The following is a 107,258-nucleotide window of genomic DNA, read 5'->3' as shown; positions in this document are numbered from 1 at the left end:
AACCAATAGCAATTTAAAGCATTTTGTCATATGATGATCGATAGCTTTGATTATTTCTTCTGAAAATTGCCTGTTCATATTCTTTTTTAAATTGATAATTTATCAATTGGTCAATGACTTATTCTTATAAATTTGACTTAATTCTTTATTTGAAAAATGAAGCATTTTATCAGAGAAACTTGTTGTACATTTTTTCATAGTTATGATTGCTATTTTCTTCCATTCTATTTCCTCCTGTTTATCCTTTTCTCTCCTTTCACTCTGTCTCTCCTCAAAAAATGTTTTGTTTCTCGACTTTCATCTCCCCCATCCCTTTTTTCTTACCTCTTACTCTTCTACATTCTTATAGAGTAAAATATCTGAGTTTGTATATTATTTCCTCTTTGAGCCAATTCTGATGAGAGTGATGTTTAAGCTTCTAACCCATCTCCCTGATTTTCTCCTCCTTTGTAAAAAGTCTTTCATGCCTCTTTTATGTGAGATAATTTACCTCATTCTACTTCTCCCTTTTTCATTCTCCCAGAACATTCTTCACTCTCACATCTTAATTTTAAAAATATTATCCCATCATATTACACCCATGCCCTCTGTCTATGTATACTCCTAACTGTCCTTTAAAGTTCTTAGGAGTTACATGTATTATCTTTCCATGTAGAAATGTAAACAATTTAACTTTATTGAATTCTTTATTATTTTTCTTTCCTGTTTTCTTTTTATGATTCTCTTGAGTTCCATTTAAAAATAAAATTTTCTGTTCAAGCTTTGGTTTTTTCTTTTAAAATTTTTCTATTTTTTTTTTTAAAGAATAGAAAAAGGAATAGAAAAGAAAAGAAAAGCAAAACAGAACAATGTCATGTGCCCAGCGGAAAGTCAGGGAGATTTAAAAAGTATATAACAATAAATTTCCAGTTCAAGAAAGAATATATAATTATAGAAGAAGTTATATCCATGAGTATCCACCTTTTCTTTGCTTTCTTTAAGTTGTTCTTTTATTCATTGCTGTGTAATTTTTTTACTTTATTCCTTATTTCCCCTTTCATTCCCCCCACATCTCCCAAGCAGCTCTAATTAAGCACAGGTATATTTGATACACACACACACATATACACACTTGCCCACACATATAGATACACACCCATGCATTTATCCACATGTAAAAATGAATGTAAAACAATATTAGTATGGCTGTCATACAATGTAGATTTCTCTCGTTTGAATCTGTTTGACTATGTCTAAGATCAGTGAATACTAGCCCTACTTTTTTCCTAATAAATTCAACTCCTGATCCTTGTTGTAATCTTTGTGTATATCTCTTCTTTCCTATCCCTGCTAACTATTCTATTTTAATTCTGCTTTTTAATTTGCCTTACTATTACTTAACCTCCCCCCACCCATGGATCCCTTCCTTGTCCTCTTCTCCCACCCTTTGCCTCTTTCATTCCCCCTCCCTCCTTATTCCTTTATAGATTGTGGAGGGTGCTATATCCTTCATGGTATATGGTATATACATGGTATATGTATCCTTCATGGTATACATAGGTATAGCCTATTGAACCCATTCCTAATGTGAGTAGATTGTCAGAACTATGAGCCATCATGAGCCCTCGTAATGCCTCTCTGTCTATTCTTCCTTTGCACTTCATTTGTATAACATAATTACTATTTTTATCTTTTTCCAGGTGGTTTTCCTTTTTAGAGTCAGATCATATATTCAACCCTGCCCCAATCTTTCTTTTTAGTCACTCAACTGCTGATGTCAATATTCCACATAGGGCATACATTTCCATATTTAAAAAAAAAAAACAACACAATTTGTCCATGTTAAGTTCCTTGAAATTGATGTTTGATATTGGCTCTTGCATGTTAAATTTTCTAGAGTTGGAAGTTGGTTGAAAGAAAGTCCTGAAAATTTGCAATTTCATTGAATGTCTACTCTTTTTCATTCAATGTTATGGATAATTTAGCTGAATATTTTTGGCCCCAGGTCTAGTTCTTTTGATTGTAAGGACATACAATTCCAGGATCAGCTATCTCTTACTGAGGCTGCTGGTAAGTGCTGTACAGTTCTAATTGTAGCTCCAGTGTATTTGTTTTTGTTTTTTTAAAACTATGTCTTACAAAATTTTCTCTTTGATCTGGGAGTTTTGAAATGTGGCATTCTTCAAGAGATCATTAAGGAAAACTGCCCCAATGTTTTAGAAACAGAGGGGGAAATACTCCTTGAAAGAATCCATTGTTCACCTTTGGAAAGATTCCCACAAGGAAATACCAAGGAACATTGTTCCAGAACTACAATCTCAAGGAAAAGATGCTGCAAGCTGCCAGACAAAAACAATTCAAATATCAAGGAGCACCAGTCAAGATTACCTAGGACCTGGCAGCTTCTAAAATAAAGGATCAGAGAGTCTGGAATACCATATTCCAGATAAAGGCAAAGGATCTAGAGTTACAACCAAGAATTGATTACCCAACAAGGCTCAGCATCATGTTTCAGAGAAGGTTATGGAGCTTCAATGAAGAAAGGGACTTTCAATCATTTCTACTGAAAAAAAACCCACAAAATTAAACAGAAAATTTAATCTATAAACACAGGATGGGAAAAACATATATATATGTATACATACATACGTATGTATTTAAAGGTTACATGTTATTTAAAGATTAAACTATTTGCATCCCTAGATGGGAAAATGATAGCTGTAACTCTTGAGAACTATATTTGTCACTGGGGCAGACAGAGAGGAGCATCACATGGACTGAGAGTGTGGTTGTGAGTAGACTCTGATGTAATGATATCAAAAAAAAAGACATTAAAGGGTAGGAAAATGTCTAAAACTGGAAAAAGAGGAGAGGGGAGATATGATGGGACAATTAGTTCACATGAAGAGATACAAAAGACCTATTATAATCAAGGGAAAGAAGGAAGAGGGATAAGCATTGTCTTAAACTTGATTTTATCAGTTTTGGCTCTAAGAGGGAATAACTTAATCATTCAGTTGGGTATACAATTTTATCTAACTCTTTAAAGAAGTAGGAGGAGAAAGAGGAATGAAAAGAGAGGGATAGGATAGAGGGAGGGTAGAAACACTAGGGGAAAAAGGTAAGACAAAAGGGGAAGCGGTGATGAAAGATAAGGTAGTAGGTGGAGTGGGTTAAAAAAATTACTAATCTAATATAATAAAAATGACAATGCTGCTTAAATTGGTCTGTTTGTTCAGTGCTATACCAATTAAACTGCCAAAACATTATTTTATAGACCTAGAAAAAATAAAAAAATTCATCTGGAAAAATAAAAGGTCAAGAATATCAAGGGGATTGATGAAAAAAAATACAAAGAATGGTGACTTAGCAGTACCAAACCTAAAACTATATTATAAAGTAGCAGTCATAAAAATCATTTGGTACTGGCTAAAAATAGATTGGTAGATCAGTGAAATAGATTAGATACACACAACACAATAAGTAAGGCTTATAGCAGTTTAGTTTTTGATAACCCCACAAACTCCAGCTTCTGGAATAAGAATTCACTATTTGACAAAAATTGCTGGGAAAACTGGAAAATAATATATTTAAAACTTGTCATATTCCTACATTTCATATCTCATACCAAAATAAAGTCAAAATAAGTACATGATTTGGACATAAAGAATGACACCATAAACAAATTAGGAGAGCAAAGGATAATTTCCTTATCAGATCTTGGGAGAAGGGAGGAATTTTGATCAAAGAAGAACTAGAGAACATTATGAAAGGCAAAATTGACAGCTTTGATTACATTAAATTAAAAAGGGTTTGCAAAACAAAACCAATAGAAACAAGATTAAAAAGGAAGTACAAAGCTGGGAAAAAATCTTTACAGCTAGTGTTTCTGATAAAGAATATATATAAAGAACTGCGTCAAATTTATAAGAATACAAGTCATTTCCCAATTGATAAATATTAAAGGATATGAACAATTTTTAGATGACATTAAACCAAAACCAAAGTTAGTCAAACTCATATATCTACTACAAATTTCTATTCCCTGATCTTGACTGGTCCATATTCCTTGGTGACAACTCTTTAATTTTTCTCTGACTCTCTACCACCCTCCTCTCAGTAGCTATTCTTTTCTCTAGTTTTCTATGTATTCCCACTTTCTTTTCAACAAAGGACCTTGCCTCCAACTTTGATGAGAATATTAAGGGTTTCTATTATGAGCACCCACTTTCCCTTTATACCTTCAACTCCTCTACATCATCCTTTATCCTTTGCTTTAATGTCTAAGAAAGAGGTGAACCTTCTTATTGCCATGGTCAGTTTACCTCTACTTGTTCCCTTGATCCCATCCCCCTATCCCATCCTTGGAGCTTGTTTCCCTCATTTCATCAATTTTTACTCATTTTTCAATCTTTCCTCTGCAAGTGCTCTTCCTGCTACAGACAATCATGTCCAAGTCTTTCCCAATCCCTAAAAAGAAAATGCTTCACTTGCCTTTTCTACCTCATCATCCTATTATCCTGGAACTCATTCCCCTTTCATAGCTTTACTCCTAGAAAGAAGCCCCTGCATTCCCATTCCATTTATCCATCTGCCACTTGTCACTTTCTTGAAATCTGACTTTTGACTGCACGATTCTACTGTTAATTGCTCTCTCCAGAGTTGCCAGTGATCATATAACAGTTAAATCCAAAAGCCTTTTTTCAGTTCTCATTCTCCTTGATGACTGCAGCTTTTGATGTTGATAATCATTCCTCTTTCCTTGGACCATCTTTTCCCCCTTGGACTTTTGTGACACTATTCCATTGCTTCTTCTCAATCTCCTTTACTGGACCATTATTCTCTACATTAACAAACTTCAGGGAAAGCTCAGGACTGCTATAGCTTGTGAGCCTACAGATCACAATCACTCTCCCAATTATGTGAATATATATCAGTTGATATTTATCATCTCCAGGAGATCAAAGAATCAGAGTCCATTCATAACTATTTTGAGTTTGTAAATACCTATTATTTAATTGTGAATCTTCCCCCTTTCTCCCCTGATCTGTGGAGATCCTTCCTGTTGAGAGGATTTGTGAATAATACCAGAAACACTGCTAGATAGAAACAAAGATGGAAGAATAGTGGCCACAAAGTGCCAGACTCCCATATCAGGACATATGGGTTCTTCTTCCACATTAACTTTTCTCCTGCTTCAACCATGATACTATCCTAAAGACTAACATGAAGTGATTTGGGCCATTCCTGCCTCAGATCATTTTGATAGTCTAGGATGAGAACAAAATGAGATGCTCATAACCTACTATACATTTTTGTTTTAAAGGGAGTTTACTTAACAGTAGCATGAAGAGGACTGATTTAGATGTGCAGAATGAAAGAGAAAATACACATTTATTAAAAGTCTATTCTCTATCAAGCAGTTTTTGAATATCATCTCATTTGATCCTGATTTGATCCTGAGAGATAAGTATTATTATGAACTCCATTTTGCAATTGAGGAAACTGAGGCAGACAACATTTAAGTGACTTGCCCAGAATCATTTGAACTCATCTTTCTGACTCTAGACCCAGTACTCTAATCATGAGCCATCTAGATCTTTTGTTTCTGCATTTGCTGTGGTAAAATACCTGATCAGAAATGTGTTGATTCTTTTGAGGAACGCTCCTTCCTTCCTTGAATGTTGAACTGTTGTACTTAGGAACCAGGAAGGGTTATGGTCTTAGTCCCCAGACCAATTAAGTTTTGGAGTTAGTTTTAGGGGAAAACCAGCCTAATCCATGTGACAGAGACTTCAGTTGGTGTTATTCTGACCACATCTCACATATCCAATTAGTTGCCAAAACAATTCATTCTTACCTCCATTATTAAATGTTCACTAATTGCAAAGCTCTGAGCTAAGTGCTTCAGATACAAAATGAAAAACAAGCTAAATCCCTGCTCTCAACATGCCCACATTCTAATGGAGAAGAAAACACATACAGAAGGCTTCCTATAATTAAGTGCTGTTAAGTTATTTACTTTCCTAGTTCAGCTAAGTTATATCAACTTATTTTGCTCTGATCCCTAACCTCAATCAAGTTGGAAGGACCCAATGGGCAATATAAGTTGTGGAAGACAGTCTATTGAGGAAGGATTTAAGGATTTTAAAATCAGGGTAGATTCTATTGGAAAACATCTAGTTCAATGATGTTCATCTTCAAAGACCAAGAGCACCTAGAACAGCAGTGCCCTTGATCATTGGTCCTCATTCTAGACCATTCCCATATTAATCTTCCAAAAAAACCTACTACAAAACCTTGTGGGAGTGTGACCCAGTAATTGCCTCTGCAGGTACCTCCTCAGTATCAAAGCCACAGATGGCCCAGAAAAGAATTTTTACCACCAAAGTTGTTGGCATTGTTGTGTAACCTGACAGATAAGGTTTTAACATTGGAAATAAAACTAAGCAAACTGAATCTGCTGTGCTGCTGAACCCTAACGACTATAGGTAATTTCTATCTGTTTTGCAACTAAAGCTTCCATATGGGTAGTTTCCCCTTATTGGAATATGAATTCTTTGAAGTAGGGACCATCTTCTTCGCTTATTTATATTCCTAGCACTTAATACAGTGTTTTATACATAGTAAACCTTTAATTCATTTTTAAAAATCATTCATTTTTATAGACGAAGGAACTCAGACCAAGAGAAACTATGAGTTGCCAAAGTCATACTAGCTAATAGATGTAGGTATTCTGTGTCTAAGAGTCATACTATCTAATTGAGTCAAGTATTCTGTATCCAAAAATTTCTGGCAGGTAGATTTACTAGTTGCTACAAGGAAATTCAATTTAACAAGCAGGCACATTTTGTGCAAAATCCCATGCCAAACAAATACAAAGATAGAATGTCTTTGCTATTATGTGATAATTTTTTTTCTTTTTAATGTAAAATTGAAATATTATTCATCGAAATGACTCCTTTTATTTTTGCAGGCCCTTTTAAATTCAAATTGCCTCACTAAAAAGTGAAATGGATTTCAGCACCTTGGATCCTTTTAATTATTTTAGTATATGTTGTTTTTCTCTTGTGTCCAACTCTTCATGATCCCATTTGGGGCTTTCTTGGCAAAGATACTGGAATGGTTTGCCATTTCCTTCTCTGACTTATTTTATAGATGAGGAACTTAACTAGTTGTAATTATGGGCTTATTTGGAAGGAACACAATTTATTTCACTATTATGAATACTTTCCCCAAAGAAATTCTAGTAGGGAAGAAAAGGAATGACATAAATTTAATCAGACACACCCCAAGATAGAATGACTGTAAGAAGTCTTGCTATTTTCTGCTGAGCAGACATAAAGGAAAGAAACCATTATTTCAGATAAAAGTCCAGAGTCCAAAAGTGCTCCATAATGTAGTGTAGTGTAGTGTACACATAGTGCAGTTATAATTTAGTTGAAAAAAGATTAAGATACTATGACACATATGACTAGCATATAATATTTCCATCAGCATTCTTCTTCTTCTTCTTTTTTTTTTTTTTTGCTGAGGCAATTTTAAGTGACTTGTCCAGGGTCACATGGCTAGGAAGTATTAAGTGTCTGAGGCCAGATTTGAACTCAGGTTGTCCCTGCCTGTCCCCATCAGTATTCTTAAAGAAGAATTTGTAGAAGCAGTATTCAGTGGTTTTAAACTAGTATCCCTAAGCTAGATGTAGCCCTCCAGTGTTTTCTTATATTAGTCACTCTGTGGACACAATGAGATTGTTTCTGGAGGTTTTAGAGATTTAATAACATTGAAGATGTGTTCTTAGAGCATATACTGAATGGGAACTACATCATATTTAAACTCAGTTTTTATATTTAGTTTTTTTTTTTAATTAAACAGGCCATTCTTTGCCTCAATTATCTAATCTTAATCACGAATGGGTATGGTCTCAGTCAAATTGAGATCTCTTAAAGACCTTAGTTTTAAAAGGCTAAGTCTCCCACTGTATTCAGGGCCATCTTTAGTTATCCTGATCTATCTCTGGCACTGGACCCAGATGGCTCTGACTTTTCCAGCCCTCCTTCACTTAAATCCAATTCACTCACATATATTGGTCCTCCTTGAGAACAAAGGACAAACAACAGTAATGACAGAGAACTGGACAAGATAACTGAAAGGTCTGGGTTCATATCTAGATCCCTATGCTTACCGGTGGTGTGAACTTAAACAAAAGGCTTCACCCAGTTTTTATCAGCAGCAAAATGGTATCAGATTCAGTGACCTTCAAGGTCTCTTGTAGCACTAAATCTATGAACCTAGAAATAACTAATCTAGAAGTTAGGAGCATTAAACATTAAGCCCGGAGTCTCCTTTAATAAAGGTATTTCCCTTTTCTCCTATGACAGGCTGCAGCTAGAGACATTCCACGACCCTGCTTCATTTTCTAAGATATAGGGGCACTTAAGTGTAGGGTGATGACAAATATGCACCCATCCAATTAGGTTTGTCCACATTTGGAGGAAGATTCTGACTCTCTGAGATAACCAATTTGATGCTAATGTAAAGTTGCTTTGAGAAATCTATCCAATTGGAAATAGAAGAACCAAAACAGAGAGGTATGGGGAAGGGGAAGAGCAAACAAGGATAATAAGGAACTAGTGTCAACTACTTTTTCAGTGTTTAGTCTAAGAAAGACCAATTCAGTTGTATCTGTGGATTTATTCCTCCTAAATAGGCAGACATGTATACAGGGAAACACTCTGAGCTCAGAGTGGGCATAGGCAGCAGGAATTATAAAGACAAAAATCACACGGGTGAGGGAGGACAGAATCCTATAGTGGTCTTACCAGGTCATCCCTGGATGGATTATTTTTTAGGGGAGTTGATACTCTGAGTTGGTTATTTGGCATAGCAAGGAGAGTTCAGAGTTCAGTATTCCAATGCCACAAGGAACTTCTGATATACATGTATTTCTTGTACACCCAGCTTAAGGAATGCTCAGTTTGATCTCTTGCTCAGCTGGTTATGATTCCCAGGTCAGTCTGATCTCTTCTGGATAGTAAGGGATCAAGGTGATTAGTAAAGTCTTTAATCATTCCATTTTCACACTGTTAATTGAAAGTATATTCCTGGCAACATGGGTGTGAACTTTAATTAAAGTGCATTAAGCTGTTGAATGGAGATGCCCTACCCCAGTTCAGACAATGTGCATTTTTTATGTGACTAGTTCCTGTTTGCTTAATACATAGGGAAAAAAATTATTTTAATTGACTTCTGAGCTAGAACTGAGTATGCATACGTGCTAAAGTTACTTACTGGTTAAATAGCTTTGTGTTTTCTTCCTGCTGTCCATTAGGTATAATTTACTGAATCCCAGAGAGCAGATAGGAGAATGCTCATTTGAGGAAATAAAATAGACAAAGAAGAAGCCACATGTTTTGTTTTGGTTTTTTTGTAGATGATTTGATGGTATACTTAGAAGGCCCCCCAAAATCTACTTCAAAATTAATTGAAATAATAACTTCAGCAAAGTTGCAGGATATGAAACAAATCAATACATAAGTATTACTGTATGTTACCAATCAAACTCTGCAGTAAGAAATGGAAAGAGAAATTTCATTTAAAATAACTATAGAATATATAACCCATTGGGAAAGCTACCTAACAAGATGAACACAGGGACTAATTGTATGAATATATCTATAAAACATTATCTAAAGAAATATAGAAAGGAAAAAGTGAAGAAATAGAAATAGAAAGGTCTATTAGCCGAATAGAATTAGAATACAATGTACCAAGAAAAAGAACTTGGTAGCTTCATGTTTTTAATTTGTTTTACAAACCCAAAGAGACCAGCAACTGGAGTATGTGAGAAATGATTGTTTCTCTCTTGTATTAATAACTAATTATTGAATCAGAATCAAAGAAATTAGCACAATGTCTGACGAATAGTAGGTACTTATTAAATGCTTATTGAATGACATAAGAAGGGATGCAGTTACCTGGGAGAAAAATCTTTGCAAAAAGTCTTTCTGATAAAGGTCTCATTTTGAAAATACATAAGGGAATAATTTAGATTTATACAAATATAAATTATTCCCCAATTGATATATGCTCAAAGGATATAGCAATTTTTGAGGGGAAAAATACAATAAATGAAAATTAAAGTATCTTAGAAGTTACAACTGTGATAAGAGAATTTCCAGCTTAATTTACCAATATTTAAGATGAATACATAACTAGTTAGAATCTGCAAAATCAAGCTTGTGATTGCAACTATGTTCTGTTATTAACCAGCCAGTTTCCTGCTTTACTTGATAACTATCTTCTCCTTTGCCATCTATTCTTTATCTCCCCCCGTGATCCTTTGAAATTTCATTATTATTCATTAATCCTTTTTATGTAACCAAAAATCTACATAATATAGCTTAAAATTAATAGTCTGGAGTAGCAAGCATTCATTGAAGTCCGTGCTCTGATTATACCAAGTTGCAGTCATGTTTTTGTTCTTTTCAATCTCTGCATCATTTCCTGGTGATCGGCAACAGTATCTTGTCATGAGACTCCTGGACAATTTTGTTATATATTTCTTACCCATCAGAATGACAAAATTGACAAAAAAGCAAAATGGCAAGTCTTAGAAGGGCTGGATAAAAAGAGACACCATACTGAATTTCAAAGATCCTATTAATCTACTCCTTTTTGGAACTCCTTAGCGCTGAGGTGTCCTGATGACTTAAGGGTGACTTAAGAACAACGTGTCTTAGAACATGCTTCGTTATGCTTCATATTTCAGCCATCTACCCTGGGCATCTTGCCATGTGCCCTGCCACTTTTACTCTTTTCCTTGTTTGGAAAATAGCTTTTCTGAGACCACTTCCCCTATATCCCCCAAGACCTGATCTGGGGATGTTATTACATTAGTTTACTCAAAATTTGAAGCTCCACTTTGGAATGAGCTGTCTTGATTGTTGTGTGAGTGCAAATTCACCAAATCTGCTATAAGGCAGCAGAACATGTATCCCATCCCTTCAGGTCATCTATTGTAGCTTATCTTTCCACCTGTCTTGTACTCCCTTCCCTAGGGGTAAGCTGGTAAATGTTTAATAACTTGTTCTCAGGGGAAAATATATCCATGACATACTTTTAAGGGTTTTTAAATCCCATCCCATCAGGTCATCTATTGTAGCTTATCTTTCCACCTGTCTTGTACTCCCTTCCCTAGGGGTAAGCTGGTAAATGTTTAATAACTTGTTCTCAGGGGAAAATATATCCATGACATACTTTTAAGGGTTTTTTAAAAATGTTTTTATTCATACCTTTTCTTACATGATCAGAGTTATCCCAAGTATCCCCCCTTCCCATTCCCAGAGAGCCATTTCATATGTGATATAGCAACATATCTATATATGTATATGTACACATACATACACACATATACACATACACACGTGTGTCTATGTACATTCCAAATAGTACATCTTGGGGGAGGAAATCAACAAAACTGTTCAATACATTGAAAAAGACTGAAAATATGTGCATGTAATACCTGTGGACTTCCCCCTCTCATAAAGGGGTGAATTGGGGATGTCCTCTCATATCTCTTCAATTACTATTTTATAATCTTGTTAAAGTAACTTCTGATTTTTTTGATTTGAAGTTACCAGGCACATTGTTTTCTTGGCTCTGGTTACTTCAACTCAATAAACATTTAATAATTGACTATGTGTCAGACATACAACTAAAAAATAAAGATAATCCTTGTCCTCAAGAAGCTTATAATTTAATGAAGGGAAATAATACATAAAAGGAGATTGGAAATGGGAAGAGAAGAGGAACATTAGGAGGGATCTTGTTTCATGGAGTTAAAATCAAGTAAAGCTATAGATGGAAAATGGAATGACTTGCAAAGTCTAAGTTTTGCCTTCTATAAAACAGAGCTTTGATTGGAGTTTAGTGCTTTCCAGCTCTTACTGCACTTTGCATTGATTCATATAGCTCTTTCCATGCTTCTCAGCATTCATCATGCACATAATTGATTTTTTTGCTGAGGCAATTGAGGTTAAGTGACTTGTCCAAAGTCACACAGCTAGGACGTAATGCACATGATTTTTTAGAAAACTTTAGAAAAAATTTTTTAGAAAAAAATAATTGCTTTACATTCATGTACTACAATTTGTTAGAGCAGCTAGGTGGTACAGTGGATTCAGCTACAGCTCTGGAATCAGAATGATCTCAATTTAAATCCAGACTCAGACACTTACTGGCTATATGACCTTGGGCAAATCATATAACTCTGCCTCAGTTTCCTCAACTGTCACATGAGCTGGAGAAGGAACTGGTAAACCATTCCAGTATCTTTGCCAAGAAAATCCCAAAATAGGGTCACGGAGTCAGACATGACTAAAACAACTCAACCATAATTTATTTAGCCTTTTTTCAGTTAATAGGATCTATCATTTTCAATGCTTACCTATAACAAAAGGTGCTGCTATAAATATTTTCAAGTATATGAGGACTTACTTCTTATTGATGGCTTCTTTGGGATATAAGTCCAATAAAGTTGTCTCTTGTTCAAAGGTTATGAACATTTTAGGAATTTTGTTTGTATAATTTCAAATGGCTATCCAAGGTGGTTGTAGCATTTCACAGCTCCACCAATAATACACTATTTGCCCATCTTTCCACAATTCCTCCAACATTCACTACTGTGGAGGAACCTTTACATGTGGGGCCTTATCTGGGATAAAATCTTTTGCAAAGATCCCTGGAAGACTCTCTTTTTAAATGGAAATACACAGTTAATTTTTTTCTAGTATTTTTCCCTTCAAATTCAATTCTATAATTTAATTTGGCAAACTTTTTATTTGTTGAATGCATGACTATTTTAAATACTGATACATTTTGTACAAAGATTGGTAGATTGATATGTTCTATGTTATTGAATCTTGTATAAGTACTATTTAAAGTTTAGTGTAAGAAATATGGGAATAACTAGAATACTGTCTACTAGAAATATTCATATTGACCTTTCTTGCATTTAAACAGATTTAAACTGCTTGTCTTTTGTGAAAGCAAAATGTCCTACAACTTCTTAGGGTGAGTGAGAATGTCTAAAAACCACAACTAGTTGATTTTCCCTGTGACTTCTACAACCTAGCTTATCTGTCTTCTTGTCCTAATGTTTACAATTTAATTTGCTCTGAAATTTGCAGGGTACATGGGGGAATTTTGAATGCCCTTTGAAATAAGGAACCTGGAGAGTCCCTGCTTAAGCTCCTGTGGGGAATCACTTATACCAGAGGGACCCATACAGAACTTTAGTGGGTCTTATGAAGGGGCACTTTTTGCTTAAACCCAGTTGGATGGCCTTAGGCATTGAGGAAATTACTGGACAAATTTTCATCTAGGTAAGTTTTCTCATTTGAGAAACAGACAATGTCAAGTTCATTCCAAATCTCAAATTTTCCTATTAGGAGGGCTCCACATAGGTTAGAAAATTCAATGTAGTTCAAGAAAGTAACTTTTTTATTCCTTCTTTCCATCCTTCCTACTTCCTTTCCTTTCTCCTTCCTTTCATTCCTCTCTTTCTCCCTTCTTTTATTCCTTCCATTCCTACAGATTTAAGCTTATGCTCTATGGAACATAAGCAAAGTTATGAATTTAATCCTAACAAATCTAATTTTCCTTTCCAAAGACTGAAGTGGTATAGAGAGAAAGAAAGATAATGCCCTCCACATGTTGTAGGAAATATCCACTCCACTGCATTGAACCTTGTTCAACTTCAGGAAAAGAAATTTTTAGGGACTGGCATGAGAAACTCACATTGTGCCAGTTCTTATTCAATTCTGGCCCCAGTCCAGGCCTTTTGCAAAAGTGATCTAACGGGTAGAGCCATTCAGCACACCCAGGAACTGTTCTTATGGGGATATCTTCCTCTTGGAAGACATTAAGGAATATTCAGCGAAGGAGATAAATCACTTGTAGGACAACTATTGCCAAAAAGTATAAGGGAGCTTTAGAAACTTGACTGATTCATTTATGGATAATAGGAGTAGACATTAATTTGTTTACTGAAACAGAATAGCATAAATTGAATAAACCAAGTGCCCCTTGATGGAAGATCATTTTGATACCCTATAAAGTCTAAGAGTGGTTTTCATTCCTCTGATGGGATCATGTAGGAATCAGGTAGATTTAACCCTCTCAGGATAAATTCTCTGTTCTCCCCACTCCGAACTGATGACAGGCCAGGGAAATCACTCTTCATCTGAAAGATTTGGAAGCTCTTGTCTACATGTGATATGCTGAATAGGCTATATGAAAAGCTTTCCTTAAAAGCCATGAAATCTAAGATCTTGGAAGGTGCTCTTGGAGGCTAGAAGCAATTTCTTTTCATGGGCCTTTTCCCTATTCATTACTACTGAGGATTGTGTGGATATGTTCTGAGGTCTAAATGAAGACTAACCCAAGAGGTATGTACATGGCTTTCCCAGGAAAAGGCTAAAAAGACAAAAGGGCTTTGACTAAGTGGAATTTATAGGTGTGGCTATTAAAAGCCAAGGTTAGTAAGAGGAAAATTGATAACTTCCCTAATTAGTAGTTAACTTTCTGATTAGGAAATAGCAATCTTGCCCATTTTGTAAGAGAACTTAGTTGCTGAAAGAGAGTATTTATAGAAAGATAACTGGAAAAAAATAACTTGTGAAGAAACATAGTCTCTCCAATGAAATGCTGAGACAAAAAGAATAGTTCATTCTGAGGACCAGATGGAAAATTCCTCTTGAATGAACCTGTTTAAAGGCAGAGCAAGGACCAAGTGACTATAAGGTGCTATGGTTTTATGCAAAAACCAATGCCAGGTGCATGCCATTCTGGGAGCTGCAGTTTGTAGATGCCCTTTTATAGGGAGATCACTAACTTCTTGATTGAGGAACAAGGCTATTTCTGAGCCTTTGATCCTCATCAATGAGCACATGGATGCACTAGCCACTTAAAAGGCAATCTTTCTCAGTGTCCCCGCACTTAGCATCCTTTACTATGAGAAGCCATTCTTGTTGGTTTGTACATGAATGAAGCAGGTGAGTGGGGTGGGAGCTAGCCTCTGGGTTCTCATTAATTGGTGCTTTTCCAATTAATGAATGGGACTCTTTTTTAGAAGTTTGAATTTATGACCAACAACATTTTAAATTATATTACTATTTGGTGATTTGGGAAAGATTAAGGACTGTTGAATTCCTACCTGACAAAGATTTCTTAGGTTATACCTCACAAAAATTATGTTGCTCCCTAATGCCATTTGTAGACTGAATATTCCTTTTACGGCATCATCCTGGTTTAAGAAATACTAATGGGGGAAAGACATGAGTTGTGTTTTGCTGAGTGAAGAGTAAAGCAATTGGACAAATCACAATCCCTTATTACTTGCAGATCTAAGGAGCTTGGCAGTTTTCTGGTTTCAGAGATTTGCATGTTTTAAAAAATTGCATTTTCTCAGTTCCTCTTTCATGGTGGCTGGGAATAAAAAGCTTTGCTGGGCAATACAGCTGCCTCCCATGGAGAGCTCAGGAAGAAGGAACACTGGATTCAGAAGTTGCATCTTTTTAAAGTCACATTGGTAGTTGCAAATAGGGCCACCACCTACTGTGCCAGCCTCTGGTTAAAGAAAGCTTGGGTCTGTTTGCACAGGAATAAGATCTCAACATCATGGGAGCAGTCAAAAAGTTGCCAATGGAAATGGGCTTAATCTACTAAGTTGACTGTAGCAGCTATGGCATGGAGGCAGTGTAGAGTTCCTTTAGCCACTGAATCCAGTAAATTGGAAAAGCACCAATTAATGAGAACCCAGAGGCTAGCTCCCACCCCACTCACCTGCTTCATTCATGTACAAACCAACAAGAATGGCTTCTCATAGTAAAGGATGCTAAGTGCAGGGACACTGAGAAAGATTGCCTTTTAAGTGGCTAGTGCATCCATGTGCTCATTGATGAGGATCAAAGGCTCAGAAATAGCCTTGTTACCTCAATCGAGAAGTTAGTGATCTCCCTATAAAAGGGCATCTACAAACTGCAGCTCCCAGAATGGCATGCACCTGGCATTGGTTTTTGCAGAGCTTTTTTGAGAAAGTCCCCAAGATTTGTGATTTAATCAAAAGCCTAAGTTCTCAATCTCATGCTTGACCCATTGTAGTTTTTCTTTAGAGATTTTATGGTTTTTTCTTGCAAATTGATTTAAAAGGTGGAAACTATTGGACAAGAAATAAACCATTCACATACTGGACAAAAGCAAATCAAGCAGACAAAGGAGCACGGTCCAAGCTGGCCTCAAATACTGAGGAAAAAGAATGGGGCTCTCTACATTCTTTTGTGAAAATATACAAGTCCATTGCTGATTTCTCCAGATAAAGGCAAACAGGTACAGATGCAAAAAAAAAAAAAAAAAAAAAAAAAGCTGAGTATAAATCTACAACTGACAAAAGAGATAGCTCAAGACAGAGTAGGGAGCTAAAGATACCACACTGATAGAGTTGAGAACCACAGGATGCATAAGCATTCACGCTAGGTTTAGGCTTTGTAAGAGGCAAAACAGTTTTGTAACAAGACGACTTGCAAGGAATTATCAGATTCTGCCGAATGAGAGAGTCAATAATAGGTGAGAAATGTCCTCTTTTTCTCGGATTAAGGGGTGTTCGGAGACTAAAATGGTTTACCCTTCTCTGTGGTGATTTCTACAAGGAGATGCCTTCCTCAAGAGACCCACTTCAGAGGAACTATTCCTCCCACAAAGTATTGGGGATGGGGATGGTGGAGCATAGATTATGAGTGCTCATTTCCTAGATTGGTTTTGAGCATTGCCCCAAAATGAAGGGAAGAAGAAGTATGGAGTGGTCAGCGATTTCCAAACCGAGGATTCCATTTGGGAAGTAGTTTCTTCAAATTTGCATGGCCAATTTCTATCCACAAGGTACATGAGAGAGGAGATTGGGAAAATATTCCAAGAAAATGGGTCCAGACTTACACACTGATGACATAACTTGGGGACCTTTGGGGGCTCCCCACTAACCCCTGCCACAGCCATGGTATCCTGACTTTTAACTTTTGAGTTAGGACATTGGTAGATGTATCAATTAAGCAGCCATAATATTCTTCTATCACAATAGTGATGTAAGCTCCATTTATGTGGGAAAAGTGAATCAGTGGTACTGTGGTATGCAAGAACAGAAGGATAGGCAGTTGGGGGCTTGCACCCAAAGAAATTGTGTTTCCTCTGCCTTCCCCCTCTACCATTCCATTAATACTTCTTTCTACACCCTCATGCTGTTTGAGACTGTGTAGCCTTCTGCTTTAAGTTCTGTTTCTTTTTTTTTCTGTATTTTTGGGCAAAATGCCCTTTCTTTGCATAGTAAAAACATTCCCCTCTTCCCTTCTTAGTTTCTGAATGTCATTGGTAATAATACAATGGAATGATTCATTAGCTTTTGCTCACACATTTTAAACATAGACAGAAGTTCTCTGTAATTTAATGATAGCCTTAAGAAGTAGTCTCTAATATTTGGGAAAGATTGATTTAACAGAAAGATTAAGCAGGCATCTCTCAGATTTAAAGGATCTAGACCCATAAACCATCCAGCATTTTCCTATAGACTTTCAAAAAGTTGATTTGAGGATTCATCCTTATTTTAAGTAGGTAACTAAGTGATGCAGTGAATAAAACACAGGACCTAGAGTCAGAGAGATCTGAATTTAAATCCAACCTCAGACACTTATTAGCAGTATGACTCTGCCATAATGTTTTCCTCAGTTTCCTGATCTGTAAAAAGAACTGAAGAAGGAAATGGCAAACCACTGTCAAAAAAACAAACAAAAAAATGGAATCATGAAGTCATTTGCTGCTGGAATGACAACTTGGTTATCTTAACTTACTCCAATTTTCAGGCCTCTTAACTCTTCTGCTCTTTTAATTAAACATTCTCTAATCTGCTTCAACCTAGTATAGTCAATAGGATCATCTGGAATCCATTGAGGATCCTGGGAGGGGAATGGGGGCAGTGTCATGGCAATTTCATTGGATGCCTTGTTAATGGGCTCTAGGAGGAAATAAAAAGGTTTTCAGTGATAGCTGTTTTTACCCGGAGAAAAAGGTTTTCTGTAAGTCAGCTATATCCCCACAAATGAGACTGATTTCATATTATTGCCAGGCTACTTATTAATTACTGCCCTAGATGCCAAAAGGCTGGTGAATTCTGATTCAAATCATTCCCCTTTCCTGAGGGTTTGGAATAATTTGTTCTTTTGTAGGAAGAAGTTAGAATTGGGAGGTGTGTTAGTAATAGGTGGTGTATAAGTGGGAGGAAATAATAGGGAGGGGAGGAAAGTAGGGAAAGGAGGAAAAAAAGAGAAAGGGAGAAAAAGAATGAGGGAGACAGACCATCAGAATAAGCAGGTTGAGACGGAGGAGACAGAAGAGGAAGAGGCAGTGGAATAAAGTCTGCAGGCAAGAGTCAGGGAGACAGAACCTATCTGAAAGCCTAGTAACCCAGTATTTAATTACTAAGTGCATACATCTTGAGAAGTTTTAATTCTTTAATTTGCAATGATCCAAGGCCCTTTCTTTGAGCCAAATCAGGAACTCATCTGGATTTTATATTTTAGAGCAATCTTCACATAATTTGAGAACACTATTTTTAGTCATCCCCTTGTAAATGTGGGAGTGAGGTGGTGCATTGGATAGAGTGACAAACTTGGAGTCAGGAAGTGATCTTCCTAAACTCAAATCTGGTCTCAGACATTTACTAGCTGGGTAAGTCATTTAATCCTATTTGCCTCAGTTTCCTCATCTGGAGAAGGAAATGGTGAACCACCACAATATTTCTACCAAGAAAACCCCAAAAGAGGTATCAAAAAGTTGGACACTGCCGAAAAATGTGAAATTCACAACTATGAATGGGAAAATTTCCATTCCCAGACCAATAAGAGCTTCTCCAAGGGGACAGTCATCATGTTACTGATGCGAGTTGTAGTCCCTTTAAGAAACTGTTCCCAACCCCTCCTAACTGATGCATTATCAGTCCAGGAAGCCTGCCCCTTTGATTCACAAATCCTGGTCAAAAGAACCCCTTTGAATTCCAATAGAAAGTCCAGCCCCCACTCGGATTGGAGGCAACTTGGGCTGTCCCAGCCCCCAATTCTAATGATCTGCTCAGGTTTTCCAACCCCCACCAAGCAAACTCTAGCCCTCACTGAAACCCAGGAGCCAACTTGGGACTCCACCCACAGGCCCCTTTAGCTAAATCTCTCCTTATAAGAGAGTTAAGCTGGAGCCCTCTCTTTGCAGAGAGGGTCTAAACATGCTACACCCCAAGGACCCTCTGTCCGCTGGAACCCTGTTTCCGGTGCCCTCCTCGTTACCCTCACCTATTTCCTTAACTAAACTTTAACCTTACTTCCAAACCATAATAAACCTCTTTTATCAATCGAGGTTTTCGGGCCTGTGAATTCCTTTACAGGGGACTCTCTCCGTTACTAGACCTCATTTAACTCTGTATCCTTGCGCCGAATCCAAAGGGTTGCAGGGGAGCTCCCTGTACCCCAAACGTGCCACTAGACCTCAGTTAACCCCTAATTTCATTTAGATACCCCAAAGCTAGAGCTCATCATTTGGTTCCCTGATCAAAATCCCCAAAACTTAAGACATAATTTGGCGACCGAATGGAATCCCAACTTTTTCAGGGCACTCAGAGCCAATCTGGATTTTGAGCTGTTTGTGCGGTATTCTTCGGGGAAGAACCTGCGTTCCTTCTTTTGTCTCACCCTCTCTCCAAAGGTAGTGGGCACCCAGACCGGGTCTGGGCTGCGGGCAGTCTTCTCCCTGGGGACTACTTACATTTCAGGCGAAAAGGCCTCTTTTGTCACACTATTTTTAGAGATAGCAGGACAGGAAATCTGGAACTCTGTACCAGGTAAAAGACTTCTTGTCTTTCCCTATCCTGCAGTGGACGCCCAAGCCCTCAGGTCGGGCCTGGGTCTTTGTTAGAGCCTCTTACACATTTGCTGTGGATTGACAGGCCTTCTTTTGTCTCCTTCTCTGTCTCTAGAGATATGAGACTGCAAGAATTTGGAAAACTAAAAGCGTTTACCTGTCCACAATCTAGACACACCTCTGCCTCTAAAATCCTTCCTCAAGCAGGTGCTTGGCTGGAGGAAACTCCCTCTGTCCTTCCTTTGCATCTCCATACATTTCTAATCCTTTTCTCTCTGTCACCAGGAAGCTCTGCTCTCAGGCAGGGACTCCGAGACACAAGAGGAAGTGTCTCTTTAACACTCGCCCCCCCAGACCAAGGGGACACATGGCCGTTCTGGGGACCCCACCGCTCTCAGGGTCCCAGGCCAGCGCTCTCTTTGATCTGTTCTGGGGAGATAATCGGAGAAAAGAGGAGCCGCATTTGAGCCCTTCTCCCACTCCACTGTTAAATGCAATGGAGTCTCTAATGGTCAGGCTCTAGCCACGAGGAGAAAGGTCACTGAATTGCGGTGAGCTTGGAGATATGTTTCTACCTATGGCTGCTGCTCCCTGGACAGAGGTAAGCGGTCTCCCCTTCAGGTCTTGCTCTCCCAGCAAGATTTGGGGGCTTAGACGAGCTCCCCTGCCCTCAAGTTCCTGCGTGGAACCGCCAGAGGAGCCCGAGCTGGGTAAGATGGCATCTCCATCCCCCTTCATCCCCCTCGTTCTGGCCTTTCCTTTCCCTTCTTCCATGCAGTGGGGACTGTAGAACTCGAGGCCCTTTCAGACTTCTCCCATGTGGCCCGGCAACCTGCCGTTTAAACGCTCCTATCCTGTCCCCTTCTTGGGGTACAGTGGGGAGATCGGGGACTCAATCTTAATCTTCTCAAATCTCCGGAAAGGTTTTCCCCAACTTTTAAAACGGAACTTTGCGGGCAATCTGGACAAGCGGGCCGCGCCCCTCCCAGACCTTTACCTGGCTCTTAAGGCCGCAGCTTCCAGCCCTCGGGAAGCGTGCTCTTCCCATACATTTTAAAACGGACTCGGTTTCCCCGATTTAGTCATCCAGCCTTCGAGCAATGCCTCCCGAGGTCACAGCCTTGTTAACTGTGGAAGACTCAAAATTAGGCTTTTACATGCTCGTGAGGCTGCTACAAAGACTGGGGTTGTTAAACTGCTCTCGGGTTTTTCTTAGTCTCAGGGCACTTACTTAAAACCTTTTCTCAGCTGCTCCTGGAGAGAGAACCCCGGTAAGCCAGGCTAGGTCCGTCTCTCTCTCACTTTCCTACCTAACCCTACAGGTGGGAACTCTTTCGCTCCTAATTTTCTCAATCCCAAGCACTCTGTTCTATTCTTTTCTGGATTGGTGTTCTAGGTCCCTGCCAACAATTAAAGGTTTTTTTCTGGACTCCAACCCTGGCCAGGTTGCAGCTTCAAGAAAGACCTTTGGAATGATGGCTGGGCAATAAAATTCCAGGTCAAGGCAAATTAAATTCTTTAGAGAGTAAAGATAGCTTCTTTCTTTCTTTTCTCCCTTCATTCCCTGACTGCAGGAGGAAATGAGGAGGTGGGAAAGGTGGAACCTATTTTCAAAACTCCTATACTTCAGTTCGGTGTACATCTTTAAGGAAAGAGGTCTGTCTTTCCCGTTGTCTTTTTCTCAAGCTCTCTCTAGAGACAAATTCTCCCTTGCTCTGTCGTGTCCTGGTTCTACCTCAGTTTCTCTGATATTGCAGCTCTGGGAGCCCAGGGGCTGTAGAATATGAATACTGTCTAGAGTTAGGCGAGGAGCTATTGAATGGAGAACATACCCATTCCTACCCCTCCTCTCCTTCGCTACCCTGCCCTCAATATTGACCCTCCCAGGGGCTTTCCACTGAGGCAAGCCCACCACATCACCCCTCTATAGCCGGGGACAGTCCAAATTTCCTGGGAATGATTGTTTGAATTGTTGGGAGCTGAGGCGGCTCTGAGGATTGGTTTGGGGTCAGAGACGCCTGCGCAGACGAAATCCTGCATTTTGGCATATGGCTCTCTTAGTGAAGAGGGCCTTTGTGGCCCCTTCCTAGAGACGTCTTGAGAAAGTTACGCTATAGAACTGGAAAGTTTTCGAGCTTATGGCAAAGATGAGTCAGCTTCCCTCCTCCATCCCTAGAGATTCTCCTTTAAGCTGTCGCTTAATGCATAGACAAACACTGGGTTTGAGAAAAATACCTCAATCTCAACACCTGAACTCCAAATAAATTAGCTGAATTCCACTCTCTCTCTCCACTCACCAACTCTCTGGACAAGTCCATCCTTTAAAGTACATTTTTTTTCTTTCAAATCCTGGGAATAACACTTATGCCCTCAGGCATAAACGGGCGAGCCACCACATACCCAACACACTTGTCTCTCAAAGCTGAAAAACTCAGCCTAATGAGACCTGGAACCCACCCACCCCCTCAACTTTTTTTCAGGGGTTCAAGGCCAATGTTCCTTCCACTCTGCTGCTAACACCTGTTGGTTTCCCTTTAACTCTCTAACCTGAGACTCTCAGCTCTTTTCTTCTCAGGGCGACTTCTGCCTCCCGAAAAAACACTCGGGAGCGGAAGCGCCTTTTAATACAAATCTCTCCCAGACTTAGGCCTGTAGGTGCCCCGGAAACTGTCCGAGGAGACCCCAGTCTCTGTCCTGAGTTTGAGCAGGAGAACACTGGAGAAACTGCGTCCGCGAACACCACAGGGGCCAAACTGCCCGTCCTCCCCTCTTCCCTCCCCCTCACCCCCCCATCCTGCTCCCTGATAGGGAATTGGGGTCTGGCCCCGTCTCCCCTTTTATCCCAAGACAGTCCCAACTCCTCAGGGACCGATAAGCTGGGTTGGCAAAGCTGCTACTTTACACTCCCTCTGACCCCTTCCACCCCTCCTTCATAAGAGTGGGGAAAGTGGGAGGGAAAGCTCAGGATCTTTGCTTACTGAGGAACCAATTCTCTTTTTTCTTAAAGACAGTAAAAAGATTTCTAAGAGCTTAAACTGCATTCTTATCTTGACTAGATATCAAGGCCTCCTGCCTAGCCTGCACACCCTTAATCCCTGCCACCCTGAACCAACCCCAGGAGAAATTAGCTTTCCTGGAAATTAAGAGTGAAAGGGCTAAACTCTAGGCTAGTTAACACCTTTTACTATAGACAAATAATCTTTTGCTCCCAGCATTTTCTCCTACTTCTCTTTGATAGTTGGATGGTAGCCCACAGAAGGGACCTGATGCATTTCCTGCTAAAGGCCCCATTACCGAATGTGGCCATCTCCAACTTGGATGACACCCCAGTTTTAACCTGCTCCGGAGATCTGGGCTTCAAACTTTGGATTCTCAACTGCCCTTCAGCCTGAAGAACATGGGACAACTGGCTGGGGACGACTGACCAGGACAAACACCCCTTAGATGCCCGGCTGCCATCCCCAAACCCCACACCTCACCTCCTGGCACGAACCTCTAAATCTCTCCGACCCTTGCCAGCTCGAAGCAGTTAAGAGATCAGTGCCCCTTATCCCACATGCATTTGGAGGTGACTGCTTGAGGGGAGAATCAAGAGGAGATCCCCAAACTTGGAAAATCCTTGGAGAAAATCTTCAATTTTGCCTCAATAAAAGACTCTGCCCCAAGTCTTTTTTAAGATGAATTTAAGTTTTAACTGCTGAGGGGGGAATGATGCGGGGTTGTGCTCCCTTTAAGAAACTATTCCTAACCTCTCCTAGCTGATGCTTTATGAATCCAGGAAGCCTGCCCCTTTGGTTCACAAATCCTGGTCGAAAGCATCCCTTTGAATTCCAATAGAAGATCCGGGCCTGCCCCAGCCCCCACCCAGATCTGAGACAACTCGGGCTGTCCCAGCCCCCACCAGCAAACTCAAGCCTCCACTCAAATCCATAGAGGAGCCAACTTGGGACTCCACCCACAGGCCCCTTGAGCTAAATCTCTCCTTATAAGAGAGTTAAGCTGGAGCCCTCTCTTTGCAGAGAGGGTCTAAACATGCTACACCCCAAGGACCCTCTGTCCGCTGGAACCCTGTTTCCGATGCCCTCCTCGTTACCCTCACCTATTTCCTTAACTAGACTTTAACCTTACTTCCAAACCATAATAAACCTCTTTTATCAATCGAGGTTTTGGGGCCTGTGAATTCCTTTAGAGGGGACGCTCTCCGTTACTAGACCTCATTTAACTCTGTATCCTTGCGCCGAATCCAAAGGGTTTCAGGGGAGCTCTATTTGACTCCCTGTACCCCAAACCTGCCACTAGATCTCAATTAAACCCTAATTTCGGTTTAGGTACGTGTACCTAGACCTCATCATTACTAGAGCTAACCCTTAAAGTACCCTTGTCGGGGTCTACTCACCTTGTGTAGCTCAAGAAATAAGGAGATCTGAGGACAGGCATTCCTTCACCTAGAAAATCCCTTGGTTAAAAAAAAAAAATTACCAGAGTCATTTTTAAGGGATTTCTGCAGCAAAAGTTCTGTCAATCCAATGTCTCTTCAGCTATATAATAAAACTGATCATCATAGAGACGAGTGATTGATTAGCAGTGCATGTGATTCAAAACCAGGTTCAGGGCTCTCTGGAGGCAAGAGCCCAAGACTTTTAATTTTTACCCAGTTAGGAGGAGGAACTAAAAAACAGGATGTAAAGTTAAGACACTTGATTTCTTCTTGGAGGAGGAGATCTGGGGACAATGTGATGAGGGTTTAAGTTGATTGGAGGGAATTGAGAGACTATCAGGAGAAGCTGAGAAGAAAAAAGGACACGTTCTGTAATTGGGTGACTTTTGGGTGAGGGGGACAGTAATCTTATAACTTCTTCAAACTCAGATGACTTTGAAATGTAACTTCACAAAATGGTGAATAAAGCCAAAATGGATTCACTAAATCCATTTCAACATTACGGACTACTAGCTGCAATCAGATTTTTAACCTTTAGTTTCTGCTCCAACATATTATTTTTGGCAGCTGTTTTACAGCATGGAAGTCTTTCAAGTCTTTCTGGTTTTACTAGCTAGATTTCTGTCCCTAGATGTGGTCAGCTTGATGCTATATTCAATTAACATACAACTATATTTAAATACTGACCTGTTATGGTTGGTGGAACTACAGCCATCTGACTTGGGGAAGTTATAAAGGTTCTGTCTACAATTTTTTTTTTTTCCTTTTTGGATCATGTACTTATTCCCCTTAGTAATTACTTATGGTAATTAATTTTCCCCTTGGGTGTTTTTATTTGCTAGTACTTAGAAAAGGGATAGGAGTTACCAATATTGGCATAAAATAGGCTCTGGGCCTTGGTGTAACTACAATAGCACTGAGAACCAGAGAATTCCTGTTATTTATTTGCTCAGGTCTGCTCTTCTCAAAAATGATCAGGCTGCAAAATGTAGACTCATGTAGCCTTGAGTCATGTTTTTCCAGAAAGGAAGTAGACGAAATGTTTAAGGAAGTAGACTAAATGTTTAAGGAAGTAGACTAAATGTTTTTTGGGGTGTGATAATGATGAGGTTTAGGTTTGGGGTACCCAAATGAAAATGAGGTCTAGTGGTGGTGCAAGCAGTCCCCTGTAAAGGAATTTACAGACTTGAAAACCTAGATTGATAAAAGAGGTTTGTTATGGGGATTGGAAGTAAGGTTAAAGTCTGGGTAAGAAAATAGGTGAGGATAAAGAGAGGAGGAAACTGGAAACGGTCCAGTGGGCAGAGAGCCCTTGGGGTGCCAGGCGGGATGCCAGGCATGGTGCTGGCATGTTTAGACCTTCTGCAAAGAGAGGGCTCTAGTCTGCTCTTTTATAATGGGGAGCTTTAGCTACAAGCTGAAGGGACTCGTGAGTGGAGTCCCAGGTTGGCTCTTCGATGGGTTTCACCAGGGTTATAATTTGAATTGAATTCAATGGCTTTTGGGACTGAGCCAACCCCACCCAGATAACAAAGATGAAGCTGTTTGTGCTTGGGGTGGAGTCCCCTCACCGGGGCAGAGTCCAAGAAGGTTTTCTCCTTTAAGGATTTTTCAGAGTTTGGGGGTTCCCTCTTCAATTAAGACCAGCCTTTTCTTAATGTAGATTCTAACTTCCTTCCTCCCACAACCTGATTGGTTTGATTGGCATTAAAAGTCCCATTTTTGTAATTGTGGTCTCTCAGATTTGGTGAGTATCTGAGACCACTCAAGTATAATACTCCAGACAGTTTCCAGATGAAGATGAAGAGGATTATGTCCAGAGAAAATAAATGCCATTCTATCCTTGTTGTATTTCTTTGCATTGTTATTGCAAAGTAAACCACCATTTTTAAACATAGTTACTTGGGTATGACTCGGTAGATTGTGCATATTTGTTAAGACAATTCTCTCTTTTATTTTTATTGCTTATTTGAGGGTGGAGGAAAAGTAAAGAAAAAATCCTGCAAAGATAAGGAAATCATAAAGTTATGGAGATAAAAAAAATAAACTTCCTTATTGATATCCTATGTGAAATTTTTCTGATATCTTCTTTATGACTATACAGAAGATTTGGCCTGGATTCTCTTTGCCCGTTGACACCCATTATTGAGTTAGGATATTTAGAAATGATTGTTTACATGTGTAAATTGAGCGCATTTTTAGACTCAGCCTTTAAAAGGAACATAAATGTAGATTTACAGAGATGATAAATATCTGAGAGATATAGACAGACGAAAAGACTATTGAGACAGCCTCTTTTGTTCCTAAAAGGGAAGCCTACACAGAAAATAATATTGCATCCAGGAGAAAAGGCAATCATATGATGCTAGAGCCAAGCAGAGGCTACAGTAGAGCTTAAAGAATGCCCAGGTCAGTCTGTTACCTTCAGAAATGACAGCTGCAAGCCCTGAATGACAGAAATAAAATGACCATGAGGTTCCTGGAAGAAAAGGGAAAACATACCAAGATTAAGCGTTCTGCACACAGGGGAAGGAGTTTCTGGAAAACACTGATTTCTGTGGTAGAGCAGAAGCCAGAGAAAAAGGTGAGAAGCAGAGAATGACAAAAGCAATACTGTGGAGAAGAAAAGTAAACCTTCCTTTTAATGTGTGTTAAATTTGGAAGTAATATGACTTTCTAGCAAATCCTAGTTATTTCCCTTTTCTTAGAATAATAACAGCAATAACTAACATTTTTATAGCATCTACTATGGGTCAAGCACTTTATAAATATTATCTTGTTTGAGCCTGATAACTCTAGAAGACAGGATCTTTTATTATCCCCATTTTACAGTTGAGAAAACTGAGGCAGATTGATTTGTCACCCTGCTAAATGTCTGATGCTGAATTTGCCAAGGCTTCTGGACCCAGGTCCAGGTCTAGTGCTCTGTCTACTGCACTGCCTAGCTGCCAAATTGTTCTCAACTACAGAGCATTACTATAAGTCTATAGGACTAAATAGGTCTCTGAAAGATGTGGAATTCACTAGAAAGATAGTTTTGTTGATGATAGAATTTGGATAAGAACTTTCTCATCAAGCCATTCTCCAATTGATAAATGGTCAAAGGATATGAACAGACAATTCTCAGATGAAGAAATTAAAACTTATCCTGACCATATGAAAACATGCTCCAAATCATTATTGATCAGAGAAATGCAAATTAAGACAGCTCTGAGATACCACTACACACCTGTCAGATTGGCTAGAATGACAGGGAAAGATAATGGGGAATGTGGGAGGGGATGCGGGAAAACAGGGACACTGATACATTGTTGGTGGAATTGTGAACACATCCAGCCATTCTGGAGAGCAATTTGGAACTATACTCAAAAAGTTATCAAACTGTGCATACCCTTTGACCCAACAGTGCTACTACTGGGCTTATACCCCAAAAAGATACTAAAGAAGGGAAAGGGACCTGTATGTGCCAAAATGTTTGTGGCAGCCCTGTTTGTAGTGGCTAGAAGCTGGAAAATGAATGGATGCCCATCAATTGGAGAATGGCTAAATAAATTGTGGTATATGAATGTTATGGAATATTATTGTTCTGTAAGAAATGACCAGCAGGATGAATACAGAGAGGCTTGGAGAGACTTACATGGACTGATGCTAAGTGAGATGAGCAGAACCAGGAGATCATTATATACCTCAACAACGATATTGTTTGAGGATGTATTCTGATGGAAGTGGATCTCTTCGATAAAGAGAGCTAATTCAGTTTCAATTGATCAAGGATGCACAGAAGCAGCTACACCCAAAGAAAGAACATTGGGAAATGAATATAAACTGCTGGCATTTTTGTTTTTCTTCCCGGGTTATTTATACCTTCTGAATCCAATTCTCCCTGTGCAACAAGAGAACTGTTCAGTTCTGTACACATACATTGTATCTAGGAACCTATTTAACATGTATAGGACTGCTTGCCATCTGGGGGAGGGGGTGGAGGGAGGGAGGGGAAAAATCGGAACAGAAGTGAGTGCAAGGGATAATGCTGTAAAAAAAATTACCCTGGCATAGGTTCTGTCAATAAAAAAGTTATTTTTAAAAAATTAATTAAAAGCTGCTTAATACTGGAAAAAAAAGAACTCTCTTTTTCATACACTTTTGAGTAAAAGAGAGGTATCTTACTGTATATCATACTGGTAGCTTGAATGCATACATGGTACTTAAAGTCCCTTTAATTCTTATTATTTTTTGTAGAGACTTCAAGGGGACACATGCCAAAAAGAATGATTTATGAAAAGACTCCCCAGGACTAATCCCTGCCCAGAACTGGGGTTTGTACACACAAATACCCTTATGAAAATGTTTCTGTAGAGTGTTTTTGTTTATTAGTTATATATATATTTACATGTCATATGCAAATATAATATAATAACATAACTACTAAAGTTATGTACTTTAATACATGCAAATTTATATCACAAAGTAAATGTATCTTTTATTTATTTATTTATTTTTGTCCAGGCAATTGGGTTACTTAACTTGCCCAGGGTCACATAGCTAGCAAGTGAAGTCAAATTTGAACTCAGGTTCTGCTGACCCCAGGACTGGTGCTCTATCCACTACCTCATCTAATTGCCCCATAGTAAATACTTCTAAACCATGGATAACTAAGTTATTTAGCATTAATGAGGTAGGTGGCAGTTTTGCTCTCTATAAAATTGAAATAATAACAACACTTACCTCATGGGATTTCTATGAGGATCAAATGAGATTATATAAAATGCTTTGCTAAACTTAAAGCATTATATAAATGTTATATTGCTTTAAGTTTAGCAAGGCATTTTACTTTAGCAAATTAGCAAAGCTATTATTATTAAAAATAATCTCAACTTCAATTGCTTTCTAGACACCTCCAATTGGTTGATCCATCTCCCATTGAGGTTTTACTTTGCCTTTTGGTGATCCCACGTGTTTAATTATCATTTCTATTTGAAGAATATTACAAATCTAATTGCTAACCAGATACCTCTACTGGAATTTCTTGTCAACATTTCAAACTCAATATGTCTAAAACTGAACTTATCTTTTCCCCAAATTCACCCCCTTCCAATGTCCCTATTGTTGTTGATGGTATCCTACCAGTCACCAAGGCTTAAAACTTTGGAGTTGTCTTTGACTCTTCCTATTTCTTCAAGCCCCATTCTTTCATTCAATTATTTGCCAAATATAATCAATTCTATCTTCACAGCATTTCTTGCATCTGCTCTCACCTCTCCACTTGGGATATTTTTTAGTAGCTTTTGAACACCTCTGACTCCTGTCTCTTCCCTCTGCAGTCTATCTTTCACAGTTATTATAATAACATTTCCATTTTGGAGAACCAATCAAATCATTCACTTCCTCAAAAAAAACTTCAGGGACTTGCTATCGTCTATATATCAAGGGACGGATGAAAAAGCTCCTACTCCTGAAACAATGTATAATATGTTTTGCTGGGTTCCAAACCACATGGAAGTTTGGTTAGCTTACTTCCATCTTCTTTTTCTCCCCAGTTACAATAAAAAAATCCATTTTTTTGGTTATACCTGTACATTCTTCTTCTTCTTTTTTTTTTTTTTACATATTTCCTTATGAATCATATTGGGAAAGAAAAATCAAAACAAAAGGGAAAAACCATGAGGAAAAAGAAACAGAAGAAAAAAAATGAACAGAGCATTTGTTGATTAACATTAAGTTATCCATAGTTCTCTTTCTAGAAAATATAATTAGCATTGCTTTGGATTACTGAACCACTAAGAACCAACTCTGTCATAATTGATCATTACACAATCTTGCTGTTATTGTGTATAATGTTTTTCCTGGTTCTGTTTGTTTCACTCAGCATCAATTTACATATAGATATAAAATTCCATTATATACATATATTATTTATATATTATTATATTTGTATATATATGTATTATTTCTAAAATCAAACTGTTTATCATTTTTATAGAACAATAACATTCCATTACTTTTATATACCATAATTTAGCCATTCCCCAACTGATGGGCATTTACTCATTTTCTAATTCTTTTCCACCACAAAAAGAGCTGCTACAAATATTTTTGTACATGTGGGTCCCTTTCCCTCCTTTATAATCTCTTTGGGATATAAGCCCAGTAGAGACACTGCTGGCTCAAAGCATATGCACAGTTTTATAGCTCCTTGGGCATAGTTCCAAATGGCTCTCCAGAATAGGTGGATCAGTTCACAATTCCACCAACAATGCATCAGTGTCCCAGTTTTCCCACATCCCCTCCAACATTTATCATTTTCTTTTCCTGTCATTCTAGCCAATCTGAGAGGGATATGAGGTACTACCAGGTGTGTATATTGGAAGGATCCTTTATCTTCTCACTTCAGAATAAACAGGTATTTTGTTCCCTATTAGCTTATTGTGTGATAATAAAGCTTTTTAACTGGTTATTGAGACATAATAGATTTTACAGAAAAATCTGAAGATTCATCTTCCTCCATTAACTCTTCCTTAATACCTATCTTTCATGAAGAAGTGATTTTTCTCCTTTTCAAATCAAATGCCTTTAAATACATGTTGATCCCATTCCTTCCCATCTTCCCCAGCAAACTGCCATCTCTAATTTTCAATCTCTCCCTATCTACAGGCTGCCATGATTCCTCACCTATCCTGAAAACACTGTCACTTGATAATATCATTCCTGATAGTTATCATCCTATCTCACCTCCCTTTCACCTCTCACCTTTCTTTCACCTCTAAATTCTTTGAGGAAGCTTTCTATACTCATGGTCTTTAGTCTAAATTTTAAACCTTCTACAATCTGAATTCTCATTGTTATTATTTAACCAAGTTGCTCTCTTCTCGGTCATCATTGATCTCTTAATTGCAGATCTAATGACCCCTTTTCAGTCTTCATCTTTATTGAACTCCCTGTGGTGTTTAACATTGTTAATTAATTCTTCTTCCAGACAACACAGTGTCTGTCACATAGTACAGTGGTTCTCAAACTTTTGGTCTTGGTACTTTATATAGTATTAAAAAATTATTGAGGATCTGTCCAAAGAGTTTTTGTTTATATGGGCTATATTTGCAGATATTTACCATATTAGAAATAAAAATTAATTTTGAATTGTAGACCCTTTGAAAGGGAGTCTACCCCTCCAGGATTCTCTGGACCACACTTTGAGAACCACTAACCTAGTTTAATAAATACTTATTAGGAGTTTTAGGTCATGTGAGTAACAAGATGGTGGACTACACAGTTTTTCTGCTCCCCAAAACCTTTCAAACTGAAGAGGGTGTGAAACTGTGTTCTCTTTAAAATTATCACTGAAACTTATGATCCTTTTAATCTGTAAAATTATCACTCTGAAATTGTGTCCCCTTTTGATCTGAGAGATCAGGGTCTCCCAGGACCCAAGGAGTCTAGAAAGGGCCTGTCCTTCCAGGATGAAACAAGCAACATTATTCAAGGGCAAATCAACACCCGTTAATCTTTTGGAAAGTCACATCCTTATTCAGGAAATTCTAAATTCTCATTCAATTGAGAAATCCTGGTCTGATCAGCTCAAACTGCCCCCCAGACCCCCATCCCCACCAAGAGCTGCTCATATAATAGGTTTCCTTTTACTCATTTCTTTCCAGAATGTCCAAAGTAGGACCCTGTCCACTTAGAAGGCATTCTCTTCTCAGTGCCAGCCTTCATTTCCCTAATAGGACTTTGACACTGAAGAAGTCACTTTTTCTAGCAAAGCTGACTTTTTATCCAACAATAAACCTCCATTTTTGCCATTAATGTTTTGGGTTTGTGAATTCTTTCATGAAGAACCTGCACCTCTGACCAAAAGGGTATTTCCACAACTCTCTGTCACTAACCTCATCAAAACTTCGCCAGAACAAAGAGAAAAATAATTTCAGCTGTGTGCTTGACCTAAGATAACAAGATTCCAAAACAAAAGATTAAAAAAAAAAGATTGAACAAATACCGAACCCAAGAACAGAGACTTGCTGATTCTGAGCTCACTCAGCACCACTTTGCTATCCCATGCTACCAACAACAAGGTAGCATCAGAAGCCCTAAGATTTAACACAGGCTTCCTTCAAAACTTATTCCTACACTGCATCCCTCCTCTCTCTCTTTCTGATGCTACCGAGACTCTGAACCTGGGGTATGGAAATTTTGGACTCAACAGTCAGCTTGGGCTATAACCTCTGCTAGAAACCTCTGAACTAAACCAAAGAATGAAGGAACAGATTGAGTGGGACAAGTCACCAGGACAGGGCAATGTGCATGTGAGAAGCTGTGCAGCTCCCCAAGCCTGAGGGACAAGCATAGCATCTAGCTAAGGTCAGTTCTGACCACCCAAAAGTTAAGTTTGGGCAAATATATAGACATAGTGAACTGTGTATTGCCTGGGGGAAAGTGGCTGAGATGCTTTGAGATCCAGCCCCACAAAAAGCCACATTCAGAGGGGAGGGAGTTAGAAGTGACCAATAAGAAAAATAAGGGTGAGGGATACTGAAAGTACCAAATATTCCAGGAGGAAGAAATCTCAAAGACCTTGAGTAAAAACAGATGACTCAATGGGAAAAATATGACAGAAGAAAAATGATCTCTAGAAAAATGTCAAGTAGCTAGAAACAAATACTGTAAAACAAAGGAAAAAGATTTAATACTTGATGAGACAGAGGAATTTGTGGAAGTTTAAAAGAACATAGAACTGCAAACATGTTATTTCTGAGTGTCTTAAAAGAGAAATGAGAATTATGAGAGCAGAATTTGGGCCCTACAGAGCAAAAACTATGAGCTTAATAAGAAAACTTGAAGCTGCAATTGCAAGCTTTTGCAGTTTTCAATCAAAGAAACAAAAGGAAGAATAATATCTGGGACTGTAAATTCATAAGTGAAAGACAATCTAAAAGAAGAGAACATTGCAAGAAAATATGCTCAAAATGCAAGCAAAACATATAGACCACAGAGACAGAATGCATCAAGAACCATTCATCTCCCAGGCAAAAATGGCAGAATAAAAAAATAAATGAGATTACAGTTGAAAATATTCACAGATGACTTCTAGGAAAAAACAATACAAACAAACAAAAAATTAAAAAACTAAGATTGCAAATTCCAAAACATTGAGTGGTTAAATTTAACAATTCAACTCAGAAACAAGTTCTGCCAGCCATCAGAAGACCTTAAAATACAAAGGAAAATGCATTCAGATATCACAAGACTATTTCACATCCATTAGAAAAAGGAGGGACTGGAACAATGTGTTTCAAAGAGCAGTGGAATTCTACACAGCAAATATAATAAGCATAATAGGAAAACTTGAAGTTGCAATTGCAAACCTTTGCAGCTTGCAACCAAGGAAACAAAAGAGAATAATATATTGGGATTGTAAATTCACAAGTGAAAGACAATCTAGAAAAGAAGGAAAAGAACATTGCAAAAGAAATATGCCAACAGAAGACCTTAAAATCCAAAGGAAAATACATTCAAATAAAATAACAATATTTCACAGTCCAAGGTAATATTTTGCAAATCTGAACCTAACCATACAGCATAGAAGATAGACATTCAATAATAACGAAGAGTTTGGAACATTTTTAGAAAGAACCAGAACTTGAGATTGTTGGCATTTTGACCATCCCCAAGAACAGAAATACAGGAAGAATGAATAATTGCAGACAATAACAACAGTGTGACAACAAGGCATGAAGGGACTTCTTTCTAAATGTAGACAATGAGGCAAGGGTGATGAAGAAATCTGGTAGAGTTGACACTGAAGAGATGGACAAGGAATAATGGACAGAAGCTGGTAATATCATCTACAAGTGAATGTGTGTGTGTGGGGGGTGAAAGACAGAGACAGAGAAAAAAGAGAGAGAGAGAGGGAGAGGGAGGGGGAAAGGGAAGGGGAGGGGGGAAAAGGAGAGAGGGAGAGGGAGAAGGAGAGGAAGAAGAAGAGGAAGAAAAAGAGGGAGAGGTAGAGAGGGAGAGAGGGAGGGAGAGGGGAAAAGAGGGAGAGGTAGAAAGGGGAAGAGGAAAAGGGGAGAGGAAGAGAAAGAGAAAGAGGGAGAGAGAGAGGGGAAGAGAAAGGGAGAGAGGAAGGGAGAGAGAGAGAGAAAGAAAGAAAGAGAAGGACAAAGAGAGAAGGAGAGGGAGAGAGGGAGGGGGAGAAGGAGAAGAAGGGGGAAGGGGAGAAGGAAAAGAAGGGGGAAGGGGAGAAGGAGAAGGAGGAGGAGGGAAAGAGGGGGAAAGGAAGAGAGATGAGGAGGGGGAGAGGGAGAGAAAGAGGAACACAGGGAGAGGAAGAGGCAAAGAGAGAGAGGGTGAAAGAGAGGGGGAGAGAGAAGAGGAGAGGGAGAGGTGGTGGGAGAAGCATTTGGGGGATAACTATAATGATATAAAAGCAAAAGACATTAATAAAAACTTATTTTTAAAAAGTGCTTATTCCCTTCCCTCCCCTGATTGGTGAAATTTTACCATGGAATAGAGATAACCCAAATTTTTCTAAGATTATAAACTTTAGATTTAGGTTATAAACTACAAGTTCTAAAAGATTCCAATATAATGGAAGGGTTTCAAGTATCATTTCAGCAATAAGTCAAGTCTACAGTTCAGTAACCAGCCTAAGTAAATAGAGAAAAATTCATCACCAGTTGGTTAGGACATTTGGCGATGAAATCTTGGGCTACTGCAATTCATAAAACAAAGAAAATATACAAAATGGCTCTAAGTCTCATTCCAGTGCTAAAATTTTTAAAAAATTATTTTGAAACTGATTATCAAAAAAGCATTTCCACATACAAAGAACATGAAAAAGAAGATTATAAATTAAACCATGAATCTCAATTCCATATAGCTTATTGTTTTGTTTGTTTTCAAAGATATCTAAAACACTCAATATACTACTTTCATTACCTTCCATTCTGGGAAAGATAATCCACTAAATTGCTCTAGAGCAGAACCAGCCTGAGTTTGAGGTCATGCTCTAGGACTCCACTAATCCCTGTCCCAAACATTCAGGGCTTGTACCCTCTTCCATTCTTTTCAACTTTTTTCAGGCATTGCTATTCAAATCAACATGACTTCTACTACTATAAAGAGAATGATGATGTTCCACTGAGCATCCCAGTGATTCTGAAAAATAGCAGGCTACTTAGGCCAAAGTTCCCTTCTTAATTGCCATTCCCTAAATGGCTGAACAAGTTATGATATGTAATATTATCATTCTATAAGAAATGATGAATAGGCTGATTTCAGAAAAACCTGGAAAGACTTAACATGAGCTGAAAAAATGAGCGGAAGTATATGGCAACAATAAGATTATGTGATAATCAACTGTGATGGACCTGGCTCTTTTTAAAAATGAAGTGATTCAAGGCAGTTCCAATAGACTTGGGATGGAGCGAGCCATCGGCATCCAGAGAGAAAACTATGGAGATTGAATGTGGATTGGAGGCCTAGGTTTTTCATCTTTTTTTTGTTAGTTTATTCTCTTTAGGTTTTTTTTTTCTTTTTTGGTCTAGTTTTTCTTGCACAACATGACAAATATGGAATATGTTTAAAAGGAAAAAATAATATCACTCCTTGATCCCTAAAACTTATGTATACTCCATATAAACTTTTGTTAGAATCACCTATGAACAAATTGGAGACATTCTTGATCAGGGTTAAAAAACTATGGTGGGCCCAAGGTAACTAGGAAATATAATCTCTAAAAATTACTAAAATGTTCATGCTTATCAATCTTGGGGGAGGCTGGTTGTTGAAGGAGAAAATTTAAGATTTTTCTTTTCTCACACTTTCTACCTCTACCCTAGAGTTCCAAGTTCTTAAAGCTTAAAAGTCTAAGCTTCATGTCTAAGTTCTCCCCAAAAGGAAGAGTAGAAAGATAATATATAATATAAATGAAATATATAACTGCTGTTTATTAATTTATACAAAAGAAACACTTAAGATGAGAAACTGATGTGTCCATTGATAAATATTTAAAAAGCAGTTTTCCTTTCCCTTTCCCCACACTTCCAGGAAAAGGCTCTAATAGCCTTAATATCCCTCAGTAGATGAGAAATAAAGAAAGAGACAGAGATAGAGATTCAAAGAGACAGAAACAAAGAGACAAAGACACAGAGAGAAATGGGTAAGATACTGAGTCACTTCCTTTTAAAGGTCCACTAAATTAACAGCAATTTCTTCTCAGTAGAGGGTGCAGCTAGATGGCATAGTGGATAAAGCTCATTTTTCTGAGTTCAAATCTGAATTCATTTACTAGCTGCAAGTCATTTAACATTTTGCCTCAGTTTCCTCATCTGTCAAATGAGCTGGAGAAGGAAATGGCAATATCCAATATCTTTGCCAAGAAAATCCAAATGGAATCATAAAGAGTTAGACACTCTGAAAAAAGTGAACATACTTTCCGATGGCCAATAAAATTTGAATTGCAGTTCATCTCAAGTTGCAAGTCCTTGTAACATTTAGTCATGTGTATGAAAATTATCTGAGAATGTTATCTTCAAATTGAACTTCACACAAACTATGTAGAGGATTGCAATCCCTGAGTAGATGTACAGATAGGTTTTTGCAAGTGATATTCGACAACCAACCTAATCTTCATTTGCTAGTTATGTAATTGTGGGCAAATCACTTCATCCTTGTTACCTTAGTTTCCTCAACTAGGGATTATAATAGTACCTACCTCCTGCGATTTTTGTGAAGACAAAATGAAATAATATTTTTAAGTACTTATTTACTTTTCCCAGCACATAGTAGGTGCTATAAAAATGCTTATTCCCTCCTTTACTATTACATAATTCACTAAAAGATATAAAAACTTCATTATCACAATGTATTTAATGTTTGTTGATTACTTTAAAAGCATTTGATACTAGTGGGAGGGAATTATGGGAAATTATGGGAAAAATAGATATACTACTGTGCTATTGGTAGAGTTGTGAACTGATTCAACCATTCTGAAAAGCAATTTGGAACTATACTTCCAAAATTACTCAATTGTGAATATTCTTTTATCCAGAAACACCCCTTTATAGCTATACCTTCTCCAACCCCTTCAACATCCACTGAAAAAAGATAAAGAAAAGGGTCCACATATCTCAAAATATTTATAAACAACTCTTTTTTTTTGCAGTGTTAAATAACTGGAAACTAATGAGATGGCTATCAATTGGAGGATGGTTTGAAAAAATTATGGCTTTTGAAATGACTATACTATAAAAAATTATGAAGAGGATGGTTTCGAGGAACTTGAGAAGATTTGTATGAACTGACGTAGAATGAAGTAAGCAAAACGAAGAGAAACAATAATTTAATAATAACAGCAGTGTAAACAAGTTTTAAAGACTTAGGAACTCTGATGAACACAATGACCAATCATGATTCCAGGGAACTAATGATCAAACATGTGGCTCACTTTCTGACTCGAGTACAAATTGAGACATGAATTTTTGGGATATGGTTAATATGGAAATTTGTTTCAATTGACTATGAATATTGGATTCAAGATTTTTCATTTTTCTTTCTTTTTCAATTGGGGAAGGATGGATTTTTGCTATCTAAAAAACTTTTTAAAAAAGTATTTGATATAGTAGAGTAAAACATTACTCCAAGTGCTCTCTTCCCATCCATCCATCAATTAATCAATCAACAAGCATTTATCAAGCACTTACTATGTGCCTGGAAGCTAGGTGGCACAGTGGATAGAGTGCCAGGATATATCAGGAAAACTATTAGCATAATTGACTATGTCAATAAGCAAACTAACATAAATCACATGATTGTTAATAAATGCAGAAAAAGCATTTGACAAAATACAACACCAATTCCTACTAAAAATACTAGAGAACATAGGAATAAATGGATTTTCCTTAAAATGATAAGTAGCATCTTATCTAAAACCATCAGCAAGCATCATATGTAATGGGTATAAGCTAGAAGCATTCCCAGTAAAATAAGGAGTGAAATAAGGTTGCCCACTATCACCATTACTACTGAATATTGTATTAGAGATGCTAGCTTCAGCAATAAGAGAAAGAAGGGAAATTAAAGGAATTAGAGTAGGTAATGAGGAAACAAAATTATCACTTTTTGTGGTTGATATGATCAGTATATTTAGAGAATCCTATAGAATCAGCTAAAAAAAAAAACCTACTAGAAGCAATTAGCATTTTTAGCAAAGTTGCAGGATGCAAAATAAATCCATATACATCATTGGCAGATAGAAAGAGAAATTCCATTTAAAATAACTGTAAATAATATAAAATATTTGGGAGTCTACCTAACAAGACTAAGCCAGGAGCTATATGAGCACAATTATAAAATACTTCTCATAAATAAAATTTGAATTAAACAACTGGGAGACTATCAAGTGCTTATGTGTAAGCCAAGCTAATATAATAAAAATTACAATTCTATCTAAATTAATCTTATTCACTTATTCAGTGCCATACCAATCAAACTTCCAAGAAATTACTTTATAGAGCTACAAAAAATAGTGACAAAATTCATCTGGAAGAACAAACGGTCAAGAATTTCAAGGAAATTAATGAAAAAAATGCAAATGAAGGTGGCCTAGCTGTCACCAGACCTAAAGTTATAGTATAAAGCAGTGGTCATCAAATCCATTTGGTACTAAGAAATAAGAGTCAATGCAATAAGTTAGGTTCACAAGATAGAATAGTCAATGACAGTAATAATCTAGTGTTTGATTAACCCAAAGACTCCAGCTTCTAGGATAAGAACTCATTATTTGACAAAAATTTCTGGGAAAATTGGAAAAAAGTAAGGCAGAAACTAGGCATTGTCCAACACCTTACATCCTCTACCAAAATAAGGTTAAAGTGGATTCATAATTTAAACATAAAGGATGATACTATAAGCAAATTAGGAGAACAAGGTATAGTCTACCTCTCAGATCTGTGGAGAAGAAAAGAACTTATGGCCAAAGAAGGACTAGAGAACATGAAATGCAAAGTGGATAATTTTGATTGTATTAAATTTAAAAGGTTTTGTACAAATAAAACCAATGCAGCCAATATTAGAAAGGAAGCAGAAAACTAAAGGGGGGGGCGGGGAAAATTAGCATCTAAGGATTCTGATAAAAGTCTTATTTCTAAAATATATAGAGAATTGACTCAAAGTTATAAAAGTACAAGCCATTCCTCAAGTGATAAATGGTCAAAGGATATGAACAGACAATTTTCAGATAAAGAAATTAAAGCCATTTCTAGTCATATGAAAAAATGCTCTAAATCATAACTGATTAAAGAAATGCAAATTAAGACAACTCTGAGGTACTACTATACACCTTTCAGATTGGCTAAGATGACAGGAAAAGATGATAAATGTTGGAGGGGATGTGGGAAAAGTGGAACATTAATATATTGTTGGTGGAATTGTGAATGGATCCAACCATTCTGGAGAACAATTCGGAACTATGCTCAAAAAGTTATCAAACTGTTCATACCATTTGAACCAACAGTGTCTCCCCTGGGCCTGTATCCTAAAGAGATCTTAAAAGGAGGGAAAGGGACTTGAATGTGCAAGAATGTTTGTGGCAGCCATGTTTGTAGTGGTTAGAAACTGGAAATTGAGTGGATGCCCATCAATTGGAGAATGGCTGAGTAAGTTATGGTATATGAATGTTATGGAATGTTATTGTTCTGTAAGAAATGACCAGCAGGATGAATACAGAGAGGCTTGGAGAGACTTACATGAACTGAGGCTGAGTGAGATGAGCAGAACCAGGAGATCATTATATACTTCAACAACAATACTATATGATGATCAATTCTGATGGACGTGACTTCAACAATGAGATGAACCAAATCAGTTCCAATAGAGCAGTAATGAATTGAACCAACTACACCCAGCGAAAGAACTCTGGCAGATGACTATGAATCACTACATAGAATTCCCAATTGTCCTATTTTTGTCCGCCTGCATTTTTGATTTCCTTCACAGGCTAATTGTACACTATTTCAAAGTCCTATTTTTTTGGTACAGCAAAATAACTGTATGGACATGTATACATATATTGTATTTAACATATACTTTAACATATTTTACATGTATTGGTCAACCTGCCATCTGGGGGAGGGAATGGGGGGAAGGGGAAAAATTGGAACAAAAGGTTTTGCAACTGTCAATGCTGAAAAATTACCCATGCATACATCTTGTAAATAAAAAGTTATAATAAAAAAAGTTTGTAATTTTAAAAATGATCAGCAGGATGATTTCAGAGAGGCCTAGAGGAGACTTACGTGAACTGATGCTGCGTGAAATGAGCAGAACCTAGAGCCCTAGATCTACTCCATGGTTGCAATTGCCTTGATTCTGCTTCTGCTCTCCACTCATTCTTCTTGTGATCTTTCCTCTAGCTCTGTTGGTCTCCTATGAGCTTTTTTAGGGTCTGGGCCAGACTTTTTCCAAGTCAGACTTCTTGCTCACTCAGAAATTGAACTGAACTCACTTGGGCTGCTGTAGCCTCCAGTCTCTCCAGTATCAAGCTCAACATTCATTTTTTAAAAATTCTTTTAAAAAATTTATTCATTTATTTTTAATTTTTATTAGTTTTTTTTAATTTTATGGAGTTTATATGTTTGTTTGTTTTTTGCTGAGGCAAATGGGGTTAAGTGATTTGCCCAGGATCACACAGTTAGGAAATATTAAGTGTCTGAGGCCAAATTTGAACTCAGTCCTCGTGTCCTCAGGACTGGTGCTCTATCCACTGTGTCATCTAACTGACCTTAAAAGTTTTATTTTCAAAACATAAGCATGGATAATTTTTTAACATTAACCCTTGAAAAACCTTGTGTTCCAAATTTTTCCTCTCTTCCCCCTATTCCCTCCCCTAGATCGCAAATAATCCAATATATGCTAAACATTCAACATCTATTCTTGACTAGAGTTTTTCAAAAGAAATAAAAAGGGCCCTTAGCTTAGGACTGACAGAAGCTTCACCAGTTCTGCTGCCTTATCTCCCAGACAGAAAGTGGGTTTATCCCAAAAAGCTGATACCCTTTAGGTTTAGCCACATGGCCGCAGAGAAGCATTGTATTTGGGAATTTCTGGACCAATCCAGGAGTCAAGAGAAATGTATAAGCCAGCAGCAGGGACAGTCAATGGTATGACAGAGAAGAAGTATCTTTCAAACCTTGTGGATCCAGCAGAAGATTCCTGGACCAAGTGTAAGCTGAACTTGCCAAGGACCAAGAAGAAATGGAGCCACAATGTGGATCAACTGGAATTTGTTCAGGGAGTTGCAGACCAAGGTGGCAAAAGTGCTCTCAGCATTGGAAGTTAATAAAATGAATTTGCATTCAGAAAAAGAGACCTGATAAGGTGAAGAATCCACACCAGTGCTAGAGGCCAGGAAGGAGGGCAGAGAAAGGGAAATAGGGAAAATGAAGCTCACCAGAGAGGGAAAGAACCTTGACTCAACCATGGATAGAATGGGTCCCTTAACCTTAAAACAACTAAAAAGTTTCATTGTTGTTTAAATTAATTAATTAACCAACTATTAATCAACTAATTAATATTAAATAAAAGACATTTAAATGTCTTGTCAGTCCCAGAGTTTACACAAGAACTGAGAGCTTTCTTCTTTTTTGTGAAGACCCAAGTCTCAATGTGAAATTCCTAAGAGAAACTCTGGATGAGGATATGGTTCAAAGAACAGGAAAAATGATAAACCCCCAAGATTTAATGTGGTTCAGATGAATTCAGGACTTCAGTTCTTGGAACTATAATAATTTTATAATATATATACTAACATAATAAAATAGATGATAAATATAACATTAATATGTTATATATAATACATATATAACAATTATAATAATTTTGATTATTATGTGAAAGGCACTGTGGTAGATGCTGGGGATATAAAGATAAAAAAAAAACATACAGTCCCTGTTTTCAAGGAATATATAATCTAAAGGAAAAGGACAGAATATGTTGGCAGCTTTAACAAATGGAGACCAGGAGAGGGGAAAAGGTTGAAAGAGAGAAACTATTTGTAGTTTATAAGATATTATGACCAAAGACAGGGAGTTTAGACGAGTGAGGGATGGAGTTGTCCAATTTGGTTGAAAAGTAAAATAGGGAAAGAAAAGCAGGGAAGAGATAAGAGTCATTCTCAGTGAGACAATGGTAAAGAAAAAAAAAGAAAGGCCCAAGTCAGGACCAGAATAAGATTTTTACAAGGCTGAGGAGCACCCAATTTCAAAGTGACAATTAAGGATACACTTGTCCCTTACAAGCTGGTTGTAATTCTTTCCACTCACCAGAGTTTAGGCCTTGGAGACTGGGAACTGTAGAGCACAGAATTCTATGCAGAGAATATGAAATCAAGGTGTAAAGTCTAAGGAAGGTGCAAGTTTAAAGAGAAGGGTCATAGGACAGCTTTAGAACTAATGCAATGCTTTTTATAGATGAGACCACTGAGGCTCAAAGCACAGAACAACTTGTCCAGATTTGTATAGCTAGTATCAGAGGAATATTTGTACCAGGTCTTCCTGACACAAAGTCCAACTTGGTCTATCAAAGTGGTCAAATGCCACATTGCCTCAGATTCAGGAAAACAAGCCTAAGTGTGAGAAAGAAACAATCAATCAAAATTCCAACTCCCGGGCCCCTTCATGATCTCTATACCCTCCTTTTTCCATCTCAGCAACCCTAATTTCAGTCTTTCTCTAATTCCTTGTATTGTTTGGAATAAAGATATGCTTTGTATGCTGTATATTCTCTAGAAATGAGAGTTGGGATAGTGGTTGATTACTTAAAACTACAATCAAACTTAATTTCATCAGTTGGAACTAACTTCCTCCCCAGGATATCTGGGAAGATTTTTTGTGGATAGGTTTTTGAGGATTTTGTTTGTTTGTTTGTTTTTGGTTCCTTCCATTATGTCAGTCTGCAATTCTTAGAGAATTAATTGTAGGAATAAAGTCAAGATCAATATCTTCCCTTCCCTACCATTCCTACCTAATCCTCAGCATGTTTGCTGATTCCCCTGTGCTACAAGTCACCACCTGCTCCCTCCCCTACCAAGGAATATTTTAAATAGAGTCATCATCATTACCCAGAACCAGAAAAGCCAAATATTCTCAGTCTCAGTCCCATGCTGACTTCTCTCAGGAAGTCATCTGAAACTATAGGCACGTAAGCCAGATTTCCAAGTAAGCCTGGAACATTTTGTGCGTTGCTGCTTAGGCGCAAAGTTGGATTGTTAGGGACCATGCTGATGCAAAGCTGTGTCCTTGCCTGGAGCTCAGTGTTGATACAACAAATTAGAGAGAAGCCAGGTAGTTTTCTAGATACTTCTGTTACCTGACTCTCTTCAGGTACATATTGCTAGGTGGGGAAGGAAAGGGAGAAACAGACCGACAGACATGGAAGGATGGAGTGGGGAAGGAGGGAGAGACAGACAGACAGACTTTGGAAGCAGCAGACATATAAGGGAAGCTAGCTCCTAAATGTCTCTGATTTCCCTTACAGACTTCCAAGGATTGTCTCTTGGGAAAGATCGTGCTCTTTAAGCTGAAATATTTTGCATCTAGCAGAAGAGTTGATTTACTCTGTATTTTCTGGTACTCTCTAATTTGTGTAAGATTTCTAGTATCTGTTTATCTTCTTGGATAAATGAATTTAAGTCATTATTTGCTATTTGTGTGATTCACTATGTGATGGTCTTTTATATGACCACAATTTGGTAGAAATGAGTCAAACTGATAAGTGAAAGCTAAAGAAGTGCCAGCACCGAGAGAAGTGACACTTGTAAAAATTATACCAGCAGACCAGAAATATGATGGAGGTGGGGGAAGAGAAATAATTCTATTTCAGGTTTTTTTTTCAGAAACTGGAGAACCCAGCAGTCAAACTTGTGACCTTTCCCCCCTTTTCTCTGGACACAAACCACAGTCTAGAGACTATGAGAGAGGGAGAATTCCAGAGATATCCATCTATGCCCTCCATTAGCCTACATACATGGGCAGCACCCACAAATTACAGAAAATTTGGCGTACATTCCACATGGAACCGCTGCCTTTGATCCCCTTTCTGGCAAACTACTCCACCTTATTGTCCATTCTCAGAGTATCCTCTCAGTTCTTCTAATTTTGATCAAGAATATATTTTTAATACTTCAACAATGGGAATTTTCTCTAGTATTCTGCTAATTGATTGAACAGTTTTTCATTGACCTAATCCTGCATTTCTTTAGCCTATAATTTTAAAATCCAAAAATGGATATTTTAACACTGCTATAAGCCAGTGTTATAATTATAATTAATATATATTATAATAATATATATATTAATATAATTGTAAGCCACAAATTGGTGAGTTCCACATTACCCTTCTAATGATTTCTCAGTGTCCATTCCAAATTTCTCTGGCTAACAATTGGTCCCTTCTAAATTTCCCTGACCACTGATTGATTTCAAATTGTTCTGTGCATTGATTAATTATACACAAAGTCCTTTTTTAACCAAATTATTTATTCTAGCCTATGCTTCTATCAACTAGTTCATTTTATTCTCTCTCTCTTTCTCTCTCTCTCTCCCCCACTTTCTCTTCCTCTTCTTTCATATATATGTGTGTGTATATATATGCACATATATATATACACACATACACATACATATATGTGAGTGTCATTCTTCATTGTCTCTCTTATTGATTGTCTTGTCCCCTTGGTCACATCACCCAATAGCCTATTTGTTCTTTATATTCTCAGCCCTCAGTATAGCAATAGAGATGGTTCTTGAAGAAGTGAAGGGCCAGCTTCATCTGGATCTCTCCCTTGGAGCTGAACCTGTACCAATTGTAGGTTTTCTTCGAGGAGGACTCTTCCGGAATAGGTTCCAGGTCCCTGAGTTGGTGCTCAATCACCACATCTGAACAAAATCCTACTCGAAGACTCCCCAAACCATCAATGAAAAATTCTACAAGGAAGAGAAAATAGAATGAATAGAATCAATAAGCTTTGGGCCAATGCCAGAATGCCAGTGCTGGGGCAAGAGTCATATATTAGGAGATCCAGAAGGACAGACTTGACTTTGGAGCTTCCTGTCCGATGGATATAACAATGCATACGCACAGAAACAAAGGAAAATGCAGACTCTCCAGGTTAAAAGCTCCAGGTCTCAGGGTTAAGAAGTAAAAGAGAAATTCAGAACTGAAGGCTGGGGAAGAGGTCTGTGGAAAGGCATGGAAACAGATTCCAGAGGTATGAATGGAGCAGAATATAGAAACACACAAGCTCTTCAGTTGAGGGTGGAGGTTTGGAAACATGGTTTAAAAAAGTGTGGTCTCTTTGATAGTGGTTAATTTTTAACCTTAACCTAGCATCCTTACCTGACTGTGCTACTCTTTTCAATCTGGGATCAAAACCAACATTGCGGAGCTTCTCTGTGTGGGCCAAGAAAAAATTGACAATACCACTCGTGACCACACATTTGGGGAAGCCGTCCAAGACCTGGAAGGATCCCACTCGTTTGTGAATGCAGCTGCCATCCTCCCCTTGGGCCAACAGCAGCTTGAACAGGAATGAAATCCCAAGCACACGGCCACCTACCTATCCGAGACAGGGAAGAACAGAAAAAATGGCATTAATGAACTCAAGGGGCTCAGCAGCCATTTTGCTTCTCCTGGAAAGCATTTTAGAACTTTTGCAGATAACTATTATCAATATGATTCTGTCATTCTACCCATCCACCCAGCTCTAGGACTCTCAGATTCTTAAATCTCACACCTCCCTTCCCATCCATGCTCTACCATCCAATGAGGTAAGAATATTTTAATCTGTCCTACTATTGTCATCATGCTCACTGTTCAGTCTACTTACTACAGCTTTGATATATGAGATCATTTTTGGACCTAGCAGGCAGTCAGGAAGACAAAATCCAATCTAGCCTCAGATATCTATGAGCTGTGGGGTCCCAGGTAAGTCCTAACATTTTTGTCTATCTTCTTTTCCTCAAATGTAAAACTGAAAAAACAAACAAACAAACAAATCCTACAGGGTTATTTTGAGGACCAAATATGTTAATGCTTGTAACATAGATAAGTCAGTACCTGAAGTTTAATAAAAATTAAAGAATTAATTTTTTAATAAAAAGAAGTTTAATAAAAATTCTTATTCCCTTCCATATCTTATATCCCCCAGGTTAGGAATGCTGACCATAGACCAGGGATCCTGGTATTTGACCTATTCTTGACAGAGTTTGGTCCATTGTAAGTGTCTGGTAGTTGCAGAGAACATTTCTCCCTACCCCAAAATACATATGGCAGCATCAGAGAGTTATCCCTATATGTTTATCCTACCCCCCTAATATAATCCCTGCCTTCCCTAGGTGACAGGAAACCCAATCTAAAGGGCAATTTTTAAAAAACAAATTCCAAGGCTAGATAGAGCCATCGTTGAGAAATGGGTACTGGAGATGAGGGGCTGGTCCTTAAGATAAAAACTAGAATATTTTGAGCATGAATGAGGCTCTGAGGAAGCATAGTAGAGATTAGGGGAGTGGGTGAGAAGATAAGAAATAATGCAAATCCAAAGGTGAAAGTTGAGTTACAGAAAAACAAGCCAATAGAGTGCAAAGCTCAGGACACCAAGGCAGTTGGGTAATCTGACTGCCTGAGTGATGGCCATCAGTGCACCTGGAAAGACCATATATCAGGAGCCCTGTGAGCATGTTCTCTTAACCCTCACCCCTTCCCATCCTGTTAAAACACTGCATTTGCGCTATCATCAGGCAAGAAACAGGAAGGTGAGACACAGCTCAAGGACAATAGCATACAGAAGAGCACTTGGGGAAGGAAAGGCCTGGGGGAGTCTCAAGTGGAAGTGGAGTGAGGATAGAAAAGACAAATGTTATCGACTTGGCAATTCTGCCTATGGCCCTTGCTTCAATACTTAATAGCTAGCAAGTCACTTAACCTCAGTCTCAATTTTCTCATCTGTCAGTTGGGGGTTAAAAAAAACCCTGTCATACTCACCTCAAAAGACTGAAATTCAAATTACAAAGTATTTTGCGAGCTAAAAAGGGCTATATGCCAGATATTATTATTATTCAACAATAATTTATAAAGTACCCACTATGTGACAGGCACTGTACTATGAAAGAGAGTGATCCTACTTTCAAGGAACCTGTGTTCCATTGAGTGAAGGGAGATAAAATATCCCTAGATATTAATTAGATAATAGATCTAGGAGAGATAATCTGAGGATTATTGGGCTTCCTAAAAACTATGATGAAAAAAAGAGCCTAGACACTATTTTACAGGAAATAATCAAAGAGAACTGCTCAGATATAATAGAATTAGAAGGTAAAATAACCATTGAAAGAATTCATCCAACACCTTCTGAAAGAGACCACAAAATAAAAATTCCAAGGAATATTGTAGCTAAATTTCAGAACTATCAGACTAAGGGAAAAATATTACAAGCAGCCAGGAAAAAATAATTCAAATACCAAGGAGCCACAATAAGGATCACTCAGGCTCTAGCTGCCTCCACATTAAAGGATCGAAGGGCCTGGAATCTGATATTCCAAAAGGCAAAAGAACTCAGAATATGGCCAAGAATAAACTATCCAGCTAAGCTGAGGATTTTTTTCCAGGGAAGAAGATGGACATTCAATGAAACAGGTGAATTCCATTTGTTAGTAATGAAAAAAACAGAGCTAAACAAAAAATTTGACCTCCAAATATAGGACTCAAAAGAAGCATAAAAGATAAAAAGAACTCTTGAGAACTGTATTTCTGTTACAGGCATATATAAAGAGCACGTATATAATTTGATTTTACTGTTATAATACAATAAAAAAGGGAAGTAGAAGTGGAAAGGGGATAGTATCAGAAAAAGAGAAAAGGGGAGATAAAACGAGGGAAATTACATCCCACGAAGAGGCAAAGGAAACCTATCATATCTGAGGGAACTTAGAGAGGGGGAGGAACATTGTGTGAATCATATCTCACCAGATTTGGCTCAAAGAGAAAATATTAGACATATCTGGTTTACAGAAAAACTTCTCTCACCTCATTAAAAAGTGGGAGAGGAAAAGGGGAAAGGAAAAGAGTAATAAGGGAAAGGTATAAGAAAGGGAAAGGGACTAAAGGGGTGGGAGGGATACTAAAGAGGGAGAACTGAGGGAAGCAAGTGGTGCCCATATGTTTAATGCTGGGGAGGAAGGTTAGGGGGGAAAGAAAAAGAAAAGTATAATCTGGGGATAATAAGATGGCAGGAAATACAGAATTAGTGATTTTAACCATAAATGTGAATGGGATGAACTCTCCCATAAAGCGGAGGTGAATAACATGCTGAATCAAAAGCCAGAATCCTACAATATGTTGTTTACAGGAAACATATTTAAAGCAGGGAAACACATACAGAGTAAAGGTAAAAGGCAGGAACAGAATCTACTATGCTTCAGGTGAAGTAAAAATAAAAAAAAAAAGCAGGGGTAGCCATCCTTATCTCAGATCAAGCAAAAGCAAAAATTGATCTAATTAAAAGAGATAAGGAAGGAAACTATATCTTGCTAAAGGATAGTATAGGCAATGAAGCAATATCAATACTAAATATATATGCACCAAGTGGTATAGCATCTAACTTCCTAAAGGAGAAATTAAGAGAGCTGCAAGAAGAAATAGACAGCAAAACTATAATAGTGGGAGATCTCAACCTTGCTCTCTCAGAACTACATAAATCAAACCACAAAACAAATAAGAAAGAAATTAAAGAGGTAAATAGAATACTAGAAAAACTAGATATGATAGATCTTTGGAGAAAAGTGAATGGAGACAGAAAGGAGTATACTTTCTTCTCAGCAGTTCATGGAACCTATACAAAAATTGACCATGTATTAGGATATAAAGACCTCAAAATTAAATGCAGAAAGGCAGAAATAGTAAATGCATTCTTTTCAGATCACGATGCAATAAAAACTACATTCAACAAAAAGCTAGGGGTAAATAAACTAAAAAGTAATTAGAAACTAAATAATCTCATCCTAAAGAATTATTGGGTGAAACAGCAAATCATAGACACAATCAATAATTACATCCAAGAGAATGACAATAATGAGACAACATACCAAAATTTGTGTCTTGCAGCCAAAGCAGTAATAAAGGGAAATTTTATATCTTTAGAGGCTTACTTGAACAAAATAGAGAAAGAGAAGATCAATGAATTGGGCTTGCAACTTAAAAAGCTAGAAAAAGAGCAAATTAAAAACCCCAATCAAATAATAAACTTGAATTTCTAAAATTAAAAGGAGAAATTAATAAAATTGAAAGTAAAAAAAACCTATTGAATAAATAAATAATAAAATTAATAAATAAATTAATTAATTAATAAAACTAAGAGTTGGTTTTATGAAAAAAAACAACAAAATAGATAAACCTTTGGTAAAGAGGAAAATCAAATTGTTAGTCTTAAAAATGAAAAGGGAGAACTTTCCACCACTGAAAAGGAAATTAGAGCAGTAATTAGGAGTTACTTTGCCCAACTTTATGCCAATAAATTTGATAACCTAAGTGAAATGGATGACTACCTTCAAAAATATAGGCTTTCCAGATTAACAGAGGAATTAAATTGCTTAAATAGTCCCATTTTAGAAAAAGAAATAGAACAAGTTATTAATCAACTCTCTAAGAAAAAATCCCCAGGACCAAATGGATTTACATGTGAATTCTACCAAACATTTAAAGAACAATTAACTCCAAGGGAATGAAGGACTCCTACCAAATTCCTTTTATGAGACAGACATGGTACTGATGCCTAAGCCAGGTAGGTTGAAAACAGAGAAAGAAAATTATAGCCCAATCTCCCTACTGACTATTGATGCAAACATCTTAAATAAAATATTAACAAAAAGATTACAGAAAATCATCCCCAGGAAAATACACCATGACCAGGTAGGATTTATACCAGGAATACCAGGAATTGAAGCAGGGCTGGTTCAATAGTAGGAAAATTATTAGCCTAACTGACTATATCAATAACCAAATTAACAAAAACCATCTCAATAGATGCAGAAAAAGTATTGATAAACCCAACATCCATTCCTATTAAAAAACACTTGAGAGTATAGGAATAAATGGACTTTTCCTTAAACTAGTCAGTAACATCTATTTAAAACTATCAGTAAGCATCATATGTAATGGGGATAAACTGAAACCATACCCAATAAAAACAGGAGTGAAACAAGGTTTCCCACTATCACCATTACTATTCAATATGGTATTAGAAATGCTAGCTTCGGCATTAAGAGCTAAGAAAGAGATTAAAGGAATTAGAGTAGGTAATGAGGAAACCAAATTGTCACTCTTTGCTGATGATATGATGGTATACTTAGAGAACCTCAGAGAATCAACTAAAAAACTATTTGAAATAATCCACAATTTTGGCAAAGTTGCAGGACACAAAATAAACCCACATAAGTCATCAGCATTGTTATATATCACTAACAAAATCCAACAGTTATAGATACAAAGAGAAATTCCATTTAAAGTAACTGCTGATAGTATAAAATATTTGGGAATCTATCTGCCAAGGGAAAGTCAGTAACTATATGAGCAAAACTATAAAACACTTTCCCTACAAATAAAGTCAAATCTAATCAATTGGAAAAATATTAAGTGCTCTTGGATAGGTCAAGTGAATATAATAAAGATGAAAATATTACATAAACTAATCTATTTATTTAGTGCTATACCAGTCACACTCCCAAAAAACTATTTTAATGACCTAGAAAAAATAACAACAAAATTCATCTGGAAGAACAAAAGGTTAAGATTTTCAAGGGAATTAGAGGAAAAAAAAAATCAAATGAAAGTGGCCTAGCTGTACCAGATCTAAAACTATATTATAAAGCAGCGGTCACCAAAACTATTTGGTATTGGCTAAGAAATAGACTAGTTGATCAGTGGAATAGATTAGGTTCACAGGACAAAATAGTTTGACAAAACCAAGGATCCCAGCTTTTGGGACAAGAATTCACTGTTTGACAAAAACTGCTGGGAAAACTGGAATTAGTATAGCAGAAATTCCACACTTAACACCATATACCAAGATAATATTAAAATGGGTTCATGATCTAGGCATAAAGAATGATATTATAAATAAATTAGAAGAATATAGGATAGTTTACCTCTCAGACTTTTGGAGGAGGAAGGAATTTGTGACCAAACAAGAACTAGCGATCATTATTGATCTCAAAATAGAAAATTTAGATTATATCAAATTAAAAAGCTTTTGTACAAACAAAACAAAACAAAACAAAAAACAAATGATTAGAAGGGATGCAATAAACTGGTAAAACATTTTTATAGTCAAAGGATCTGATAAAGGCCTCTGATAAAGATATATAGAGAATTGACTCTAATATATAAGAAATCAAGCCATTCTCTAATTGATAAATGATCAAAGGTTATGAACAGACAATTTTCAGATAAAGAAATTGAAACTATTTCTGCCCATATGAAAAGATGGTCTAAGTCATTATTAATCAAAGAAATGCAAATTAAGACAACTCTGAGATACCACTACACACACCTCTCAGATTGGCTAGAAGGACAGGGAAAGATAAAGCAGAATGGTGGAGGGGATGTGGGAAAACTGGAACACTAATACATTGTTGGTGGAATTGTGAATACATCCAGCCATTCTGGAGAGCAATTTGGAACTATGCTCAAAAAGATATTAAAATGTGCATATCCTCTGATCCAGCAGTGTTTCTACTGGGCTTATACCCCAAAGAGATACTAAAGAAGGGAAAGAGATCTGTATGTACAAAAATGTTTGTGGCAGCCCTGTTTGTAGTGGCTAGAAGCTGGAAAATGAATGGATGCCCATCAATTGGAGAATGGTTGAATAAATTGTGGTATATAAATGTTATGGAATATCACTGTTCTCTAAGAAAAGACCAGCAGGATGATTTCAGAAGGGCCTGGAGAGATTTACATGAACTGATGCTACGTGAAATGAACAGGACCAGGAGATCATTATATTCTTTAACAACAATACTATATGATGATCAATTCTGATGGATGTGGCTCTCTTCAATAATGACATAAACCAAATCAGTTCCATTTGTTCAATAATGAAGAGACCCAGTTACACCCAGTGAAAGAACTCTGGAAATGAGTGTGAACCACAACATAGCACTTCCAGTTCCTCTGTTTTTGTCTGCTTGCATTTTTGATCTCCTTCTCAGGTTAATTTTACCTTATTTCTAAGTCCTATTTTTTTGTGCAGCAAAATAACTGTATGGATATATGTACATATATTGTATTTAACATATACTTTAATATATTTAACATGTATTGCTCTATTTGCCATCTGGGGGAGGGGATAGGGGAAAGAGGGGAAAAGTTGGAACAGAAGGTTTTGCAAAGGTCAATGCTGAAAAATTACCCATGCATATATCTAGTAAATAAAAAACTATAATAATAATAATAATAAGACAAGGTAAAATAGAGTCTCATTTAAAAAAATGTTTTGGGCACAAGGATCATAAGAATAATTGGAAGAAATAAAGCAAAATTTTTTTTTAAAAAGTTAGAATTAAAATAAAAACTCTGGCCTCAGACATTTACTAGCTATGTGACTTTGGGCAAGTCACTTAAATCCTGTTTGCTTCAATTTCCTCATCTGTAAAAAATAAGCTGAAGAAAGAAATGATAAACTATTGCAGTGTCTTTGCTCTAAAAGAAAACTCAATGAAATCACAAAGTTGGACATGATTGAAAAATGCTAAAACCACAACAATAAAATCTCTGAAGGAAAAAACTGAAAGAAGAATAAATAGTTTAGCACAGAAGGCAGAAAATATTACCCAAGTAATGAAAAGTAATCAAAATTCAGTAATTTCATGAGATGATAAATATTAGAATAAAATTAAAGCATTGAAAAATGAAGGAAAATGCAGTCATCTACTATTAAAAACAATTCACTCAAAAAAGGTTGAGGAATAAGAATTTAATAATAATTAGCTTGAAACCTGTTACCAAAAATCCTTTTATATTAAAAACAAAACAAAACTAAAAACTAAAAAGCAGAAGAATTTTTTTAAAACCCTTTGTTTAATATGATACACAGTATCTATCTAAAACAAAAAGCTAGTATTAGCTAGAGAAAAAGCTAGGAGCCTTTCTAGCAAACTGAAGAGTACAGCAAAGATTCCCACTGCTGCCATTATCACATGTTATAGTTACAAAAATACCAACTATGATGATAAAACAAGTTTAAGGGAATAAACATAAGCAAATAACAAACAAAACGATCACTTTTGCAGATAGAATATTTAGAACATTCCCAAGTCAACTAGAAATTAATTTAAATAATTCACACTCAGTAAAGTAGCAAAATATAAAATAAATATACAAAATCATCAGTCTTACTACATTACCAATAAAACCCAAAGAAATAGAAAAAATGAATTCTACTCAGAATAACCATGGGATAATAAAATCTCTGGAATCTATATCGACCTATATAATACATAGGAATTATATGAATAAAACTAAAATACTTTCCACATCAAAAAAGACAAATCATTGGAAAGATTTTGATTGTCAATGGTTGGGCCATGACAATATAATAAAAATTACAATACTATTTAAATTAAAGATATATAAAGCCAGACTACCATAGTCTGGTACCATAGTACCATAGTACTACATTCTAGCACTATACAAAATAATAAGAAATTCATATGGAAAACAAAATGTCAAGGACCTGAAGGGAAACAATTTTTTAAAATTGGGAAGGAAGGGAAACAAGCAAAACTAAGGTCCCACATTGCACTACAAAACAATAAACATCAGAACAATTTGGTACTATTTAAAAATGGAAACCTTAATCGGTAAACAGATTAGGTATATAAGGTCCAGAAGTGATTAAACACATAGTTTTTGGCAATTAAGCACAATTAAATAAGCATAGTGCTTGATAAACCTAGAGATATCAACTACTATAGCAAAGATTCAATATTTAGCAAAAACTGCTGAGAAGCAGGAAGCAGTCTCACACTATACATCTCACACTATATACCAAAGTAAGCTCTAAATGGAAACATGACCTAAATATAAAATGTCATATCATAAGCAAATTAGGAATATGGGGAATGAAATACTTTTTACAACTATGGATAAGAGAAAAGTTTTTAACCAAATAAAAGAGAGGATCACAGGACATAATATAGACAATTTTGATTTTATAAATGTAACCAAGGTTTCAAATGTTAAACATCTGTGTAACAATTTCCCCATTAGTGGGAGAATGTTGACTCAGAATAGTATGTCTATATGAAGGGTTAATTTAGCATGAGAGTTTTGGAAAGGAGATAATTTTTCGAAATTATCTGTGGTTCCAGACTATTTGGGGAGACAGAAAAGACTTCGGGATGCAGGGATCAATATGTCCCTGATCTCCACTTTGGAGAATTTCTCCTAGGATGATATTCATGGAATGAGCCGTGAATTCTCTGATTTGAACTGAGACATTTTACTCCCAGTGGGAGGGCTGAGTCACTCTATATTTTCTGTTATATTCCAACTTATGATGACTTCTCCAATTTCTGTTTACTATCTGCTTGGATAAATGGAGTTTCTGGTCTTTCATTATTCATAATAGCCTTTTGTGTAACTAACATTTGATGGGAAGGAGGCAAGCATAAGGATATGTTTGGCATTTACTTTAAGTAATATTATGTTAGTGAAACTAAAGACATTGTTGCTCTTGGATGGTGGGAGAATCCTGCAATATTTAGGTGTAGGGGCAAGAGAGAAAGAAAGATATAATTCTAGTCCAGTAATTTTCTTTCTTTCAAAATAGAACACAGTTAGACAGACTTATGATCACTTTTCTTGCTCTCATTCAGGTCTCCCTTGGAGAGGAGGGTAGGCAAGATTCCAGAGGTATCTACAAGATATCTTCTCAAGAGCTGCATTTAAACAATCTGTGTGGACATTCAAATAACCTACATGAGCAACACACATTATTCAGAAAATTAGAAAATTTTAGCATAAATAAAATCAGTATAGTTAAAAGGGAAATAATTAATTCATGAAGGGGAGAAGGAAGGAACATTTACAATAAATTTCTCTGAAAAGGATTCTATATCCAAAACATATAAAGAATTGATACAAATATATCAAGAATCATTCTCCAGTAGATAATCAAAAGATAGGCAATTCTCCAAAGTACAGCACTCAATAAATACTTCTCATTCAGCATAAACTCCAGAAGTACTACCTAATAATGAACTCTATGGCAAAAATAATGCTGATGTCTTTTTGAAAAAAAGATGAACTCAGAAAGGAGTTTCAAAAGGCCCTTTTTGAGACTGATGGCACAAGCCCGGCTAAAATACCAACTGTACCAAAACAGAATAATTTTTTTTTTAATTTATGGACTAAAACAAGAATTTTTATAACACAGTGCAAAAAAAAAAAAAAGATTGTACATGAAACTGCTGATCTATTATGCACAACTTGCTATTCCTTTCAAATACACCACAAAATTATCATGTAAATTTTTTTCCCTTTAAAACTCAATAGTTTTTTTTTTTTTTTAATTCTTCAGAACTTTTCTCTTCCTGTCCAGGACACCATCTGTTTAGTGACCCATATTTGAAATCCTGGTGTTACGCTGGATTCCTCATTCTTATCCTTCCCTCATATCTTATCAGCCATCTCTCCATGCCTCTCAACTAAGTCCCCTTTCCTACCCTCACACAGCTACCCCTTAACTTTAGTCCTTCATCAACTCTGCTTTGGATTAGGGTTTCTTCCCACTGTAATCCATACTTTACAAAGATGTCAAAGTGATTTTCCTGAAGCTCAGGTTTGATTATATCACCCCCTTCTTAATAAACTCCATGGTCCCCTGTTGCCTCCAATATAAAACAGAAATTTCTCTGTTTGGTATTAAATGTTCTTCATCATCTCATCCCACCCATCTTTTCATTTTTCTTACACATTATTTTCCTCCATTCAGTATCCAGCATTTGCACCTTCATATATAATATCTTTATCTTCCATCTCTGTCTTTGTACCGACCGTTTTTAAATTGGCTCATCTCTGCTTTTTAGGATCTCTGGTTTCCTTCAAGATTCAACTTAAATCTCATCACCTATAAGCAGCTTTTCCCCTTCTGCACATAGCTGCCTGTACCTTCTTCATCAAGGTTGCCTTAAATCCATCTCTGTTTTTCTATGTCTTCTATCTTTCTGTCTCTCTATATCTGTCTACTTATCCCTATCTCTGTCTATACAGACAGACACATAGTCACACATTCACACACACATATATAGAACATACATATTCTCTCTCCTCTCTCCCTTGACTATATACTCACTGAGAGAAAACCTGTTTTGGTTTTTTCTGGACTCCTAGAATTTAGCATTGTGCCTGGCACACAGTAAGTGCTGATAATTGTTTAGAGTTCTTGTGCCAGTCCTGCCTCTCCTTGCCGATGTTGGAGCCGAGGCTAAAATAGCAGCACTTGGGCTCTCCCAATTTTTCTCTCTGTCTCTCTGGGCTATTCCATTTTGTCCCCTCCAGGTTAGTTTAGAGGCACTCTACTCCTTCCCTGCCTGAGAGGAGGAGATGAGAAGAGAGAGCAGGCTTGTGCAATGCAAAGACTGGTGAACTTGGAGCCAGAGACCAGGATTCAAAATCCTAGCTCTGCTTCTTACTGCCTGTGTAGTATGCAACATGACCTTGGGCACCTTTTAAAGTCATTTCCTCGTCTGTAAAATAAGAATTGGGCTAAATAATCTCTAAAGCCCTTTTCATCTCTATGATCCCAAGCAGAAAAAATGGTGAAATGAGCCCTTGCTACCTGCCATTTGCCGGGAGAAGGAAATCATCCTTTTACTTTCATATGGCCATTCTCTCCTTGGCTCCCTTTAAAAAAAAAATTTCCTTCCCTCCCTCTTTATTGTGGAGACAAATCAGCATTCATCAACCCTACACAGTTATCATCAGGTATTGGGGATACAAAGAATAAAACTATCCCAACTTTTAAGGAGTTCACTAACATCTTAACTTTCACATATTTCATGTCTTCATTTATTTAAGGACACAAAAGGATCTTGAGTGACTTCTTCATCCTATTTTATACTATTTCTTAAATGTTTTGTCTTGATAAATCACCTCCCAGCCAGTCTGTAAGCTCCTCATGGGCAGAAGTCTCCTTCTGCACTGCTTGGCCCAAGTGGATTTAGAAGGGCAGGAGAATTAAGTGTTTGCACACCCGTCTCTTTATTCTTATCTAATATGTCTTCTCTGCACTGATGGGAATTCTCTCCATTTTTCAAGCTCCAGCTGAAACCCCAGCTGTTCCATGAGCTTCTCAGGGTCTCCACACTCTCCTCTCCCAACTAGCCGTGATTTGCTTCCCACCCCACCCTAGGCAATGGGGATTACCGGGCTTGCCAAAGGTCACAATGTCTGAGGGCCAATTGGAACTCAGGTCCTCCTGACTTCAGGGCCGGTGCTCTCTGCACTGCGCCACTTAGTTGCCCCAAGGACAGCGGAGAGTGTTTTTAGCTCTACAAAAGCACTTTCCTCCCAATAACCCTGTGATAGAACAGGCACCGTTTGTCCAATTTTCAGAGGAGCAAACAGGCTGAAAAAGGTTGAAACAATCTTCCCACGGACACACAGCTCATGCCAGAGGTAGGAATCAAACCCGAGACCGCCTGACCCCAGGTCCGAATCATACACATGGAGGGTCCAACACCGTGCCGAGCCACCTCTGACAGCAAGCACTCCCCAAATAGTTGTGATAAATCAGGGAGGGAGGGAGGGAAGGAGGGAGGGAGAGAGAGAGGGAGGGAGAGAGAGAGGGAAGGAAAGAGGGAGGGAGGAAAAGAGGGAAGGGAGGGAGGGAGGGGGGAAGGGAGGGAGGGAGAGAGAGAGGGAGGGAGAGAGAGAGGGAGGGAGAGAGGGAGGGAGGAAAAGAGGGAAGGGAGGGAGGGAGGGGGGGAGGGAGGGAGGGAGGAGGGAAGGGAAGGGAGGAGGGAGGGAGAGGAGGAGAGAGGGAGAGGAGGAGGGAGGGAGAGGAGGAGTGAGGGAGAGGAGGAGGGAGGGAGAGAGGGAGGAGGGAGGGAGGAAGGAAGGAAAGAAGGAAGGAAGGAAGGAGGGAGGGAAGGAAGGAGAGAAGGAAGGAAGGAAGGAAGGGGTAGGAATAAAAAAGAAAGTTTCTCTTACCACATCCAGATCTGTTTTTTCCAGAACATTCAGCAGAACCTCAATTTTCGTCTTTTGAGTGAAAAAAAAGTCATCGTCCACCCACAGCACGTACTTGGTAGTAACCTGAGATAGGGCCAGGTTTCTTCCAGCAAACCAGCCCTGGGATTGGAAAAGCAGAGTAAATACTAAGAGAAAACTAAGCAACAGAACCATTCTCAGCCCCTCTTGCCACAAAGATGAGAGGAAACTATTTCTACTGCCAGATCAAGTTGGGGTGAAAAGTCATTGATTCCTTGCCCCCCCCCCCAGCTCATTCTCTAGCCTATGAGCAATCCCTGGCCTTGCTGGCCCCAGGGCTCAGGCCTTTGCCAGGACCGCTGGGCTTGCTTTGACTCGCCCACACGTTGTCCCTTTCCCTTCTGTACTTCGGCTGCAGAGTAGCTGGGCTGCTTCTGCCTTTTGTGCTCCCCCCCCCCAAAACCTCCCATCTCAGAAGCTCTCCTCCGGTATGGGTCCTTGCCTTGTAATTCTACTACCCGGCAGCACGGTAAAGCAGAAAGACCATCGGCCAAGACTTAAGGATTGTGACCAATGCAGACGAGCAGCCAGAATTCCAGAGGCTCTGTGATGAAGAGCGCGACCCACCTCCTGATGGGAAGGTGATGACCTCAGGATGCAGAAAGAGATTTTTCTGGGAATGGCCAATATAGGAATTTGTTTTGCTTGATTATGCACACTTATTGCAAAGGGTTTTTTTTTTTTTTAATGAGGTCAGGGTGAAAAGGAAAGAAAATAAATATTTGTTAATTGAAAAAATTCAAAAGAAAAAAATTCGTTGGTTTTGAAGTCAAAGGATCTTGGGAAAGTCACTTAGCATCTCTGAACCTCAGGTTTCTCATCTGTAAAACTCATAGGGTCAGGGCAGGTAGTATCTAGGTCCTTTCCAGCTCTAAATCTAGAAGCTTTCACAGATATCTAGAGAATCTTGCCCATTCGTTAATGTCTCCTAGAGAGCCAGAGAAAGCTTGATCATTCTGATCTCCTCAAAGGAGTAACACCAGACTAGAATTATATTTATCTGTATCCCAAAACATTGCTAGTATAGGAAAATGATTCTTTTCTTGGATTCAAGCTTCATTTCTGATTCTTATCCCTTAAAGAGGAAGGCGGTCCTCCAAATTTATATCTTCAGGCTTGATTCCTTATCACTAAATATTAGTTACGCAAAAGATCATCCAAGCATAAAACAAACAGAAATCATAAAAGTTATAGAGACAAGAATATACCAGAAAATGCATAGAGTAAATGAGCTCCTTCACTGGAAGCAAGACATCTTGACTCAAAATTCCCTAAATTCTCTAAGAAAGCAAGCTGAAAATCAGAGTTTTATTAAGATGTGCTTCTCTATTTTGGAAGCCTGCTGCTTCCAAAGTCTCCTCCATCCCTCTCTCCCTGAAGAGAATCTTGAATCCCTGACACACAGAGCAATTATCTGGAATCTGGAATCATGTCTAGGCAACAGTAGACACACCCTCCCAAGCAACCCATTTAATATTTCCAAGGCGTGATTCCTCTGGGTACCAATAATCATAAGAAATAAAATGAAGGCAGTCGTCCTCAGTTCTTACAAATCATCTCAGCTGTACAGGTACAGATACAGCTGGAGGTACACAATATAAAACATACATCACTACGTTTACAACTTAATTGCAGGCAACCATCCCAGACATCGAATGCCATACCATATAAGGGACACAATAAATAGAGTGTCAGGCCTGGAGTCAGGAAGATCTGGGTTCAAATATGACCTCAGCCATGTACTAACCATATGGTCCTGGGCAAGTCAACTTAGCCCTGTTGCCTCAGTTTCCTCATCTGTCAAATGAGCTAGAGAAGGAAATGGCAAACCCATTCCAGCATCTTTGTCAAGAAAACCCCAAATGGGGTCACAAAAAGTTAGATATGATGAAAACAACTAAACAACAGCCTAATACACAAATTAGAATTGTGTATATTATAGAAAACACAAAGCTCACATATAAGCACAGAGTACAAAATGTCATATAGCAAAGTTACATATAGTAAATCAGTATAGCTGTCACATTCAAATACATACCATATAGTAATGAAAATTGAGGGGATGTCCGTTAATTGGGGAATGACTGAATAAGTTATGATATAGGGATAGAATGGAATACTATCATGCTAAGAGAAATGATGAGCAGGCACATTTCAGAAAAATCTGGAAAGATTTGTATGATGATGCAAAATGAAATGAGAAGAACCAGAAAAATATTTTACACACTAACAGCAACACTGTGTGATGATAAACTATGAAGATTTAGCTTGTCTCAGCAACACATTGATTCAAGACAATTACAAAGGACTCATGAAGGAAAATGCTCTCCATATCAAGATAAAGAACTGATGGACTCTGAATGCAGATCAAATAATAATTTTTTCATTTACTTTATTTTTTGTATTTTTTCCTTCTTATTTGTTTCTTCTTTCACAAATGTGACTAATATAGAAATATGTTTTATATGATTGCACATATATAACCTATATCAAATTGCTCATCATTTTAGGAAGAGGGAAAAAAAGTTTGGAACTCAAAATCTTGTAAAATTGAATGGTGAAAATTGTCTTTACATATAATTGGGAAAAAATAAAATACTCTTAAAAAAACAAATACATACCACATACTATCATATGTCAGAGTTGTACATAGAAAATCAAATATCTAAGTAATATGTAAATACACAATACAAAGCATTATATATTGAGATTTCATAACAGATAAATTCATTCATTTATTTATTTATTTATAGGACACAGTATGTGTATATATACATACACACACACACACACACACACACACACACACAGAAGACCCAAGTGACTGTATAAACAAGCTTCTCTCCTATTACTCCAAGAACATCATATTGATCAGCCCAATCATCAGTCCTACTATAGTACCTCACTATCAGTTCTGTATCTTCATTATCCTGAGACTCACTGGCCACATATCCAGTCCTGAAATAGCAGATGGCCCAAATTGATGCAATCATCTCCAGTTCCTAGTTTATCAGGCTCTATAAGCAGTCACATTTCTCTTTGAGTCTATAAAAATGATTATTAAATGAGCAGCCCCTGATTTCAATCTGTCCTTCCCTATCTGAACAAAGATCTCCCCCTCATTCTGGCTGAATCTTGGAAAACTTGGCAAACACTCCAGAAGATACCAGTTTTCTCTTCACCTAAATCTTGATCCAGATCCTTCCCACTGAGCCTTCCTCTGGCACCAAGTGTTCATCTGCAGCTGGTGAATAAGCTCTCCTTAGAGATCCCTTTTAGACCTCTCCATTGTTCTCCTGGTTACCAGAGAGTGCAACTAACTCATTTATAGGGAGCTGCAAAGCACCCTATTTGCAGGTCCTGATCGTTCCATGAGACTATTTTGTAGACTGTTAAATTACCCAACCTTTCTGCTCTTTAATATGGAGTCGGTCCTCTATGCCATTTTCCACTAATTTGTTAGTTTCCTTCCACTGGACGCTAAGATTTTTTGGTTGATCTCAACTCTCTGGTTACAGTTCCTTAAAGCAAATTGCAATATCATTTCTTATTCTGTCCTTCTGAGCTAATTCGATAATTAGGTGTTAAAGCCTCTTTTTACTTATTTCAGAGCCCAATGATATCCTATTTGAGTCTCCACATTTTCTCCATTTTCTTAGATGTCAAAGCATAGGTCAATAGCACAAGCAGTAAGTAATTATTCTCTCCATCAGTCTGATATCATACCCACATAGCAGCAGACAAAATGTTCCTAAGCAACCCATCCTACACTTACAAGGAGTGATCCATCAGGGCAGCTGTGACTGTCATCCAACCTCAATAAAGATGGAGTGAAAACTGTAGAATTATTCCAGATCATATTATATTTATGTTAACTCCTCAGAGTCTCCAGGATTTTGAAGAATATGTAATTAAAACTCTGGTTAGAGAGAACTATGGAGACAGAATGTAAATCAACATATGTTATGTTCACTTTTTTCCTTTTTCTTCTTTTTTTTCCTCATGGTTTTTCCCCTCTTGTTCTGATTTTTCTCTCCCAACATGATTTATAAATATGTATTTAAAAATTAATGTACATGTACAACCAAAAAAAAACAATAACAAAATAATAGAAAACAAGTTGAACATGGTATGGCATAGTTCTGTACATCTCTACCAATTTCTACCAAGTCCAACACATGCTTGAATAGTTTGCTTCAAAATCTTGAGCCTGATCAGAGGGAATCCATACCCAGAAAAATACTTCTCACAACACCTCGACTATTAGAAAAGCCTCCTGGTTACTGGTTGGGTAGGTCTGAGTGTCCTTGGCAAAGTGATCCATCCCCCTAAGATAATACATATATTATCCCTATTCTCTTCTAGAGACAAGAAGTCTGTGGATATTAATTCCAAAGGACCAACAGAACATGTTCCACACCATCTGCAGAATTTTCTCTTGGCTCGTGTTTCCACTGTGAACATCTTTTTTCTTTCTTTTTTTATTTAATAGTATCTTATTTTTCAAATTGCATGTAAAGATAGTTTTCAAAATTCATTTTTAAAGATTTTAAGTTCAAATGTTTTCTCTTTTCCTCCCTTACCTCCTCCCACCCCAAGACAGCAAGCCATCTGGTAGAGATTATACATATACAATCATTTTAAACATGTTTCCATATTATGTGTAAATCTTTTGAAACAATGGAGCATCTTGCTTTCAGTACACTAATTTGCTTGTTGCAGTTTTGCCTTGTTATTTATGTCTCATTCTCAAAGAGAACCAGTGATATAACAAGTGTGATGTCTTGACTTGCATGGAAATTGGATTTAGGTGAGGCAAAATTGTGCAAAGTCATCCCAAGGCCACGTGAATGATCAGTAGCAGTGATTTAAGGTTAGGGCATCTGATTCAAAATTCATCACTTTCTAATACTTTCTAATACTCCTTTAGTTACAGAGTGCCCTCCAGAAAGACATTCTTGAGACCCCTGAGGATGATACCTGTGATTCTTGGTCTGTATCACATCTACTAGACTCTATCTTACAGCTGCGCTTGCCACCAATTGTACATCTCAGTTACTGCAAGGAGGATTAAGTCAGCGCTATATTTAATCCCTGTATTAGCACACTCTATGGTGGAGGTCACAGCCTCTCGGGTTTGCTTTCTTTCATGAGCGGCTTTGCTCCCTGCATGTTTCAAATTGCTTTCCTTCCTTCAATGAATGTAATCAAGATTTTTAATGTGCCTGCCTATGAGACAGATAAAGCATCCATGTCCATAGTGTCCTCCCTGACTGGTAATGTATGCTGAGTTTATAATCTGGCAGAAGTGTCGCTACCCATCTCTGCTAGAAGCGTCCAATTTTGTGGTTGTCAGAATTCATCCATGTAAAGGGAAGTTGAATTAATTTCAATTAAGTAACTGGGGAAAAACAACAATGGTGATCCTAGAGAACAGACCAGGAAACGTACCTCCCTTTTCCCAGCAGAGAGGTAGGAAATTAAATGGGCAAAATAGCATATACATTGTTGGATACTGTTACTATATTGGATTTCTGCTTATTGTTTTTACAAGGAAAGGGAATTCTAGTCTGCACTGGAGGAAAAGGGGAAGATAGTTCCTTTTCCCAGGGGGAAAAAACAGAAAACAAAACCATGATATGATGACAAAAGGCATCATTAAAATATATTTTGAAAAAATAGCATTTCTAGTGCATGCATTTTGTTGCTCTATTTGCTATTTACTGACTCTAGTGAGTCTTCTGAACATGTTTTGAGGTCCCCAGAATGTCCCCATCTTTATTTAAGTTGTTTAAAATGATGATGATCAGGTAACAATCCCTTATTGGGGTCTTATTCCCTTATTGAGTACTTATTCCCTGAAGAAAAAGAAGCTACTCGTAGTTTAAGTTGAACTTCTCTAAATCCTTGACACGGGACATTCAGGGCTACCATGACATTCTCTATCAATCATGTCATCCCTCTCTCTGCAAGCTTCTGCTTGAGTTGTCAAAGTTGAACTCCACTGAACTCCAGTTCAATGTCTACAGTAGTCTTCTTGTAATTGGAGTAATCTGAAATTGGTACCTGTCAATGACAAAATCCCAAATTCTCTGCCAAGAATGGGACTCCAAGTGATCCACCCTCCATCTCAGCGACATGTGATAGTCCTTAGGGAACTATATGGTATAACCCAAATATGGGGAGTCCTCACTTAGTTTGCACACACACACACACACACGTAATACACAACACACACAATGATACACAGACATATACACAATACACACATGCACACAACACACATATACACATACAAACCTAGTTCTTGCTCAGGCTACAAAAAGATATGCTAAACATGCCTTTCAGAAAGTCAGTGGAATAATAATTATATCCCCACTGCCCATCACAGTACATCATTCTACATCTTTAATCCTCATTATCAATACTGGGTCTAGGTGCAAAAGATCCAGAAAAGGTTGGTGGGATAGGGACAGGTATCAAAGTCTTTGTAGATTGAGAGACAGCCCCTCCCCGCTCCCACCCCGGTGACCCTGATCTCATTTCCTGATGCTGGTCCAGTTAAATCTGGCTTCTACAAACCAATCCCAAATTCCTCCCGGACCAGATGGCCCCAAACACAGTGTGTATTTCTTGACGCACAGTCAGTACCGCTACTTAAATGCGTGCTTTGAGTTCAGATCTTAAGCCCCTTTTCTCTTCTAGAAAGAGCATCCCTGAATAATGAACCACCACCCACCAGGCTCAGCCCGACTTCTTAAAACAGGATCTAGTGGATCTGAGCCAGCTTCTTTTTTGATCTCTATGACCGAGACCTGAGGTGCCTTGGAGTTATGTGAAGCCACATGTTTTTACTTTCACCCATTCTCTCTCTAAGATATATTATTCAGGTTCTTTGAAGCAATTTGTCTTCTGGGTATTAGAATTTGCACTAGGGGAAAAAAACTGTTGCTAGAAAATGAGCAAGAAAAATATATTCTTATATTATATTTATTTTGTCCTTTGTTCTGAAGGGGAACATGATACCAGGGACGTAATGCCATGACATGCAACTGAATTGGATTTAAGTTGGGGAGGATCCATCTCCAGTCGCCTTGGTCCCACTGGGCCCAGGCGGCAAATGCATATTACGGTAACACGGGCAGAACCAGAGAGAGCAGTAGAACACGGCTGGGCTCTGCTCCTGCGATATGCAACTTCCAGGAAAATCCAGACTTCCCCAGTTCTAGAGCAGCAGAACATTAAAAAGGTGCCGGTGACTTTGTGATATAACTTGGAAGTTTTACTGGTAACTTTGAGAGGATTTGGTTATGTTAATGAACCAACCCCCAGGTGGCCCAGGTAAGAGCAGATGGATTCACAAGACACACACACACACACACACACACACACACACACACACATACACACACACCCCCGTAATACACAACATACACACGATACACAGACATATACACAATACACATAACACATACATACACACACAAATAACACACACATACACACAATACTCACACATATACCCAACACATGTAAACATATGTACACATGCACACAACACACATGCAAAACATATATAACACAACACACACGATACATGCACACACAGTACACATATACACCTATACATAGCCATATGAACACATGCTCATACATGCATACACACAACATACATAACACATAATACGCATATTCAGTACACATGTATACAACATACACATAATATACGCATGCACACATATACACAATACACACATACACACAATATACACATATATATATACACAAAACTCTATGAAAGTGAGACCTCAAACTCCTTCCCTCCACATCCACATCTTCCATCTCCATCTGGTCCACACTTCCTCGTGCTCCCAACTCCAATCTCCTCTTCTGTGAGTGATCCCCTGCCCTCTCTGCCTTCCATCCTCTTCCCCACCCATCCCCAGTTCTCACGCCACTGTACCATTTTTCACTACTTGTCTCTGCCTCTCTGTGCTTTTTTGTCCCCATATACTCTGTGTTTAATTAAGTGTGATTGCTGCCCATTTCCTACCATCAATCATGATTTTTTCTGGTAAGTACCCAAAGAACTAGATGTGCCTGCCCTTTTTTCATAACTTCATAAATTAATAATCAATTTACTAATAACATCCATTTATTATTTTCAAATTGCTATAAGTAATTCTGGATACATCTCTACACATACAGCACAATCCTCCATTCTGAAATCCCTTGCTGCCTCAAGTTTAGGGGATAGGATTTGGAGTGATAATAACTATGCTTATAAAGTTTGAGCCCCCATGCCAGTGCATTGTAAAACAGAATAAGCAAGAACTAGGAATTGACTAGCTAAAGCACAATAGCAAGGAAATTTTGCAAGGGAACATAAAAGCAGTGGGATTATTCTCAGTTCCCATTCAGAAATGGGCAAAATATCCCTCCAAGAATGGCTGAACATGATTGTAATGGAATATTATTGTGCTTTAAGAAATAATGAGCAAGATGATTTCAGAAAAACTAGTCTTACGTGAACTGATACAAAATGAAGTGAGCATAACCGAGGGAACATTGTATATAGTAACAATATTGTATGATGAATAACTATGGATGACTTAGCTATTCTCAGCAATACAATGATACAAAACAATCCCAAAGGACTCATGATGAAAAATGCCATCCTCCTACACAGAAAGAAATTAGGGCATCTGAATACAGACAGAAGAATATTATTTTTCTCTTCCTTCTTGCCTTCCTTTCTTTTTTCTTTCTCTTCCTTCCTTATTTCCTTTCTTGTTCAAGTTTTCTTCCACAAAATGACTAATGTGGAAATATTTTAATATTGCATAGTTAATAATCAATATCAGAATATTTACCATTTTGGGGAGAGGGGAATGGGAAGATAGAAATTGGAAATCAAAACTTTAAAAAATGTTCAAAATTGTTTTTACATGTAATTAGGAGAAAAAATAAATTATTATTTTAAAATACCCCCTCCCCAAACTTACATATAGGTATGAAAACTATCTCTCCTGTGCTGCCAAGTAGGGTAAGAGCATCAAGTCATTGAAAGTCTCCTTCATTATTCACTACCTAGCATGGAGATCTGCCGATGCCTCTTGGGTGAAGCATTTTACTTTTCTGACTTCAGATTTCTCAAAATTCTTCCAGAACTTCTAGGTTTGGAGAAGCATTACACATTCACCCATGTGGCTACTTTTCCTTCTCTTCATTCCAACTGCAGACCACTTGTGCCCTCTTTGCCTTGACTGATCCCTGCATAATAATTGTTCCTTTTTAAAACTCCCATAACTCTCAGAAGTCAATCTGATTTCTTTCTGAATGTTGACTTTATTCTGTGTTTTCCTCCTAAAAAATAGAATCTAGGACAGACAAATTCTGATTACTTGGTCCAAGCTTGGTCCTAGAGGACTGATGATAAAATCTATCTTTTCTCTCCCATTAGAGAGACGAGGAATTAAAAATGTAGAATGTGGTTTATATTCTCAGAAATGATCACTATTAGTTCATACTATCTTAGGCTGGGGTGGGAGAGCAAGCATTAACTTCTTATATAAACTTAATGAAGAAATAAAGGACCTAAGTGCTAAAGTGCTACTTTCCATCTCTTACTGGACTGAAGTCCTTGGGGGATGGAGTTGTAAGAGTCACTAAGAAATGAAGAATATCAACAAAGTACTTAGATGACTGAAATAGGCAAGAAAAGGCAGGGGAATGTCTTTAGGCTTCATTTACCATTGATAAAACTTGGGGCACAGCAAACATTGGAAGCTAAGCCTAACAAAGTTGATCATCACACAATATTGCTGTTAGTGTGTATGGTATTCTCCTGGTTCTGCTTATTTCACTCAACACCAGTTCATGTAAGTCTTTCCTTTTAAGAAGCAGCATTCGTCATCCTTCACCCCGGGGGTTCCCACACTCCTCACCACAGAAGTTACTGGATCCTCCCCCTATCCACGGCGGGCTGGGGGAACCTTCAAAAACCTACCTTTGCAAAGGGCATGATGTAATGTTCCACATAAGGGTCATCAATACTCTTTGGATTCTCACTGTCATCGGCCACAATCACAGTCAAATCTGGGTAATATTTTCGGATGCTCCAGAGCAATTTCCGAAACTTGTGGGGTCGGAGAAAAGTCTTGGTCGTGATGGTCACAAGGGCATTGAGCTTCCTCCCTGGGAAAGGAAATAAGAAAAAAAAATCACTTTTTTTTTGTGATTGTGAGCACCTGTGAAAAATGCTGAACAGTTAGATTTCCACAGAATGTCATAAGCTTCAAGGGAAGGTAAGATACCACCTATAAATATCCCTGACTAGAGGGTTTTCAGAATGTGAGAAATTAAGGAAGGTTACATTTCCACAGAACAATTAAGTTTCAATATCTCAGAAGCCTTGAGCAAATGAAGAATTGGGGAGCTAGGAAGGCACAAGTGAACTTAACCAAACAGAAAGAGTCTTTTTTTTTTAATTTTGAGAAAACCACAAACTTAAGATAATAGCTGATTCAGCCCAAATTAGTTGCAGTCAATGACCTGACTTGACCAAATTATCATTGCACCTGCTTAATAGGTTAACTAAATATTAAACAATACTATCTGTAAGAAGAGTTTTCCGCCATATATATGTTGGGATATATGATGAGGGAAGGGAAGCCATGCTTATACATATTTAGGGGGAAACATATAGTGAGTATATAACCAGAAGAGAATAGATCACTCTGTTCTCTGAAGGGAGGGGCTGGGTCAAGCTAACAAGTATGATGCTTCTCTCCCTTCTGTGCTCAGGCCCCACTTCTGGACAGAAACATTAAGATGATTCCTTAAGATTTTTCTTTAACAAATTGTCCTCAATATCTGATTTTCAGTGTCAAAAGTGATTTTCTAATTCTCTTTTCTTTTTTTTGGCATTATTTTTGTATCCCCAGTACTTTTATTTTATTTTTTTAATTAAAGCTTTTTATTTTCAAAAAAATATACATGGATAGTTTTCAACATTCACCCTGGCAAAAACTTGTGTTCCAAATTTTTTCCCTCCCTTCCTCCTACTCCTCCCCTAGATGGCAAATAATCCAATATATAAATACACTTTTTTTTCCAGGAAGGCTTCCTGGAATTTCTAGATCCTGCTCAATTCAAGATCCAGTTTTCTCAAATAAAAGCCTGGATAGCACTGAATGATCAGAGTATAGACATAAGGATTCAAGGGGATTAGCTTCAGGAAGAGGCTGAACCACGAGGCATCTCAACTTACTTCATCTGTCTCTATTGTCATTTGTATTCTCTATTTATTCAATGTTGGAGAATTCAGCATGCACACTATTCCTTTTCTGAACTGTGTACTGAGACTACATGATTATTCTCCCTATCACATTAGGAACTCTCTGAAAATGGGGAGCTTATGGAGAGATGGGCAGTACAGTGGACAGAATGCTGGGTTCTAGTTTGTCAAGAGAACAAATTCAAATCCAGCTGCAGACATTTACAGATTCTGTGGCCTAGACAAGTCACTTAATCTCAAACTGCTTCAGTTTCCTCAACTGTAAAATGAGAATAAATAATAGCACCCACCTCCTATGGTTGTTGTCAGGATCAAATGAGATATGCAAAGTGCTCAGCATAGTGCAGGTGCTTAATAAATGTTTATTTTCCTTCCTCAAGAACAGGTACTATTTCATTTTGTCTTTTTATCTACAGGGCCTGGCATATAATAGCTGAGGTAAACTGAGATTAAGTGATTTACCAGGGTTACACAGCTTGTTAGTATCTGAGATTAGATTTAAATTTGGCAATGAATCAAGAAAGGCATACCAGCATAGGAAGTGCAGCTTGAGCTAAACTTTCAAGAGCAATAAGAATTCTATGAGGCAAGGGTAAGGAGGAATGAATCTGTATGGATGGCAGGCTGCACAGGAAATGGAATACTGTATTGCAACAATCGAAAAAAAAGCCAGTTTGGAAAATGGAATACATGAAAAGGATTAATATTTAATAGAGCAGGAAAAGTAAGCTGGCTCTAGGTTGTGAAGAGCTTTAAAAAGCCAAACAGAGCAGTTTATCCTTGATTCAAAAGGAGATAGGGAACCATTTTGGTTTCCTTTTGCTGGTTATTCAAAATATTTTTTATTTTATTGTTGTAGTTTGATGAGAATATACCCACATGAATAATACTTCAAATTCTTCCTTGGCATTCTATGCATTTCCCCCCTTATTTGTGAGTAATTATTCTGGTGAGTCCTTGGATGTCTTCTAGAGTAACTTTCTGGTCACTTCTATCTTCTATCTCTTTATCTGTTATTCTTTACTCTCTCATATTCTGGGGCAGCTAGGAGGTGAGGTAGAGTTTTAAACCTTGTTCAATTGATTTCAGAAAAACCTAGAAGGACTTACATGAACTGATGCAAAGTGAAGTGATCAATTATATACCTCAACAACGATACTGTATGAGGATGTATTCTGATGGAAGTGGATCTCTTCGACAAAGAGAAGATTTAACTCAGTTTCAATTGCTCAAGGATGGACAGAAGCAGCTACACCCAAACAAAGAACACTGGGAGATGAATATAAACTGCTTGCATTTTTGTTTTTCTTCCCAGGTTATTTATACCTTCTGAATCCAATTCTCCCTGTGCAACAAGAAAACTGTTCGGTTCTGCACACATGTATTGTATCTATACTGTGACCTCTTTAACATATATAGGACTGCTTGCCATCTGGGGGAGGGGGTAGAGGGAGGGAGGGGAAAAATCGGAACAGAAGTGAGTGCAAGGGATAATGTAAAAAATTACCCTGGCATGGATTCTGTCAATAAAAAGTTATTTAAAAAAAGAAAGAAAGAAAGAAAGAAAGAAAGAAAGAAGAAAGAAAGAAAGAAAGAAAGAAAGAAAGAAAGAAAGAAAGAAAGAAAGAAAGAAAGAAAGAAAGAAAGAAAGAAAGAAAGAAAGAAAGAAAGAAAGAAAAAATATGATTAGGAAAAAAAAAGTGAAGTGATCAGAACCAAGGAACAGTAATATTGTATGTGATCAACTGTGAATGACTTAGCTATTCTCAGTAATACAATGATCCAAGATAATTCTAAAGAACTCATAAAAAAATGGTATCTAAGTGTCGTGAATCCCTAAGCTTCTAGAATAAAATACAAACTCCTCTATTCAGCATTCAGTACCACTCACAATCTAGCTTCAATATCTTTAACCCAGGGCTTCTACATCATTCTTGTGCTGTGAACTCCTTTGACAGACTGGTGAAATCCATGAAACTCTGCTCAGAATTATGTCTGTTGTCTACATCCATAATTGAAGGAATGCTACATTTTAGTTGAGGTTAATAAGAATAAAAATATAAATTTTTCCCCATTCAAGCCCATGAACATATTCATACTCTTTGATCCAACAATACCACCCCTTAGATCTATATTCTAAGGAATTCAAAGAAAAATGTACAAAATTTATGTATAAAAATGTTTACCATATCTCTTTTCGTAGTGGCAAAGAATTGGACATTGAAAAGATGCCCATAAATTGCAGAATGGCTGAGCAATTTGTAGGATATAATTGTGATGGAATACTATTGTGCCATAAGAAATGATGAGCAAAAAAACCTGAGAAGACATAGTGAACTAATGCAAATTGGACAGAACCAGAAGAGCACTGTACACAGTAACAGCAATATTGTACAATGCTCAACTAAATGATTTAGCTATTTCAGCAATACAGAGATCCAAGCCAATTCCAAAGGACTTATGATGAAAAATGCTATCTACTTCCAAAGAAAAAACTGATGGAGTCTGAACACTAATCAAAGCTAACTTTGTTTGAAGCTTTATTCTTCTGGGGGAGGGGAAGTTGTTGGCTTTGTTTGGGTTTTTTGGTTTGGTTTAGTTTGGTGTTTTAATCTGTGTTTTCTTTTGAATCATGGTAATATGGAAATATATTTTCCATGATTGCACATGTATAATTTATATTAAATTGATTGCCTTCTCAGTGAAGGGAAGTTGAGAGAAGAGAAGAGAATTTGTATTCAAAAATTTTTTAATGTTCAAAATTGTTTTACATGTAATTGAAAAAAGTATTTTAAAAAAATTTAAGAAAAAAATAATCCCTGTTCTACTACAGATTTCACATTATTTGTTCTCCTCTGCTCTGTAGATTGGCCACACTGATCTACATTCTATTTCTTCACCTCCACATAATTGTTCAAGCAGTTCTTTGTGTCTGAAATGCTGCCCCTCACTCCAACTCTTGGAATCTCTAGCTTTCTTAGGCTCAGCTCAAGTGCTATATAAGGCTGTTCTCAGTTGTCAGTGACCTCCTCAAAGAATTATTATGTGTGTATGTTTATATGCAATAAATAAAAATGTATAATAAATATTATATAACATGTAATAAATAGTACATAATAAATGTAAATATGGAACAAAATTTGTAATTCTTTATTTGTGAAGTCATGTTTTCCATCCCCAATTAAATGTTAATTCCTTGAGAAAGGCCGGACTTATTTCACTTCTGTCTTTAACTCTTATGTCCAGCATAGTGCATAGTAGATAGATGCTAACTCAGTACTTGTTGGATGAAAAATATAACAAGTTAGTAAAACCTATTAACAAAAACTCTTGAAATCTCAATGTAATATATTTTTTACCATGTTTAACATATATTGGATTAACATATAATTGGATGTTATTGCTATCTAGGGGAGAAGGGGGAAAAGTTGGAACACAGGGTTTTGCAAGTATTGATATTGAAAAATTATCCATGCATGTATTTTGAAAATTAAAAAGCTTTAATAAAAGAAAGAAAGAAAAAGAAATCTCAATGTAAAAGAGAAAAGAAAACAACACACGTTGACTTTTCTGGTTAGGTTTGGCAAAGGAAAGAAAAACAGTTGAAAAATAAATAAAAATTGATATATATCAGGCTATATTTAAGACTGTTTAAGAATATTTTAAAGGTCATTTCCAAATTAACAAAGAAAAAAGAATTATAAATAAAGGGTGAGATGATGATTTCAGGGCAAAATTCCCAAGGAAATATGTTACTTTATCCTCTTGTTCAGATGCTTAGAGTTGGGTTTTTTTTTTTTTAATTTCAAGACCAAGCAAGAAACCTTATTTTTTGTTTGTTTGTTTTGATTTCTTGAAATTTATTAATTTAACATTTTCTTCATTTACATTTTATTAATTTGTTTGTTTGTTTCAGGTTAAGGCAATTGCAGTTAAGTGACTTAACCAGGGTCACACAGCCAAGAAGTGTTAAATATTTGAGGCCAGATTTGAACTCAGATCCTCCTGACTTCAGGGCTGGTGCTCTATCCTCTACACTAACTAGCTGCTCCCCCAGTTACATTTTAAAACAATTATTTTGTTTTTAAAACTTTTGAGTTCCAGATTCTCTTCTTTGTCCCCATCTCTAGTCCCATTTTTTCTTTCACTTAGTTTATTTATTTTTAATACATGTTGCTTTATGAATCATGTTGGGAGAGAAAAATCAGAGCAAAAGGAATCATGGGAGAGAAAAAAAAACAGAAAAAAGAAGTGAACATGGTATGTGTTGTTTTACATTCAGTCTCCTTAGTTCTTTTTCTTGAAGCAGATGGCATTTTTCTGTCCAAAGTCTATCAGGATTGCTTTGGATCACTGAGCCACTGAGAAGAACCATTCTTGACGTTATTGTGTACAATGTATACCTGGTTCTGCTTGTAACCTTTTCAGGCCTTTCTAAAATCAGCTTGTTCATCATTTTTTATGGAACAGTAATATTTCATTATCTTCATGTACCACAACTTGTTCAGCCATTCCCCAATTGATAAGCGTCCACTCATTTTCCAATTTTTTGCTACCACAAAAGAGCTGCTACAAACATTTTTGTACTTTTCTCTCCTTTATGATTTTGTTGGGATACAGATTCAGTGATGGCTCTGCTGGCTCAAAGAGTATGCACAGTTTTATTGCCCTTTGGGCGTAGTTCCAGATTGCTCTCCAGAATGGTTGGATCATTTCACAATTCCACCAACAATGTATCAGTGTCTCAGTTTTCTCACCCTCCCCCCCAACATTTATCATTATACTAGAAACCATTTCAATAGATTTCAGCACTTACAAAGGACTTACCTGGACCAGGGTCAAATAACTTAGGCATGATGGGCTGGCGGATGATCACAGGAAACTTAGCTACTGAATAGCCCGACTCAAGACTCACTGGAAAGAGAGGGGATAAGGGATCAGGGTCTGGACATCTCCACATTTGGATTCAACTTCAAAAAGCTCTGTCCTGGAGAAGGTTGGGGGAATATGATGAAAATCATAGGTATCCATTGTGATGTTCCTTCTGACATTCTACATACAGTGAAGAAGTCCCTTAATTTCTCTTGGCTAGTTACAAATGGAAAATTCTTTGACCCAAACGTATAATCTATTTTTGTCTCTATGTCTGTGTATGTCCTCATCATCTGCCTGCAAACTTCCCTATTGTACCAGAAGCTTCTTGAGAGTAGGAACTCTATATCTCCTATTAGGAGTGTTTATTATTTGTCTTTGCACATATCAGAGCCTGGTATATAATACATTGTCACAAGTAGACACTTGATATATGTCTTTTAAATGTCTCCTCCTTCATCTAGGCCCTTTCCTTCTGGGGTATCTCCCTTGCTTCTTCTCTAGAACCCATCTTTAATGACCTGATTTCAGAGCTTTCTTCTAGAGCAGGGTTTCTTAAACTTTTTCTACTCACAACCCCTTTTCACCTGAGAAATTTTTACTTGACCCTAAGTAAATAAAAAATTTACTGTTAAGAAGTCACTTTGAGTTACAGGTTGTGAAACACAATTTAAGAAACTAGGTTCTAGAGGTGGTAGGGAGAGAATAATTCACTTCATGAGCCTTTGTTTAGGGCATTGATTGTACCCTCCTATGCAGAGTATGAGCAGGTCCTTGAGTGATTCCTGGAGAATGAGTTCATTGACAGAGAATGTCTCGAGATGAACTGGTTGATTTGAACTGTGGTGGGAAGGATTGTTATGGGAGGATCCCCTCCTTTGGTAAAATGTCCTGAGGTGGGGAGACTCAGGAGACTGAAGCAAGTAAAGAAACACTTTCCTCTACTCATCCCAACTTAAACTGGGGCAGCTTTCTGGAAGAGGCACTTTGTGAGAGTACTAATGCACATTTTTCTAACAATGTCTATTATTACTATTATTATTAGCTGAGGCAATTGGGGTTAAGTGACACAGCCAGGAAGTGTTAAGTGTCTGAGGTCACATTTGAACTCAGGTCCTCCTGACTTCAGGGCTGGTGCGCTAGCCACTGCACCACCTAGTTGCCTTTGTTTCCTGAGGTTTAAAGATGGTATCTCACCAATATCCATAGTGTTGGAGTAGTACGTGGTACTGGTATAGGTCACATGCTGAAGGATGAAATTTAACACATTTATGGAAGAGGTCTCAATGATCAGCTGCTTCTCCCCTCTACCCAGTACCTCCTGACCTGGGGTATCGGCGAGACTGTTAAGTTTGCCTAGAGAAGCCGTTATGGTAACCTAGAGTTGGGGCGGTGGAGAAGAAACGTTATATTTCTGCACTGGACAATTACCCTTCCTGCCCCCACCCACCCACTCAACACCCCCACATTGGATTAAATTAAATAACCCCAGTAGGCAATTGCATTGAGAGCACGTGTTCTTAATCTCAGTCTATCAGTCTTTATTCTAGAAACTTACTAAGTTCTCTGGGTCTCAGTCTCCTTTATCTCTATCAATCTTCTTCCCTGTAACTAAGGATTTTTTAGTCTTTCCCTAACTGCATTGGGATGATGAGTCCTGTGTTTCATTGACATTGTACAGATTTTTGAGAGAAATGATTATTAATAGCCAATGATTTAGAGCGATCCAGATTTTCTCCCCCTTTCCCCCCTAACATCCTCATTTCAAAGCTCAGTCTCTAAAGGACATTAGGTTTTTTTTTATTTTTTGTAAACTTTTTTTAATTAAAGCTTTTTATTTTCAAAACATATGCATGGATAATTTTTCAACATTGACCCTTGCAAAATTCTGTGTTCCAAATTTCCCCCCCTTTCCCTCACCCTCTTCCCTATCTCCCCTATCTTGCCATCTGGCAAGTAATCCAGTATATGTTAAATATGCTAAAATATATGTTAAATTCGATATATGTATGCATATTTATATAATTATCACACTGCACAAGAAAAATCACATCAAAAAGGAAAAAATGAGGAAGAAAACAAAAATATACAACAATAAAAAGAGTGAAATTGCTTTGTTGTGACAGTCCACACTCAGTTCTCACAGTGATCTCTCTGGAAGGAACTGGCTCTCTTCATCACAAGACCATTGGAACTGGTCTCTTAAGGACAATGTTGATGAGATTGGATTAATTTTCTCCTCAACCTTGTTCAGACCCCACTAAGATGGAGAAGCCCATTGTGTTCTACACAGGTGTGGGTGAAAAATTCTTTGATTTGATTCCCCCAAACTGGGCAATTTAATAGTAAATGGCACAATCAAAGTTACATTCTCCCAATCTTTCATTAGAACAGGCCCACCTCTCATTGTTATATTTATTGTCTTTCATTAATTGTTAATCAATCAGAGGGATTGCCACCCTCAGGAATAGCCTCTTCTTAGAGCATATAAACTGTGAGCTCACCCCCATGATTCCTCTTTGGCATCCAGAATGTCACTGACCCATTTTATTGATCATATGCTACCATTATTAATAAAGTGATTAATTATCCAGAAACCATCTCTCAAACTTTTTAAATGTCAAGTTATTGTTGGAACACCTTCTAGATATAATGCATCTTACCATAGCAAACATATTGTTACAACTAATATTGCACAAGGATTCATTTATTTTCAATGTGTTCTTCTCAAGCTATGACTTCAAGGTGCCCAGTTAATTTCTTAACATACTCAACTCCAGCTACTTCTTTCATGACCATAAACTCATTTTGTCTTGTCTATAGGAGATAAAATTGCTTGTGCATCTAACTTGTTTCCAATGAGTCAATTTGATCTCTAGATTCAAACTTAAATCTGTCTTTACTTTGTCTTGAAAAATATTAAGGATTTTACATTTATCCCATCCAAATGACATTGTGATGTCTTTCAATAATTGGCAGATGCACAGTGAATTTAAATTGTGTCCCTGAAAAATTCCACATTTTGTACAATTCTTCTTGACATAAGTAGCCTATTTTAAATAGAGAATGGCTTTCCATGTGGATATCAAATATTTGGAAATTCCCACATTACCTCAATACATTTTATATTTATGGTATATGACTAAGACATGACTGAATAAAAGGTTCTGTAATTATGAATAAAGGGAATGTTGATGTTATGGTGCTTTCTAGAAGCTTATTCAATATTTATCAAATGAATAATTAATTGCTCTTTAAATCTTTCAAACTTTTTGGCATATACTTTTTGCTCCTTGGCCAATTATATTGTTTCCTTCAAATTATCTATAGACTGTTTTGTTGTTGTTGTTGTTGTTGATTTAAAATAATAAGCTCTGAATGTTTTGTAGAAAATGTAAAAAATGTACTCTGGAAGGGTCATTGCTGTTTTCATTTTTTGAGTTAAAAAAAAAAGGATGCATCAGAGAGGAAAATGGTAAAAAGCCCTTTATTAGTAATTTGTGCAACATCAGGAAGCACTTGAGCCAATACATATAGACCTAATCCTATCACTTCCAACTTTGTAGGGAAGTTAGAATTTCATGACTATTCCCTTGACATGACTGGGTTTTTTTTTGTTGTTGTTGTTCTTGTTCCTTATATTACTGTTACATAAGGTGTTTTGTATTTGATCCAACTTGAATATTTTTCTGCATTCTTGTTGTAACCACAATCAATCAGACATTTTCCAGAACTTCCTTCTTTAGTGTTTTTCTCTCTCCTTTTTTTCTTTCCTCTCTCCTAATTTCTTTACCTCTCAAGTTTCTATATTATCTTTAAAATATACACACACACAAATTGTCCCCTCTTCCCCCACCACATACACACACTAATTATCCAGAAACGACCTCTCAAACTTTTTAAATCTCATGTTTTTGTTTTAATGGCTTCTAGATATAATGCATACAGCAGTCAAGTGTTCTACGTCAGCATTTGGCTGATCCTCAAGAAACTTCCTCCATAGTCACATTCAATGCCTTTTCTAAGAAGTTCTCTTACATAGCTTTACCTTCTATTTTCTTGACTGTGGCAATAGCCGTCGAATATACCATTAAGTGTAGGTCCTAAAATATTTTCAGATTGTAAGATATTGTGGGAGAATGCCTTCATATCATGACTGTTTTAATGAGTACCAGCTTTAAAAATTGTTTTAGTATAGTTGATGTATTAATTGGGTTCATTACGCAAAAAAAATGCTTTTAAAATTCTATTCTCAATATACCCATCCCCATTTCAAAATCATTCAAGACATCACCATTATTTTTGCCAATCATTTCATTATTAGGTACAATGTGTTCAGATTCTTCAATTATTACTTCTTCAGATTTAAATAACCCCTTAATTTCTGACCTTATTTCATCTCATATGGATTTAAAAATGAAGTTAATTCTCATAATTTCCCTTTGCTGATCGATTAGTAATATGCTGTTATGTTACATGGAGTTGAGAATATTGTTGACAAAAACTAATACCAAATCCTTGTCTACAACTGGTAAAATACATTTTTGATTTATTATATATTCTTGGTACATAATTAAAGCATTCATATCTCCAGTCTATTTCTCATATGCTCAAGGGTTTCCTAATTTAGTGGTTAGTGCCATCTGAATCAAAGCTTTCCTAGGTAGGAATGTGGATTTTTTTTTTTTTTTTTGCTGAGGTAACTGGGGTTAAGTGACTTGCCCAGGGTCACACAGCTAGAAGTGTTAAGTGCTTGAGACCAGATTTGAACTCAGGTCCTTCTGACTTCAGGGCTGGTGCTCTATCCACTGTGCCATCTAGCTGGCCCCAGAAATTGGAATTTCTGAAGACTCCTGATCCAAAGACACATTCCACTGATCACTGGCTATCATGCTGACCAAAGCAGAGGTATATCCAAGGTCAATATTTTGAGCTGCCTTCCAGATCTCTACAGCTACCATTATGGTCTCAAGGCATAGTGTTCCTTAGGCTGCAGTTTCCTTATCTTACCATCCTCCTGTCTCGATAGAATGGACAATCTGATACAATTTGAATGGGTTATTACTATCACTATCATAATAGTGACTACTACCTTGTAGATTGATGCATCTGGTCCATCAAACTGGAGGCCTTGAGAAAAAATAGAAGAGAGGACAAAGATAGAAATCAGAGCAGCTACCAGTGGTTTCTTTGCTCTTCTTGAAATTTTTTTCTCAATTAACAAACATTTTTTGTTCTTCCTCGCCTCCTTCCCCTCTCATCCAATGAAAAACAAAACAAAACAAAACCCTTGTAATAAACTAGATAAACAAATTCTCACATTGGCCATATCCAAAAATAATTGATCTTTGGATTCAGTTTTAAATCTTGTGCCCATCACTTTTGTGTCAAGACAATGATGGATTCATTTACTTTCCTGGTAAACATGGTATGAGGCAAATAGTAATTAGAACTGAAAAAAAAATTAAATACTTTTCCAGTTGTAACGAAGGAAGAAGAAAACTCATAGCTCATTCCACTCCTCTCCCATGTAATATGTCTTTCTGCAAGAAAGTAAAGGGGAGGGGCAGCTAGAGGGGCAGCAGGGAGTCAGAAGGACCCGAGCTCAAATACAGCTTCAGATACTTAACACTTCTTAGCTGTGGGACCATGGGCAAGGCACTTAACTCCAACAGCCTCAAAAAAAAAATAAATAAAGGGAGATTCTTAAAAACTTCCCCTTCCCTCCAGTAGGTTTTACATGGAGGGCCTGAAGTGGCCAATAGGAAATGGGTATACTCTATCGATTTTCTCATCAATAAAATCGGGATGACAAAAATGTGAAGATCAAGTGAAATAATTGTAAAGTGCTTTGCATAGTTTCTTGCACATAATATGTATCATATAAGTATTAGCTATTATTAAATTACAGAAGGATCATCATCTGGGTTAATCAAGGAGTTTCCTAAAAAGGAGTTATCTATATCTATATCTATATCTATATCTATATCTATATCTATATCTATGCATCTATATATAACATGCTGATTGCTGTAAGAAATAATGAAAGATGTAGGGAAACTTGAAAAAACTTGTATGAACTGATATAGAGTAGTTCCTTGCACATAGTAAGTATGATATAAATGTTAGCTATTATTTAATCATAGATGGATCATGATCTGAGTTAATCAAGGAGTTTCCCTAAAAAGGATATATATGTGTGTGTGTGTGTGTGTGTGTGTGTGTGTGTGTGTGTGTGTGTGTATATATATATATATATATATATATATATATATATATATATATATATATATATAACTGTAAGAAATAATGAAAGATATAGGGAAACTTGAAAAAACTTGAATGAACTGATGCAAAGTAAGCAGAACATGAACTTCTACAGTAATACTATTGTGAAAAAAAATGAACAATTTTGAAAAACTTTAGAACTCTGATCATGCAATGACTAATCCTAATTCCAAAGGGATGATGCTGAAGCATGCTACTCATCTCTTGACAGAGAGATGATGGACTAATATGCAAAATGAGATACACATCTTTTGTGATTATTGTGGTGGTTGTTGTTTAGTCAGTTAATTGGGTACAACTCTTCATGACTCCATTTGGAGGTTTTTTGTCAAAGATACTGTAGTTTTGCCATTTCCTTCTCCAGCTCATTTTATAGATGAGGAAAACAGGGCAAAGTTAAGTGACCTATCCAGGATCACACAGTTACTACCTAAAGCCAGATTTCCTCCTGACTCCAAGGCTGGAACTCTATCCACTGTGTCATCTAGATACCCCATATTTGGACATGGTCAATGTGGGAACTTATTTTACTTGACTATGAATATTGTTAAAAGGGAATTGTTTTTCTTCTTTCTTTTTTCCAGTGAGTGTAGAGGAAAATAAATACATAAATAGAAAGATAGATAAATGAGTGAATGAATGGATAGATAGATAGGTAAATAAGTGAATCAATGAATGGATGAATGGATGGATAAATGAATGAAATGAATGAATGAATGAATGAAGGGAAAATAAATAATTATTCACTGAAAAATTGAATTTAACTTGAAAGTTATATCCAATGTGTTTCTCAATGGGAAGTGTCTTTGGAATCTAATTTAGGAACATCTGGCAGCTTTGTCATGCTGATATCAATTCTGCTTTTTGCTATTAAGGGTAAAAATTATCAGCCTCCAGTCTGAAAAGAACTGTTTTTTTTTCTTTCTCTAAATTAATTGTATAGTATATACATATTCCCTGAGATTTAAGTGAAAGAATGTAGGGTCTACATTTCAAAGACTTTATGCTTGTTTCAAATAAATATATTCTATAATTCTATTCTATAATATTCTATATTATATAGACTACAATGGGCATGGGAGCAAAATGACGGTTAGCCATGTCAACCAATAAACCACGTCAGCTAAGAAGCTAAAAGCCATACCTGTTTCATGAACTACTAAAAAAAATTCCCATGACTAAATTACAAATTAAATTACAAAAATAAATAACAAAATAAATAAATTACAAAAAATAAAATACAAAATAAATACAAACAAAGGTTCATGTCCACTGTGACGTACCACAGCTCAGAGACTATTTTGTCTCTTTTTCTGCCTCCAAGGAGATCCATCCTTGTGTCCAACCCAGAATTAGAGATAAGACAACCTAAGGTCTTTTTTTGGAGAGAGATCTACAAGGAGCTGCCCCTGGGATGATGGCTAGAGAGCACGGTGGGCTTTAGAGAGAAGCAGACGGCGGGCCCCACACCTACCTGGGATCACCACGGTGTGAAACGGCATCACCTCCACTCCATAGACTGGGTACCCAAAAGGAAGGTTGGGCTCAGCCAGCAGAGGCGGAGGGCGAGGGAGCCCCTCTCTGCTTGAGAGAAAGAAACCTTAACAGAATGGACTGCGATCTGCCTGCCCAAGAGCAGATTAAATCATTAATTAGTTAATTAATTAATTGAGTAATTAAATGATCCTGTGGACAAAGCCCCAGCCCAGTCTGAGGAAAGAGACATGATTCCCACCCAGGCTGTTCTCAGCCACTCAGTTGTGTCCCGCTCTTTGTCCATGAACCACGCTCTCCATGAGGCTTCCTTGGCAAGGACATTGGAGTGGTTTACTACTTCCTTCTCCAATGGATTAAGGCAAACATAAGTTAAGTAACTTGCCCAAAATCTCATAGCCAATAAGTGTCTGAGACGGGATTTGAACTCAGGTCTTCCTGGGCGTGGTCTCTATCCGTCAGCAACAACAGTGGGTACAATGGCTAAAGGATTGGGTCTGGAATGTGAAAGATCTGAGTTCAAATCCAGCCTCATAAATTGACTAACTGTGAAACTCGAGGCAAGTAATCACTGTCTGCCTCAGTTTCTGTAAAATGGGATTCATAATCTGTTTCCCAAGGTTGTTTTAAAAATCAAATGAGGCAATGTTTGTAAAGACACTTAACACTATGCCTGGCATACAGCAAGTACTTAATAGATGCTTGTTTTCTTCCTATTAGAATCAGAATGACTTGAGTTCTAGACTGGCTCTGTTACTAACTCAGGGTGTAATCCTGGCTAAGTTGTTTTCCCTCTCTGGGACTTGGTTTCCTCATCTTTAAAATGAAGAGTTGGAACAGATGACCTATACGATTCGGTAATTTAAGTAGCTGGTGAAAGAAAGGGTATTGGACCTGAACCTGAGTTCAAATCCAGCTTCAGATACCAGCTCTATAATCCTAAACAAGTCACTTAACAAGTGTCTGGCTCAGCTTTCTTATTTATAAAATGAGGATAATAATAGCATATACCTACCTCCCAAGGTTATTCTGAAAATAAAATGAGATGATATTTTAAAACACTTTCCTTAAAGTAGTGTGAAAATGCCAGTTATTTTTACTGTGATAAAGGCACGATCCTGATCTAAAGAGATTTCTACAATTTACTTGTCTATTCATCAATCTGAGAGATCAGTGAGAACAGATCTATTTCTTTTTTCCGGAGCTTTTCTCCCCTGACCCCCATAGTTCTACTCATAAAGGTATTAATCAGTGCTAGTGACTGAGGAACTCTCTTAGAAATTTACACATAAGTCGATATACACATATATATATGTATTATACATTTTCTGTGTGTATATGTATATTATATATGTGAGAGCATTTTTATATATACATGTATATACCATAACATTCAGAAAAACATGCAAATATAGATGCATCTATATATACATATACATATACACATACCCACATACCCATATAAAATCAAGTCATCTATACCTACAGAAGATTTAAATTTCCAATGGGTTTTTTCTCCCTTATTCTCCCTTGCAAAGTTTCTTTTTTTCCCTTTTTTTTTTTTTTTTTTTTTTTTTTTTTGCTGCCTTCTCCCCTGTTTCTCATTGATCTGATCCACTTTCACCAAGTATTTTAGAACAGAGACTGGACCCATGTACAGAACCTGAGAAAGGGGAAAGAGGATGCACTATTAACAATTTCTCTCTTGGGGCCCTCCCAGAAGCCTGGTCCTACCCAGGACAATAGGTCTGCTGTCCAAGACAAAGGTGATTCTACCCTGCCTGAAATATAGTGTCTGATTCCATAACCAATTCCTTTGTTTTCTATTTAAGTCCTTTCCTCCAGAATTTAGGCAGAATGATGCTGCAGAATATCCTATCCACATTACCTCCTCTGGAAGTGTTTAAACTCCACCTTTCTTCTTGCTTTTACTTCACTGAGGTCACTCCAGCTGTAGGCATTTTGATAATTGTAACTTTTTACCCCCTCCATGCCTTCACATGTACACTGCTTTTGGGGGAACAAACTAAAGAAAGAAAAAGCTGAATTGTAAACACAGAAGCAGGAAAATCCAATACACCTAATCATTTATCCCGAAAATCAACGAATCAGCCAATGAACATTCATTAAGTACCTACTGTATTGTAAACTCTCTGTGAGGCACTGGGATCCAAAGACCAAAAAAAAAAAAAAAAAAAAAAAATCAATCAATCAATAAACATTTATTAAGTGTTTATTATGTAATGTTGATCAACTGTGAAAGGCTAAGCTACTCTGATCAATACAATGATCCATGATAATTCAAAATGACTCATGATAAAAAATGTTGTCCACTTCCAGAGAGAAAACTGATGAACTCTTGAGTGCAGATTGATACATTTTTTCACTTGATTTTTCTTGCCTTTTTTTGACAATATAACAATCTGGAAATATATTTTGCATGACTTAATATGTATGGGTAATGGGTGATGTATGTAATGATTATTGTATTTCCTGCATTCTCAATGGGGAGGGGAAGAGTTTGAGGGAGGGAGAGAATTTGGAACTGAAAATAAAATAAATTTTGTTTAAAAATGAGGGAAGTCTTCGTTTTTCTCCCAGTGATTAAATTCTTTTAAAATTTATGGACTAAAACAAGCATTTCCATAATAGTATGATTTTAAAAAGTTGATTGCACATGAAACTGCAATTCTATTATGTACAACTTAATATTCCTTTTAAATACATAATAAAATTATCATATAAATTCTTTTTTTTCTTCTCTCCTTCCTGCTCTGCCCTAGAGATGGCTATCATTAGAAACAAATATGTTCATATGTATGTATATATGTATATATAATTACACATGTAAAATCATTCTATATATAATTCGATTTATCAGTTCTTTCCCTGGATGCAGAAAGTATGTCCTTTATAACCAAGTCATTCTTATTTTTTTACTAAAGCTTTTTATTTTCAAAACTTATGCATGGATAATTTCCAAAATTCACCCTTGCAAAATCTTGTTTTCCAAATTTTTCCCATCCTTTCTTCTCGTCACCCCCAGATGGCAAGTAATCTAATATATGTTAAACATGTGCAATTTCAAGTCATTCTTAAAACAATATTGCTGTTACCATATACAACACTCTTAGTTCTGCTCATCTTCTTCTTGACTATCTCGTGCAAGTCTATCCATATTTTTGCAAGATGATTGAGTTCATAATTTCTCATAGCACAGTATATTCCATCACAATCATATACTGCAACTTATTCAGTCATTCCTATGTACCAAGCACTGTAGTAAGAGCTAGGTTTAAAAAAAGAGGCAAGAGACAATCCATCACTTCACATGGAGCTTACAATCTCATGGAGATGACATCATGCAACCAAATAGATATAAAGCAAACTATACAGGACAACTTGGACATAAGAGAAGGTGGGCACTGGAATTAAGAGGGGCTGTGGAAGATTTCCAGTAAGAGAATGGATTTTAGTTAAGACTTAAATGAAGAGCCTTCATCCTTAAGGAATTTATAGTCTACTGAAGAAAACAACATGTAAATGTGTAAATAAATAAAAATATATTAGCCTAGTTGGTTAAAGTGAATATTGGTAACACCCTACACTACTCCCAGGAACCATCCTCTGCTTAAAAGAGAGAAACAGAGACAGACAGAGACAGAGACAGAGACAGACAGAGAGACAGAGAGAGAGAGTCCCAGCATCTCCTACCCCATCACCACTATCAATTACAATCAGTTGTCACCAGTGGCAGGCAGGAGAAGCAAGGCCCTCTGAGGAAGCTCTAGGAGACATACACTGAGCAGGCTAACCCACTGTCCATATCTGAGGATCACCTTTCCCCAGACCAGAATCTCAGAAAGACTTTAGGCCTAAAGACTCTGGAATAGCAGTGGCCCCGAAAGTCAACTAGGGCAAATTATAGAGGATAGAATGACAAACCTAGACTCAGAAAGATTCATCTGAGTTTAAATCTGGTCTTAGATACTTAGAAGCTGCATAATCCTGATCAAGCCATGTTACCTTGTTTGCCTCAGTTTTCTCATCTGTAAAATGTGGCAAATCACTTGCTGTGTGTCCCTGGGTAGGTCACTTAATCCTGTTTGCCTCAGTTTCCTCAATTGCAAAATGAGCTGGAGAAGGAAATGGCAAGCCACCTGCCATATGATTCTAGATAGATCACTTAATCCTGCTTGCCTCAGTTTCCTCATCTGTAAAATAAACTGGAGAAGGAAATGGCAATCTACTTGCTGTGTATCCCTGGGTAGGTCATGTAACCCTGTTTGCCTCAGTTTCCTCATCTGTAAAATGAGCTGGAAAAGGAAATGGCAAACCACTGCAGTGTCTTTGCCAAGAAAACCCCCAAATGGAATCACAAAGAGTCAGACATGAATGAAAAAAATATTCAACAATTAAGTTCATCAGCTCTGTTCTCAACCCATCCCTACCCATTTTCCAAGAAAGAAATCTTCATGAAGACTCAAGCAAGTAGCTGCTGAAAAACCTAGAAGCTGCCTCTATGGATACTGCAGCCCCGTTCTCAGCAGCCACAGCGGCTAAAGAGTCAGAAAAGAAAGTTTTCTTCATTAAAGTCCTTGACTTGTCAAAAGGCTCAACAGCAAAGAAATATGGTGCCATCAATGGAAAAGACACTAAAGAAAAGGCATTACCATCTACTGGCTTTCTATTTGTCCTGCAGCTGAACCTCTCATATGTTTTATCTCCCCCTATTAAAATGTGAGTTCTTTTTGAGATGAACAACTGTTTACTTTTTTATTTATATTCATGGGCTTAGCACTGTTCTTTGCAAATAATAATTACTGAGTAAATAACTTTTTATTCCTGCATTCATGTCAGTTGTCACTAGGGGGAAGTATGAAGAAAATAACCAAGGCAAAGACATGGAAACAGGGATGGGATGGAATACAATATCTGAGAAAGAGCAAAATAAAAAAAAAAAATCTGTTGATTAGAATGAAGAGTATGTAAAGGTGGAAGGGAAAGATAGATTGGGGCCCGTTTACGAAAAGCTTTAAATATCAGGTTGAGGGTGCACATTTGAATAAAGAAACAACAGGAAGCCAGTAGAGTTTATTGAGATAAAGTGTGATACAATACAACTGTGGTTTAAGGATATTTTGGGGCAGTTGTGTGCAGAATGGATTGAATAAAGGAGAAATTTGGGATAGAGAAATTAGGAGGCCATTTCAATAAGCCAGTTAAGAGGTTATGAAGATCTAAATTAGGATGGTGGTCAAGGGAATGGAGAGAATTATATGTTGTGGTGAGAAGATGGACAAAATTTAGCAACTGATTATCTGTAGGAGAGTGAGGCAGGGTGACTAAAATTTTGTAGCTGATGAATGAAAAGATAATGGTACCATCAACTAAAATAAGTTCCGAAGAGGGATGGGTTTGAAAGAGAAAGACAATAAGCTCTGTTTTACATAAAGGAGTCTGAGATGACAGTAGGACACCAATGGGTCTGGTGTTGGGAATTAGCTGTGTCAATGGGAGTTGATGATTCCTTGTGCAAGTGAAGATGATGTGGACTGCGAGTTTCTTTTAGCTTCCTCGGCAGGAAGAAGTCCCTCAAGTCCCAGACTATCCTGTTTGTATATAAAGTAATTGTGAAGATGGAACTCTTTATCAATCTCCTCAAACTTCTGAGGATCTTTAAACAACCTTTGAGCTATTGATTGCATATCTTTAGATAGGTCTGGAACCTGATCTGCTAGATATTTCATCCAATTTCTCTTTGATTCCTCCTTTTGAGCTACTAAATTCTCCCCTGATACTTCCTCTGAGAAACTCACAAGGTTGTATTTCCCCTATATAAGATGTGCTCATGAAGAAGATTTTTGCTTCAGGACTCTCTCCCTTTAATAGCATCTTTCTTTCTCCTTATTATAGCAAACTTTAGTTAGTCTGCTAAACTTCTCTATGGATCTAATATGGTACTAGGCTTCATGGTATATTCCTTTAATGGATTCTTCCAAATTCCTTTCCTTGATAACCCTATTGCTTTCCCAAACCTATTTCTTATTGGCCATTCCTGGAATCTATTTTACCTCTTTATTTTATCTGTAACCTCTTCTCCTAAAATCTGTTACATGTTTATTTTGAATTAGGAATTGCTACCCTTGAGCTCATCAAGGCCATAGTTAATTTATGAACCTGAGCCCCTGTCCTCCATTGTGTATTATATCTTAGGTACATGTCTACTTTGTTTTGGTTCTACCAGTAGGGCTCCATTCCCTGTCCTGATATCTCTTGGTTAGATAAAAGTGCTCTATGACTAACGAGCAAGTCACATCCACTGCCTGTTGTCATTTACCTCCCCGGGGTTCTTAGTGGAAAGTCTTTGCAAACCCTGAACTTGCCCAAGTTATCTAAAAGTGATCACTGATGACAATGCTTCCATATGCCCAAGTAATTGATATTCACTGAAGATCATTCCAAGTCGAGCATCATATGCTCAGAACTTCTGACATCCCTTGAATTTGCCAGTGCTTCAGAGAACCGCCACTTTTTAGGATGCTAAACACAGTACCTTATGTCCTGATATTAGAATTGAGCTATAGAAAGAAGAGAAGGGAATTTTAAAATATCCTAGTGTAAGGGAAAAAGGTATAGAGGTAGCTGGTGGGTCAGTGGATAGAGCACAGGACCTAGAATCAGGAAAATCTGAGTTCAAATCTAATCTCAGATACTTTCTAGCTGTGTGACCCTGGGCAAGGCACTTAATTTCTAATTGTGTGACAAAATTGCTCCCATTGGAGAAGAAAATGGCAAATTATTTTGCCAAGAAAATTCCAAAGAGTGTCACAAAAGATTGGGTCAAACTCAAAGAAAACTGAAAACAACAAAAAGAAAGTAAACATTTGAAACACTTTCTCATTTGTGGAGGAAAAGATTTCAAGCTCACAAGAAAGAAGAATAGTAGGAGAGAAAGGGAGATCTAAATGGAGGTGGAGAGGAAGAACTTTCAACACAACTTCTATGCTGAGAGGCTCAGTTATACATTTGCATTCCCCAGCAAGTCAACTAGTGTGCTTTTTAGCACATTTGTCCTTCTGTTATAAAAAGAATCAGCTATGAAAGGTCGGAAGAAAGGAGGGAAGGGAGAGAAAGAAAGAAAGAAAGAGAGAGAGAGAAAGAGAGAAAGAGAGAGAAAGAAAGAGAGAGAGAGAGAGAGAGAGAGAGAGAAAGAGAGAGAGAGAGAGAGAGAGAGAGAGAGAGAGAGAGAGAGAGAAAGAGAGAGAGAGAGAGAGAGAGAGAGAGAGAGAGAGAGAGAGAGAAATTGATAAGAGAAAATCACCAGGTCTTGCATTACCAGGGTTGTAAGTTGCTGTTACTTTACATATGAACTCACATTGCGTAATGTTTTATCCCATCCTATTGTCTGCATTTGTGTGACTGTCTCACATTTTGGAGGAGAATGTTTTACTGATGTGATTCTGATGTACAATGATTTTGTCATCCCCTGATTTTAAGGGGGGAGGGAGGAGGGCTTCTGTTCTGGTAATATGTCAGTGATTCTAGATTTTCTGGCTTTAGCATCTGCCTCAGGAAATTCCCACACCCAACCTGTTTGATTCTGACCTCACCTTAGATAGCTTCTGACCTCAGGATAGTCCCACAGATCAAACTCCTGAGACAATAGTGAATAAGACAATTTCTCAGTTCGTGGCTTGACTAGTAATCTTGTTAGTGAGAATCAAATTGCCGAGAACACTTCTTCCTGTGAGTCATAGAATTAGCATGTCTTAATCTTTGCCTTTCAGAACTTTCTCTGATTTCAAGGTTCCCTGTTTAAAGCCTTCTCAGATGAAAGGGTTTTCCCCCTCATTAAGAGGTGGAAGGAAACAGAGATTTCTAGAGCAGAGAAGACTGATAACAGGAGCAGGGAGGGCATTCTAGCCCTCAAGTATTCAAATATTTGAAAGGATGTCACATGGAAAGAGAATTGGAAGGGTTTTATCAGTCCTGAAAGGCAGAAAGGAGCAGTGGGTCCTTTTACACTTCATGTCAGGAAGAACTTCCTAAAAAAGGGCTGACTTGAGAGGGGGGGAGGGGTGGTAATGAAAGATTCCCCTTCTTCGGAGGCCTTCAAACCTATATGATCACTTAATGAGCATGTTCTTGGGAAGATTCCTTTTTGGATATGACTTGGACGAGATATCAGCCTGTTTGGGACCATTAAAAGAACTTGTAAATATATTTAATGTATTTATTAAATTATATTTATAAATTCAATATTAATATTATATTATTATATATTAAATTATAAATTTAATAAATTATAAATTAAATTATATTTTAAAATATAATTTAAAAAATAAAATATATTTAAATTTTACAATTCAATTTTTACCCTGCTAATTCTTTCTCTATGGTTATATATTAATGAATATATATTAATATTAATATTCCTTAATATTAATATATATTAATTACATGTTAATTAATTAATATATAAATGGACTAAATCAAATGGGCTGTCATTTGTCATTGTTGTTTGTTATATAATGACTCAGATCAAAGTGTCATATATTTAGAACTAAAAGACATAGCAGAAGCTATCTTATTAGAAGTGTCTATAAACATGTTATATTCTCCCCATTGGATTGTAAAGATTCTTGAGGCAGACGCTCAAGACTGGGTGACTTTTTCATCAGTTTATTTTTCTCTTTCCTTCCGTTTAGGTACTCTCCTAGTGTCTGGACACAATAATAAATGTGTGTTGAATTTTAAAAATTTAATTTTATCAAGTCCACAATCCCTTCAAAGTTTCCACAGTGAAATCCACAGCACAAACAAAAGATATTGGTAAAAGCATCCACCTACGCTGAAAGGAGAAAGTGGATTAAACAGGCAGCCCACTGACTTAGGCCATTAGTATCTATCTTGAGCAACCACAGATTCCAAAATCAAATTATAAAAGGTAATCAGATTGGATCATATTTGGGAAACTGAGTACTTTTAATGGTCCCTAGCTGCTTCAAAAGCCCATCTTCACTATATGATGTACAACGGATCATAACTAGAGCCAGAAGAGACAGACATCAAAAATCATCTGCTTCAATGATATCCAACTCATATAGAAACAGACATCTCTAAACCATACATGAGGATCACTGAAGGCTGTATATTAACTTAGTTCTAAAATGTAAAATTATCTGTTTTATTGTATTTGTATTAATTGTGTTACAGCTAACTGAAGAGTGCTGTGGTTGGCACTGAGTCAAATCTGGACTCAGATATTTACTAGCTGTGTGACCCAGAGCAAATCACTTCACTCTGTTTGCCTCAGTTTCCTCATCTGTAAAATGGGCTGGAGAAGGGCATGGCAAACTATTCCCATCAGTATCTTTGCCAAGAGAACCCCAAATGGGGACATAAAGAGTAAGACATGACAAACAGCTGAACAACAAAAATTTATCAGTTATATTTACTTCACAGAACTCTTTAGGATTTATCTAATAAATCAAAGTGTAAGTATGAAACTTGCTCTATGGTCAAAAATCATAGACTACTGCAGTGTAGGAATATTATAAATTATTCAAAAGCCAAATGAAATACACAGAGCACTATGCTGACAGCCTTGACTTACATGTGAAAAGTAAAATTAACAAGTTATCAAAGTGTTTATATCCAGTGATCTCATTTTTGTGTTCATTCCACAAGGAGATTATTGACACCATGAAAAGACCTTTCTGCAGAAAAAATATTCACAGTAACTCTTTTTTTGTAGCAGTAAGAAAGTTAAAAATAAAACACAGGTCCAATTATTGACAAATATCTGAGTAAACATATTACTGAGCAACAAATATGAAGAATACAAAGAAATAGGGAAAGATTTACATGAAGTGATCAAGGGAACAGACAGAACCAAAAGCACTATTATTAAAACTATAATAACAAAGACAACCTGCCATAGCAACAAAATATTTTTGTAAAACACTGGACAAAGATGCATTCATTGAATAGATTGGTTTTAGTGAAGTTTTTCTTTGTTGTTAAAAACAATGATTTACTTAGTAGAAGAAAGAGCAGGTAGATCCAGAAATAACTGTGATATAAAAATAATAAAAGGCATCAGGAAAGCATTAAAATAGTTATCAGGATGAAATGTGTATTTTTACTGATATAAAGAACTAAATGGTAAGGAAACTTCTGCTATCAATGCAGGTCAGCAGAGTTAAGAATTGTTAAGGAATCTCCTAAACCTGTATTTTTAAGTTGCCATATTTTTCAGAAACCCTGGACCCAGGGCAGGAGGCCCTGAAACTGTCAAGAATGAAGTTTACCTCCCTCCCCCTGAGCCGATCTAATGTGCGGTTGACATCCCACACTGGACAGTCTAGGAATCAAGACAGGTGCCAGTCTGCACTAGGCTTATGCAGCTGGGACTCTTTTAGAGAAGCAGACCATCATAGCTTGCAGTTCCAATATAATCTTGTGCTTTGCACTCCTCAACTAACATCTTGTCTGTTGGGAAGCGCCCTTTCTTGGGAGATTGTAATAAATCCTTTTTTTTGCTTTTTACCTTGAAAGTCTCTGATTTTAATTTAGGTAAGGGTTGCTATCCCACACATAATTCTTTGAAAATTAGAATTAGGCAAGGGGAAGTCAGTGAAGCTATAAGAGACCAAGAAATAGTAAAAACAGAATATTAAAAATGAAAAAAATCAAACAGAATATGAAACATCATAAGAAAAACAACAGATCTGGAGAATAGATAAAAAAAAGAAAATATAAGAATAATCGGATTACCTGGAAGTTGTAACCAAAAAGAACCTTGATACAATAATGTAAGAAATAATCCAAGAAAATTGTTCTGGAGTGATAGAACATGAGGGGAAAGTAGAAATATAAAAAATCCACCAATCACCACCTTAAAGTGATCCTTTTTGGAAAACATATAGGAATATTATTACCCAGATCAAAGATAAAATTTTGCAAGAAACAAACAAACAAAAAATTCAAATATGCTAGAGCTACAATTAAAATTGTACAGGACTTATCAGCAGCCACAATAAAAGGCCACAGGTCCTGAAATCATGTCTACCAACAATCAAAAGAACCAAGCCTGTGGCCAAAAATATCACATCCAATAAAATGATCCATAACATAGAATGAAAACGATGGACATTCAACAAACTTGCTGATTTTCAGCACTTTCTTTCAACCAAATCTGAACTCAATAGAAAACATACAAGAACCAAAATCAAAAATCAATTTTAAGGAACTTAACATGGACAAATTGTTTATATTTTTTACAAAGAAATGTATACCATATGTTTAATATTGACATCAGCAATTGGGTAACTCAAAAGAAAGACTGGGGCAGAGTTAAGGCAAAAATAGTAATTATGTTATATAAATGAGATGAAGAGGAAGAATAGACATACAAGCATTAGAAGGGGGAGGAAGACTCATAATTCTGCAAACCTACTCACATTGGAAATGGCTTAAATAGGTAACACTACATATATACCATGAAGGGTATGGCACCCTCTAAAATCTGTAAAGAAATAAGGGGAGAGGGATAAGAAAAGGAGGAAGCAAAGGATGGGAGAAGAAGAAAAGGGAAGGATCCATGATTGGGGGGAAGTTAAGTAATAGCAAAGAAAGTAAAGAATCAGAATTAAAACAAAGACTTAGCAGGAATAACAAAAGATTCATGTGTATGTATGTATGTATGAAGAAAAAATATACTTTATTATCTTATATACTTTATTACTTGATAAAGTAAAAAGAAATGTGAAACAGAGAATAAAAGAACAACCTACAAGGAAGTAAAGAAAAGATGGACACTCACAAACATAAATTCTTTTATTATTATTTCTCCTTTTTTGAACTGGTAATTTACTGTTATAAATTTTGAATCTTCCCTGATGTTCTGCTAGGCACATGATAATTTCTGTTTTGTTTTATTTTGTTTTATTTTCTTTTTCTGTTTTTCCCTTTTTTTAAATTATGTTTTTGAAAATAAATAAAAAAAAAAAAACAAAAGAAATGATCTAACCATTCTGGAGAGCAATTTGAAATCATGCCCAAAGGGCTATAAAACTGCATATCCTTTGATCTAGCAGTATCTCTACTGGATCTACATCCCAAAGAAATCATAAAAGTGGGAAAAGGACCCACATGTAGAAAACTTGTTTGTGGCTCTTTTTGTAGTGGCAAGGAATTGGAAACTTAGTGGCTGCCCATCAGTTGTAATGGAATATTATTGTTCTATAAAAAATGAACAGTCTGATTTTAAAAAGGCCTGGAAAGATTTGCATGAACTGATGCTGAGTGAAATAAGAAGAACAAGGAAAACATAGTACACAGTAATAGTTAGATTGTGAAATGATCAACTATGATGGACTTCATTATTTTCAGCGGTTCAGTGATCCAAGACAATCCCAATAAACTTTGAATGGAAAAGGCCATTCCCATCCAGAGAAAGAACTATGGAGACTGAATGTAAAATAACACATGCTATATATTCACTTTTTTTCTTCTCTTTTTTTTCCTCATGGTTTTTCCCTTTTGTTCTAATTTTTCTTTCCCAAAATGATTCATATGGAAATATGTAAAAAAATGAATATACATATATAACCAAAAAAAAAAGTTTCATATGTAACTGGGGAGAATTTTTTTTAAATGAAAAAAATAAAATATATCTAGTTTTTACTTAAGTTTCATGAAGTTGTGATTGCCTATTAACCACATCATCTCTGAAATTTAGATTTAGAAAGTTGCTTAAGGCACTGAAAGGTTAAGTAATTTGCCCAGAGTCATAAAAACAGTTTATATCAAAGGCGGGATTTGAATTTGGGTGTTCCTGACTGAAATGTCAGCTTTGAATCCACTATATCACTCTACTTTTCATTAAAAATAAAGATAATATGATAAATTTACATATATATAAAATTTATATATATTTATACTTATATATATTATATATATCATATATAATATATATGTAAAATATATATTATATATATAAGATAATATTTCATTAAAAATAAAGATAATATAATTATAAATTTAAAATAAAAATAAAGATAATAAATTAAAAATAAGATAACTAATAATAAATAAATTTTTCTTGTGCAACATGATAAATGTGGAAATATATAGAAAAATTGCACAGATTTAACATATATTGGTTTACTTGCTGTCTAGAAGAAGGGAGTGGAGAGAAGGGAGAGAGAACAATTTGGAATACAAGTGTGAATGTTGAAAACTATCTGCATGTATCTTGAAAATAAAAAGCTATTATTTAAAAAAAAAGAACAAGGGGCACCTAGATAGTACAATTACTGGCCTTGAAATCAGAAGGATCAGAGTACAAATCTGCCTCAGACACTTAACACTTCCTGGCTGTGTGACCCTGGGCAAGTCACTTAACCCAAATGCTTTGCATAAATAAATAAATAAAGAGAACATTTGGCCAATACACTGGTACTTACCAATTCCTTTTTTTTTTGTAACAATCAAAAAAACAATAAAGTATAAGGTTGTGTGGGCCACCTTCTGTATGACATTTACACGGCCTCCCTCATGCTGTTTTGCTTAACTATTTGGGGGATTATGTATTATGGGAACATTTATTCAATTGTGGCTATGTTGGAGTTTTGAATAATGTGTTAAAACAAAATTAACAGTAGACAAGGCAGGGGGACTTGGAAATCTGACTTAGTAGAGAAATCAGCCGGAAATGCTCTCTGGATGTTATTTTCCTTATCGATAAAATGAGACACTGGACCAGATGACTGCTGACCCTTCCCACTCTAAATCCCTATGTTGACATTATTAAAAGATGGAGGGGTAGGTAGGTGGTGCAGTGGATAGAGCACCAGCCCTGAAGCCAGGAGGACCAGAGTTCAAATCTGGTCTCGGACACTTAACACTTGCTGGCTGGGTGACTCTGAGCAAGTCACTTAACTCCACTTGCCTCAGAGGGGGAAAAAAAAGATGGAGAGGAAGGCCTCGAGGGTATTGGGTATAACCTCAAAGGAGAATCCTTGGAAGGATGGACTTTACCAGGAGTCATCCAGTGGGAGGGGGCCTCTAGAAGAACCATCTGCCTCATAGAAACAGATTATACCCATACATAGGAAACCACAAACATCCTGAAAGTCTATCATGGGACTCTGTCCAACGCCTATTAATTATACCATCTCTTTTGTTATATTGACGTTTTTCGCTTTGAGTTTTTACAAGGAAGGGAAAGTAACATCGGAACTTGATCACTTCAGCCCTCTGCCCCCCTCATCCTCCCCCCCATCCCACGCTTTCCCGGCTCAGAATCTTGGTATTCTAAGACCTCCCCCGACTTATCCTTTCAGGCTGATCAAATAAAGCCATTTATCGTACAGAATTCCAAATGGGCCCAAGCCCCGCATCTCATCGCTGTCCCATTCTCCCACATAAGTGTGCCTCTGTCTAATAAACTCAATTGCTTCCCCAGCACTCCGCTGGGAGAAGGACCGTTTCCAAGACAATAACCATCAATGGGCAGGAGACACTCTCTGGCCCCCTCGAACCTGTAAGACTTTTATGACGGCTGTTCTCTCTCCCCATCAGCAGCCACGCCTCAGTGGTGCTTGGAACCAACATCTGTGCTTCAGGAGGGGCCGGCTCCCAGCAGCGAGGTGCTGGGCAGGGCCCTCTCCCATGTGGGAGCCCAACTGCTCAGCGGCGTCAGCACCACCAGTGCTGACACACTCCGCCGAGGGAGCCGGAGAAAAACGCAACAGATAACGTGCCTGAGGAACTCGGGCCATTTGCAAGCTGTCTACATGAGTTATTTGCCCACGGAGGATGACTTTTATGGGGTAATTCCATTGTGATTTCTGAAGGCAATTGTCACATTATCTTGGCCACATTACAAACACCACATCTGGGAATTGTTCACATGAAAGCATTGGCTAGAAACTACATCTGGTGGCCTGGAATTGATTCTCATATCAAAAAAAAAAAAAAAAAAAAAAGCTGGCAGAAAGTTTAGGATGTGCTGGGCTACCTGCCCTCCCTCTCCCTCTCTTTCTATCTCTATTTCTCTCTCTGTCTCTCTGTCTCTGTCTGTCTGTCTCTCTCTGTCTCTCTCTTTGTCTATCTGTCTCTCTCTCTCTCTCTGACTCTGTCTCTCTCTCTCTGTCTCTCTCTTTGTCTGTCTCTCTCTCTCTCTGTCTCTGTCTCTCTTCTCTTTTTCTCTTCTCTCTCTCTCTGTCTCTCTGTCTGTCTGTATCTCTCTGTCTCTCTCTTTGTCTGTCTGTCTGCCTCTCTCTTTCTGTCTCTTTGTCTGTCTGTCTTTCTCTCTCTGACTCTCTCTTTCTCTCTCTCTGTCTCTCCCCTCCATTCATCTCCAACATGATCACCAATTGCCCCAAAATAACTTAATCAGACTTAACTGTCACTGAGCACAAATGGAAGCTACATCAAAGTATTTCAAACCTTGCAGATCATAAACTATATTCAGATTTGCCTGTGTTCACATTGTCTGCATCACAGATGAGAAGACTGAGATGTTAGTGATGTTAAGTGACTTGCTTTAAAAGCACACAGCTACTTATTTAGGAGCTGAAACACTGGGACACATCTGCAGGAGACATTTGTTGGACCGTAAGCATCAGTGTCAAGCATAAGATAGGAGTAAGAGTGGTATGTTGCAGAATAATATAAGAGTAATGAGGGTGCTCTAGAATGAGAATCAGAAAGTCTGGGTTCTTGCCCCGGTTCTTCTACAAACTTGCTAGGAAACTTTAGCCACTGTCCTCAAAGATAAAGGAATTAAATGAGCTGATCTACTTCTAAGAATTTATGATCTAAATAGATGGCCTAAAAGCAAGGTTAGTTACAGAGTAGAATAGGTATTGGAAGATCTTCTCTATTCAAAATTGTTCCCTTCAACTGCCACCACCTATTTTCAAATATATTATGATATATTTCAAAGTCCTTCCTTTGGGTTGTCCAGTCAAATGAGTTTTTCTTTTGGGTCTCTTTTAAAATCCAGATACTCTTAGCCTTCCAAGAGTAGATATTAAATCAGCCCCAGGAATTAACACCTGGTCACCAGATTTATCAATTATATTTCCTTTAGGGCCTCCCATCTCTACTTTAACAGAAGTCTTCCATCCAAGTGTTCTGTCCCATGACTTCCTACATCACAAAGGAAGAGACGGAGCTGGGCCTAGAAGCCGGGTCTGCTTCCATTTTCTGATAGCTCAACTGTGGAACTTTGAAGTGCTTGTCCTATCTCTGGCCTTCAATCCACATCTAAAGATAGCCTTCCTAGAAACATACAAATGCCAGGATTTCTACCCAATCCTGTTATTCATTCTTTCAGCTGCCTCTAGCTCCATTTTAAACACTAAACCAGAAAGAAAACATTATCCAGAAGCAGTTCTCCTGTTCTCAAATTCTCCAGTACCTCCAGAACTCGGGACTGATAGCAGCAATCCATGGGTCCTCACCATCAACTTCAAGGCTAGCTCCAGGTCCCTAAAGAGGCTATTTCATCCAGACCTCAGCCTCTCAGCAGGCCATTCCCCTCAAAACACACACATACATCATGTTCCATCCCAGGAGAAGGATCCATCCATGCATTCAGTAACATTTGTTATGCAATATACTGTGCTAGTCACTAAAAAAGAGGCAAAATTAAAGTAACCACATACTCTGACCTCAAGAATTTTAACATTTGCCATGCTTAACTTTTCCCAGAAAAGACAATATCTTTCAGTCTCTCTTGCCTCCATTTGTTTACAAAAAAAAAAAAAAAAAAAAAAAAGCCTCCAGAGTGTCAGAGCCCTGGTAATGAAAGGAGAAGTAGCTGGAGTGTCCAGCAGGATCAGGGGTGACAGACACTTACCAGATTCCTTCATATGTAAAGATGTCTTTGACTTTCTTTAGAGACAGAATCGCCAAGGTAGAAGAATCGACATCCTGGGTATTCAAGGGTGGTATTTCCTTAGTCTGGAAGTCCACAGTATCCCAGTAGAGATAGAGAAAGAAAGCTAACAGCAGAACTATCAGTAGCATCTTCTTCTTTGAACAATCCATTTGTCACTAGATTTTTCAACTGCTGGAAGAAATATAAAAGTAAATGTTGAAAAAAAAATTTTTCTCCATCATAGCTCTCCATATAGTGTGATACCATATAGAAATTAGATATACACACGGAACAAAAGGAACGTTGCCCCTGTCCTTCTGTAGTTTGAAAAGACCAATTTGTGATGCATTAATATGATGGAATGCCCTCATACTCTAAGAAATAATGAAAGGAATGGTTTCAGAGAAGCTGGGGAAGACTTGTGTGCACTGATGCAGAATGAAATGAGCAGAACAAGGAGAACAATTTCTACATTAACAACAATGTAAATGCAAATTTGATCAAGGCACTGTCAAACCATGATTCCAGAGCAAAAATGAAAAAGAAACACGGTTTTGTTTTGTTTTGTTTTTTCCGTTGTTTAATGTTGGGAAGTAGGAAGGAATGAAAAGAAATGCTTGCTAATTGAAAAAAAAATTATAATTTTAAAAGACCAAAATATGTGTGTAACTTGAGGTGACATTGCCTTGAGTAGTAGAAACATTTAAACAAGATTCAATAGGACAATGAGCTGATCATAACTTATATTCAAGTAAGAAGGTTTGCAAAGTGCCCAATATATGTTATATGATTTTTCTGCATAAAAGATATGGGTTGGATCAAGATGGCAGAGAGAGGAGAGAACCCACCCAAATTCCCCTCCAAAAAATCTGAAAACTGCCTCTAAGCTGATTTAGGTGTTGGGGGAGTGGTTTACCAACACAGCAGGAAAAGTCTGTCTCCTTGGGGTGGAGGGACAGGGAGGTCCAGGAGCACTCAGACACCAATCTCACAACTGGGCACCTGGGAGGGTTCCAAGCCTGGGGCAATGCACCGGGCAGGACCCACCCTCCTGCCCCCCTCTACAGCACAGCAAGGTCCCACAGGATACAGCCTTAACAGCGAGGCAGGCGGAGAGGACCCCTCCCGAGCTTTCCTCCAGGAGTGACCTTGCACCTAGGTCAACTAACAGCAAGATCCCTCCTCCAGGACTAGTCAACAGACTAGTTTCCATAGCAACATAGCAGCGAGGCCCCACCCCTGGGGCAGGCCAGCAACAAGCTCTTTCCCCTCAGGCCAATCAAGAGAGAGGCTCTGCTTCCTTAGCAACATAGCAGCGAGGCCCCACCCCTGGGGCAGGCCAGCAACAAGCTCTTTCCCCTCAGGCCAATCAAGAGAGAGGCTCTGCTTCCTTAGCAACATAGCAGCAAGGCCCCACCCCTGGGGCAGGCCAGAAACAAGCTCTTTCTCCTCAGGCCAATCAAGAGAGAGGCTCTGCTTCCTTAGCAACATAGCAGCAAGGCCCCACCCCTGGGGCAGGCCAGAAACAAGCTCTTTCCCCTCAGGCCAATCAAGAGAGAGGCTCTGCTTCCTTAGCAACATAGCAGCAAGGCCCCACCCCTGGGGCAGGCCAGCAGCTAGGCCCTGAAACCCAGAGAAAGCCAGCAGCAAGACCCCAACACAAGAAACCTATATGAGTGAATGTAGGAGCAGGGCCCAACCCCCAGGTCAAAAAACCAAGTCACAAAACAAGCAGAAACATATGAGCAAAAATTCTGGGATAAGAACTCACTATTTGACAAAAACTTCTGGGAAAACTGGAACTTGCAATGGCAGAAACACACTGTTTGCCAAGATAAGGTCAAAATGGGTTCATGATTTAACACCAAGCAAACTAGGAGAGCAAGGAATAGTTCATCTGACAGATGGGAAGAAGAGAGGAATTTATGACCAAACAAGAGATAGAGAGTATTATGGAAGCACAGTGGATAATTGTGATTACATTAAATTGAATAAACAAACCAAGACAACTAGGAGGAAATCAGAAACATGGGAAACAATTTTTACAAGTATTTCTGAGAAAGGGCTCATTTCTCAAACATATAAAAATTAAGTCAAATTTATAAGAATACAAACTATTCCCCATTTGATAAACAATCGATGGATTCTGAATAGTTTTCAGGTAAAGAAATTAAAGCTAGCTATAATCACATGAAAAAGTACTCAATCACTACTGAATAGAGAAATGCAAATTAAAATAACTCTGAAGTGCCACATCATACGTGTCAAATCGACTAATATGACAGAAAAGAAGAATAAATGTTTTCGATGTGGGGAAAGTGGGACACTGATGCATTGTTGGTAGAGTTGTGAAGTGATCCAACCATTCTGGAGAGCAATTTGGAACTATGCCCAAAGGGATAGCAAACTGTGCATACCCTTTGATCCAGCAATACCACTCTTAGTCTGTAGCCCAAAGAGATGATAAAAAAGGAAAAAGGACCCACATGTGCAAAAATATTTGTAGCACTATATTTTGGTGGTAGCAAAGAATTGTAAATTGAGGGAATGCCCATCGGTTGGGGAATGTCTGGATAAGTTGTGGTACATGAAAATTTGGACAGCTAGGTGGCGCAGTGGATAGAGCATCAGCCCTGAGTCAGGAGGACCTGAGTTCAAATCCGATCTCAGACACTTAACACTTCCTGGCTGTGTGACTCTTGGGCAAGTCACTTAACCTCAATTGCCTCAGCAAAAAAAAAAAAAAAAAAAAATTAGAATCCTATTATGCTATAAGAAATGGTGAGCAGGCAGATTTCAGAAAAACCTGGAAAGACTCACAATTCATTTGAGTTAAATGAGCAGAACCAGAATGCTGTACACAATAACAGCAAGATTTTGAGATGGTAACTTTGATTGGCTTATCTCTTCTCACAAATAACAATGATCTAAGATAATTCCAAAAGGCTCGCGATGGAAAATGTGATTCACATCCAGAGAAAGAATTAGGGAGCTTTAATGCAGATTGGTGCATACTATTTTCACTTTTTTTCTTTTCTTGTGGTTTTTTTTCTTTTATTCTCACAATATGAATAATGTGGAAATATGCTTGATGTGATTGTATATATATAACCTATATTAGACTACCATCTTAGGGAAAGGGAAGGATTGGTTCGGAGGGAGAAAAATGAAAATCGAAATATTATAAAAGTAAAATTTGAAAACTAATAGATTTTTTAAAAAAGAAAACTGTTTTTACATATAATTTAAAAAATGCTATCTACTAAAAAAAAAGGGAGAGAAAAAAATTTTAATTGAATTTAAAATGAGAAACAAACAAACAAAAAAGAACCCGACCATAGAAAATGACAAGAAGAATTAAGGCACAAACAGAAAAGGAAACAGTGTCAAAATGGTTACATGAGAAAGCTCAGACTCCCAAAAAACAATTAGAGAAGTAGAAGAAAAATTCAGAAAAGGAATAAGAATACTACAAAAGAATCATAAAAAGTCAGTAGCTTGGGGAAAAAATATATAAAAATTCACCAAAGAAAATAACTCCTAAAAGAATAGGATTGGCCAAATGGAAAAGAAAGTTCAAAAGTTCACTGAACAAAATGATTCTTTAAAAATCACAATTGGACAAGTAAAAGCTAATGGCTTCATGAGACATGGGGATCTAATCAAACAAAATTTCTAAAAAATAGAAGAAAATGTGAAATGTTTCAAAGGAAAAACAACTGACCTAGAAAAGAAGAGAGACCATTTTAAAATTATTGAAGTCATGATAAAAAAAAAAAAAAAAGGCCTAGAAATTATTAAGGAAAACTGCCTTGATATCCTGGAAAATAGAAATTAAAAAGAATTCACTGATCACCACCCAAAAGATCCCCAAATTAAAAATTCCCAGGAACATCAGAGCCAAAATCCAGAGCTCACAGATCAAGGAAAAGGTTTTGAAAAAAAGCCAACAAGAAACAATTCAAATATCATGGAGCTATAGTTAGGATTCTACAGGATTTGGCAGCTTCCGAATTAAAGAACTGGAGGGCTTTGAACAAGATATTATGTAAAGCAAAGAAGTTAGAATTACAACCAAGTGTCACCTAGGTGCCCAGCAAAATTGAATATAATCTTTCAGGGGGAAAGGACATTTAATGAAATAGAGAACTTTCAACTATTCCTAAAAATTTGATCTCCAAATACAAGACTCAAAGGAAGCATAAAAAGGTAAAACAAAACAAAACAAAACAAAAAAAAGAAAAAACATAAGAGATTCAATAAGGTAAAATTGTTCATATTTCTACATAATAAAATAATATTTGTAACCTTTAAGAACTTTATTACTATAAGGCAATTAGGAGTATACTTAGAGTATACGACATAAGGTGACTTTGATGGGATAATAGCTAAAAAATAAATAAATAAAGGATGAGAAACAAGATTACACTATAAGAAAGGGGGAGATAAAATAAGATAAATTATTTCATATAAAAAAGGCATGACAGAGTTATTACAATGGAGGAGAAGATGAGGAAAGTAGCAGGCAAAGGTTTTATCTTATCCTTATCAAAATAAGCTCAGAGAGAATAAAATACCTATTTAGTTGAATGCAGAAAGTTGTCTTACCCTCTAAAGAAATAAAAAGGGAAAATGATAAAATGGGATGGGGAGAGAGGAATGATAGAAGGGTAAGTAGATTGGGGGAGACAGTGATCAGAGGTAAAACAGTAAGGTTGAGTGTAAGAGAAGGGGGGGCGGGGTTAAACGGAAAATTAGTATGGAGGGAAATGTAAAACTAGTTTGCATATATTCATATAAATATGAATGGAATAGACTCACCCACAAAACAGAAGCATATAGAAGAATGGATTAAAAAAACAGAATCCTATGATACATGTTTACAAGAATCATATTTGAAGCTTAAAGACAGAAACAGATTAAAGATAAATGACAGAATATATTATGCTTCAGCTGAAACAAAAAACAGCAGGGCTAGCAATCACGATCTCAGATAAAACAAATGCAAAAATAAATCTAATTAAAAGAGAAAAGAAAGGAAACTATTTCTTACTAAAAGAAATGTATAAACATATTTCATAAATACATCCATAACATAAATATCCACATTTTTGAAGAAGTCAAATGAGTTACAGGAAGAAATAGAACACAAAACTATACTAATGGAAGACCTCAACTTTTCCCTTCCAGAACTAAGATAAATCTTACAAAAATAAATAAATATACAAGAAAAAAGTTTAAAAGTGAATAAAATTCTGGAAAAGTTAGATATGATATATCTCTAGAGAAAACTGAATGGGAATAGAAAGGAATATACTATTTCTCAATAGTATATTACACCTATACAAAAATTGACAATGGATTAGAACATTAAAAATCACACAATCAAATGGAAAAAGCAAAAGTATTAAATGCTTCCTTTTCAGATCACAATGCAATAAATATTACATTCAATAATGGACAATGGAAAGGTAGAGTGAAAATTAATTGGAAACTAAATAATCTAATAAAAAATAAATGAATCAAAGGACAAATCATAGAAATAATTGATAGTTTCATTAAAGAAAATGACAACAATGAGACAACCAAAATTTATGGGATGCAGCTAAAATAGCTGTCTCTAATTGCTTTCATCAATAAAATAAAGAGCAAATGCAACAACAAAAAAAAAAACTAGAAAAAAATTTTAAATCCTCAATTAAAATAACACCAAATTTGAAATCCTAAAAATTAAAAAAGAGATTAACAAAATTAAAAGAAAACCATTAAATTAATTTTTTAAAATCCCTAGAAGCTGGTTTTGTGGGAAAAAAAACAATAAAATATATAAACCATCGTTAACCTGATTTAAAAAAGGAAAGAAGAAAGCAAAATTACCAGTTATCAAAAATTAAAAGAGTGAATTCCCCATCAGTGAAGAGAAAATTAAAATTTTGTTAGGAAATCTTTTGCCCAATTACAAACAAATAAATTTGATAATCTAAATATAGATATCTACAAAAATAAAAATTACCTAGATTCACAGAAGAAAATATAGAATATGTAAATAATCCAATCATAGAACAAGAAATTTAGCAAGCCACCAATGAATCTTCCCTGGACAGATAGGTTCACAAACAAATTTCATCAAATATTTAAATAATACTTCTTCCCAATACTATGTAAACTATCTGGAAAAAAACTGGAAAAGAAGGAGTCTTATCAAACTCCTTTTATGACACAATTGTGATACTAATACTTAAACCAGGAAGAGCCAAAACAAAGATAGAAAACTATGGATCAATTTCCCTGATGAATATTAATGCAAAAAATTTAAATAAAATACCACCAAGGAGATAACAGCAATATATCATAAGGATTGTACAATATGATTAGGTAGGATTTATATCAAAAATGCAAGTTTTGATTCAATATCAAAAGCTATTAACATAATTTACTATTTAATTAACAAAATCATTAAAAATCATGATTATTTCAATAGATGCAGAACAGACCTTTGACAAAATACAATACTTATTCCTAATTTTAAAAATATGAGGGAGCATGAGGATAAAGGGAGCTCTTCTTTAAAAATATAAGCTACCTATCTAAAACTATCAGCAAGCATTATCTGTAAAGAGAATGAGCTAGAAACTTTTCCAATAAGATAGGGGGCAAAGCAGTACCTCTATTACTCATTATTATATTAGAAATGTTAGCTATAGCAATAAGAAAAAGAAATTGAAAGAATTTGAGTAAGCTATGAAGAAACACAACTATCACTCTTTGCAGATGATGTAATGGTATACTTAGAGAATCCTATAGAATCAACTAAAAACTATTTGAAATAATTAGCAACTTTAACAAAGTTGCAGAATACAAAACAAACCCACATAAATCATAAGCATTTCTCTATATTGACAACAAAACCCAGCAGAAGAGATAGAAAGAGAAATTCCATTTAAATAACCGGGGACAATATAAAGTACTTGGGAGGCTACCTGCCAAGACAACCCTAGGAACTATATGAACACAATTATAAAATATTTTATACACAAATACAGTCAGATCTAAACAATTGGAAAAAATATTATTCATGGGTAGGCTAAGTCAATATAATTGACCTAAATTAATCTATTCAATGTTATATCAATCTAACTACCTAAAAATTATTTTGTAGAGCTAGAAAAAATAATAACAAAATTCTATGTGAAAGAACAAAAGGTCAAGGATATCAAGGGAATTAATGGGGGGGGGGGGGAAATGTGAAGGAAGGTGATCTAGCCGTACCAGATCTCCAACTGTAATATAAAGAGATAATTATCGTTATTCCGAGGCAAGGCGGCTGAGGCGGGGGATGGCACGAGGAGGAGAGGGGGTGGGGGCGTGGGAGGGAGGCAGCGGAGGAAGCAGCTCCTCGCTCCCACCACTGGGGCTCTGCAGCAGCTGCATCCCCCATCTCCGGGATGCGTCCTCGCCCTCCTCCTGCTCTGCAGGCTGGGATCATCTGTGATTCAGACTCAGGATTGCTTGTATTGTGCATACCCAGCAATTGTGGTTTTTCCAACAGCCTAAAATTTGTTCTGAAAGAATGCAAATAATCTTGACATCTTCATCACACAGATGATGCAGTCTCTTCAGTTTGCTGCTTTGAACAATAGAAGCTGATGGAGTTAGAATGTTAAATACTTGATTTGGGTTTGCTGAAGGACGATATCAGCAAAGTGTAACTCAGTTAATGG

General features: G+C 37.1%; 1 protein-coding gene and 1 pseudogene across 1 annotated transcript; one reads left to right on the top strand and one right to left on the bottom strand.

Moving 5' to 3' along the window:
• Positions 1-44,737: 44,737 nt before the first annotated feature.
• On the bottom strand, positions 44,738-84,629 carry LOC127561358 (beta-1,4 N-acetylgalactosaminyltransferase 2-like). The gene is made up of 9 exons (XM_051996630.1): positions 84,526-84,629; positions 82,618-82,724; positions 79,948-79,985; positions 76,053-76,233; positions 74,811-74,897; positions 68,694-68,881; positions 58,625-58,765; positions 45,755-45,974; positions 44,738-45,342 (listed from the first exon to the last, which is right to left on the bottom strand). The coding sequence occupies exons 1-9, from the start codon at positions 84,627-84,629 to the stop codon at positions 45,131-45,133; spliced, it is 1,278 nt and encodes a 425-aa protein (XP_051852590.1). The 3' UTR covers positions 44,738-45,130.
• Positions 84,630-106,982: 22,353 nt separating this feature from the next.
• Positions 106,983-107,258, top strand: part of LOC127561357 (chondroitin sulfate N-acetylgalactosaminyltransferase 2-like) — a 1,759-nt pseudogene continuing 1,483 nt past the window's right edge.

Source organism: Antechinus flavipes, chromosome 4 (genome assembly GCF_016432865.1).
Source record: "Antechinus flavipes isolate AdamAnt ecotype Samford, QLD, Australia chromosome 4, AdamAnt_v2, whole genome shotgun sequence".
Taxonomy (NCBI): Eukaryota; Metazoa; Chordata; class Mammalia; order Dasyuromorphia; family Dasyuridae; genus Antechinus; species Antechinus flavipes.
This window is presented reverse-complemented; position numbering and strand designations above follow the sequence as displayed.

Coding starts and splice junctions, on each gene's coding strand:
- LOC127561358 (XM_051996630.1), bottom strand. CDS start 84,629: ATGGAGGGGGTAAAAAGTTACAATTATCAAAATGCCTACAGCTGGAGT. Junction 74,898..76,052: donor CTCCAACACTATGGATATTG/GTGAGATACCAT, acceptor CTCTCTTTCCAG/TGAGTCTTGAGTCGGGCTAT. Junction 58,766..68,693: donor ACATCATGCCCTTTGCAAAG/GTAGGTTTTTGA, acceptor TTCCAATCCCAG/GGCTGGTTTGCTGGAAGAAA.